This window comes from Pongo abelii, chromosome 10 (assembly GCF_028885655.2).
Source record: "Pongo abelii isolate AG06213 chromosome 10, NHGRI_mPonAbe1-v2.0_pri, whole genome shotgun sequence".
Classification (NCBI taxonomy): domain Eukaryota; kingdom Metazoa; phylum Chordata; class Mammalia; order Primates; family Hominidae; genus Pongo; species Pongo abelii.
The window spans coordinates 102920517-103043233 of NC_071995.2; the positions used below are offsets into that span (position 1 = coordinate 102920517).

General features: G+C 42.9%; 2 protein-coding genes across 2 annotated transcripts; both read left to right on the plus strand.

Moving 5' to 3' along the window:
• The first annotated feature begins 4318 nt into the window (after nt 1-4318).
• Nucleotides 4319-65371, plus strand: TXNRD1 (thioredoxin reductase 1). The gene is given in 15 exon segments (NM_001133661.1): nt 4319-4685; nt 6337-6446; nt 27466-27588; nt 29446-29518; nt 31963-32082; nt 35139-35281; nt 35696-35811; nt 37330-37555; nt 40547-40639; nt 41554-41630; nt 42752-42908; nt 46774-46881; nt 49463-49558; nt 54369-54503; nt 63444-65371. Coding segments are annotated over 13 exon segments (1500 nt in total). The 5' UTR covers nt 4319-4685; nt 6337-6446; nt 27466-27501; the 3' UTR covers nt 63513-65371.
• On the plus strand, nt 13516-21323 carry EID3 (EP300 interacting inhibitor of differentiation 3). The gene has a single exon (XM_002823674.6). The coding sequence runs from the start codon at nt 20053-20055 to the stop codon at nt 21052-21054; it is 1002 nt and encodes a 333-aa protein (XP_002823720.1). The 5' UTR covers nt 13516-20052; the 3' UTR covers nt 21055-21323.
• Nucleotides 65372-122717: the final 57346 nt, after the last annotated feature.

Sequence of the window (122717 nt, forward strand, 5' to 3'; positions counted from 1 at the left end):
GCTCAAGTGATCCTCCCACCTCAGCTTTCCAAGTAGCTAGGACTACAGGCAGGTATCACCACACCTGGCTGAGTTTTATATTTTTTTTGTAGAGACAAGGTCTTGCTGTGCTGTACACGCTAGTCTTGAACTGCTGGCCTGAAGCAATCCTCCTGCCTCAGCCTCCCAACATGCTGGGATTACAGGTGTAAGTTACTGCACCAGCTCGGGAGACTTTTTTAAAATGGTAAAACAACATTGCATATGTATGATGATGTAAATGATCAGATAGAGAACAAGCAATTGATGATGCCAGAGAGGGAGGCTAATTTCAAGAGTGATGTTCATTAATATTAAGAAGGAAATAAAAGATGAGAATCCATACACAAGTGAAGTCGGCCTTCACTATTCTCCACATAACTGAGCAATTCTTTGAATGTACAACAATCATTTCTCTTCTCTTCACACTGTCTTTTTTGTTTTTGTTTTTGTTTTTTTGAGACAGAGTCTTGCTCTTGTTGTCCAGGCTGGAGTGCAATGGCACGATCTCGGCTCACCGCAACTTCCGTCTCCCGGGTTCAAGTGATTCTCCTGCTTCAACCTCCTGAGTAGCTGAGATTACAGGTGCCCACCACCATGCCCAGCTAATTTTTGTATTTTTAATAGAGATGAGGTTTCACCATGTTGGCCAGGCTGGCCTCACACTCCTGACCTCGTGATCCACCTGCCTCGGCCTCCCAAGGTGTTGGGATTACAGCCGTGAGCCACTGCACCCGGCCTCACACTCTGGCTTCTTAACACATTTAAAATGAAATCCAGGCTGGGTGCAGTGGCTCACGCCTGTAATCCCAGCACTTTGGGAGCTGAGGCAGGTGGATCACCTGTGGTCGGGAGTTCGAGACCAGCCTGACCAACATGGAGAAACCCCGTCTATACTAAAAATACAAAATTAGCCGGGCGTGGTAGCACATGCCTATAATCCCATCTACTCAGGAGGCTAAGACAGGAGAATCACTTGAACCTGGGAGGCGGAGGCTGCGGTGAGCCGAGATAGTGCCATTTCACTCCAGCCAGGGCAACAAGAACAAAACTCTCTCTCTCAAAATAAATAAATAAATAAATAAATAAATAAAAATAAAATGAAATCCAAAATCCTGACTATGGCCTGATGATGGGTCTGACCTCTGGCTACTCCTGACTTCACTACCTACCACTTTTTTTCTCATCAGGCAATAATAAGAGTGAAGGCAGAGAATATGGCAGCTTGCTGGTTAAGGGAGTTCTGTCTGATTGATGCTATTTTCTTAAAGTAGAAAGTAGGTTATGAGCTAATGCAAGGTGTAGGGGCATTAGAAGTTTGAGGAAAGAGGGATACGTGTGAAACAGTCATTTTGGATCCTGAGAAAACAAATATTCCAGGGATGCAAAAGATTGCTGGGCAACATTGAGGATACATTTGAAGTTTGTGGTCTTAACTTTAAAGTGAAATCACTTTTAATTTCTGTGTTTCCTTCAGCAATGTTTCCTGCTTTAAGTGGAGTACAGAATATGTGGACAGCTAGGTTCAGCAAGGGTGGGCCTTGCCATGTCAACGCGACTGAGAAGCTTGGACTTCATATTGAGGGCCCTAGAGAGCTACTGAAGGTTTGAGTAAAGAAGATTTGGGTGTTAGAAAGATTATTCTAGCTCAGTATGGTGTGTGTGTGTGTATGAGAGAAAGGCTTATTATAGGTAGAACAGTAGTTTAATACAATAGGAGCCTTTATCAAACACCTGCATAAATTTCTTATAGCTTAGATGACAGTTCAGGAACATAGAGAGGTCTATTTCCAGCATTTTCTGAATACCTACTATATACCAGATTCTGTAAAGACAAAATAAACAAGGGTTTGCCTATCCAAAGCTCTTGTAAAAGATTTGTAATTATTATTAAGTATTTGGGGGACAAAGAAGAGGGAAGGAGCAGTTAACACTGGGTGGAAATCCGGGAAGACTCCCAGAGGAGGTGACATTTCAGATGAGCTTTGAAGGACTAGGCCCTTAGGGAGGGAAGATAATTCTCAAAAGGAAGAATGAGCCCAGTCAAGAGATTCGAAATGTATGATTAAAACATTTTATGTTTATGATTTCCTACGGCCAGGCACGGTGGCTCACACCTGTAATCCCAGCACTTTGGAAGGCTGAAGCAGACGGATCCCTTGAGGCCAGGAGTTTGACCCACCCTGGCCAACGTGTTGAAACCCCATTTCTACTAAAAATACAAAAAATTAGCCAGGTGTGGTGGTGCATGCCTGTAGTCCCAGCTGCTTGGGAGGCTGAGGCATGAGAATCACTGGAAGCAGGGAGGTGGAGATTGCAGTGAGCTGAGATGCGCCACTGCACTCCAGCCAGAGCAACAGAGCAAGAGACTGTCAAACAAACAAATACATAAATAAATAAATGAATTGCTGCATGATGAGAAATGGTGGAAGAAGATGAGGTTCTTCTTCCGTTAACCAGCAACTAAATAGAACTAAGGAGTTTTTCCTCTAGAATTCACGACAAGGGAAAGGCATCTGGGCCCTTAACAGCAGCAAGAAGGATTTGAAAGAAAAGATGGTTTTAAAATGTTGATTTTAACTTAAAGAAAAATAACTACATGGTGCTACTCTGGGCATCTTTGCTATAATTTGCTCACTTAGGAACAATGTGAAGTTAAAATGCCTTATCTAGCCTGTTTTGGAATGCCATTAGGAAATATTAACTATAATCACTCTGAGCTGTCTGTACAAGATGCTTTTAATGGCAAGGCTCTTCAAATCAATCCTTATTACTTGCTTTTAGTACATTATTTCAAGTTAAATGATCCTTCTGTGTCCTAAGTCATGCTTTTGAAATAAGGTGTATTTTCGATATATTTCTAAGAATGAGGAGTTTATGACCCTGGTTCATGGGTCATTGGGTAGACTAAAAGAGATAAAGGCATATAAAATGATTAATACAGAACTTGGCTTGGGAGCCAGGAGTAGATGTTTTGTGTTCTCCCTTAGACCCAGTCTTTTCATGTTTTTCCTTTTTTCCTCCTTAAATCACATTGTTTCCTCAACACCCATGTACTAGATCCATTCTCTGTTCTAGGGACTCCAGAATCAGGTGAAACACTCATGTCAATAATCAAACACTCATGTCAATAATCACCTTACAGGGGAAGTGTCAAGTTAGTGTGTGTAGTGTGTGTGTGTGTGCGCCCATTTAGAGGGTGAAGAAGCTAAATCAAGCCTCTGAGTTTCACCTTGGAAGGGTCTGGCAGGACCTGGCAGTGGTTGCCTGTTTGTTTAGAGGGAGTGTGGCTTCTGCTAGCCGTTAGGAGCCCGCAATGCTCTCACCTGAGAGTGCTTCAATCTGGCATTATCCAAAGAAGTGGGAAAGACCCTCCCTTCCTTCCTTCCTTCCTTCCTTCCTTCCTTCCTTCTCCTTCCTTCCTTCCTTCCTTCCTTCCTTCCTTCCTTCCTTCCTTCCTTCCTTCCTCCCTCCCTCCCTCCCTCCCTCCTTCCTTCCTTCCTTCCTTCCTTCCTTCCTTCCTTCCTTCCGTATTTATTCAGCAAATATTCATAGCCTGCTAGTGCGCAGTGCTTAATAAGAACATGAGTAAGAGCAGGGAAGCATGAGAGAGCATGGCTCACCTTAGTAGCTGCAGGTGGCCGGGTGCGGCTGGAGTTAAAAGCCACTCTGAGTTTTTCTTAAAACAAATAATAAAAACCAAACTCAGAGTCTGATAAGGAAGAGGTGCTCGCAGGGGAAGTTAGGTGTGTTCCTAAGAATCTGTCATTTCTTTTCAGGATTAGTCAGGATGAACTAGACATTTCTTTTCAAAAGCCTAATAACTTCCTTTAGGGAATTGCCAAACTGACTAATCCATGACCTTAGGGCAGTGGGTCCCAATCTTTGCTGCCAACTCGAATCACCTTTGGAGTTTTTTTTTTTTTTAAACGCAGAGGCCCAGGTCACACTCCACACCAATGACATCAGAATGTTTAGGGGTGGGAGCCAGGCACCAGGATTCTAAAGACCCTCACGTGATGATAACAGCTAGCAAAGTTCTGTAGCTACTGCCTTAGGGCATAGTCTAATTTCTTCAGTAAAAACGCACTTATTCCAAATTTGGTTCCAGAATTGCCTTAAATTGTTTTTGCTCTGTTCTTAGCTGGGGGGCGGCTATGAGCAGGCAGAGGATGTGGTGTCACCCAATTAGGAGCTCTCAGCTTGCTAAGCCAATTAGCATACGTTGCCAGGGCTGCACGAGGAGTGGATTTCTGCTTTGTCATTCTGACTCTGGCAGTCAGCCCGCCGGCTCGGCGCAGGGCGTGGCTTCTCGTAGCCATTAGGAAACAGCAACCCTTTCACCTCAGTTTTCTTCAGTCCGGCATTTGCAGCAGAGCGAAAGGTGGTCGAGTCCTGAAGGAGGGCCTGATGTCTTCATCATTCTCAAATTCTTGTAAGCTCTGCGTCGGGTGAAACCAGACAAAGCCGCGAGCCCAGGGATGGGAGCACGCGGGGGACGGCCTGCCGGCGGGGACGACAGCTTTGCGCCTGGGTGCAGCAGCGTGCGTCTCGGGGAAGGGAAGATATTTTAAGGCGTGTCTGAGCAGACGGGGAGGCTTTTCCAAACCCAGGCAGCTTCGTGGCGTGTGCGGTTTCGACCCGGTCACACAAAGCGTCAGCATGTGGTAGGTGAGACCGGCGCTTGTAGGCTGGCTGTTTCCTTCCTCTTGGTCTTTGTAGAGACAGTTTGCAGAACAGCGGAGAAAATGGGTATTGTATCGTTTTTTACAGAGTCCGAGTCTTGAAATGTAGATGACAGTGTGTTGAGTGGACTGACAGGTCCTTGAGAGCATTAAGAAAGTATAACTATGTAAGAATGGTTCTCTAGGAATTTTCACACATTTAATCCTCAGAAATCCTGAGACGTTGGCAAAACACATGGGGTCTCCATGTTTTTACAAGTGGGGAAAGCAAGGCTCAGAAAGATAAGTGGCGTGCCCAGCTGGACACAGACTACTAAATGGGGCGGCGACGACGACCCCAGGGCTTCCTCACTCTCTCAGGCAGTACAGGATATTGATTAAACGCGTCGACCACATTGCCTAGGTTTGAATCCTGCCGCTGCTGTTGAGTAGCTCCTTGAGCTTGGACAAGTTTCTTAGCTTTTCTGTACCTGTTTCCCTGTCTGTAAGTTGGGCCTGGTAATACCTACTTGTAGAGTGGTTGTGAAGTTGAAATGTAAATATATGTGAAGCAGTATAGACATGTTAGCTGCTATTATTACCATTAAGCAGCTATACTTTGTTTTTTCTTTTTTTTTTTTGAGATGGAGTCTCATTCTGTCGCCCAGGCTGGAGTGCAGTGGCATGATCTTGGCTCACTGCAACCTTCGCCCCCCGGGTTCAAGCGATTCTCCTGCCTCAGCCTCCCGAGTAGCTGGGATTACAGGCACCTGTCACCGCGCCCGGCTAATTTTTGTATTTTTAGTAGAGACAGGGTTTCACCATCTTGGCCAGGCTGGTCTTGAACTGCTGACCTCATGATCCACCCGCCTCGGCCTCCCAAATAAGCAGCTATACTTTTGAATGTTGGTGTGATTTATGCCTCATGAATAGGCCTCCTGTCAGTGTAACTGGAATCTCTATGTTCCACTGAGATCACCCCTTTGTGAAATTTTACCATTAGTGCCTAGTTTCATCTGTAGCGTTTGTATTGCTTCAGGATTCTTTTTTTTTTTTTTTTTTTTTTTTGAGTTGGAGTCTTGCTCTGTCGCCCAGGATGGAGTGCAGTGGCGCAATCTCGGCTCACTGCAAGGATTCTTTTTAAGAATGCACCAGGTAGGCAGAGTGTTCTTAATTTTGCTCCACGGTTTCAAATGTCAAGGAAACGTTGGAAGTTGGATTTTGGCATTAACTATAGATGCAGAGTTCAAAGCAAGATCAAATTGGGAGGTGTTTTGTGAAAGTTGAGATAAACGTGTATTAAGCTTCTTTTTTGAAGCTTTTCTGAATTCGGGGATTTACCGGGAAAGTAGGACGTTTAATTTTAGCGGAGCAGTGCAACGATTTAACCCTGACTAGAACTCTAACGTTTACAGCTAGGCTTGAGGCCATGTTTTCAGCCAGTGTGCGGATTTGCCAGGGTCAGACTCCAAGCTTGATTGTGAGTTCTAGCCTTTGTCAGAAATGCAGCAAGTCATGCTAACTTGCAAGGGAGTCAACCAAGGGCACGCGGTGCCTGCGGGGCCGGGACGGAAGCCCCGCCCCCGGCGCAGTTCCCGCCTAGTAGCGGGGGAGAAGCACCTTACAAGCTCCGCTCTGCTTTTGTGCCACACAGAGGACGGTCGGGCCCTGGAAGGAACGCTCTCGGAACTGGCCGCGGAAACCGATCTGCCCGTTGTGTTTGTGAAACAGAGAAAGATAGGCGGCCATGGTCCAACCTTGAAGGTAGGAGAGAGTAACGTATCTTTTTAAACGGGGCATGAGCTCGTTGAGCTCAGCGTGGTCACAGCCTGCCTTTTAAAGCCAGCGTGGATGTGACCCTCCAAACGGGACGCAGCGCTGGGAAATGACGAAAAAACCCTCGTGGGCTAGCACATGTGTTAATCGAAGTTGATCAGACGTTGGACAGATTTCACATCCTGGGAAACTTGAAATTTCTAACGCTTTTCATCTTTTAAAATAGCTTTTTAAAAATGTCCTTTTTCTCCTATTTCCCCTTCCTCTTTCCCTCCCAGTTGTAAATAAAATTTTTTAGCAGCAATGTAATCTGCTAAATGTTAGTTGTTTAGGGAAGTCCTGAGAAAAGGGGATCAGGAAATGCTTATCTTTGTCATCAAGGTGGCCCTATAATCTTCCCCTTAATTCTCTCAGGGGTAGGGGACCCGGAAACCCCAGGGTCTGGAGGAGAGCAACCAGGAAGCTCTTGGGGTGACTTCGTTTTCCTTCAGGTGTGTCTTTTTAGCCCAGAGTTAATAGTTGGGTGAAGGGAAAGGAAGAAGTCTTCCCTTTGGCTGGTAGCAAACACAGTAGAAATCCTTCCTTAGACCTATGAAGGCCTGTAGAAATCTTTCCTTAGACCTATGCTACTGAGGAGTTATAGCCACTGAGGGATATATATCCTACAGTGTTAGAAAAATGCTTGGAGGCTGGGTGTATGTTTTATTTATTTATTTTTTTTTTAAAAAAAGAGTCTTGCTCTGTCACCCAGGCTGGAGTGCAGTGGTGTGATCTTGTATCACTGCAACCTTCACCTCCTGGGTTCAAGCAGTTCTCCTGCCTCAGCCTCCCGAGTAGCTGAGATTACAGGTGCCCGCCACTACGCCCAGCTAATTTGTGTTTTTAGTAGAGATGGGGTTTCACCATGTTGGCCAGGCTGGTCTCAAACTCCTGACCTCAGATGATCCACGGCTGGGTGCATGTTTAAGGGAACAGGACACCTGGGTGATGTTCTATCTCACCTGTGGTAGATTACCAGGTTAGAAAACCTCCCGTAGTCCCATCACCACAATCCATGTGATTTTTGTCCTTATCCATTTATATCTCTGTAATTTTTAAGAAATGAAAACATTGCCTTCTTAGAAGTAAACCTGAGGCCTGCGTTAAATGTAAAAATATATTTAGATGTGTTGCAGCCTTAGGAAAAATACTAATAATTTGAATTTTTTATTACCTTCTAAAAGTATTTTATTTATTTTTGACAAATGATTATAGGGAATGGATCTAGACTTCAAACAGCAAATTAATGGAAAATTAATGGAAATACAGAGGCTTTTAGCTTTAGTTAAAATATATTGTGTTACTCAGACCTTTAGTTTGCAGGTGAAAAGAGACAACGGTCTTATTATATCAATATTCCTTCCTGGCCGGGCGCGGTGGCTCGCACTTGTAATCCCAGCACCTTGGGAGGCCGAGGCAGGTGGATTGCTTTGAGCTCAGGAGTTCCAGACCAGCCTGGGCAACATGGTGAAACCCCGTCTCTACTAGAAATACAAAAATTAGCCAGGGCTTGGTGGCGCATGCCTGTGGTCCCAGCTACTCTGGGACTGAGGCTGAGGCTGGAGAATTGCTTGAACCTGGAGGTGGAGGTTGCAATGAGCTGAGATTGTGCCACTGCACCCTGGCCTAGGTGACAGTGAGACCCTGTCTCAAAAAAAAAAAAAAAATATATATATATATGTATGTATATTTCTTCTTGTCTGATTATTCTGTTATTTTCACCTGTGCCATAAGTTTACATTTACAAAGTTATATAGTAATTTGATCTTTATGTAATCCTACTGATACTCCTGGTTTTAATGGCAATGGGAGTAAAAAGAGTCACTCTTTTTATAAGCTTTGGAACTCAATTGATTTGGTCTGATGTTCTGATGTTTTTTCTTTTTTTTTAATTGAAAACTTTTTTTTCTTTAGAGATGGAGGTCTCATTATGTTGTCCAGGCTGGTCTTGAACTCCTGGGCTCAAGCGATCATCTGACCTCGGCCTCCTAAAGTGCTGGGACTGCAGGTCACGACATTTAGTGAGGTATAGTGCCATGAATGAAAAGCATACCACCAAGAACACTTAAAAGAAATCATTTAGCATATTTCTTAAGTAAACTTATTCTACTTTGTGTCTTTTTTTTTTTTTTTTTTGAGACAAAGTCTCGCTGTGTTGCTCAGGCTGGAGTTCAGTGGTGCGATCTCAGTTCACTGCAACCTCTGCCCCTCGGGTTCAAGTGATTCTCCTGCCTTAGCCTCCCGAATAGCTGGGATTACAGGCGCCTGCCACCGTGCCTAGCTAATTTTTGTATTTTTAGTAGAGACAAGGTTTCACCATGTTGGCCAGGCTGGTCTTGAACTTTTGATGCCGTGATCCATCCACCTTGGCTTTCCAAAGTGCTGGGATTACGGGCGTGAGCCACTGGGCCCAGCCCTATTTTTGTTTTTTAATGAGTGCTAAAAAATGAAGAGAAACAGCAAGGTAAGGACTATTGGTTTGAAAGATCTGTGAACTTTTCAGCCAATTATTGCCCACATTTGGGGCTAAATGGTAGGTTTTGAAACCCTTAAGGGAGCTTTGGGTTTCAGTGGAGAAAGGCATTTATTTAGTGGAGAATTGAGTGCTTAAAGTCCTAAAGTCCACACCTTTAAAAAGGTTAAGATTTCATACTTTAATTGCAACATAAATAATGGAGGGAGCTCTTCAAAATGTCCACTTTTCCTTTCTCCTTTTAATATTGTTTCTTCCTCATCCCCTTTTCCTTGAATAAACAACAACAGCAAAACCTACCCTGCTTTCACAGTGAGTGTACTATAGAAGACAAGGGAGAAGGAATCCTGCTGGAAGAAGTTGGTGAGCCTAGGTGACTCCCTTGATAAAGGATGAAAGCTTTCCAGATGAGTGTTCCAAAAAAGTGTAGTCTCCAGACCACCTGCTCAGAATCCCCTGGAGTACTCGTTAAGCATGCATGCCCAGGCTTTACCCGAGTTCTTTTGAAGTAGACTAGGGAAAGAGCTAGGAATCTACCCCCACTTTTTTTTTTTTTTTGAGATGGAGTTTTGCTCTTGTTGCCTGGGCTGGAGTGCAGTGGCATGATCTCAGCTCACTGCAACCTCCACCTCCTGGGTTCAAGTGGTTCTCCTGCCTCAGCCTCTCAAGTAGCTGGGATTACAGGCATGCGCCACCATACTTGGTTAATTTTGTATTTTTTTAGTAGAGATGGGGTTTTGCCATGTTGGTCGGGCTGGTCTCGAACTCCTGACCACAGGTGACCCACCCACCTCGGCTTCCCAAAGTGCTGGGATTACAGTGTGAGCCACCACGCCCGGCCTGCCTTTTTGTTTTTGTTTTGTTTGAAATAAGCTCCCTCCAGTAATTTTTAGGATAAATATCAAGTTTGAGATGCTTTAATATTATTGTACATAGGGTAGTTTGATCAAGATCATTTGATGAGATAATTAGAATTGTGGAAAACAAAGGACTAGTCTTTAATACCCAAAACATATTTGTTAGAAAACAGCAAATAGGAACCCCATGGGGGAGTAACACTTTTTATTGAACACTTTAACAATGAATAGAAAAATAGGGAACCAAGCTGTTTGTGGCCAGGGCTTTTGTATGTCCATGTATAAAGTTGGAACTAGGGAGCTCCAAGATGGTTAAGAACTATGAATAGAGTTCCTACTGCTCAAAGACATGGCTTTCATAAACATCTTGGTTTTTAAAGCAAAGTTCCAGTATTCTTATAGGGAACCTGTTTTGTATGTAAATCAGCATCTCCCTCAGAATTCCAGGGTTTTGAAATCACTTGTAGAAGGGCCTATTGGTGGTACTGAGAGGAGAAGCAGAGTGAGTGAAAAAGTATTTACTGGAATAATACCAAGTGTCAGACATAGAGTGTCAGACATAGTTAAGACTTTAGTAGTTTGAGGTAATCCTGGGAGATAAGACTAAAACTGGCAACTCCGGGCTTAAATAATTTCTTCAGGGCAATATTAGGAGAGATGACAGGCACAAAGCAATGCGGGATTAATATCCAGGTGAATTTTGCAGACAGTTGCGGTGGCCCCATGTTCCAGTCTTCGGGGGTAGATGCTGAGACAAAGGCAGGTCTCCTTTCATGTTTTGAGACAAGGTCTGGCTCTATTGTCCAGTGCAGTGGCTCGATATTGGCTCATTGCAACCTCCGCCTCCTGGGCTTAACCCATCCTCCCACCTCAGCCTCCCGAATAGCTGGGACTACAGGCACACACCTCACCCAGCTTATTTTTGTATTTTTTGTATATTGGGGGTTTCACCATATTGTCCAGGCTGGTCTCAAAACCCGTGAACTTAAGCCATCTGCCTACCTCGGCCTCCCAAAGCACTGAGATTACAGGTGTGAGCCACTGCACCCAGCCAGGTCTCCTTTCAAGTCTAACTTCCAAAGTTACCAGAAACCAGAATCTTAACTGAATAGACATCAGGACATGAGTGGTAATTGAATAACTCTCCAACCATCCTCTTTCTTAACTATTCTTAACTGCAGAGGCTACCAGAACTTGACAGAAAACACAATTTATTTTGTTTCTTTCCTCTGAAATAATCCCTTCTTTTTGGAGGCATTAATAATGTATCTGCTTTTGGCTTGATTAAAGTTGAGGCCTGAGGAGGACTGGAGGATTGCTTTGAAGATGAGGGAAGTGACAGAATCTCTGGCGTACATTAAAAGGAAGTAAGGGGTGAGGACTACCAAGATTTAGAAGAGTCTTAGACTGTTAGAACTGCAAATAAATGTAGAAATTTACTGGTTGTAGAGTCATGTTGAGCTCCTCCTACTTCTACCAGGTGTAAACACAAATCTCTTTTTTTGCTGTGTATCTGTTCTTTAACAGTAGCACCAAAATTCTGGTGGTATAGGCTTCAGATTTCCTGTCACTTCTCCTGTTTACTCACCAGCGCCTGACTATTCTAGGCATCACCTTCTTGCCCCTGTTTACTTTTGCCTGGACCATTTCATCAGTCTTTAACTGGCCTCCCACTTCTGATCTCCCTCCTCTTCCAGTTCCTATTGCCAGTCATCTTCCTGATTGCTACTCGCTGGCCACAGATCTGCATCCAGAATGAAGTGGGAGCTCCTTAGCTTGGTATTCAATGCCCTCCAGGGTCTAGCCCCAACCTGCTTTTCTGGTTATCTCCTGCTCTGCTCCCTCACTTACTGGAGGCTCCCAGGAATATCATTGCAGCTAAAATATTTCTCCCTACAGTTTTCCTCCTCGCTTCTATTCTTTATTTCAACACCTGTCTTCTCTTCCTACCCCAATCCACTTTTCCAACTGCCTACCTGTTCAGAATACAAGGCCAAAGTTTTCCATTCCTTTCCTCCTCTGTTCCCACGACAATCCCATAAATCTTTATTTTTGGAAAAGGAGGAATCCTGCCAATGATAATTTTTTGGCTTACATATCGAGGTCAGAGAGCTAGTCTTATTATTTATGCCTGTGGTCCCAGGCATATGTTAGAGCCCAGCAGATACCTAAGCAAATATGCCTGTTAATGATTATAACATTTATTTGTTGAATACCTATTATGTGCTAGACTCTAAATGTTGTTAATACTTAGTGATTAAATCCCCACAGCAGTCCTGTGAAGGAGGTGGTATTATCCAGGTTTACAGAAAAGAAAATAAAAGCCTTGAGAATTTAAGGAGCATGCCCAGATTACAAGCTAGTTAAGTGGCAGAGTCAGGACTGGAACCCAGGCCTGCTTGCCTGCAAAGCTCACTCTTGTGTACTCATACTTCTGGCACTTGGCCTTATGTTATTGCTATTGAGATACATGCTTGTGTCTTTGATGAGATGCTGTGGTGTGCTCATGATTCGAGGTCAGGCCCATGCAAATCTTGGTATTCCTAGCATAGTGCTGGCATATGGTAGGTGTTCATTCATTACATGCTTGCTGAATGGAACTTCATTCTTCTGTGCCTACTTGTACTTTTCTTTAAGAGAACAATGAGGCTGGGCTTCTTAAAAAAAAAAAAGAGAACAATGATACATTTTAATATCTTCCATACACTGAAAAAAATTTCTTTAGAGGCAAGGTCTCGCTCTCACCCAGGCTGGAGTGCAGTGGCACTATCATGGCTCGCTGCAGCCTCAACCCCCCTGGGCTCAAGCAATCCTCTTGCCTCAGCCGCCTGAGTATCTGGGAATACAGGTATGTACCACCACACCTGGCCAATTTTTAAATTTTTTGTAAGATAAGGTCTTTACAAAAGGATTTTTGTTGGCTTAGGCTTATTTTTTAATACCTAGTATGCATTCAGTAAATATGTATTGAGTGAATAGATGGTGGTAGGGCCAGAAGAGACTCACTTAAAGGATTTAGTTCTAAGGTATCTGGTTTTATTGAAGATGGGCTATCAGGAACCAAGCTCTAGGTTGTTCAGAAGAGATTCTAGGCAACATACTGGAAAGCAGTTCAGAATTAAAAGCTGTATGACAGCAACATTGTCTGCCTTCAGCATTCTATGCAGGTGTGTCCAGGTCAGTTGGGAACAAAGTCACTTCACATCTATTTAGCTAGTATTTATTGAACGCCTCTGTTGACATCGGGCTAGGCGCTATCTTTGTAATCTCTAATGCAAGTCTGTAGAGCAATGTACTTATTTAAAAATTCATTTGTCAGGCTGGGTGTGGTGGCTCATGCCTGTAATCCCAGCACTTTGAGAGGCCGAAGCGGGTAGATCACTTGAGGTCAGGAGTTCGAGACCAACCTGGCCAACATGGTGAAACCCCTTCTCTACTAAAAATACAAAAAATTAGCCGGGTGTGGTGGCCGGCGCCTGTAATCCCAGCTACTCAGGAGGCTGAGGCAGGAGAATCACTTGAACCTGGGAGGTGGAGGTTGCGGTGAGCGGAGATCTGCCATTGCACTCCAGCCTGGGCAACAAGAGTGAAACTCCATCTCAAAAAAAAAAAAAAAAAAAAAAAGTAATATACAAACACTTGTTGACAAATTTATATTTATTTATTTATTTATTTATTTTTTGAAATGGAGTCTCGCTCTGTCGCCCAGGCTAGAGTGCACTGTGCGATCTCAGTTCACTGCAACCTCTACCTCCTGGGTTCAAGCGATTCTCCTGCCTCAGTCTCCCGAGTAGCTGGGATTGCAGGCATGCGCCACCACGTCTGGCTAATTTTGTATTTTTAGTAGAGACAGGGTTTCTCTATGTTGGTCAGGCTGGTCTCCAACTCCCGACCTCAGGTGATCCGCTTGCCTCAGCCTCCAAAAGTGCTGAGATTACAGGTGTAAGCTACCACGCCCGGACTGATTTTGTTTTTAATGATGACAACCACTCTATATGGCAGAGTGACACATCTGATAGACTTATGTTACAATTGCTGAAGAAAGTAAGTGGAAACTAATAATGCAGATATTTTTCATTTGATCCCTGAGTGCAGTTCCTAGAATGCTGCATCCTTTAGTAGCCACATACCCAGTCCTTCTTACCCTCCCTGTCTATCAAAATAACACTCCTAGTCATTGCTGTCTTTTGAGGTGTTGTGGAGGCTCTTGTAACCTGAAAGGTTGTTCTTTTCATCTCACGCCCTTGTTTATATTCTTGAGGCTTGGCAAGTCAGCCAGCACTGGGTTTTTAAAGTGTCATTAAGTATATGATTTGACCACAGAGCAAGGGTGGAGATTTTATCTACTCCAAAGTATTTCAAATGAGTGAGTCCAGGTTACTTAGTGAGACTCCTTTACTTCTCCAATAATAATGCCATCTTATTTGAATAAAGCAGTTATTCAAAGCCTCTTTTGGATACTAGACTTAAGAATCTGCTGAAATCTAAGGAGCTATTCCTGAGAAAAATGCAAATAAATAATCTTGCATATAAACTCAGACTATTTGTGGATCTGCTTCAGAATATCTGGTACAGAGGATTACCCTTCAAAGTGTTACTGTACACACTTTGAAAAGTTGAAGGCTTCGTAGGTTTTTAAAATTTTGTTATATGGCAAATTTCTTTTCACTGGTATTTGTTATAGTGGAATATATTCCTGTGTTCCTCCTTACTGATTTAACCTTTAAAAATATTTTTCTGGGGCCGGGCGCAGTGGCTCACGCCTGTAATCCCAGCACTTTGGGAGGCTGAGGCAGGTGGATCACGAGATCAGGAGTTTGAGACTAGCCTGGCCAACATGGAGAAACGCCATCTCTATTAAAAATACAAAACTTAGCCAGGCGTGGTGGCTCGCGCCTGTAATCCCAGCTACTCGGGAGGCAGAGGCAGGAGAATCACTTGAACCTGGGAGGCGGAGGTTGTGGTGAGCCGAGATCACACCATTGTACTCTAGCTTGGGCGACAGAGCGAGACTCTATCTAAAATAAAAATAAAAAAAATTAAATTTTTTTCTGTTCCTAAAGCAACATTCAGAAGTGAAACTACTGGTTTGTATATAGTTTTTTTTTTTACATTTGCTATCTTTGGGATTGTTTGATTTATTAAGTACCTACTCAGTAGTTGGAAACACTGTCAGATATATTACATAATTTTCATTCGCTATAGTAATTATATGGTATAAATACAGTTGTCCCTTGGTATCTTCAGGGGATTGGTTCCAGGACCCTTGTGTATACCCAAATTCATACATACTCAAGTCCCAAAGTCCACCCTGTGGAACCAGCATATATGGAAAGTCAGCTCTCCGTATTCACCGGATGTGAAACTTCACATCTCACAAATGCAGTATTTATTTCTTTATTTCTCACAAGCTTTTTTCTCTTTAAGGAGCAGGCAGACCTGTATTTTTTATCGCTTTTGGTATAAGTGGATCTGTGCAGTTCAAAGCTGTTTCCTTCAAGGGTCAACTGTAGTAGTATTCCTGTCATATAAATAAAGACACTGGAGGCTGAGAGGTTAAGCAAGCTGGCTAAGATAATACTAATAGGTAATAGGTCAAGATTGGAACCCAGATCGTCCCCTCCCACAGTCTGTGGTCTTTTCAGAAACTAATTTTCATTAAAAAAAAAAAAATACAGATATCTGTCTTATCATAGCAAAGTTCACCTTTAATAATAAAAAACAAAACACAAAATATATACACACAAACATAACTTTAAAGAAAATTAAGATGAAAGAAACTGCCAGGCACAGTGGCTCACGCATGTAATCCCAGCATTTTGGGAGGCTGAGGCGGGCGGATCACGAGGTCAGGAGTTCGAGACCAGCCTGGTCAACATGCTGAAACCCCGTCTCTAGTAAAAATACAAAAATTAGCCAGGCGTGGTGACTCGCGCCTGTAATCCCAGCTACTCGGGAGGCTGAGGCAGGAGAATCATTTGAGTCCGGGAGGTGTAGGTTGCAGTGAGCTGAGATCGTGCCATTGCACTCCAGCTTGGGCGACAAGAGCAAGACTACGTCTCAAAAAAAAAAAAAAAAAAGTTAAGATGAAAGAGAAACTATACCTAATGTCTTGCTAATTCTGGCAAATCAAACTAGGACTTTTACCACATTTCTTCACAACTCAATATTAAACAGATGCCATGGTGGTATGAAGGGAGAAAAGCTGCTATGAAAGAAGGAACAGAAAAGTTTAGGGAGGTAGCTGTTAGGGTAAGTGTATATGTTAGAGTGTGGGACTCAAACCTGACTGATTCCTGGCTTTGGCTCCAAAAAGTATCTTAAAAATCCATTTGTTATAGATAAGTCTTAACAGCAAAACTTCACTGGAGAAAAATAGTGGACTCATGTGACTTCTTCCTTTATTTGGTTACAGGGAGACATGTGACCTTTGTCATCCACCCTATCACATTTGTGTTGAGCAGTATGGGTTGTGGGAAAGAGCTCAAGGATGCTTGGAATTAACCTAAACTAGAAAAGGAACTGAAAATATAGGAGAAAAGGCTGAAGAAAAGAGGAAAGGAAATAGAGGACTGTATTGAACCCTGGGTAGCAACTCTTGAGCGAAGAAAGAGGAAAAAGGGGGAAGAGGGGAGCTAAATTATCTCTGAGGCAACTCAGTCTCATGGTTGCCTGAACTAGTCTATACTGTGGGAATAAGGTAGACTCCACTGGTTTCTTTGAAGTACCAGTGCACTTCTTGCTTTCTATTCCTAGTCACAGACAAATTTATCAGTAGTGCAGTTTCTTCTTTTTAAGCTTCATTTAAGTAATTATTAGTAGCACTTGGACCTTAGGTTAGGAAATCACTGTTTAATGACTTAAAGATTAACTGGCATGGAAATCTCATTCTTTATATGACTGGGGAAAATTATTGAACTTGAGATTGTTTTACTTTGTAGCAATGTCTAAAGGCAGATTTTGTTTTTTTGTTTGTTTGCTTTTGAGGTGGGGTTTCGCTCTTGTTGCCCAGGCTGGAGTGCAATGGTGCAATCTTGGCTCACCCGCAACCTCTGCCTCCCAGGTTGAAGTAGCAGGGATTACAGGCATGCGCCACCACGCCCAGCTAATTTTCTATTTTTAGTAGAGACGTGGTTTCTCCATATTGATCAGGCTGGTCTCAAACTCCTGACCTCAGGTGATCCACCCACCTCGGCCTCCCAAAGTGCTGGGATTACAGGTGTCAGCCACCGCACCCGGCCTAAAGGCAGATTTTTAAAGGTGGAACATAATGCAAGTCTGCCGTTCTTAGGATGATCTAAGTTACATGTTAATAAAGTTCTTGGAGATCTAGCATAGAATGCATTCAGCACTGTAAATCACAACTTAATAATGCTTGCCTTGATATGCTCTGTTGCTCTGAGCAAGTTGTGTGGGCTGTTATCGCCTGAGAAATCCCTGTAAATGGTTTTAGTAATACTTTATAAGCAGGTTGGGAGAATATAGTTTTCTAAGGCATTGTGAAATTCTTAGATGAAAGGGTCTTTATGTAGCAAATTGGTGTCAGCCTATTTTCCTTCCTCTGAGCCAGAAGAAGATAGGCACCATAGGATGGGAAGGGTTGGCTTATCTGTTAGAATTCTTTTGTAAGTAGCTTTTGTTGAATTTTTTTTTTTTTTTTGAGACGGAGTCTCGCTCTGTCACCCAGGCTGGAGTGCAGTGGCGCGATCTCAGCTCACTACAAGCTCCGTCTCCCGGGTTCAGGCCATTCTCCTGCCTCAGCCTCCAGAGTAGCTGGGACTACAGGCGCCTGCAACCACAACCGGCTAATTTTTTGTATTTTCAGTAGAGACGGGGTTTCACCGTGTTAGCCAGGACGGTCTCGATCTCCTGACCTCGTGATCCGCCCACCTCGGCCTCCCAAAGTGCTGGGATTACAGGCGTGAGCCACCGTGCCTGGCTGCTTTTGTTGAATTTAAAGTGGATGTGAGAAGCTCCTAAGAATATCGTTCACTGTAAAAGCAGACTTTTTTGGATTTGGGTCTTGGAATTCTTAACTGTATTTTCACCTAAGATTTAAAACAAGTTTAAATACTAGTTTGTAATTGGCCAGACTTGGGAAAGATATGATCCTTTAAATGATCCTGGGTCTCAACTTACCTTTCTTTCATTTTTCTTTTATTTCAGAAGAGGGATAAGAACTTTTTCTGAAGAGCAGTCAACTTTTCCTTTCAGTGTATAGGATTACTTCCACAAATCTGTGAACTTAATCTTTGCTGCCAAATAACTTACAGTAGATGCTGGGATAGTTTTAAATCTATTTTAATTTATACATTCAGTACATAAGTGCATCCATGTAAAAACAGCTATGTTTGGAAGATCTAAAACCCAGCTTTTGTTTTTGAGAAGCCAACAATCTAATAGGGTAGGATCATATATATGTACAACTAACCGTAATGCATGGTGTTTTGAAAGATGCATGTATCTCCCTGAATTACCCCTAGTTAATAAAATAATTGGGAGCAAATGGTAATATAAGGATTTTGGAGTAACTTACTACTACTAGATTTTGCTGTTTATACATTTACAAAAAACTTTCTGCTAATGCTAAAGAAATACGAACAAGTCTATATGCATAAAGGAAGGTAGGGCTAATTTACTTCCTGGTGCTATGAAACTGGCAACTGGACAGGTGCAATTGTGGGTGTCTTTTTTTTTTTTTTTTAAGATGTACCTGTTGCAGCTTTGAAAGGCTGTTGATGCTCATGGGTTGTTTGTGTGCATGTTCTCTTTAAAAACCAGACGTATTCATTCCTCTTTTTTTTTTTTTTTGAGACGGAGTCTCGCTCTGTAGCCCAGGCTGAAGTGCAGTGGCGCGATCTCGGCTTACTGCAAGCTCCGCCTCCCGGGTTTACGCCATTCTCCTGTCTCAGCCTCCCGAGTAGCTGGGATTACAGGCGCCCGCCACCGCGCCCGACTAATTTTTTGTATTTTTAGTAGAGACAGGGTTTCACCGGGTTAGCCAGGATGGTCTCGATCTCCTGACCGCCCGTCTCGGCCTCCCAAAGTGCTGGGATTGCAGGCGTGAGCCACCGCCATTCCCATTGTTATTATACTTTGCTATTTGCTGCCGGTGAGACAGATAAGGAGTCACGTCTTTAACTGTACTTGAGTTTCCAGTGACCCCATTAAATCCAATGGGTAAATTTTCCCACGCAGATTACTCACCCAATTTACAGATTAAGCTTTCATATCCTTAGATTGTATCTGAAATCTTCATAGCTTTGCCCACCTTTTAGGGTTCAGAGTTACTACCCATTCAGTGTCGGTGGCCTTTAGCTGTTGGCAAGCTTCCAAGTAAATAGCTCTTTTGCAAAGATCTCTACCCTTTCTATTCTTCCACTCCTGGGTAGTGGAGAACCAAAGTTCACCTGATTAATGCGCGTGCCCAGCACCCAGTTTCCTGCAGGGGTTAGCACGGATATTGGAGGCTCCCCCGACCCCACAGATACTCGGGATGGGGTATTGGAGGGGGCTTGGTTTTTAAGAGGACATGTGAAAGTAATTAACCCGATTTACATTTGTATAACGAGTCCAAACATCACCTTGCAAAAGAACTGAGAGTTCAGCCTGCTTAATGGAGTTTCTGCTTTTCACGGTCCTTGGTCTTACCGACGGTTTACAGTCCAGCCAGATTTAGTTCACAAAAAAAAAAAACCAGGTCGACCTCACTGCAGTATATGATGGCAGCGAGCGTTTTAAAGCGCAGGACCTTTAGTCTCCTCAATAGTTTTGTCTAAAGTTGTCCAAAAGTGTTTTTTTTAAAGTGAGGTGATCCAGTCGGTAAACGCTTTGAAAAAGAATAGCTGTCCCCTGAGCGGGCATTAGTAGCGTGTGAGGTCAGGGCCCATTATTGCGCGTGTTCGGAGCGCCGCGCTGGTCTATGAGCGAGCGCCTCGGGTTGGGGCTGGGCCGGGCCGGGCCGGGGCGGGGCTGTCTTCCAGCGGAGCGTGGTGGGGGCGGGTCGCGCCGGGCCGGGCCGCTAGTGCGCATGGGCGGGCGTCCTCAGCTCTAACAGCCTCCAGTTTCCACAAGCTGAGAGGGCCGTTACCTCAGAGATACCCGTGGCTGGCATGTCGGTTGAAAAAGCTCCCGGAAGGGAGACAAAGAGAAAGGAGAGGAGCAGCTCGTGATCGTCCTCGGTAGTGAGTACGCGGCGAAGTAGGCAGCGGCGGAGGGAGCGCCGATGAAGATGGATGTGACAGTGAAGGCCGCGGGCTGCTCCGACGACCTCAGCTCTGGGGAGGCCGACATAGACCGAAAGCTCCTGGAGCTCACCGCTGACGAGGAGAAGTGCCGCAGCATCCGCAGGCAGTACCGACAGCTCATGTACTGCGTGCGGCAGAACCGGGAGGACATCGTGAGCTCGGAGAACAACTCCTTAACCGAGGCTCTGGAGGAAGCCAACGTCCTGTTTGATGGCGTGAGCCGAACCAGAGAAGCAGCCCTCGACGCCCAGTTTCTTGTTATGGCTTCTGATTTGGGTAAAGAAAAGGCAAAGCAGTTAAACTCAGATATGAACTTCTTCAATCAGTTAGCATTTTGTGACTTTCTGTTTCTGTTCGTGGGTCTGAATTGGATGGAAGGCGATCCTGACAAGTTAAGTGATGGTGATGATAGCATAGCTCTTCCCTTCTGGAAGGCAATAGAAAAGGAAGCAACATCCTGGATGGTAAAAGCTGAGACATTCCATTTTTTTTTTGGTTCATTCAAGCTAGAACCTTCTGCACCAAAGCCCCGACTTGAACACCAGAAAAAAGTTCGCAAGATGGAAGAAAATGGGAACATGCCCACAAAGTTGCGGAAGCTGGACCTGAGTAGTTATCCAGAAGCGACAGAAAAAAACATAGAAAGGATTTTGGGATTGTTGCAAACGTACTTTCGAAAGTATCCTGATACTCCTGTGTCCTATTTTGAGTTTGTGATTGATCCAAACTCTTTTTCTCGTACTGTGGAGAATATATTTTATGTTTCTTTTATTGTAAGAGATGGTTTTGCAAGAATAAGGCTTGATGAAGACAGGCTGCCAATATTAGAGCCGATGAATGTTAACCAAATGGGTGAGGGAAATGATTCCAGTTGCCATGGCAGGAAACAGGGAGTTATATCTTTGACTTTACAGGAGTGGAAAAACATTGTGGCAGCTTTTGAAATTTCTGAGGCTATGATTACATACTCCTCATACTAAAGATTTCTTAGTATAGGATCCTTTTTGTGTTTTTTTTCTAAAGTTATCTCAGCTGGAGAGTAAAATGTAAACTGAAGCACATATTCTATCTCTTGTAAAGTGAAAAAGTATTTTCAAGAACATCAGACATTGTTTTACTGTGCAGCATATTTTTCTTAGTAATTTGTAAGGTCATGATCTTCTGTTATTAAATTCACTGGCATATTTATGAGAGCGTTTTATTGAATGCCCTTTAAGACTATTAATAAAAACAAGTTTTGGATACCAAATTAAGGGATATTTGATAATTTGCAAAACATAATAATTTACGAAAATCAGTGATGATGCTCTGTGATGCGTTGCGTTTTCTGTCATAGGGAACCAAGAGAATCCCAGAAAGGGTTCCTAACCAGGTTGGGGAAAGAGTGGGTAAAAAACAAAAGTTAAAAAAAAAAAAAAAAAAAAACCTGTCTGTAAGGCAGTGAATATGCAACATTAAGACTAAAAAAGTCATTGCAAAGAAGACTTAGGATTTATGAGTGAGTATCCATATTCTAAACAATTTCTGTTATTGGACGCAGCAAAAGTAGTGTCTTTGCTGTAGTAGTTGAGGTATCAGCTAAGGGCTGAAAGGTGAGTAGAAACACGAAGAAGGAAAAGGCATTCTAGGCAAGAGAATAGCAAGGTCAAATGCATGGAATTGTTAGAAGTTAGGCACGAGAGGACCATTAGATTTATGGAAAAACTATTATATTTGATAAGCTGGGCAACAATTGAATAACTTCATCTATTGGTATCCTCAGAAGATGTTTTTGTCAAACTATTACACGTTGAACACAAAATCTTGCTATCCAGTTGTAGTTTTTATCTACTGAATTTCTCTGGCCGCTAGTGTCGCTTTGTGGTCTTTGCTAGTACATAGAATGTCCTTCAGAATCTACGCTTTTTCATCGTGTAACAACTTTGAATATTTGTCCCACTTTAATTTTGCATTTCTATCTTTTTTTTTTTTTTTTCCTCGAGACAGAGTATCACTCTTGTTGCCCAGGCTGGGGTGCAGTGGTGCAATCTCGGCCCACTGCAACCTCTGCCTCCGGGGTTCAGGCGATTCTTGTGCCTCAGCCTCCCAAGTAGCCGGGATTACAAGTGCGTGCCATCACACCCAGCAAATACTTGTATTTTTAGTAGGAACAGAGTTTCGCCGTGGTAGCCAGGCTGGTCTTGGTCTCGAACACCTGGCCTCAAGTGATCCACCCGCCTCAGCCTCCCAAAGTGCTGGGATTACAAGTGTGAGCCAAATTTTGCATTTCTTAATAGGGCTTTAAATGCGAGGAAACTGACCCTGCTCAAACTAAAACATGTTAGTTTATCTGGATGTTCTTCACTTAGTGTAAAGCCAAAAAAGCTTTTTTCTTTCCGTTGCTTGCAGTTGTTTTAAGAATATAAATTACAACCTTATTTGGAGATTATTGCCAAAAGTTTGGGTCATTAAGAAAACAACTTGAGAAGGTGCAGTAAGCCTGCCCATAAGCTTTCTTCCCCTTGATCCCTATAGGAGCTTAATTTTTGGTAGTCGTGGAATTTTGCCATTAAACAATACTTTGGCAAATGTTTAGTTATCTGTTATGCATAGCAGTGGCAAACTTTCCTAGTAAGTCTAGTGGTACAGGAAAGGGAAATCCAAAGACTGAACAAATGACACCAAGACTGAGAGGAAGGATTTTTCATGTATGGGGATGAGGTTCTTCACTAATAATATAGTAGAGGTTTTAGCAAAAATAGAACTTTCTCATGAAACTTGGCAAATTATTTTCTAAATTAGTTACTCCTTTCACATATGAAAGAGCGCTGACCCTTTCTAGTGTCTAGTATCCTTTGATTTATAGTAGCAGTCATGGAAGCACCATTTGATCTCACTCGTCCTCATTTCCAGCATGTCTCTACCAACCAATTTCCTTGGGTTTTGCAGAGATCTGCTGTTGGAAGAAAAAGTACTCTTAATGACAGCAGAAAGATCCCACCCCAGTACTTTACTGACAATCAGTTGCTCTGTTGAATGTCTCATGTCTTTACTAGGAGTATTTGACAGTGATGATTTAAAAGCATTAATAGAGAATCTGGAGGCTTAGGAGAGGTAATTTTTTTGGTCTTCTCTAAAGTTAATAGCTGTTAAAATATAAAGTTGACCACTTCTGTTTCTATTTTTACTAGTTGGCATGACACCAACCAGTAAAATGATAAGGCATGATGGATTGCCTCATCATTTTTGAAATTTTGAAATTAAAGTGACTGCTTACCTTGAAGAAAAAAGGAGATTAAAAATTTATAGAGGTTAAGAATCAAACTGCAAATCTGCTCGTTTCTTGCTAATATGTTTGTATACTGAATAGAAATAATATAACATCATGCTAGTCTGTCTATATACTGCATCAAGATTTGTTAGGAAGAGGGCATTTCAAAATACTGGAGATTGACCCAGGGAAGCTCAGCAGAGGACAGTGGTGTAAAATACATTCCAGCACTTCTTGACTTAGTTCCAGGCAATTTCCCTTCTTCAGGAGGTGGAGAAATTAATAACTTAAAGGGATTAATTCCTACCAGCCACTATGCTAACATGCATTATCTTACTTAAACTCAGCCATTTGATGAGGTCAGGAACCTGTTAGCTTCGTTAAGGATTAGGTGATTGGTCCAAGTCACCTGGCCTTGTGAGTGGTAGAGCAAGTATTTTAACGCAGGTTATTTCTGCACCAGAGCCATCTATAATGGTAGGGGAAAGAAAAGTACAAATCTGGCAAAGGATAGAAACTGTTTGGGGGAAAAGTCAGGATTGCTTATTCCGATTTTAAAAGACTGCCACAGTTGAATTGCTTTCTGTTTTGTGCCCTTTTTGGGGGAGCGTGGAGCAGTGTTTTACTAGGAGTGGGGCTGGGGAAAGGGATTACTATGACAGGCAAGTGGAAGAAAAGGACGACTGTCCAATGTGTAAGCCTTGCCAACAAGTGACAATTGCCTGCAGGTCATCTCATATTCTATAGCAGTGGTTCTCAAAGTGTATGAGGCCCTTTTGGCATACTTTAAGGTCAGAATTATTTTCATAATACTAAGATGCTGTTTGCCCTTTTCTTTTCTTTTTTTTTTTTTTTTTTGAGATGGAATCTCACTCTGTTGCCCAGGCTGGAGTGCAGTGGCGTGATCTTGGCTCACTGTGAGCCCCACCTCCCGGGTTCACGCCATTCTCCTGCCTCAGCCTCTCGAGTAGCTGGGACTACAGGCGCCCGCCACCACGCCCGGCTAATTTTTTATATTTATAGTAGAGATGGGGTTTCACCGTGTTAGCCAGGATGGTCTTGATCTCCTGACCTCATGATCCGCCCGCCTTGGCCTCCCAAAGTGCTGGGATTACAGGCGTGAGCCACCGCGCCTGGCTGCCCTTTTCACTCTAATTCTCTTGCATGTAAACTGTGAAATTTTCCAGAGGTTATATGACAGGTGGTGTGGCAACAGATTGAATGGAGAAACAGATATGAGCTGTCTTTTGTTGTCAGACATTAAAGAGAATTGCAAAGATACAAAACAGTGCCATTCTTCTAATTAAAAAATTTTTTTAAATAAAAATACTCATGTTAACATTTAATAAATATATTACTCTTAAATTTGTTAATGAATATTTTAAGTTTCTTCTTAGCTTTAATTTCTAATATAGTAAATAGATAAAACCCACATTAACAAGCTCTTTGGAGTCTCAATTTTAAAGCTCTGTTTAAGATTGTAAAGGAGTCCTGAGATGAAAAAGTTTGAGAACCTCTGCAGCAGCCACCACAGTCAGCAGACATAATTTCTAGCAATTGTAATTGGAGGAGGATGGGGGCATTTTTCTCCTTTCCTTATCCCATCTCTGTGCTACATTCTACTGTTTGAGGGAGCTGTTTTCTACCGTCTATCTTATTTATATTTCAGGTGAAGTACCGCTTACATGGAATTGAATGATAGCACTTTCAATTTTAAGTTTGGTTAAAATTTAAAAACATAATGTTTCTTTCTTTTTTTTTTTTTTTTTGAGACGGAGTCTCGCTCTGTCGCCCAGGCTGGAGTGCAGTGGCATGATCTTGGGTCACTGCAATCTCTGCCTCCTGGGTTCAAGCAGTTCTCCTGCCTCAGCCTCCCAAATAGCTGGGACTACAGGTGCACGCCTCCACGCCCGGCTAATTTTTTTTGTATTTTAGTAGAGACGGGGTTTCACCGTGTTGTCCAGGCTGGTCGTGAACTCCTGAGCTCAGGCAGCCCGCCCACTTCGGCCTCCCAAAGTGCTGGTATTACAGGCATGAGCCACCGCACTCAGCCTCATAATGTTTCATTCTAAGGTCAACTGAATGCTTCAGTTGCCTGTGTCTTACCAATTGGTAAATTTTACCTACAGTGCTTAAAAATGGTGAGGTTCATTCAGAGCTTTTTTGGTAAAATCTGTGTGCTGGTTGATACAATTTGACTTTAAGCTTGAACCAGGAGAAGCCAGGTTAGATACAGAATTTCAGTAAGGAACAGATTGTAAATATTGGTGGAGGGAGTATGTGGCTTTTCAGCATGAGGATACATTTTCTGGTATTTGTTTTAGTAGGTTGGAGGAGGGGGATTCCCAGAACCATGGTTTTCATTTAGACAGCCAGTTATTGTGTTCTGTCACCATGTTTGCTAATTTCATGCAGATAAAATGAGGTTGAGATTAAAAATGATTGTATGTTATTTTTCCAGCAGAACATCTAACTGGATTTATTAGTTAACTCTTAAACCAGTAAGTCATGCTCTTTGAGACTGAGTAGGGAGTCACACTAGTTACTTGAAGCTTAATTGATCCTTTGATCGAGTGGCTATTATTACCAAATTGTTTTTCCCCCACAGTGCTTTGTATTGAAGGAGGAACCTTGGCCATAATGCCAGTCGATGACTACTGGCTGTGTTTACCAGCCTCTCATGCTAGACGTTTTGTGCAGACTGTCAGGGTGGTGCAGTCTTGCCCCCACTGTTGCTGGTTTCCAGGTGTTCTCCCTTCAGTCCCTGAGCCACTATGTATGCCTGCCATGCTGCCAACAGGTAGCCACAGTGCTGTACTTCCTCCTTCACATTGCTCCACCGCACCCCCTTCCACATCCCAAGAACCTTGTTCTTCCGCTGACCCCAAGCTCTGCCTTTCACCCCCTACATCTGATGGTAGGCAAGAGAGAAATGTGCAGTTTGGGCTGGTAAGTTTGGGGGCTTTTTTTGTTATTAAAGTTAAGACTTTTTGTTTGTTTTTTCAAATGAGATGGAGTCTCACTCTATGAGACTCCCAGGCTGGAGTGCAGTGGCACAATCTTGGCTCACTGCAACGTCTGCCTCCCGGGTTCAAGTGCTTCTCCTGCCCCAGCCTCCAGAGTAGCTGAGATTACAGGCATCCGCTACTACACCTGGCTAATTTTTGTATTTTTAGTAGAGACAGGGTTTCACCCCGTTGGCCAGGCTGATCTCAAACTCCTGACTTCAAGTGATCCTCCCGCCTCGGCCTCCCAAAGTGCTGGGATTACAGGTGTGAGCCACTGCGCCTGGCCTACTTGATTTTTTGAAAACATTTTATTGTGCTTGTTAACAACTTTCTCAGTCATTATCTCTTGTTAACATAGATTTTTATTTTAGTAAGCGGTAACATTAAATATATCACCAAAATATTGTATTAAACAAATATGAAATATAATTAATGTGTATCAGAATTATATTAGTGGAATGAAATGATTTTTTAAAAATTAAGAGTCTAACACCTAAGTTATAAAAGTCTGTTACTTGCTAAGTATATGGAAACTAAATATTAAATTTGGGAGACTTCATGCATATGCACATTAAAGGAATGAGCTTTGCAGAGTTGTGCCTATTTAAAATATCCTACAAAAGCAGCAACTTTCACGTTTAACTTTTCATGCGGGTCAGTATCAATTGACAGTTTTGTTCTGAATTTTTAGATGTTATGCCCCAGCCAAACAGTATAGAAATGTCTTAAATAAATATTTGGCTGGTCTTTTAAAATTGTTATATTGAGATTAAGCTATGCCCATATTTACCAAGCCCCTATCTTTAAAACCTAATTTAAAAATTCTAGAAAAAAAGGCTAATGATTAAACCTGATTTAGACCTAAGTTGGTTTACTTATGTAGAGGTACTATACAAACACTTCAAAGTAGTTAGCAGTGACAGTCTTTGGGGTTAATAAACTAAGATAAAGCAATCAGTTCACAACTTTAAGGAAGGTTGAATATTTCCGTCGGTATGCTGTAATTAAATCAAACAACATCTTCACTTTGAAAATTCCTTTTGTTTTTCTTTAAGAAAAGATTTTCTTACAAAGCATTTTGGACATTTCTTATTTTAAGTTAAATTATTTTCTCTTCTGTTATTTTTCTTTAGGCTTATCAGGAGGGCAGACTTCAAAAGCTACTAAAAATGAACGGCCCTGAAGATCTTCCCGAGTCCTATGACTATGACCTTATCATCATTGGAGGTGGCTCAGGAGGCCTGGCAGCTGCTAAGGCAAGGCTCCTTGTGTTGTGTGTTGTCTGGGTGGTGGTTAGAATATTAACATCCCTGACAGGGTTCTCTCTGCTCTCTGTGGAATTTATTTGATCCACTCCTATGACATTTTGCACATTAACTTGGGCAGGACATGGGCATCGTAAGGGACCACTTTATAAATCACTTTTCCAGATTAAAATATACATTCCTTATGTAAAAGTATAGGGCCCAGTATTTTGGAACATGTTTCCGTTCACTTTAATTGATTTTTCAGAGATAATAAGGGTGTTGTGCCTGGTGTGGTGGCTCACGCCTGTAATCCCAGCACTTTGGGAGTCCGAGGCAGGTGGATCACCTGAGGTCAGGGGTTCAAGACCAGCCTGGCCAATGTGGTGAAACCCCATCTCTACTAAAAATACAAAAATTCGCCGGGTGTGGTGGTGGGCACCTGTAATCCCAGTTACTTGGGAGGCTGAGGCAGGAGAATGGCTTGAACCTTGGAGGCCAAGTTTGCAGTGAGCTGAGATGGCGCCATTGCACTCCAGCCTGGGCAACAGGAGCAAAACTCTGTCTTAAAAAAAAAAAATATATATATATATACACACACATATAAATATATACGTATATATATTTTTATATATAGATACGTATGTATTTATATATATACACATATATGGGTGTTGTGTGGAAATGGTCTGAAATTAAGCAAATATATTTCTTAGTTAATATTTCTTAGTTAATATGTGTCTTTTTCACTTGAATGATTTCCCTGTTCATAACCCCTTCTCTCCAATATAAAAAAAGATGGGGAGCAGTTGGGTTTCCTAAACCCATTTATTAAAAATGATTTGCTTTTTGTGTATGTGAGGTTATCTAATAACCACTAACTCTGTGGTCTGAGGGTGATTGGGAAGAGGATGTATAAATAAAGGAAGTTAGGAGTGAGGCTCCTGGTTCTGAATCAAGATAAATTTCCCATGTGAGGACCCCTTGGGCCTGTCATCCTTACCCAACAGGTTCCTTTAAAAGATGAAGTGGTTATACTTCCCTAAGGTGTAGCTTGTGCTGAATCAGTAATAGGTAGAAGCTGCCCAAATACTGCAGACCAGTATGTAGCATGAAGCAATGCTTTGTTGAAAGTAATTGAGGAATAATACCTGATGTATTTTACCCCAGTGATGGTGTGTTTCAAAGACGTATAGACTCAGTCCTTTCAAATAACCTTTGGAGGTCTAGTTGCCAATACACAAAGCTTATTCTCTGAGAACAATAAAAGATATTCTGCAAAACAAAGTTCTAACTCTTGTTTCCCTCCTCAAAATATATTTGGAAACATCATAGATATTGTCAACTTTTTCATGAGCGCCTCATGTGAAAATTTTAGGAAATCTTGTAATACAGAAGAAAAACTTCTTCAGTATTCTGCCTTAGAAACCAAATTAGATTAAAATTATTTTTTAAATATCACCTTATAGGATACAGGTTGCATTAAGGGCTGTAGACTATCAGTAAACCTGCTTTTTCAGCTACTTGGCAACTTGCTTAGAAATGGCCACTTTCTTTTTTCACGTTATTACTTAATCTGTTATTGTTTGAGTGGAATTATGTGAGAGAAGTCTAAGGTTTCCAGCTGATTCTAACAATTTTACTACTCTGTTCTGCATAATTTTAAAATCTACTCTCACAACTATCTGAATATCTGTTAATTTTTATCCTGGAGTTGAACTAATGATCATGGTGTATGAAGTACCCAGGTATTAATTACTCATTATGCTTTAAGCTCTACAGCTTAAAAAAAATCATGGATTTTTAACAGCCCATTTCCAATCTGTCACGTTAACCTTTCCAACTCACTTTAATAATTTTATTTTCCAGGAGGCAGCCCAATATGGCAAGAAGGTGATGGTCCTGGACTTTGTCACTCCCACCCCTCTTGGAACTAGATGGGGTAAGCTTTTAAAATACTCTAGAAGTGATGTTGCCGAAGTAGTTTTCCCCTGGCAATAATCTAACTGGTTCCTAAAGCCTAATTTAAAAAATCAAAAACTAAGTTAAAGAAAAACCAGCCCCAAAACATATATATCTTTTATTTGAGCAAAGTTAAAATGGATCAGGTTAAATGCTAAAAATTTAGGTTCTTTGGCACAGAGTCAAGAAGTAAAAACTTTGTCTACAAGCTATGATTTAAAGGTAAATATTTGAGTAATCTAGCATATATAGGGGCTTAATAACTGAAAAGTTAAAGTTTTCATATGTGGATTTGTTTTAAATCTACCTCCTACATTCAACAAGAGTTGGAATCAGATACCTTACTGTATAGCCCTTGCTGCTTCTGAGTCTTGATGAATTATATATTCATAAGATTTACTGAACATTTATTATGAACCAAGGCAGTGACGATATAGCAGTGAACTTGGCATATTCAAAGTTCATGCCCTTGTGGAGCTTATATTCTAAGTGAGGAGACAAAAGATACCTAAGAACTTTAGGAGTTGTGGTAAGTAGTACTGAAAAAATTCTATAGTGGCATAGAGAGGAAGTGGATAAAGGAGAGTTTAACTTTGAGAAGATTATCAAGGAAGACATCTGAAGAGGTGACATTTAGAAGAGGCCAAAGAATGAGAATGAGCAGCTGTCAAAAGGTGAGGCAGAACCTTCCAGGCAGCTTCTCTTCCTTCGAGGATAGCACATACAAAGGCCTTGAGGTAGGTAAGAGTCCTTCATGGTTGTGGCATGGATAATGGGAGCTGAAGGTGGTAGTTGAGATGAGACCAGACACGAGGGCAGGTGTCACTATTGAGGGCTTTGTAGGCCAAGATGAGGAATTTGGACTAATCAAAGCATATAAATTGGACTAATCAGAGCATATAAATGAGTCTTCGAAGACTCTAAGGCAGGGGAGCCGTGTGATAATATAAATTTTTTTAAAGATTACTTGGCTGCTTGCATTAGAAGGAACCAAGAAGCAGGAAGTCCAGATAAGGCGATGTCACAATTTCTGATTCATCCATTCAGCAGATATTTAATGTGTCAATCTGTGTCAGACACTGCTCTTGGTGCTAGGTATATCCCTTCTGACCTGTGGAGCATACACTCCAGAGTGACAACTGGTAGCATTCTACTCAGAGGACTTACTTTGAGCTGTGAAGTCTGTTGCCATCTTTCACTCTTACTCATGTCATTTTGGTCACCTGTCTGTGTTTTGTCCTAATGGAAACAAGCTGTCACCATATTCTTTAAGCTTAGGGATACTAAACCTATCTTTAGGGAGCAAGGGAAGTCATGCATCTTTTAAAAAACCAAGTGAATGCTGTAGGCCACCTCCTTAAAAAAATGCACATATACATCAAAAGTTTTTTCTTTTTTTTTTTTTTTTTTGAGATGGAGTCTCGCTCTGTCGTCCAGGCTGGAGTGCAGTGGCGCTATCTCGGCTCACTGCAACCTCCACCTCCTGGGTACAAGCAGTTCTCCTGGCTCAGCCTCCTGAGTAGCTGGGATTACAGACACGTACAACCACACCCAGCTAATTTTTTGTACTTTTAGTAGAGACAAGGTTTCATCATGTTGGCCAGGCTGGTCTCGAACTCCTGACCTCAAATGATCCACCCACCTCGGCCCCCCAAAGTGCTGGGATTACAGGCGTGAGCCACCACGCCCAGCCAATATACACCAAATTTTATATACAGTTTAAGACCCACTGCACTCTAATCATCCTCAGCATAGCAATCCCTTTATCAGTTACCTCTGCATAGATTCAATGACAAGTGCAGATGCTGCTTGAATTACAATGGGGGACTACATCCTGATAAAATCCTTTGTAAGTTGAAAACGAGTCGAAAATGCATTTATTACACCTAACCTCCCGAACATCATAGCTTAGCCTAGTCTACCTTAAACATGCTCCGAACACTTCCATTAACCTACAGTTGGGCAAAATCATCTAAAGCAAAGCCTATTTTATAATAAAGTGTTGAATATCTCATATAATTTATTGAATACTGAACTGAAAGTGAAACACAGTATAGGTGTATAGGTATCAACATAAAGAGAAAAATCATAAGTCGGGTCATCTGTATAGGGTTGTGTACATAGTAAAATTTCAGTTTCTGGCATCTTTCTCAGCAGTCAATTAATTTTGTATCTTTGAAGTATACGGAAATTTTGGAAATCTGCCCCTCTTTTTGTTTTGTTTTAGGATGATGTTACCATGTTTGGTATGTAAGGGTCTCTGAACTTATGAATATTGTAAGATTTAGGAATAAACTTTATTATTGGCCACATTAAGCAAATATAATACAATATTTCTTAGAGTTGTAATAATTGTTGACTTTGTTCTTTGAATGGTTGTAAGGCTTGGAAAGCAGGTTATAAACTGATTTCTTAATGTTGTAGGTCTCGGAGGAACATGTGTGAATGTGGGTTGCATACCTAAAAAACTGATGCATCAAGCAGCTTTGTTAGGACAAGCCCTACAAGACTCTCGAAACTATGGATGGAAAGTCGAGGAGACAGGTATGAGAGGGAAAAGCTACTCTTCTGTTTGTGCCTTTAGGGGTTTGAGCTGCAATCTTTAATGCATCGTCCATTTTCATGAAGATAGCAAATAGCCTAGTTGTTTTTATTGTTTACATTTTTGATGGATATAATCACTGGAGTTATCCTTTGTCAAGTATTTACATAGTTGTTATGGTAACAACAGATACTGCATTTGGACTATGGTATTTCTGTAATATAAAATTAGAGTTCTTTTGAATATATTGTCATGTAGTATTTGTGAGAAATCATACAATGTTTATAATTTGTAAGGAAGTACTAATTGCATTTGCTTTCTTTTGAAGCTGTTGCATTTTTCTCCCTCCAAAGAAGTCTGTTTCATGAGCCGATATTTGTGGGGGGTAGAGTACCCTAGAAACCCTAGACGAGTTTAAGAGATTGGAATTGTTAATTTAATTTACTTTTATTTATTTATTTATTTATTTGACATGGAGTCTTGCTCTGTCGCCCAGGCTGGAGTGCAGTGGCACGATCTCGGCTCACTGCAAGCTCCGCCTCCCAGGTTCATGCCATTCTTCTGCCTCAGCCTCCTGAGTAGCTGGGATTACAGGCGCCTGCCACCACACCCGGCTAATTTTTTGTATTTTTAGTAGAGACGGGGTTTTACCATGTTAGCCAGGATGGGCTCGATCTCCTGACCTCATGATCCACCCGCCTCAGCCTCCCAAAGTGCTGGGATTACAGGCATGAGCCACTGCACCTGGCAGAATTGTTAATTTTAGAAAGTAGATTGCATTATCTAGTAGAAGAATAAAGTGAGATCTGGCATAGCTTCCTGGCTAATTTATGACATATGTCACTCTGTTGTGAAGAGTGAAACTCCAACCCCTATCTGATTTGAGGTTTGAGACGTATGCATTATGGAGCATTTGAGGGAAAATATTCCGGCCAGTAGCCAGGATAAACATTCTGTGGCTTTTTTGGGGTTTTATTTGTTAATTAAATGAAAAGATATGGCATAAATATATACTTGGAAAAATTTTGCTCTCACTCAAACTAGTTATGCTTCTTTTGTTGATGCTTTTACTTCCTACTTAAAATAATAGTACCTTTTCCAAGTCTGGAATCTTAGAAAATCACTAACTTTTATAATGTTAGTAATTTTCACTAACATTATCACTTAGTGATATCACTAAGTTTTATAATGTTGGGATCACATCATTTGCTCAGACCCTTAAGAGAGAGAGGGATATAAGAAGATATTTTGTAAAACATTGATAATGACTGCAGCTTAGATGATTAGCACATGTGGGTGAGTTATATACTATTCTATTCCATTCCTAGTAGAGAAACAGCAAGTCCTGAGCCTTTTGTAGTGGTGGTAGACAGAGGCCAGGCAGGCAGGTTAGTCCAAGCTTCCTGCAGCCTTTCCCACCCCTAAGCTACCTGGTCCTCTAGAACCATAACCACAGTGGCATCTGCAGTTACTTTTTTTTTTTTTTTTTTTTTCAGTTGAACCAATTTCTTAAGGTTTGCTCTAATTCTAACATATTATGATCATATGAATTCAATATCCATGATCTATCTGTTCTCTTGGAGGCTATAAATCAATTTTTTGTGCTGTCATTCCCACTTCCAGAGGCTGGCCAGTAAGTGTTATAAGCCTATTTTCAACACTTACTGTATAGCCAGCCAGGATCATGCCTGTAATCCCAACAGTTTAGGAGGCCAAGGGGAAAGGATCAGTTTGAGACCAGAAGTTCGAGACTACCTTGGACAACAAAGCAAGACCCTGTCTCTACAAAAAATAATTAGTCGGGCATGGAAGCCCTCTCCTATAGTCCCAGCTTCTCAGGAGGCTTGAAGCAGGGGGATAATTTGAGCCCAGGAGTTCAAGGCTGCAGTGAGCTATGATTGAGTGTACCACTGCACTCCAGCCTGGGCAGCAGAGTGAGACCCTGTCTCTAAAGAAGAGGTTATTGAGGCTGGATGCAATGACTCATGCCTGTAATCCCAGCACTCTGGGAGGCTGAAGTGGGCAGAGCACTTGAGGTCAGGAGTTTGAGACCAGCCTGGCCAACATGGCAAAACTGCGTCTCTACTAAAAATATAAAAAATTAGCTGGGCATGATGGCCCACACTTGTAGTCCCAGCTACTCGGGAGGCCAAGGCACGAGAATAGCTTGAACCCCAGGTCGGGGGGTGCGGAGGTTGTAGTGAGCCCAGACTGAGCCACTGCATTCCAGTCTGGGCAACAGGGCAAGACTCTGTCTGGAAAAAAAAAAAAAAAAAAAGAGAGATTATTGAATACCAAAGGTTGATTTTTATCCTTTGAAATTTAATACTACTTTGACTTAAAGGATTAATTTAATTATGACAGAATCAAAAAGAATGAAAAAGTTTTCTCTTTGATAAGATATGGGAGTTTGGAGGGAAATGTGATAGACTCTTAAAATTCTGTCTAAATGAACAGTCAGTGAATTTTTTCCGTAAAAGGCCAGACGGTAAATATTTTAGGATTCTTGGGGCATAGGGTCTCTAGTAGCTACTTAACTCTGCTCATGTAGTGTGAAAGTAGCACTAGAAAATATTGAAATAAATAAGCATGGCTGTATTTTAATAAAGCTTTATTTACAAAAAGGTGATGGGCTGGATTGGCCCATGGTGCAGTTTGCCAGCCCCTGGCATAAACAGTGTTACTAGTGTAGTAACTCTATACTTGGCTACATCAGAATCTCTTGGATTTTCTTACAAACAGAGAATCCTAAGCCTTACTATATCCCAGAAATCAGTAAAATTCAAGTTCGTTTCTAGATAAAGAAGGAAAAAGTTTGTGTATTGTATTTTAGTTTAAAATTGTCAGGAGATCTGTCTTATATTATTTAATTGTATTAGTCTTATAAGAGAATATTTGAAGATGAAAAAGTGGCATATGTGCTCAAAATGGAGGATTTGCCCTTTCAGATTGCCTTTTAGAGCTCTGCTCCCTCTATGTCACTTGAATGGTTATCGAGAAATGATCTTTGCCAGGAGTTGAAAAGCCAAACAAGATTTTGTCTTATTTTCTTATACAGTTAAGCATGACTGGGACAGAATGATAGAAGCTGTACAGAATCACATTGGCTCTTTGAATTGGGGCTACCGAGTAGCTCTGCGGGAGAAAAAAGTTGTCTATGAGAATGCTTACGGGCAATTTATTGGTCCTCACAGGATTAAGGTAATTGTGTGACATCTTGACGAGCTTTTTTTTTTCTTTTTTCTCTTTTTTTAAAGCTTTGGTTAGAAAATGTTAAAGTATTATAATAAAAGTAATAGCCACTGTGATCCAGACTATCCAGTTTGGTGATTTTGCTATCATATCATCCTATGGGGCCTTGTGTGGAGGTATGGTAAAATGTAAGCATACTGGACCAGACCACCTGGATTTGAGGCTTGGCTCCGGCACTTACTAGCATTGTGACTTTGAGCAAGTCTGTTAACTACTGAGTCTTGATTTATCCTTTTTACTATATTATTGTCCTCATTATGAGGATGAAATGAGACAATGTAGTGAATGGCCTTTGTTAACTATGAAGTTTACAATTCTGAGGAATGATTACTTAATAAGGTTTTCATATTGGTTCCTTTGTAGGCAACAAATAATAAAGGCAAAGAAAAAATTTATTCAGCAGAGAGGTTTCTCATTGCCACTGGTGAAAGACCACGTTACTTGGGCATCCCTGGTGACAAAGAATACTGCATCAGCAGGTAAAGAAAAAAAGCAGGGTGGAAAAGAAAAACCCATTGTGGATATTGCTTTCGTATTTTTCTTCAAACCCACTGCATCAATTTCTTGGGCTTCAGACAGATTTCTTTGCCACATTGTGCCCTCTCTGGGGGCAGGGGTTTGGCAGAAAGAGAAAAAGTAAAAGTGATTTTAAAGGAGAACATTTTTAAATATTGAAAACTTCAAACATTGGTCATCTTGCTACACAGAGTTAGTATCACTAACATACTAGTATAGATTTATATTTGTATTTGAAATTTATTTATGCATGTATGAGTATGAAAGTATATAATAAAACCAAATGACCAAATGAATATTCACATTTTGTAAAATAGGTATGATACATATATACATTTAGATTTTGTAAAATGAGGATCATGTATTACCCTTTAACATTTCCAGAGTGGCTGCTAAAAGAATTAGAGGCTGTCAGGCCATTTAGATTTATCAGAATCTAGACCCTACTCAATGCTCTTTGAATGGTTGCAGTGTCAGTGTAGAAGGACTTCCTGAAACAAGTCAAGCAAAGAGATGTTTTGCTGTGTGGTTTATTTTTGCCCGTCAAATGGTAACACTGCTGACATTGTTCAGGAGCTTTCAGTTATGAAGTCATTAAGACAGAGTGTTGGTAAATGTGTCTTCTTGGATGCTTTTTGCTCGGGAGTTTCAGATTGTGTTATAAATTACTCTTCTCCTTCAGGCTCTTTTTGGTATATGCTTTTATCCTTTCTCACATGGTGGAAGAGGGAGAGGCAGGTCTCTGGGGCCTTTTTTATGAGGACATTAGCCCCATTCATGAGTGCTCTGCCCTCATGGCCTAATCACCCTCCAAAAGCCCCACCCCTAATATCATTGCCTTGGGGTTTAGGATGTGAATGTGTGCATTTTGGGGATACATAAACATTCAGACAATAGCAGGCTCCCTTCCGATATTTTTTAAAAACTCATTCTCCAACATGCTTTTATGATCTCTGTGTCCCTAGCTCGACTAGAAGACTTTTGTCAGGTTCTACTCCTTATAGTTGGCTTTTATATTATAAGATATCGAAAGTTTTTTTTTTTCCTGCATCCTTGTCCACATTCTTGATAATAATAGGTATTTCAGCTGAGGACAAGCAACACAGGTTTTTCCACCTCAGAGAGAGCTGAGTGGTGGCATGAGGATGGAGGTTAGGGTTTGCAAATCTATAATTTGTTCCAAACAGTTCAAAATCATTTAGTGTGAAGATGAATTGGACTAACTGACTAATATCAGAAGTTACACAGTTTGCTGTGTTTAGCTATGGGTAGCTTGAGCTACTCCCAAAGCAACTGAGTGGCAAGAAAGGGTATCTAAGAATTATAAAAACTTCTCATGTATTATGTGTGTAGCTAGTAGAATGTTTGTCATCTTGAAAGTATGTTCTTGTCAAAGTAAAAATGTGTACTTGGATTTAGTAATTATTCATATAGGAACTTTTTTTTTCTTCTTTCTTCCTTTTTTTTTTTTTTTTTCCCAGTGATGATCTTTTCTCCTTGCCTTATTGCCCGGGTAAGACCCTGATTGTTGGAGCATCCTATGTCGCTTTGGAGTGTGCTGGATTTCTTGCCGGTATTGGTTTAGACGTCACTGTTATGGTTAGGTCCATTCTTCTTAGAGGATTTGACCAGGACATGGCCAACAAAATCGGTGAACACATGGAAGAACATGGCATCAAGTTTATAAGACAGTTTGTACCAATTAAAGTAAGTGGGTTTGCCTGTAGGTTTGTTGATTCTACATTCACGGTAAAAGGCAAAAAGAGAGTTGAGTTGGTGGTAGAAGCATCCTTTCAGCATTATAAACCATCAGGAATGCTGATTCCCCTACTGTTGTATACTGGTATATAAACTTGTACCTCCCTACCATCTAAACACCTATATAGCTTTGTTCTTATTTATAGATTAATAATCTCTTCCTTTGTCAACTTTCTCAATTTTGGTTTTCTTCTGTTCTCTCCTGTTTAACGCTTTCCTTTATGCATTCCTTTGTCATCTTTGGTCTGTTAATACTTTGTTTCTTCATATGTACCAGAGATTTAAATAAGAGTTCAACACTAGGCCCCACCTGCACTCCCTGGCTCCCCACAGGACATTTCCCCCTTGGTATATGATAACATAAACACTACATAAACACTACATACTTCTGGCATCCCTGAAAGTGATTATCTCATTTATTTATGTGTGCTAACCTTTTTCGCTCTTTTAATCTTTTGAAAAGAGCTAATACTATGCCAAGTCACACCTGGGATTTGTTACCATTATCACAAATGTTTTGATACCTAACAGTGACAATATTGAACACTTAGTGTGTGTCTCAGACTAATAGATAATTTTCTCTAGTGCAGGGAAAATGGTGGGACTATTTTGTTAAAGTTAAGGAATTATAGTTGTCTTTTTTTTTTTTTTTCCCATCTCTCAGTGGGTTGACTTGAGTTGTGTATGTGACTATGGATCTCCTAATGCTGATAGATAAGAATATGAACTTTGGGATCAGAACGACCTGAATTCAAATAATATTCTGCCAGTTTCTTGCTCTATGACTTTGGAAGAGTTCCTCTCTGAACCTGTTTCTTCTGAAAAATGAGGTTGAAAATAGCATCTAACAATTCTTGTGAGGATTGCGTTAGCCAACACTTATAAAGTAATTAGAAAAGTACCTGGTAGAGAGTAAGTCTGAAGTGAATCTATCTCATAATATTGTTATGAAGATTAAGGCACAAATTTCCTGGAAGCTGTCAGTGCTTGATTACTGTAGCTGTTTTTTATTTTTTATTATTTTTATTTTTATTTATTTATTTTTTTTGAGACGGAGTTTTGCTCTGTCACCCAGGCTGGAGTGCAGTAGCCCAGTCTCGGCTGACTGCAACCTCGTTCTCCCAAGTTCAAGCGATTCTGGTGCCTCAGCCTCCTGAGTAACTGGGGCCACAGGTGCGTGCCACCACACCCGGCTAATTTTTATATTTTTAGTAGAGAGGGCTTTCACCATGTTGGCCAGGCTGGTCTTGAACTCCTGTCCTCAAGTGGTCCTCCCAGTGCAGCGTCCCAAAGTGCTGAGATTACAGGCTTGAGCCACCGCACCTGGCCTGTAGCTGTTTTTTAGAGTAGAGGTATATATGCTATATTTGCATTAGAGCTATGATTCGTAAACGACAGCTGTATGTATATGCTGTACTGATAGAAAGTAACATCTTCCTATATACATTTTTTTTAAGATTTGGAGAGTTGTGGACCCTTTTGAAAACCTGGTGGACTATTCCTAGTAAAATAGGGTTACCAGAGTTTCTGATTCCCACAGCTGGGTATTAAACTCTTGCTGTATTATAAAGTGACCGAATGGAAGGAAACTTCTGTGGAGAGTGGGGAGAGGGTACATTTTGGACAGAGAATGTAGTATGTGTACAAAGGCTCTGTGGGGAGAAATATTGTTCTAGATACCAAAAAGGCCTGATTGAAGTACAAAAGTGAATAAGGGTGGAGGTGGGATGAGGCCCTTATCATTTCCAAACAAATCTTAAGCAATGGACCAATTAAGCTCTTTTCCAAGGATTAGAACATTTTGATTAAAATTAAACAAGAAAGACTTTTCTAGTATGTTCAGAGAGGCTTATTTAACTAAATAAGAAGGAAAGGGAATTCAGGAAGGAAATTTTTATTATTTATTGATGTCAAATAAAATAACCCTGGATAGTTTTCCAGGTGGGTTTCTTTTTTTTTTTTTTTTTTTTTTTGAGATGGAGTCTTGCTCTGTCACCTAGGCTAGAGTGCAGGGGCATGATCTCGGCTCACTGCAAGCTCCACCTCTCGGGTTCACGCCATTCTTCTGCCTCAGCCTCCCGAGTAGCTGGGACTACAGGCGCCCGCCACCATGCCCAGCTAATTTTTGTATTTTTAGTAGAGACGGGGTTTCACTATGTTGGTCAGGCTGGTCTCGATCTCCTGACCTCGTGATCCTCCCGCCTCGGCCTCCCAAAGTGCTGGGATTACAGGTGTGAGCCACCGCGCCTGACCCCAGGTGGGTTTCTAAGTCATTATACCTAGTCTGTAGGTTGTTGTTGACATCTATTTGTAGTGGGTCGGTATATTTATTCTCCTCTGCCATCACTCAAGTATCAGGGCTTGCTCATTTCTTTCTGCATCCTTAACAACTGAAAACACCCCCTGGTTCTGATAAACACCCACATCTCCTTGCGCACTCCAATTTTTAAGACTTTCTAACTGTTACCCATATCACTATGGACCTGCTCTAATTTAATCTATCCTTTGTTGTCAGTGAAAGCTGAGCATCTGTAGTCAAAAGAGAATCTCTGAATTTGGGCAACAGTTGCCCTCCATAGGATTAATGATTCTAGGTGAATCACAAGATAGAAACCTGGGAAAAGCAGTAAGTCATTGGTTTGATTTTAGGGATGGTGGGGTGCTTTCTGTAGCTTGCTTTTTTCCCCCATTTTTCTCTGAATTTTATTGTTCGAGAACTCTTTCAAAGAAAGCCCCTCTAGCAGACAACAATGAGCAGCGAAAAAGAAGGAGATAATCATTTATCATCCTAATAATGTTAAGTGAGGGAGATGGGACATAAAAGACCTTTCAAGCACCATTTTATATTTTAACTTTGGGTTAACCAGATGGAAAGGGAAGGTAGAGAATCCAACTTGATAAATGTCTTTATTTCACAGTAAAACTTTATCACTCTTACAGGTTGAACAAATTGAAGCGGGGACACCAGGCCGACTCAGAGTAGTAGCTCAGTCCACCAATAGTGAGGAAATCATTGAAGGAGAATATAATACGGTAAGGAATGGGCCCAGGTTAATACTTTATCAGAAAGCAAATAACATGCTTATTGGGTATCTTACAGGAACTTAAAATAGCTCTTAGCGATTTCCAAATGTACTGGTTCTATGCCCATTCTTAGACATGTCAATAACTTATGATATTAAAATTTGTTTTGGTGGCCAGGTGCGTTAGCTCACTCCTGTAATCCCAGCACTTTGGGAGGCCAAGGCGGGCAGATCACGAGGTCAAGAGATCGGGACCATCCTGGCCAACGTGGTGAAACCCCGACTCTACTAAAAATACAAAAATTAGCCGGGCGTGGTGGCGTGCACCTGTAGTCCCAGCTATTTGGGAGGTTGAGGCAGGAGACTGGCTTGAACCCAGGAGGCGTAGGTTGCAATGAGCAAAGATTGTGCCACTGCACTCCAGCCTGGGTGACAGAGCGAGACTTCATCTAAAAAAAAAAAAAAAAAAAAATTGTTTTGGTAAAGGGATGGCTTCAGATTTTTTCCACTGTAACTTAAAGTATTATTAGTCAAATGGCTATACAAAGGCAACAGAATTTTTAAATGAGCCAGAATTTCTGTCCTGTATTCTTTCCTTTCATCTCCCCAGGCAACCACTTAAAAAATAATTTAGTTATAGACTATGATGTCATTGTCTTTAAACTTGGATAGGTTTATTAAGACATTATGAATTCTCTTTTTCCTAATAAGAAGTGGAAAATAATTTCTACTATATCATACATGTTCAAAGGATTTTTTTCTGAAGATTTTAATTAAACTCTTGCCTTACTTTCTTACTGAAATATTTATTTCCAAGTTTGAAAAATGAAATTAGATTAGCTTAATAAGCAGAGAAAAATATGATTAGGTAATAAATGCAAAGCCTTTTTGTTTTTAGTCACTAATATATTAATAATTTTCCAGGTGTTGCTGGCAATAGGAAGAGATGCTTGCACAAGAAAAATTGGCTTAGAAACCGTAGGGGTGAAGATAAATGAAAAGTAAGAAAAAAATCTTTATTATGTCATATTTGTGGGTTTTTTTTTTGTTTTGTTTTGTTTTTTGAGATGGAGTTTCTCTCTTGTCTCCCAGGCTGGAGTACAATGGCACGATCTCGGCTCACTGCAACCTCCGTCCCCTGGGATCAAGCCGTTCTCCTGCCTCAGCCTCCCATGTGGCTGGGATTACAGGCATGCACCACCACACCCGGCTACTTTTTGTAGTTTTAGTAGAGATGGGGTTTCGCCATGTTGGTCAGGCTGGTGTCGAACTCCTGACCTCAGGTGATCCACCTGCCTTGGCCTCCCAAAGTGCTGGGATTACACGTGTGAGCCACTGTGCCTGGCCCATTATGTCATATTTAATACTATTTCAGTTATTTACAGCATTGGTCAATTATAGAATTTTAGTTTTTTGTTGGTATGTTTGTTTTTTTGAGACAGAGTCTCGCTCTGTCACCCAGGCTGGAGTGCAGTAGTGCAATCTCATGTCACTGCCATCTCTGCTTCCTGGGTTCAAGCACTGCCACCTCTGCTTCCTGGGTTCAAGCGATTCTTGTGCCTCAGCCTCCCTGGTAGCTGGATTACAGGCGCCTGCCATCACACCTATAATCATGCTGGCCAGGCTGGTCTCCATTTTTTGGCCTCTAGTGATCTACCCACATCAGCCTCCCAAAGTGTTGGGATTACAGGTGTTGGTCACTGTGCTTGGCCGAATTTTAAATTTTTTAAACCTAATTTTTACCACAGTTGAGCTCTTCAACTATGAAGAAATGAAACTTTTCTTCCAGTGCCATTCACATTAGCGTTTCCTGTTTGTTTTCTTTTATCCATTTTGAGGGGAGTTATAAGTTAGAATCCTCACTCTTAACCACTGTGTTGGAGTTCTTCCATTCTAAGATTTCTTAGAGTTTTCTTATTTCTTTGATTTTCAGAACAGTGGCCAGAATTGTCATGATAAGTTTTTTTTGTTCCTTTGAGCTGTTTTGTTTTATTTTTAATACATTAGAACATTGCCCTCAGCTAGAGTCACAATTTTGGGCTTCCCTGGAAAAACGGAAGATTTTGTTCTCCTTAATTAATAATGGTAATTAATGATGATTTTTAACTGAATAAAATTGCAGGACTGGAAAAATACCTGTCACAGATGAAGAACAGACCAATGTGCCTTACATCTATGCCATTGGCGATATATTGGAGGATAAGGTGGAGCTCACCCCAGTTGCAATCCAGGCAGGAAGATTGCTGGCTCAGAGGCTCTATGCAGGTTCCACTGTCAAGGTGAGTGTTGTGCTTGTTGCTCATTAGATACTGTTGTCAGTAATACTGCCAGTTCCTTATTTAGGGGGCAGTTGGGAAGTTTTGCAGATCTTGAATAATTTAGTTATTTTGGATGGCATCCTAGATGTCCTTTATTAGTTGTATTCCAGACAAGATATTATTAAGGCTGCTGTACATTGTGACTTTATTATGAAGATTGACACTCCGCCAGGCACAGTGGCTCATGCCTGTAATCCCAACACTTTGGGAGGCCGAGGCAGGCAGATCACCAGGTCAGGAGTTCAAGACCAGCCTGGCCAACATGGTGAAACCCCATCTCTACTAAAAATACAAAAATTAGCTGGGCATGGTGGCGCATGCCTGTAATCCCAGCTACTCAGGAGGCTGAGGCAGGAGAATTGCTTGAATGGGGAGCCGGGAGACAGAGGTTGCAGTGAGCCAAGATCGTGCCACTCTACTCCTGCATGGCTACAGAGCGAGACTCCATCTAAAAAAAAATTAAAAAAAAAAAAAAAAAAAAGAAAATTAACATCTTGGATTCACACTATGAATAAAAAGAGCTTGATTAATCAGGTTTCAGCACTATTGTTGAATAGTGTACTTTATATCCATATACTCTAAACAGTTGTATTTTATGTCAATTTCGTCATTACCAATATAAATAAAATGTTCTAAGTCTTTTTATGGCACTTACCTAGGCTATAAAAGGACTTGAGGATTTAGGTAATGGTGTCAGTGTACAAAGTAGCTTAAACCACTATTCAGGCCTTATTACCCAGTCCTTAGAAAATATCTGTCTTAGAGGCCGGGTGCGGTGGCTCATGCCTGTAATCCCAGCACTTTGGGAGGCTGATGCGGGCGGATCACGAGGTCAGGAGATCGAGACTATTCTGGCTAACATGGTGAAACCCTTTGTCTACTAAAAATACAAAAAATTAGCCGGGCGTGGTGGTGGCAGGCGCCTGTAGTCCCAGCTACTCTGGAGGCTGAGGCAGGAGAATGGCCTGAACCCAGGAGGCGGAGCTTGCAGTGAGCCGAGATCGCGCCACTGCACTCCAGCCTGGGCGACAGAGTGAGACTCTGTCTCCAAAAAAAAAAGAAAAAAGAAAATATCTGTTTTAGAATGTTGAATATGTTAAATGTTATATTGAATTTTAAAGTGATTTTTTAAAAGTCAGTAGAGGATGTTAAAACTCTTCAGTATGTTTCATGGGACTAGATGGCCAGAAAAGAATAAAGACAGCTGTTTTTTAAAAAGGATTCCAGAAACATTAGTTGTAAAGAATTTTGGCATTACCCATTTTCCTTACATTGGTTTCAGTTGGTTACAGTAATGGGAATCTCAAAGAGTGATGCTAGCAAAATTTGTGACCTGGGGTTATTTGGGATGTAGCATAATAAAATCTCATATTTTGAATTAATGGATTGAGGGTTAAAAAAGATTTTGAATGCCAGATTGACTGATTATTGAGGGAATAATAATAATGAGGAATAGCAGTTGGTTCGTATTACTATTTAGAATAAATTTAACAAGACTACCTCTTTGAATTACATCTTGTATGCATTGTTGCAGTTGTTGAGTATCTGGTACCTCAATATAGCTTGAGATTGGATGCACTTAATTTATTCTTAAATTCATATCTCAGTGGTTTCCTTAAAAAAAAAAAGGCTAAAACATTGAATGGAGTTGTACTTTAAAGTAAGGTACGGCTGGGCACAGTGGCTCACACCTGTAACCCACCACATTGGGAGGCTGAGGCAGGAGGATCACTTGCCCAGGAATTCGAAACCAGCCTGGGCAACATGGCGAAACCCTATCTCTACAAAATATACAAAAAATGAGATGGGTGAGGTGGTGCATGCCTCTAGTCCCAGCTACACAGAGAGCTGAGGTGGAAGAATCACCCAAACTTGGGAGGTGAAGGCTGCAGTGAGCTGTGATCACACACTGCAGTCCAGCCTGGGCATCAGAGTAAGACCCTGTCTCCAAAAAAAAAAAAAATTCATGGATCTTTTTGTTTCCTTTGGACATACTCTTCTCTGTCTCAGCTGTAATCTAGGAAGACCTCTACAGACCTCAAGAACTCTCTTTATGCATGCAATTCCATCCTTTTTGGTTTTCTGCCTTGCAACTTGAAACCACCTTGGCTTCCAGGAAAGACCCTGGGCTCTGTTTGAGCTCTCCTTCTCTGCACTGAGGCTTAGAAACTGTCTCTGAGCAGTAAGCTGGAGCAGTCACAGGACTCATCTCATTTGTTTCCCTTCCTGCAGGGATCACAGGCTTGCACTGCCTCTTGGTTGATGTCTTAAAAAGTGTTGCTTCATCCTTGTCTGGTTTTCTAGTTTTTTAAAGCAGGAGGGTAAATGTGGTCCCTGATACACCACTGTGGTATAAGTGGTTGTCTGCCTTTACTTTTAAATTAGAATTCCAAGGGTCTATGTATTTTTTTTTTTAAGAGAAAATGGATTATATTTATCGTTTCTAGAGGGGAGCATATTTTAAAGATTTTATCTCCCTGTTTTAGAGAGTGAGAATTGTACTTCTCTTATTTTAAATGCAGAATGTTACTTTGGATCACCTCTGTGTATAAGTATAACTGCTAGGCTTTTACCAGATGGCATTATAAACCCTTGGCATTTACATAATATATTTCTTCACAATTCACAGCAGCATATTAAAAGTTCTGAGAAATCTGATAGAGGAACTCATTTATTTGCTTAATCCAGTTCTTTACAAGTTCATTTGACTATGGAATCCCCTTGTCATCTATACCTGTTAACATCATACAGTATGCTTTGAAAAATAGTCCTAAGAGTTAACCTTTTCTCCCCCATGGTCTTCTTTACCATTTTAATGGCTGCATAGTGCAGTTTTACATTAAGGGTGTGAACTATAGGACCACTTCCTAATTGGGATTTTTTTTTTACTTTTTTTTTGAGATGACTCACTCTTGTCCCCCAGGCTGGAGTGCAATGGCGTGATCTTGGCTCACTGCAACCTCTGCCTCCCGGGTTCAAGTGATTCTCCTGCCTCAGCCTCCCGAGTAGCTGGGATTACAGGCGCCTGCCACCACGCCCAGCTAATTTTTGTATTTTTTAGTAGAGATGGGGTTTCACCATGTTAGCCAGGCTGGTCTCGAACTCCTGAACTCAGGTGATCCACTAGCCTCAGCCTCCCAAAGTGCTCGGATTACAGGTGTGAGCCACTGCGCCCGGCCCTAATTGGGATTTTTAAGCTATTCCAACATTGCCACTATTGAGTACTACAGCAATGTTCAGTTAATACATGTAGCCTTTTCTGTATATCAAACTATTACTATGTTAGTATTGTATATTATAGTAAAATATAGTAATATATCATATTATATATCTATATGTTAAATTATAATATCTATAATCTTATTATAGATTTCTAAAGGTGGGATTATTGGGCCAAAAGGAATGTTTTATGGCTGTTAATATGTATTACCTAATTGATGTTTTAAAGAAATATTTTAATTTTTTATCACTGATAATATAAGACTATCAGATTTGGGTACACCAGTATTATTTTTGGCTGCTTTATTAAGGGGAAAAAAGTGTCATTGTTGATAACATCAGTTGGTTGATGGATGGAGAAGCTGCATGAATCTTTTTCTCATAGTCTTACCAGACTTCACACTTCTATGTACTAAACTTTTCAAATAAGTTAATGGTTCTCAATGTAGTAGATTAATTAATGAATATCTCGGATTGAGACTTCACATACTTTGGTAGAAATTTATTACTCTTATTTCCTTTGTCAATTTTGACTTTTTTGAATACCTTTGTTTTTTTAAGTTATAACTTTGCCTGTTATAACTCCTTTACCTCCATTTTTAAACAGTGTGATTATGAAAATGTTCCAACCACTGTATTTACTCCTTTGGAATATGGTGCTTGTGGCCTTTCTGAGGAGAAAGCTGTGGAGAAGTTTGGGGAAGAAAATATTGAAGTAAGTTCTTTTCCTCTTTTCTCCTATGTTATATCACTACTTTTTTTTCTTCGGAATTTAAAATATATAGAAGACTTAAAAAATAGTACAAAGAATTTTCATATACCCATTATCCAGATTTATATATTACTAACATTGTGCCAATTTATTTTATACACTTTTAGTAGTCTCTCATTCTCTGTGTGTGTGTGTGTGTTTCTGTGAATCATTTGAGAGTAAGTTGAATTCTCCTTTGCCCCTAAATACTTTATTGTGTATTTCTATGAATGAGGGCATTTTCTTATATAACCGTAGTGTAGTTACCACTTTCAGGAAATTTAGTATTGGTGTAATATTTTTATCTGATTTAATTTTCATTTTCTAATTCTGTCAGTTGACCCAATCATATTTCCTTTTACTTTTTAAAATCACATTTATTGATTTCTCTTGATTAATTATAGGCAAATGAAAAGAAAAAATAAAAATTAACATTTTCACTGCTCCTACCATTAGTACTACTTGTTTCTAGCATTGGTCTCTAATTTGTACTAACGTTTCTGTTCACATTTTATCATGGAGTCAGGGAAAATGCACATGAAATACACTATTTCTGTATATACAAATAATGCCACCCAAAAGGACTGCTGTTTTAAATCATTTTAGGGAAAATTTCCAATAAAACCTTTTGAAAGACCAAATTTGTGAACAAGTCAATTTTTTTAAATAAAAAGCCTATTTTAAATCTCTTAATAATCTTTTTCTTTATTACATGCACTGGTAGTAGCATGTAATATGTTGGTCTATTAGTAGCACATTATTAACCTTTTTTTCTGATTATAAGAATAGTATATCTGGCTGGGCACGGTGGCTCATGCCTGTAATCCCAGCACTTTGGGAGGCGGATCACCTGAGGCCAGGAGTTCGAGACCAGCCTGACCACCGTGGAGAAACCCCATCTCTACTAAAAATACAAAATTAGCCAGGAGTGGTGGTGCATGCCTGTAATCCCAGCTACTTGGGAAGCTGAGGCAGGAGAATCGCTTGAACCCGGGAGGCGGAGGTGGAGGTTGCAGTGAGCCAAGATTGCACCATTGCGCTCCAGCCTGGGCAACAAGAGCGAAACTCCGTCTCAAAAAAAAAAAAAAAAAGAATAGTATATCTTTATTATACGAAGTTTCAAAATTAGGAAAATATCAAAAAGGAAATCTTAATTCATGAAGAGATAACTGCTGTTAATATTTTTGTGTATTTCCTTCCAGTTTATTTTTCTCTAAATATTTTGATGCGTTTTTATATTTTATGTATGTATATATGTGTATGTGATTTTGTGTGAGTATGTCTTAATTTTTTTCAAAGTTTGATGAAGTTACTCACAGTTTTAGGTCCAAGCTTAATATTATTGTTATGTCATGAACATTTCCTGTCTTTAATTCTCTAAAATCTCCATTTAAAAAAAATGTGTAATTCTTCTTTTAAGGGGTGCTATACTATAATTTGTTAAGCCATTCTTTGATTAGGTTGTTTACAGTTTTTCATTATTATAAATGGAATCACAAACATCTTCATAATTCATTGTTTCTCAGTTTATTTTTTGAAGATAGATTTCCTGTGTGAGTGTGTATATACATGACATACATATATATAATTAAAATTTGAAATTTTTAATATATATTTCATATTTCTTGATAGACAATATTTAAGTTTTTAAAAATTTGCTTTTTTATTATAGAAGTATAATGTGTTTGAGTTGAAGAAACTTTGAAAAATGTAAGGGAAAGGGGAAACAATTACTTGTGGAGTTAGAGCTGTAACAGCAATTGTTAGCAATTTGGGGTGATTCCTTTAATTTTTTTCCTATATAATTGTGATACTATGATACTGTACATTAAATTTGGTAACCCATGTTTATTTTTAAAATTATATTATTTATCACAACATGGAAGAACACTTCTTATGTCTTCATAATCAGTTTGCTCGTAAAAGGTAGCAAATCATGTTTTGAACTGAGGCTAGCAGCTGGAGGAGAAAAAAAATCCATTTAGTCAACCAGGAATTACATTAGTAAGGATGCTGTCGTTCCACCCTCCCTTCCTCCTTTCTTCATTCCTTCCCTGTCTCCTTCCTTCATTGCTTTTAGTGAATAATGCCAAAGGAGGAAATGTCTTTTGGAAGCATTTAGCAAGAGAACTAGATAATTACCTTAATTGATCCTGGCACCTTATTTGTTTCTTGCCCAAGTTGTCATTCACAGTGGATAACAAGATAGTATTGAGGTTTGTGTATGTGTGTGTTTTCAATGTATGACAGCAGGTAATTAAATGGCTTATTTCTCTCATTCCCTTGCTCTTTTTTGTTATTAGTTAGGGTGTACTATTTTGAGGTAGAGATATACATAATTAAGGGATGAGCTTATAGCAAAAGTGCCTGACAGCAAGGAGTTTAAAGTCATTTACCTTTTGACCAGATTCCTATTTATTCCATGAATTTTATTATTTAATGAAAGTCTACTTATTAAAGAGTCTCCACCGTCTTTCACCATATATGTTTGACAGACTTATTGTTTAAAATAATGGGCCTAAATTTTGCTTTTGTATCTTCTTAGGTTTACCATAGTTACTTTTGGCCATTGGAATGGACGATTCCATCAAGAGATAACAACAAATGTTACGCAAAAATAATCTGTAATACTAAAGACAATGTAAGTGCAATTCTCAATCCTTTCCAGTAATTTTATTTAGTTGTGTTTTTTTTTTTTTTTTTAAGATAGAGTCTTGCTCTGTTGCCCAGGCTGGAGTGCAGTGGCGCTATCTCTGCTCACTGCAACCTCCGCCTCCCGGGTTCAAGTGATTCTCCTGCTTCAGCCTCCCAACTAACTGGTATTACAGACTCGCACCACCACACTGGCTAATTTTTGTAGATGGGGTTTCACCATGTTGGTCAGGCTGGTCTTGAACACCTGACCTTATAATCCGCCTGTCTCAGCCTCCCAAGGTGCTGGAACGTACAGGCGTGAGCCACCGTACCCGGCTTTAGTTTTTAATGTATAGCTTAGTTTGTCGCATGGTGCAGATGGCATTCCTTCAGTATTTTGCCTGCCAGTTGTCTCAGCTAATAGATATCAGCAGCTGGCAAGGACCTTGGCTGCACTGCCTGCTGCCCCCTCATCTTCACTGGCACAGGGCCCTACACTTAGTCAACAGGCAGCCAAAACTTACTGAGTGAAGGAACCAAAGGCACAACTTGAGAACTGTCTGTGTTTGTGTTTATAGAAGAGGAACAATAAAGTCATCGACTATCTAAATATAATGAATAACAAAAAAGAACAGGAGCAATGCACGTTTGATCCTCAGCAGCTGGCACTACTAAGAAAGAGCTCTTAATTGAGTTCTAAGATTTCATTGCCTGATGCTACATGTAATGCTAGTCTGGTGTTATTACATGTAAATCTAATGTATTTTAAGTGCTTTTTAGTAGTCCTCCCACAGATATACTTTGTTCATACCATAAACCCCCAATTGTCCAGGTGAATATGTGTAAGAGTACAATATGTAATATATTACAGTACTTTTTTTTTTTTTTTGAGACGGAGTCTTACTCAGTTGCCCAGGCTGGAGTGCAGTGGCGTGATCTCGGCTCACTGCAACCTTCGCCTCCCAGGTTCAAGCGATTCTCCTGCCTCAGCCTCCCAAGTAGCTGGGATTACAGGCACCCACCACCATGCCCAGCTATTCTGTATTTTTAGTAGAGACGAGGTTTCACCATGTTGGCCAGGCTGGTCTCGAACTCCTGACCTCAGGTGATCCGTCTGCTTTGGTCTCCCAAAGTGCTGGGATTACAGGTGTGAGCCACCGCGCCCGGCCTATTACAGTACTTTTTTAGCAGAAACCTGTGAAAGCCTGTGAGCAAACTCTATACCTCACAGGGTTTTTTTCCATATGTATGAAATGAGGGATTGGATAATTCATATTTTTTAAAGACTGTGGGACACAGGTATATTCATATACACACACTCTCTTTAGTATTGACTCTTAAGAAAACTGATCTTTTTAACTTAGCTGACACTTTTTAAAGAAACGACCTCAGTAAAATATAAATGATGTTAAAGAATCTGTATGTTAAAAGCCTAGTAAACTCTGATAATGTTTTAATCTTGAAATTTGAATATAATTAAGCCATGTATCCTATTTGGAAACTACTGCTTTAGGCAGTAGGACAGTTACAGGTTGGTTTTTTGGTAAAATCAAGGGTTTTAGAAAACATTTTCCTGAATCCTCTGCAAAAAAGATTCAAGTGAATATACTAGGATAACCCATAATGAGCTACACAGCTAACATAAATAACAATTGTATATATAGTTTTCTTTTTCTTTTTAGGCAAATTTTCTCAAAAGTTTATTTATATGAGTATACATTAGATATCACTTTTACTGCAGACAAAAGGAGAAAATGTCAGCCATTCTCACTGGCAGTATATTAACTGCCCCTGTCTCACTGAGAGAGACTTCAGTTGCTCATAGCAGTCAGTGAAACCTTGAAGGTTTCCTTCCTACCAAGCAAATCCATTTTAACCATATGTATTTTGCTCTTTTTTCAATGTTACATTTGTTCAAATGGCATTGCTAGAATAATATGGAAAATAATTTTCCTACCAATAAACCTGTCAGTAGTTGAGGTCATAAGTAGGGTGACGGTGTTTTTGGTGATTTTCATAGATAAAGATAGTAATAGAGAAGATGAATATTTGTTACTGCTCTTTTGTCATGAGCAATCTGAGGTAAAAGCTTGTAGAACTTCACTATCCCTGGGGCGTGCTTTATTCATTTTGAGTCAGTCACTTGACTTCAGTGTCTAAATGTCCTTGATTCTAAATTGTACTTACAATGTTTATTATCTGCTGGCTTTTGTTCTCTGCTATGTTATTTTTTTTTACATAAAATATTTATAATAAAGATGAAGAAGGTACTCACCATCCAAAGTCAAGGAATGTTAACATTTTTGCTGTATTTGTTTCACGGCTTTTTTCTTATAAGAGATAAACCATCATATATGCAGTGTATAACAGCTTATATTTATTGAGCACTTACTGTGTACCAGGCACTATAGAGCTCTACAGGTATTAACTTATTTAATCCTTACACAGCACTGTGAGGTATATGTGCTATTGTTTCCCCCTTGTTATAGATGAGGAAACTGAAGCACATGGAAGTTAAGTAATTGTACTCAAATCATTTACCTAGGTAAGGGCAGATCTGTACATTTATTCTCACACAATGTAGATACCATGCTATTAACTATTATCTTATGCCTATGCAGTCTTCCATCTTCCTTCACTTCAAAAGGTAAAACTTTGAAGTCGAAGGGTCTCATGCTTACGTTATGTTTGCCACCTATTTATGAATGCATAAACATTATACAGTGTTCGTGGTTTAATTGCGGGTGGCATCCTCATTGTGTAGAGCTCTGCAACTTTTTAATAATCTCATTATTTTTTGAGACCCTTTCCACATTATTACATGGAAATCTATTTTAAGTGCTTTTTAGTAGTTCCTCCTATGGATACACTTTATTCATACCATAAACCCGGAATCGTCAGGGCGAATATGAGTAAGAGTACAATATGCAATATATTACAGTCCTTTGTCAACAGAACAACCTCCTGATTGTTTCCAGGGAGTGATGGAACCTTAGACAAGCTCTGCACCCCACAGCCTGAGCTGCCTCATCTGTTATGACGAAGATTGCACTAGATAAGTCTAGTCAGAGTCTGCGCTGAAAATCTATCAGCTCAGCAGTAGAGTGCATCAGATTTCTCTGCTTTTGGCAGAGGTAGCCAGAGTTTGAGATTTCAAATTTATCCAAAATAATTTCTACACAGGTATTTTAGAGTGCCAGACATTTTTCTTTTGCTTTCAAAAATGTTTTCAGACTTTGCCGGGCACAGTGGGTCACGCCTGTAATCCCAGCACTTTGGGAGGCCGAGGTGGGTGAACTGCTTAAGCTCACAAGTTCGGGACCAGCCTAGGCAACATGGCGAAACCCCATATCTATTAAAAACAAAACAAAACAAAAATGTTTTCAGACTTTAATGGTCTTGCACTATTTATCCTCAAAACCTTATTTAAAATTACTTTTAAAATTTTATTTTTATTTTATTTTTTAGAGACAGGGTCTGACTTTGTCACCCAGGATAGAGTGCAGTGGTGTGATCATAGCTCACTGCAGCCTCGACCTGCTGGGCTCAAGCATTCTTCCCACTTTAGCCTCCCAAGTAGCTGGGACTACAGACATGAGCCACCGTGCCCACCTAATTTTTTTTTTTTTTTTTTTTTTTTTTTTCTGTAGAGACAGAATCTCCCTATGTTGCCAGGCTGGTCTTGAATGCCTGGCCTCAGGTGATTCTCCTGCCTCAGCCTCCCAAAGTGCTGGGATTACAGGCTTGAGCTATGATGCCCAGTCAAAATGACTTTTTAATTTGAATGACTACTCTTAAGGGTCCCAGCTATTACAGATAGTCTCTGTGGAGCTGAGACAATCAAATACAGGACGTGAGGACACCCTACCCTTTGATAATATTTTCCAGAACATTTTGGTGATTAAAGACTTGTAGGCATCTTTTTGTATTTTTTCTCTTAAAATGAGTAAACACTTGTAGCTGTCCCTTGTCTCTTTGTTCCTGTTTGAAGTGAACATCATACTCTATGTTTTGGTTCATGTTGGGGAGTCTTTAGCCTAAATAGCTGTTAGCAGCAGTCATTAAAGTCTCTGGCCATTTTTCCAGGTGCGGTGGCTCACACCTATAATCCCAGCACTTTGGGAGGCCGAGGTGCGTGGATTACCTGAGATCAGGCATTCGAGACCAGCCTGGCCAACATGGCGAAACCCCGTCTCTACTAAAAATACAAAAAAATTAGCCGGGCGTGGTAGTGCCTGCCTGTAGTCCCAGCTACTCGGGAGGCTGAGGCAAGAGAATCGCTTGAATCCAGGAGGCGGAGGTTGCAGTGAGTGGAGATCGCGCCATGGCACTCCAGCCTGGGCAACAAGAGCAATACTCCATCTCAAAAAAAAAAAAAAAAAAAGTCTCTGGTCATTTTCTTTTTTTGAGACGGAGTCTCGCTCTGTCGTCCAGGCTGGAGTGCAGTGGCATGATCTCGGCTCACTGCAAGCTCCGTCTCCTGGGTTCATGCCATTCTCCTGCCTCAGCCTCTCAAGTAGCTGGGACTACAGGCACCCGCCACCACGCCCAGCTAATTTTTTGTATTTTTAGTAGAGACAGGGTTTCACCGTGTTAGCCAGGATGGTCTCGATCTCCTGACCTCGTGATCCACCTGCCTCGGCCTCCCAAAGTGCTGGGATTACAGGCATGAGCCACTGCACCCGGCCAGTCTCTGGTTGGTCATTTTTGAGTTGGGTTTTTAAGAAACAGACTGGAGAAATGCTCTAAGCTGTGTAGGAAGAGAAGGGGAGAAAAATAAGCTTAATTGCATTATTGTATTTTTTTTTTTACCTTAGGAACGTGTTGTGGGCTTTCACGTACTGGGTCCAAATGCTGGAGAAGTTACACAAGGCTTTGCAGCTGCACTCAAATGTGGACTGACCAAAAAGCAGCTGGACAGCACAATTGGAATCCACCCTGTCTGTGCAGAGGTGCGTCATCTACACTTCTACAGTTTAAAATGTTTAAAATGTGCCACATAGAAGCACACCACCCAGCTTATACATGGCAGATCTAGGACCCTGAGTTTGATAATGATTCCTCAAAAGAGGGCCTTGTCTCTAAAAATTAGTTTTCGTCTTTCAATATTGATTGCTCATGGTATGAACTGGAGGCTTCCGTCATGTCGTTAAGTGGTAAAAATTATGAGAGTGATTTATAGAGCTATGCCTTAAATATTTTATTTATCATATCTTCTAAATTATTTTAATGGCAATCAGTTAATAATGGAAGAGCTTCAATCTTAGTTATTCCACAGCTATCTTGAGGCTAATTGATACTGTCTGCCTCTTCAGCTTATGGTATCAGTGAATGAGATTTGAAAATGATGCTTTCAAAAGATCAAATGACAGTAGAACTAGAAATTGACCAATCTAGGCCTCTGGGTGTCAGTGTTTCTTCACTACCAGTGATCATCCAAGAGTTAAATATTGTAATACTTAACTGCATAGGAATGGTAAGCCAAAAATGTGTTTATATTGGAGAACTTGGGAAGGTGCGGGAGGAGGCACGTCATACTATACCAGCTTATATATGGAGCTGAAAATTGCAGTGATTATCTGTTGTAGCCAGTGGCTTCCAAGGTGTACATTGCACTTGCAAACACGCACACACACACACACACATATACACATTCTTGCCAGATTTCATCCAGCAGCTCCGTGACTGGTTGTTCTGTCTGTTCATGGTTGCCTTTGTACAACTGAACTCATTGCTGAGTATGTAGAATGTCAGCCTTAAGACCTGGAAAAACATTTTAGCTTTCTTTTGCTTTGTCTTCTCTGTGATCGAGAATCCTCCTCTATTAATAGGCACCTGGCTGGGATATATGCCTAAAATATTAACATGTTGAGAGATTAGGGCATCATATATTTCTTTCATTTATAGAAAGCTGCTGTTTTTGTGACAGAGATAGAATTAAGCTTCAAAAAAATATAAAAACTGAAGTCTTGATTAATGCCTTTAATGTGCGATAGATCTTTTATTCATTGTAATGACTAAAACTGCCTGTGTTGGGAAGGAGCCAATTAACTTTGCTTTCTTGAGTACATTAGTTTCCCAGGGCTACTGTAACAAAGTACCACAAACTGGGTGGCTTAAAAACAGCAGACATTTTTCTGTCTCTCAGTTCCGGAGGCAAAAAGTCCAAACTCAAGATGTCAGCAGGGCCAAGCTCCCTCCAAAGGCACTAGGGAAGAATCCTCCCTTGCCTCTTCTTCTGTCTTCTGGTAGCAATGGCAATCCTTCGCGTTCCTTGGCTTGCAGATGTATCACTTTAATCTCTGCCCCCCTCTTCACATGGCCTCATCCCTTGAGTGTCTGTGTCCAAATTTCCCTCCTCTTTCTTATGAAGAAACTCCAGTCATTGGATTAGGGCCCACTCTAATCCAACATGATCTCATTTTCACTTGATTACATCTGCAAAGACCCTATTTCCAAATTCACAAATACTGGGGGTTAGGACTTGATCATGCCATTTAGGGTTATGGGGACACAATTCAACCCACAATAGTGAGTATATTTAAAAATGTAGATGCCATTTCAAGATACTCACAAGCTTCAATAACCATTTTTGATAGGGACGAAGGAAAAGACGATTTTATTGTCTTTTGTATATGAGTGTCTAATTTTTTGCCTGAATTCAGCTCTCAGTGGGCTTGTTGAAAGAAAGACTGCTGTGTGCTGGCTTCTGACCCCCTCAGGAGGCTATTGTGCTGTGATCCAGCAGCAGCGTACACGGCAGCATCTGGCAGGGTGACTGCCAGCTGAGCAGAAGGATGCAGTGAGGACGCAGGACGTCTCCTGAAGCCCATGGCTGTGGGGAGGTCAGCCAAAGGCCTGTTCTCCTTGGTATGCCTGGCACATTTGAGGCTGTGCATCTCCATCTGTTGGTCCTCTTCTGATGTTGAAGCTCAGAGGCTGAATGTTTGGTGCTTTGATGGGACTCTGATATTTTGTTTTCTCCAAGCTGTTGGCTGATTAAGAAGATAAAAAAATTGGGTGAAATCGCACTCTGTGAACACACTTGTCAAGCTGTATGCACAGTGCCGTGCTGGACACTGGGGACATAGCAGGGATTTGAGATAAGCTTAGGAGGAGAGGAGGCAGCTAGGTGATGTGCCAGTTAACAATTCTGCCTGACAGGTCCTAGGATCAGGGTAGATATAAAGTGCTGGAGGCACTGGGGTGCCACCTTTGTGGTCTTTGCCTCAGGGATTCTTGTGATCTCTGAGGGCTCATTCCCGTAAGACTGCCTCCACTGCAGAGGCCAGTGTCAAGCCCAGGCCTCCTGTACTTCTGACCTACCAGCTATAAAGTCAAGGGGTTCCCATGATAAATTGCTAGCATGGCTCACAGAACTCAGGAATAAACTTTACTTATATTTACTTGTTTATTATAAAGGTTGCAACTCAGGAACAGCCAAATGGAAGAGATACACAGGGCAAGGTGGTTGTGGGGAGGCGGAGGACAACAGAGCTTTCATGTCCTCTCTAGATGTGGCATCTTCCCAGCACCTTGATATTCACCAACCTGGAAGTTCTCCAAACCCCTCATTTAGGGGTGTTAATAGAGGTCCCATTATGTAGGCATGATTGATTAATCATTGACCATTGGTAATTACCCAATCTCCTGCTCCCTCCCCAGATGTAGGGGACCAGAACTGGGACTAAAAATTCTACCTCTGATGACATGGTTGGTTCCTCTGGCAACCAGCCGCCATCTTGAAGCTATCTAGGGCCCCACCAAGAGTCACATCATTAGCATAAGCTCAGGTGTGGTTGAAAGGGGCTCATTATGAATAGCAAAAGATGCTCATCTCACTAGTGTCACTCGGGAAATTCTAAGGGTTTTAGAAGCTCCCTTGCCAGGAACCAGGGACAGGATGGAAGACCAAATACATATTTCTTACCATTTCACAGTATCGTAGGATGTTGGGGCAGGATGATTCTGGAGGGAGTTCTTACCTAAGACTAGAACAGTGTGTGGGTGTTAGCTAGTGAGAGAACACTATACAAAAGGCCTGGGTGGGAAAGAGGATGGCTCATTCAAGGAACTGAAGAAGACCCTCAATATTGGCATAGCTTAAAGAGCTTAAAGAGTTAAAAAATATATATATTTTTTATTTTTTTATATATATATATGCTGGAGAAACAGGTGGGTAAGTGATGGTCTTGTAAACTAAGGAAGGGTATTTTGATCACCTTTGGGGCATTGTGATTCAGCCAAAAGGTCTAAAGCAGGGAGTAAATATGATCAGGTACGTTGTTCAGAAACATTCCTCCAGCTGCACCGTGGAAGCTGGACGGAGCGAGCAAGTGAAGTGGCAGATCCAGTTATGTGGCTGGTGAGGTGGATGAGAGGAGACGATAGTGGCCGGAGGTGTGGCAGTGGAAATGGAGTGACACGGTTGTATTTGAGGGCAGAGTTGATAGTACTTGCCAACTGGCTGGGAATGGGAAGAGGGAGAGCTGAAGACCACTCAGGTTTGTGTCCTGCAGCAGGAAGTAATAGCAAGAGCAGACTCGAGGCGACAGCGATGACGAAACCACTGATGTATATGAGGGCCTGCTGTGTGCTGGGTACTGTGTCCCTGCCTGCTGACTAACTTAGTCTTTGTGAGCACCCCATGCGGTGGATGGGGTAGTATATCTATTTGACAGACGAGGAAACCAAGGACGAAGAGGTTGAGTAACTTGCCCATGGTTACCCAGCCTGGTCATGGCCGAGCTGGGATTCAAACCCAGGCAGTCCAGACCCCAAAGCACCACATTGTGCAGCTGATACTTCATCTCCACAGACTGTCCTACCATATTTGGCATAGAATTTAAAAATGGAAATGATTCTTGGTGGCAGCACGAATGTAGTGGAGACACACAGACCTGGGTTGTAATCTCACTCAGCGAATTCCTCTCAGTGAGACCTGGCCATACCACCCAGGTTTTCAGAAGCTTAGTTTCCACATTAAATAAAGTAAGAGGCCAGGCATAGTGGCTCACTCCTATAATCCCAGCACTCTGGGAGCCTGAGGCGAGTGGATCACTTGAAGCCCGGAGTTTGAGACCAGCCTGGCCACATAGCAAAACCCTATCTCTACCAAAAATAACAAAAATTAACTGTGCATGGTGGCATATGCCTGTAATCCCAGCTACGTTGGAGACCGAGGGACAAGAATCACTTGAACCCCAGAGGCAGAGGTTGTACTGAGCCAAGATCACGCCACTGCACTCCATCCAGCCTGGGCGACAGCGAGACTCTGTCTCAAAAAAAAATAAAACAAAATGGCCTAGCTCAGTGGCTCACGCCTGTAATCCCAGCACTTTAGGAGGCCAAGGTGGGCAGATCATCTGAGGTTAGGAGTTCAAGACCAGCCTGGCCAACATGGCAAAACCTTGTCTCTACTAAAAATACGAAAATGGCCTGGTGTGGTGGTGCGTACCTGTAGTCCCAGCTACTCGGGAGGCTGAGGCATGAGAATTGCTTGAATCTGGGAGGTGGAGGTTTCAGTGAGCCGAGATCACAACACTGCACTCCAGCCTGGAGCGAGACTGTATCTCAAAGAAAAAAAAAAAGTAAAATAAAACAAGAGAATATCTAACTGTAGGGTTGATTAAAATGCAGTCTGTAAAGTGTATAGAAGAGTTCCTGGCATTTAATAGATGCCGAATAGCTGCACCTGTTAGCTGTTTTTTCCCCAGGATATTATAGATGTGGCTGTGGCTTGGGAGGGGAGACGGTGTGGCTGGACTGAAAGGTCATCATGCCAGTATTTTTAATGGGGGTTGGAGAGAGATACATGTTGTGAAAAAGCTCCAGTGATTTTTTTTTTTTTTTTTTTTAAACCCTGGTTGTGAACTATGTGCGTTGATACTGGATTTTGAAAAACCAAAGGCTTTAAACTCCTAGTTATGGACATTTTAAAAAATTATTTTTAATTGACACAATAATTGTACATATTTATGGGGTGCATAGTGATGTTTTGAAACATAGAGTTTATAGTGATCAGATTAGGGTAATTAGCCTATCAATCATCTCAAACATTGACCATTTCTTTGTGTTGAGAACATTCCATATCCTTCTAGCTATTTGAAAGTATGCATTATTGTTTAACTGTAGTTATCCTAAGGTGCTATAGAACATACTCCTCCTATCTAGCTGTAATTTTATATCCTTTAACAAATCTCTCCCTGTCTCCTTCTCCCAACCCTTACCAGCCTCTAGTAATCTCTGTTCTACTTCTTACTTCTGTGAGTAAGCTAGCACAGCCACTGTGGACAAGAGTATGGAGGTTCCTCAAAAATCTACAAATAGAGCTACCATATGATCCAGCAATCCCACTACTTACTGGGCATTTATCCCAAGGAAGTCTTTTTGTTTGTTTGTTTGTTTAAGCTTCTTGATCTAGGAAGAGTGAAACTTGGTATTAGGGGTTCATAGGGGGAACTCTTTTCTCTGGCAAATGCTGGGTTCTGACTTGGATAGTATTTGGATTTGCTACTGGACCCACTGTTTTTATCGTCCAGACAGATCCTGTGGGGAATGCAGTTCAAATGTGGTCCACAGAATGTTTATTAGTCCATAATGAAAGGAGGATAGAAACGAAGAAGAAAGTTTAGAAATTTTAACAATAATTTGACAGTGACTGATCTAGTAATAAACAGTGGTGTTCTAATTTTACATGCCTTTTAAAATTTCGTTTCCCCAGTACATTGTCAGTGAATTTCACAAGTGTTAGTCCAGTGGATGAATTAGAAATAATAATAATTTTTAAACCAGTCCTGAGTACTACTTTAAACTGAGTGCTCAAAAATAGCCGCAGCTCCAGAGCCAGCTGTGGTAGGCTGGCACAATGACTCACTTTGGTAAAAATCCTGGGCAATTGAGAGCGGTCTTTGACTCTGAGGAGTAATTACTTACAAAGGTTGACAAATTCCTTAGCAAAGTAATTTCCAAAGGGAATTACTAGAATTCTGGAATTGCTTTAAGAGGAGAGGCTACACTTGTTTTGACTGACATCCTGTGTGAGAGGGATTCTCAGCGCCTGGGGCATTAGCAATGCATTTTCCTTATTCAGTGTGAGATGGGGTTGGTGGTCATTTATTCTGAACACCTGAGCCGCAGTCATTGCGTAGGAAATGGATTACACATAATTATGAGTAGTAATTTCAACTAATCAAGTTCACTTGTAGAGGAGAAAAACAATAGTTCAAGAGGAAAGCATTTGAAAGTACTTCTTTGTAATGTCTTAAAATGAATTTTAGTGCCAAATATTAAAAGTTTTTGTGTTTTTTGTTTGTTTTTAATTTAATAGTCAGTATAATCCCACTCTAAAGTGAGGGAGCCTTCTGTGACTGGAAGTGGTGGGGACAGATAAGAGTATGTGAGGTGGAAAGCCTCCAGCAGCTCCTGACCCTTGTACGAGTCCTGTGTGTTGGGATGGAAGGGCATGGAGGCTGCCCCTTCTGCTCATTTTTTAAAAATACATGTTTTTATAAAAATTCTAAAACAGTTGTGTACGAATGAAATCTGTCAAAATTGACCCAAGCAGTTTTTTTCATTTATTTGAGATAGGGTTGCTGTCACCCAGGCTGGAGTGCAGTGGTGTGATCTCAGTTCACTGCAGCCTTGACCTTTCAAGCTCAAGCGATGTTCCTGCCTCGGTCTCCTGAGTAGCTGGGACTACAGGCACATGCCACTGTTCCCAGCTAATATATATATATTTGAGACAGGGTCGCATTATGTTGCCCAGGCTAGTCTCAAACTCCTGGGCTCAAGCAATCCTCCCGCCTTGGCCTCCCAAAGTGCTGGGATTGCAGGCGTGAGCCACGATGCCTGGCCAGTTGTTTATTTAGACTGATCAACGATGGCAGTTTGGCTTCCGCCATCTTTTTAACATAAGAACAACATCAATATGAGAAAAAACAGATAAGAGCTCATTTTGGTGGATTTAGTTTTGTATCCAAATCTCCTACAAGTTCTATTTCTAAATCAGTTTCTGAGAAATAGAACCCAGGCTTGCAAATTGATAAGCCTGGAATTTGTTTAAATGTATTCTTTGGCTCTTTATTTTTTTCCTCATTATAAAAATGGAAAAGAAAGCATGTTTGAATTGCCCTTAATACCCCTTTCTAACACAGCTATTTTTATTATCATGTATTGTTTCCCCGTCCTCATCTGTACTCATACATTTTTTTAAACAAAGGAATTTTATTGCCTTTCCAAAAAAGTTGTACTAGTTTACAGTGTCACCAGCATTGCATATAAGAGTGCTAATTAAAATGTTGCAAAATTCAGTGTCAATGTTTTTTCTATAATGAGTATAAAAAGGATAACTATTGGCCGGGCACAGTGGCTCATGCCTGTAATGTCAGCACTTTGGGAGGCCGAGGCAGGTGGGTCACCTGAGGTCAGGAGTTTGAGACCAGCCTGGTCAACGTGGTGAAACCCTGTCTCAACTAAAAATCCAAAAATTATCCGGGCATGGTGGCAGGTGCCTGTAATCCCAGCTACTTGGGAGGCTGAGGCAGGAGAATCGCTTGAATCTAGGAGGCAGAGGTTGCCGTGAGCCAAGGTTGTGCCACTGCACTCCAGCCTGGGTGACAGAGTGAGACTGTCTCAAAAATAAAAATAAAAATAACAGTTTCAAAGATTTTAGCATATCTTTGCTAACAATGATGAGCCTCTTTCTTCTTAAAATGATTTTTTTTTTTTTTGGATATGAATTATCCATATTTTCTAATGCATTTGTATTTTAAAACTTTTTAAGATACTGGCCATTAGTATTTGGTCTGGATTTTTTTGAGAAGTAAAGGCTTTGTCACCCTCTGAGGCTAAAACAGACTAAAGACTTTTCTCAGTATTGTTCCCCCCTTACACAAAACTGTCTTCCCCCTTATTCACAAGTATTTTTGTTTTTATGTACAGGCAATCTTGAGCAGTAACAAGTAAAGATTGTCCAAAACTGTCAAGTTCACAACCATCAAATGTTTGCAAGGATATGAAACAAGGAGAACTTGTTAGTCACTGCAAATGAGAGTATAGATTGGTTCAGGTACCTTGAAAATCTAGTCAAGCCAAAGTTTCACCTGCCCTCTGACTCAGCAGTTGTACTTCAGCTCTGTGTGCAAGGAGATGTGCTGGAATGTCACAGCATCGTATTGCAAAGAGCATATTGGCAACAGCTTGGATGGCCAGCAGAAGGAGCCCAAATGTGTGATTCATATTCACTAGTTGAATAATTGAATACTACAATATACACTATATATACTAGACTGTATGTGTTGTTCTATACTATAGTGATTGACTCGAACTCCATTCAGTGAAAAAAATGGAAGAATTAGCTATTTGTATCCATATGGGATACAAAAAAGCAGGGTAACAAAAGAATCTACATCATCTTGCCATTTGCAGGTAAAGCTTCTTAAAAAAACACAAGAGAAATACAGGAAGAAATGCCTAGGAATGATAAGACCAACTCGGTGGAGGGAAAGGAGGAAAAGGCCAACGGGGTGGCACACACGGAGCTAACTGGGCACTTTATACCCTTCTTTATATCCAAAATATTTTATGGTGAATTTCTTTTAGAGGGTTGACAAGCAACTGTGGGTACCTGATCTGTTTTAATCATCCTCGTGCTAACAAAATTCTTCAGTAGATATAACCTAAATTTTTTTTCTCTTTCACCTTGGTTTTAAAATGTCTTCCCCCTTTTATTCTCTGGAGAAATAGAAGATATCCTTGATCGTACTACTCCTCTGTTTTATTCATTTTGGTAGTCGCCTAAGATGGTTTTAATGCGTATGGCATTATCTGAACTGTTCCCTGTTACCTCATTTGCTCAGGCATCTGAAGATGTGCTTTCTCTTCCCCTGCAGGTATTCACAACATTGTCTGTGACCAAGCGCTCTGGGGCAAGCATCCTCCAGGCTGGCTGCTGAGGTTAAGCCCCAGTGTGGATGCTTTTGCCAAGACTCCAAACCACTGACTCGTTTCCGTGCCCAAATCCAAGGCGAAGTTTTCTAGAGGATTCTTGGGCTCTTGGCACCTGCGTGTCCTGTGCCTACCACCGCCCAAGGCCCCCTTGGATCTCTTGAATAGGAGTTGGTGAATAGAAGGCAGGCAGCATCACACTGGGGTCACTGACAGACTTGAAGCTGACATTTGGCAGGGCATCGAAGGGATGCGTCCATGAAGTCACCAGTCTCAAGCCCATGTGGTAGGCGGTGATGGAACAACTGTCAAATGAGTTTTAGCATGACCTTTCCTTGTGGATTTTCTTATTCTTGTTGTCAAGTTTTCTAATGTTGAATTTTTTTCTTTTTTCTCCATGGTGTTAATGATATTAGAGATGAAAAACATTAGCAGTTGATTTTTGTCCAAAAGCAAGTCATGGCTAGAGTATCCATAGAAGGTGTCTTGTTGCATGGAAGGGATAGTTTGGCTCCCTTGGAGGCTAAGTAGGCTTGTCCCAGGAAAGAGAACTGTCCTGCAGCTGAAATGGACTGTTCTTTACTGACCTGCTCAGCAGTTTCTTCTCTCATATATTCCCAAAACAAGTACATCTGTGATCAACTCTAGCCAAATTTGCCCCTGTGTGCTACATCACGGATGATTATTATTTTAAGGTCTGTTTAGGAAGGGAAATGGCTACTTGGCCAGCCATTGCCTGGCATTTGGTAGTATAGTATGATTCTCACCATTATTTGTCATGGAGGCAGACATACACCAGAAATGGGGGAGAAACAGTACATGTCTTTCTGTCTTTAGTTTATTGTGTGCTGGTCTAAGCAAGCTGAGATCATTTGCAATGGAAAACACATAACTTGTTTAAAAGTTTTTCTGGTAGCTTTAGCTTTATGCTAAAAAAATATAATGGCATTGGGTATCTATTCCTTTCTAAGACTACATTAGTAGGAAAATAAGTCTTTTCATGCTTATGATTTAGCTGTTTTGTGGTAATTGCTTTTTAAAGGAAGTTATTAATATCATAAGTTATTATTGCTATTTTGAACACAGGTGGATGTGAAGGATTTTCATTTAAAAACCAAGTGGTTTTGACTTTTTCTGTTGAATGAACAACTGTGCCTTGTGGAATTTTTGCAGAAGTGTTTATGCTTTGTTAGCATTTCAACTTGCATTATTATAGAGGTATTAATGCCTCAGTTATGTGTTTGTCAATGTACTGGCTGAGGATTCTATCTCAGCTGTCTTTTCTAACTGTGTAAGTTGAGTTTCGAACACATGCTTGTGGACATCAGGCCTCCTGCCAGCAGTTCTTGAAGCTTCTTTTTCATTCCTGCTACTCTACCTGTATTTCTCAGTTACAGCACTGAGTAGTCAAAGTACATTTCTGGGCCACCTCAGGGAACCCATGCATCTGCCCGGCATTTAGGCAGCAGAGCCCCTGACCGTCCCCCACAGGGCTCTGCCTCACGTCCTCATCTCATCTGGCTGTGTAAAGAAATGGGAAAAGGGAAAAGGAGAGGGCAATTGAGGCAGTTGACCATATTCAGTTTTATTTATTTATTTTTAATTTGTTTTTTTCTCCAAGTCCACCAGTCTCTGAAATTAGAACAGTAGGCAGTATGAGATAATCAGGCCTAATCATGTTGTGATTCTCTTTTCTTAGTGGAGTGGAATGTTCTATCCCCACAAGAAGGATTATATCTTATAGACTTGTCTTGTTCAGATTCTGTATTTACCCATTTTATTGAAACATATACTAAGTTCCATGTATTTTTGTTACAAATCTTCTGAAAAAAACAAAACAATGTGAAACATTAAAATTAAAAGGCATTAATAATATCCACATGTGTGCCTTCTTACTGAATGATGGTCTTGGGAGTCTTTGCAAGAGTATTGAGTAGATCTCTGATATTGTGTTGAAAAGCTAGCTGCTGAGTAGGCTCCAGTGATGCTGTGCTGATTTAAGTATAGAAAGACTGATTAGTTCATTGCCATTTCCCATCTTCTGGCAGTATCAGGCACATAGATGGTCAATAAATGTTTCCAGAAATGTTGATTACCATGTTCAGATTATGCATTCACATGCACTTAATCTTCTTAGGTATCACTTTTTAAGCAGAAACTCCTCTTTTATGTAATCTTTACCAAAAACCTTCCCAGTTTGTACTTCTTTCTGTGGTAAGTAGTTGCAGGGTGCTAATAATAACAGCTAAATGAGTGTTTACTGCAACACGTGCAGGCGCTGTGCTTGACACACCCTGGCTGATGTAATCCTTACAACAATCCTATTAGAGAAGGTGCTTTTGTACCCATTTATAGATGGAGAAACAGGCTCAGAAGTGTGAGTCACTTTCTTAGGATTACACGGCCAGTTAATGCATCACGTTTTTGAGGCCAGAGTTGGGTCTGTGACCTCAAAGGCGCAACCTCTTAGTTACCTCGCAGTGCAGCCTCCCGTTCATCTCTGACAAATGGAAGCTTTTAGGTCTGCTGCGTCAGTTCCTGGGACTTCACATTTTCACATGCGGTCAAGCAATGCTGTCTGTGCTTAATAAATACCTTGTCTTGAGATGTTCTAACACTTTCCTAACCAGACTTTCCACTGCCAGTTTACTCGCCACTAGAGCCAGGCTCTTATTGCCTGAACTTCCCTGTCTCAAGCCTTTGAGGTTTTCGCAAGGCCTGTAACTAGACCCACAGTCCCCTGCCAGACCCTGGACCTGTTATCTGCAGCTCTAGCCTGCGCTTTCCCTTGCCTGTTCTGGCTACACCTGCTCTATGTCCCCATATAACTACTAGCCTCCCTCAAAGGTCACCTGCTCTGTGTAACTTCCAGCTGGTTCTCTACCTGTACTCCCAGGGTACTCTGTATTGTCTCTAGAGCTCTTTGAATTACTCTGCATGGAGTGTAGTGTGTGTATCTGTCACCACAACTAGATAATGAGGGTTCTTTACCTCTGTGTGCCCCACAGCTTCTAGCACAAGGTCTGGCACTACAGAAGCACTTAGAACATTGGCGTAATTGGATTGACAGGTAGAGCCATAACTATCAGAGATGGCCATGTAGGAAGCCTTTTAATTTCTTCCTGTTATGTCAGGAACCATTGATTTAAATGTTAATGAAAGTAGAAAAGGCCTAAACAGAAAAAACGTCAGCTTCACTAGTGAGGGGAAATGCAAATTAAACTGCAGTGAAATGCAAATCAAGCTGAAGTGAGATACCATTTTATACCCACTGTGAGTGGCTAATTTTTTTTTTCTTTGAGACAGGGTCTTGTTCTGTCTCCTAGGCTGTAGTACAGTGGTGCGAACACAGCTCGCTGCAGCCTCTGACCTCCTGGGCTCAAGCCATCCTCCTACCTCAGCCTCCCAAGTAGCTGGGACTACAGGCATGCACCACCATGCCTGGCTAATTTTTTAAGTTTTTGTGGAGATGGGGTTTTTTGCTCTATTGCCCAGGCTGGTCTTGAACTCCTGGGCTCAAGTGATCACCCTGCCTTGGCTTCCCAAAGTGCTAAGATTACAGGCATGAGCCACTGTCCCCAGCCTGGATGGTTAATTTTATGTGTCAACTTGACTGGGCTAAGGGATGCCCAGAGAGCTGGTAAAATATTCCTGGATGTGTCTGTGAGGGTGTTTCTGGAAGAGATTAACATTGATTCGAATCAGGAGACAGTAAAGAGGGTCACCCTCACCAATGTGGGTAGGCATTGTCTAATCCTTGAGGCCCAAATCAAACAAAAGGCAGAAAGGTGAATTTACTCTTTGCCCGTGAGCTTGGAGATCCATCTTCTCCTGCCCTCAGACCTTGCTGCTCTGGTTCTTGGGACTTTAGACTCAGATTAGGACTTGCACCCTTGGTTCCCTGGTCTCAGGCCTTCAGGTTTGGACTGAAACTCCATGACTCACTCTCCTGGGCCTCCAGCCTGCAGATGGGACTGTGGGACTTTTCAGGCTCCATAATCACATGAGCCAATCCCTCCTAAAAATCTCTTTCCATATTTTATGTACACACATATGTATAAAATCCATTGTTGCTGTGGAGAGCCCTGATGCACCCATTGTATGGCAGATTTTAAGAGTGCCAGTATCCAGTGTTTGCAAAGATGTGGAGCAACTGGAATGCTTATTATTATTGCTGGTGGAGATGTAAATTATTCAATCACTTTGGAAAACAGTGAAGATCAGCATATCAAACATTTCGAAAATGATTTGAAATTTTTTTACATGTTTTAACAAAACCAGTTTATTTTGTAGTTTTAACCAAAAAAAAGGTGCCCTTTTTGTCACTGGATTCACTTAGCATTCATAATTTTTTTTCATACAATGAATTTAAATTGCTAAAAGATCATGGACTGGCTTTCTGGTTGGATTTCAGGTAAGATGTGTTTAAGGCCAGAGCTCTTCCCCAATATTTGTTTTTTTCCCACTATTTGATTTTTAAAATGTACACATAGATGCTACATTTATAGCTGCTGGCTTAAAATTCTGTCATGTCTAGCCTTTTAGTGTGGTAAATCATGTTTTACTTCTACCTAAACATTGATAATTTGGAGTATCTGTTACTAGTAATAGTAATTCTATAATTGTATAATTGAGTTTTGTACTTAACACATAGATAATTTCTCATCTATCATTTGTCCCCAGTGCAGTTTCATTTTCCAGATACCTTGATGCAAAATTGAGTTTTTCATCATTTAGGTGCAAGCAAAAACCCCCCAAACCAAAAAATGGTACTGACTGTTACCCAGTAGAATTCAACGCATGGATAGCTCATGACCCAGCTGTTACACGCTTAGGTGTATACCCAGCACAAATGCACTGTCTACGTACCTAAAGACGTGTACAGGAGTGTTCATAACACTGTTATTAATTGCAAAACAAAATAAATCCCAAAAAACGTGGAAGCAGCCCAAATATCCATCACCATGAGAATGGGCAAATGAGTTGTGGTGTGTCCATGTAACAGAAGACTAACAGCAGAATATATGTAACAAAATAGATCTAAGAAACAGTATTGAGTGAAAAAGTCAAAGGAGTATGTGCAATATGATTTCATTATGTGCATAGACAGGCAAAGCTAAGAAATACAGTGTTTAGAGAGAAAATTGTAAAACCCTAAGGGAAAGCAAGAGAATTCAAAATGATGATTATAAAATAGAAGCTAGTAGTTACCAATGAAGGGGTAGAACAGTGGATGGTGTATTAGTCTGTTTTCACGCTGCCGATAAAGACATACCCAAGACTGCGTAATTTATAAAGAAAAAAGGTTTAATGGACTCACAGTTCCACGTGGCTGGGGAGGCCTCACAATCATGGCAGAAGGCAAAAGTCATGTCTTACATGGCTGCAGATAAGGCAGAATGAGAACCAAGTGAAGGGGGTCTACCCTTATAAAACCATCAGGCCACTTATTCACTGCCACGAGAACGGTATGAGGGAAGCTGCCCATGATTCAATTATCTCCCGCCAGATCCCTCCCGCAACACGTGGGAATCAGGGGAGCTACAATTAAGATGAGATTTGGGTGGGGACACAGCCAAACAATAGAAGATGGGATTAGGAAGGGGCAACCATGACTGAAAGGTCACTCTGGACTTGTGCATTTGTTTATCAGTGTTATCTATCTATATATTTTTTATTTGGTTCTACCTTAAACTATTAAGGGATAATATCTATATTTTTAATAAACTTTTAAAAACAAGCAGCTTAGAAGAGGTGGGGGTGGAGGGTGCAGCTTGGAGTATTGGCAGAACACTAGGTAATAGGAATATGTCCATCACGTTTTCACATACAGAAATAGACCAGACTAGAAAGAAAGATGCTACAGCAGAAGGCCCTTCCTGCCCATCACCTACCATGGTTCCAACATCAGTCTGAAGTCGAGGAATGGGTTAAACATGCACTAAATTTTGGGGTAATTTCTGACACAGCAATAGATAATTAATATGTGGGAGTTGGAGTGGGAGGTTACAGAACAAGTAGGCCAGGCCTTATACCCCCTTTATATCACAGCACTCAACTTTTAACATTTTACAAGATTTTATTTAGGAAAAGAAAAGGGATGCATTAAGTTGTTAAACGTGAGGTTCCATAGCAAGGAAGCAAGGTTTCCCTGCAGTACCTTTCCTGCTAATGCACTTCACTGATGCGTTGACACATTGCCTTCTGGGCACTTTTTTGTGCCACAAGATCTCACAAGGAGCTGAGCAGAGCAGACTAGGATGCTTCTGCGTCCCTTGGCCATCAAAGTGAGCGTGGTCTTACCAGTGAACGTCCTTTAGTACAGTTGTTCATCTATCCAGCACTATTTCATAGTATTTGAGATTGGAAAGGGAGGTCAGCTCCTCCAAGTCTGTTTGCAGATGCAGAAACTGAGGGCTAAATAGGCAAAGCTACCAAGTCAACATCAAGGTCAAGGTTAAACAGCCAAACACAGAAGCCAGTTTTAACTTCCAGTTATCTATTTTTCCACACCACCATCCTGCCCATCATCATCTTTGTAGATTCTCCTACATTCTTAAACACACCCAGCCATGTAAGCACACTTTTGATTGCAGTGAAGTTGAAGAGTGTGAAGAAAGCATACATTGCTTATTTAAAAAGCCGACAGGTCCTTGGCCCTGCAGTCCACACATGGTAGGTATGCAGGAAACACATCCTACTGACCTCAAGTGATGCATCAGAAGTCCTTGCCATTGACTTCCTTTTGTGTATGATGGTGATACCCTCTTGTATGTTGGGAAAATGAGGTAGAACCTGCCTAATAATTGCAAAAGCAAACAGTCTGGGTGAGTGTTTGCTAAGTCAGTAGAGTCAAGGAAGAAAATTATGGACTATCCTTTATGTCCAGAGCACAGTGGACACAAAATAAAGAAACACAACTCTAGGGTGAGTGTGGTCAGGTAAGGTGGGTGAGTGTAAAAAAATTGTTATTCCTTCATTTCTTCAACAAATACTATGCACCAGGCACCTTTCTAGGCAGTAGAGCTGAGCAGTGAACAAACATCAGACATCCTCATCCTGAAAGGCTTATGTTATAGTTGGAGGTAAACAGGCAAAACTAACACAAATAAGTAAACTATATAGAAGTTAGTGCCATGGAGAAAAATCTAAGCAGAGGTGGGGTTAGGGCTGTGGGGCATAGGCAGTGGAATTTTAATTAAGGTGGTCAGGGAAGACCTCAGTGAGAAGGTGACATTTGGCTGAAGACTCAAGGGAAGTGAGGGAGAAAGCCAAGCAGATATCTGGGGAAAAGCGCATTCCAGGCACAGAGGTCAGCAAGTGCAAAGGCCCTGAGGCAGCACATGTCTGGGAGGTTGGAGGAATGTCCAGTACGGTGGAGTTGAGTGGGGAAAGGAGTCAAGGTTGGAGACAGAACAGGGAGAGAGGGGCAGGTGGTGTAGGATCTTTTTGCACTGGCACCATTGGGAGCCATTGGAGGGCTCTGAGCAGAGGAGGGGTGTGCTTCTAACTCACAGGTTCTCAGGAGCACTCGGGCTGGGCTGAGGGCAGCCTGGGGTTGAGGAAAGGGTGGAAGGTAGGAGCCCAGCAGGGAGGCCGCTGTAGTAATCTAAGGGAGAGAAGATGATGCCCAAGCCATGGTGGTAGCAGTGGATGGACATTCTGACCTAATTTGAGAGTAGAATTTATTGTTAAATTGGATGTGGGGTGGGGGAGAGAGGAGTCAGGGATGACTCCAGAGTTTTGGACTTGAAGAATTGGAAGGACTGAGGATGGAAGTGCCGTTTCACTGAGGTGGGAAAGCTATAGGAAGATGGGTGGGAATTATCAGATGCTTGGGTTTTGGGTGCTGAGTTTGAGATGCTTATGAGACGTCTGAGTAGAGATGGTGAGTGGGCAGTTGGACATGAGACCAGAGTTCCAGAATGAAGTCCAGGATACAGTTAAACAAACGTCACAGCATCAGCCTAGAAGGGTGTTTAAGGTCTCAAGAATGATGAAGTACCACAGGGCATGAATGCTTATAGAAAAGAGATAAGCTCTGCTGGGAACCTGCAGCTATAGGAGGGGCCCACACTGGAACAGAGCTGCCTGGGGATCCTGGGGACCCTGTCCATGATGAGGGATGGCGAGGTTTAGATCTAGAAACACAGGGGCGAGGAAAGGACACTCCAGGCAGACCCCTGGCAAGTGAAAGCATGGATGTAGTCCAGGTTCGGGGCTTGGAGGAGCATGGAGACAGAAAGAGAAGCGCCCAAGTGCAGGCCAACGCGGGGCACCGTTCTGGGGCAGTGGGGAGCAGAAAAGTCACACGGGGACAGGGCTGGGACGAGGTTGAGGCTTCTGGCCGCAAAATCCAAGGAGACACACGCTCTCCCAGAGCAAGATCGGTCCTTTAACAGCGCTGAGAGTTCAGTTTCCCATTCCCTCACCCTAAGCCTGGCCCTGCAGAACTAACAAACAGCTGGGCTCTGGGCAGATTAAATTCCCAACTCACTCCAGACCCAAGCCACACAGGTTTGAATCCCAGCAGCGTAGTTTTTGCCAAGTTATCTGTGCTTAACCTCACTTGGCCTCAGTTTCCTCTTCTGTAAAATAGGAGCAGTAATTGTACGCTTCAGGCCAACAGATAAGCCACTTTTTAGGCTTCTGTTGTTGAACTGCCTGTCCTGAGCTTGGGGGCGGGGAGACCAAAGCCTTGTGTGGAGGCTGCCGTCTTCCCACCTCCTCTTGCCCCACTGGACTCTTCTTTGGAGGACTAGACTTTCCCTTGCTTTCCCATCAACCCAGCTCTCAGAACAGCTCCAAGTACACTGTCGGTACTTTCTACACCGTTGGAAGGAAAGAACACTGTGAAGTCCCACAGGTTTCATTCTCTTTGGTCTCGTCTTTTCCATGGCAACCACCTTTTTAAAGGCTTCCTTTGTCTTTTGCTCTGATTTGCAATTGCCTACTAAATTGTCTCTTTAACCTTCCTTTCCACTCTCCATTCTGACCAAATCGGGTAATAATAATAGTCACATTTTTCTCATATGCTTACTTCCTGCATGGTAGGGTTGTGTTGTAAGTGCTATGCACACAGCAACATTTAATCCTCATGGCCACTACTCATCCTCAATTGGAAGTCCTGGCCAGGCACTCAGTGGGGTCCACCAATAAGAAGACAGGAAAGTGGGTCTGGGGCTCAGGAGGGAGGAGAGGTAGAGGGCTCTGAGTCAATATCCACACACAAAAAAGAATGACAACCACAAGATCTGTTAGTGTTGCTAAGGCAGAGAAGGCGAGGCTTGTTTCATCCTCGCTAAGTGCCATAAGCAAAAGGCCCAGTGTTTACAAAAGCCTTTGAAACCATTTTGAAAAAGCTCAGAATATGAAGGAAAATAACTCAACAGAAGAAAATTACAATAGACAAATCTTTAAATGCCTACATACTTGCCTTATGCCAATCAAATGCAATTAGATCTGATTCCTGTATGTCTGTAAATGAAGTATATTGAAAGTGGGAAAGTGATGCATTTCATTATGTATGGAATGATGTGAGCGCTGGAAGTACAAGTGCGTAGAGGAATAAAGGCTTTAAAATGGCCCAGAGAAGAAATGAAAAGAGAAGAGGCGTTACTGAGGAGAGCTGCAGGCAGAGAAAGAACTACATCCAAAACGCCTTCCACGCAGTGGCTCCACTAATCTTGTAAGAACTTTAGAACTAGTGTTACACTCACTTTTCTTTTTTCTTTCTTTCTTTCTTTCTTTCTTTTTTTTTTTGAGATGGAGTTTCACTCTTGTTGCCCAGGCTGGAGAGCAATGGCATGATCTCGGCTCACTGCAACCTCCGCCTCCCGAGTTCAAGCAATTCTCCTGCCTCAGCCTCCCAAGTAGCTGGGATCACAGATGTGTGCCACCATGCCCGGCTAATTCTGTATTTTTAGTAGAGACAGGGTTTCACCATGTTGGTCAGGCTGGTCTTGAACTCCTGACCTCAAGTGATCCATCCGCCTCGGCCTCCCAAAGTGCTGGGATTATAGGCGTGAGCCACTGTGCCCAGCCCTACACCCACTTTTTAGATGAAAAAAGGGAGGTTCAGAGTCAGTCACTTGCCCAGGCTCACACTATGTGGCTTCTGTGGCATGGGTGACTCCAAAGCAAAAGAGAAGGTGTGCCTCCTAGTGTCCATCCCTGTGAACGGCAGGCTGCCACTTTGGTGTTCAGTTTTACTAGAACACACTTTGTTTATGGGCTTGAATGTATAAGGCCACATAGCTAAAAAATTTTATAGGGCTTGCAAATCAAGGGGGATGGGCAAACAGTTTAGCAGATAATTCTGGGAAAACTTGTTTGCTATATGTTTAGCTATAAAACTGAATCCTTACCTAACACTGGATGACAAAGATAGACTTGAAACATATTGAAGACCTAAATGTATATGGTACAGCCATAAAATTTATATGGTACATATAGGAAAATACCTCTGTGACCTAGAGGTGGGTGAGGGTTTCTTAAACTATGGTCTTAAGCACAAACCAAAAGGCAAAGCATTGATGTGCCAGTTGCCCCAGAAGTTCTGATTCATGAAGACTATCATGGAAAAAGTTAATAGAGAGATGACTATGTGGGAGGGGACAGTTCAGTGTCTAAAACTGATAAGGAATTTAGACCCAGGTGACTTCAAGGAACTCTGGCGAATCAACAAGAAGACAGGAACCACAAAAGAAAATGGGCAAAGGACATTGAACTGCTTATTCACCAAAGATAAAACCTGAAAGTCTACCAGGATAGGAGAGGTGTACAAACTCATGAGTCATTAAGAAAGGCAAATTAAAATAATGAGAGATTGCTTTACAGCCATCAGATTTGCACACATCAGAAAGCTGGTTAATGCCAAATGATGAGCTAGGCGAGGGGACCGTCAGGCCCTGCTGGTTGGAGAAAAGACTGTTTGCTGCTCAGTGTTTAGACCTCAAGCACTGTGTAGCCCAGGAACCAGCAATACGCCTCCTGGCTCTCAACCCCAGAGAAATTCTGTGTATCCACGAGGTAACGTGCACGAAGACACCCGTTATGGCACCGTGTGCAGTGTGGGGAAATTGAACTCCATCCTGATGACCCTCACTGGGGAATAGATGAGTAGGCTGCGGCAGATGCAAGATGATGGAGCAGTACTTGGCGAGTACTCATGACATGGGTAGAGGCGAGTGGAAAGAAAAAGAGACCAAGCCCCCTATAACTGCTTCTGTGTACTAAAAATGCATGCCCATGAAACCATGGTACATGTTTTACAAGCAGAATAGTACACATGCACCACATCAGAGGGGCTGTCTATGGAGAGGGAAATAGGAAGTGAATGGAAATAAAGGGGTGTTGAAGAGAAAGAGCACTGACCCAGGCAGGCTTTCCTACAGGCAGTGGTTACAAGCCCAGCCCCTGCAGCAGGGTAACTTAGCCCCCAGTACCTCTGTTTTCTTACCGTAAAATAGAGATAATAATTGTGCTCACCTCCCAGAGTTGCTGTGAGGATCAAGTTAACACACACATGAAGTGCTTAGAATAGTGTGGCTGGCACAAAGGGGGTGCTAGGTGTATAAGGGTGTTCACAGTGTTATTTATATTAGTGAAAAATGAAAAATAATTGAAATATCCAACTATGGGAGACAGTTTATCCAAATGATTGGAAAGATCTAATTGTTCTTCTGTCCTTCTCCCCTTTGTCTTTTTGGTAGTAGAACCTCGCCCCGCACCCCCAACCTCTACACATACGTAGATTTTAGCAATGTGCTTGGGCACCTAGCTATGTACTGAATTTCCCAGCCTCCATGATACTAAGTTGCTCTGTGGCTAAGCTCTGGGATAGAATGGATGTGAAAGTGTTATGTTCTGTGTAAGAAAAACACTTGCTCTCCACTTTCTCTTTCCCCTGCATCTGTGAATGACCTGACACCCACTCTGGAGGGCTGGAGGCCAGCCATGAGCAAGCAGATGAGTCAAGAAGCAAGCAGATGCTGAGCAACAAGTTGGAAGGAACCAGGGCCCTGATGACCCACACCCTGTAGCATCCCCCACCCCCACCTCCATCTGCTGGGTGGGAAAGAACAAACGTCTTACGTAGACTACTCTTTGAAGACACTGAATTTTGGGTCTCTGACATAGCTGCTTAGTCTGTGCTCCCAACTAATATAGCCATTTAAATCTTGTTTTTCAGAAACTAGTTAACGATATGAGAAAAAAGCTTATAGTGTATACCTCAGTGGAAAAAAATTGGTATATAAAAACTAGATTTTTTTAGGGCAGTGAAACTATTCTGTGTGATACTCCAGTGGGGGATCCATGTCGTTACACATTTGCGTGAACCCATAGAACGTGCAGCACCAGGAGTGGCCCCTAATGTAAACTCTGGACTTTGGGTGATAATGATGTATCAGTGCAGGTTTGTCAATTGTAACAAATAGACCACTTTGATGGGTGAAGTTGATAGTTGGGGAGGCTGTGCATGTATGTGGGCAGGGAGTATGTAGAAATCTCCGTACCTTGTGCTCAATATTGCTGTGGACTTAAAACTTCTCTAAAAAATAAAGTCTATTTAAAAAACTACATAGGTGTCTACCAAAGGTATAAGACTCACATTTTTCTGTGGTGTGGCCTCAGCCTTCTCAAGGCTTGCTGAGAAGCAAGGCACACATTTATTTGAAGGTAGTGCCTGGAACTTGGAGCTTTTATCTCCCAGTGAACATCTCTCTGCCAGATGCTCGGGTAGGTTTCCCCAAAGTTCAGCTGGGTAGGAGAGTCACATGATCCTTCCAACCAATGAATGAGGAGGAATCCAGTGGCTTTAGGAAAATCAAACCTGTTATTATGTAAGTGACTATCAGTGGTATATACAGTGACTATTTATGGCAGTTGCATGCATTTCTGAGCATGTTTTTGTTTTGCCCTTTTGAAATTAATCTCAGAATTGTTCTGTGCCATGGTAAAGATGTCTCATCATTTTGGAATTCAACACAGCTCCTAAAGCTGTTGATAAGAATTGTACGTGCTTCTGAGTTATGTGGGCTGATTTTGACAGTCTGCATATGAGGTAGGAGGTGGGACTCTATTCTAGAGGCAGGGCTCAAACTCTGGACCAGATTGGAGACTGGCTGAAACAGGGGAGGGGCAAAAGCACCTCTCCATATGACACACCCACCAGTGCCATGCCAGTTTACCATTGCCATGGCAACACCTGGAAGTTACCATTCCTTTTCTAGAAATTTCTGAATAACCTGCCTCTTAATTTGCATGTAATAAAAAGTGGGTATAAATATGACTGCAGAACGACCTCTGAGCTGCTACTCTGAGCACACTGCCTGTGAGGTAGCCTGCTCTGTAGGAGCAGACATGGAGCTGTAACACTGCTGCCTCAATAAAGCTGTTTTCTTCTACCACTGGCTTGCTCTTGAATTCTTTCCTGAGTGAAGCCAAGAACCTTCCTGGGCTAAGCCCCAATTTCAGGGCTTGCCTGTCCTGCCTCACGCACTCTCCTGAAATCTGAATTTAGTTATGGAGAGTGATATGTGACTCTCTGTAAACTTTGTTCATTAGATTCATGAGGTGTTGTATCTGAGAACAAGATCATTAATTGTATTTATAATGAAATTCATTCACGCGTAAGTATTCATGTTTTATGCATAACTATTAAATGCTGCTGCTGGAGAGATCAGTGCTGTGCTGAGACAGGGAGTTTTGAGTCACTGCTTTGTTTCTGCAGCTTCTCCTCTCCTTTACTGAGGTTCACACCCTGGGCTCACAGGCACACACGTATGTGTGTTGTACACACCTGCACCCACGCCCCCCATGCAGCATGGGGAGGGATGGCATCCAGGTGATACGTTCTTTCTGGATGCAAATACACATCAGGTATGATCTGACCTGAACCGCCATTCCCTTGGATGTAGCAATAGAGACAGAGAGGCCCCAAACGCTTCTGATATTCTGGCCAAGTCCCATCTACAGATGCCTTTAATGGCTGGGAGCCTTTTTGGTCAGGGTCTGTGCCCCCAACTGGGTCTTTCTGTCCTTCCTAGGTGAAGAAGGGAACTTGTCAGGGGCTGCTCTTAAGCAGGGGGCCTGGATCTAAACGGAAGACCTTCCAGCCTCCCCCACTGCGGAGAGCAGATCTGGGAGCAGATCCCCGTGGGCTTCGCAGCTCTCGGTCTGTGTCATCGCGTGCCTCGGTCGTACATTTTGTCATCACTGTATTTACTAACACTGCACATCAAAGCGATTCCTACTCCTTTTAAATGAAAACACATTTATTTTAAAAGACACCCGTAGATTGAAACCATAAATGGAAACCAGTCTCATTTGCCAGAGACTAATTTTTAAAATAAATGCAAAAACACATATTTCTGTAGCTTGCATTTGCGTAAGGTATTTCTGGAAGGACATATAAGACGTGCATAGTGATTACCTGTAAGGAGAAGAACCCATGGCTAGGGGCAGGGGTGGGGCCCTCTTTTAAGGAACATTCCTGTGTATTTCCATTTATACTTTTTTTGGCTTTTGGAATTCAATAAAAACAAAGAATTTGGGGAAGAAAAGATGTGAAAACAAAACATTGACATTAGATTCTGGCCAGACGCTGTTGCCAGCTGAAGTTGCTAAACCTGAGGCTTCTCTCTGCTGCGGAGCATTCGCCAGCAGAGGGAGATGGTAAAGGGGCTTTCGCATCCAGTTGAGGTAACAGAAAAGCTGACAGCTCGTGAGGGACTCTTTCCCACCCTGCGATGGTGCTATTCATGCCGTCTCAGTTTCCATCTTCAGTCGCCCTCTCTCCCAGGTCTTCGACTCAGGGTTTCCCCCACCAGGCCACCATTGCTCCAGGAACAGAAGTTGGAATTGAAAGCAGTCTTAGAGGCCTCCAGCCAAATATTCCTCACCTGGTTCACTCACTCCCAAAGGGGAGTGAAGTGAAGCCTCTGAAACCTTATGCAAAATCCTGTGCTCATGTATATTTTCCAGGGAGATGGTGGCTGGTCTCTATCAGAGCTCCAAAGAGGGCCATGATTCCTAAAAGTCCCTATGGGATTCAGAAAGGAGTGACATCTCCAAGGATGCCTGGCTCGTGGTATCTCTCAGCATATTGTTTCTAGATGCACTTGTGCATTCATGATGAGAAGGATGGATCTTTGAGCTGGAGGAAAGATGCCACAAGGACCCATTCTGTCCAGCACAAAAGGAGAAGACTTCCCAGCCTTAATGTCCAAAGGGAGGCATAGAGGCTCAGGGATGCTAAGTGACTTCAAGGATGCTAAGGCTCCAGTATTTGTACAGTGATCAAATGTCACACTTGTACAAAGCAATCTCAGGTGGAAAGACCCACTCCTGACCATGGGGATGTGGGACTTTCTGGCATTGCTAACTGCTCGGGGACAGCCAAGATGGCAATAGTGGCTCATGTTCCAGGGCCCCTGTTCCATTGAGGGTGTTTGGATTGTGCTCTTGCCCAAGTGTTCAGATGACTTAAAGATTAGAATGTGCAGCCAGGAGCAGTGGCTCACGCCTGTAATTTCAGCACTTTGGGAGGCTGAGGTGGGCGGATCACAAGGTCAGAAGTTCGAGACCAGCCTGGCCAACATGGTGAAACCCCATCTCTACTAAAAAAATACAAAAATTAGCCAGGCATGGTGATGTGCGCCTGCAATCCCAACTACTTGGGAGGCTGAGATGGGATAATTGCTTGAAACTAGGAGGCGGAGGTTGCAGTGAGCCAAGATCGCACCACTGCACTCTAGCCTGGGTGACAGAGCAAGACTCCATCTTAAAAAAAAAAAAAAAAAGATTAGAATATGCACCAGACCTAATTTCTCCATCATTTTTAAGGTTGTTTCTCCACTAGAAAGTGGAAACCTGGGACTGTGTTTTGGCTAACATGTTTGTTCACAGCCTCAGTTCAAGTGGGAGGTTGAAGGATCCCTTCTTTGATTAATTGACATATTAACTGTATTAGAATTTCTCACCTTACTGTACCAGAGCAGTGATCCTCAACCAGGGCAATTTTGCCTGGCAGGGGACATTTAGCAATGTCTGGAGGCATGTTTGGTTGTCACAAGTGGGCACAGGAATTGCATGGGTGTTTCTCCCAGCATCTAGTGCATGGAGGCCAGGATGCTGCTAAACATCCTGCAGTGCACAGGACAGCTCCTGCAACAAAGACTTTTCCAGTCCAGGCCCGGCATGGTGGCTCATGCCTGTGATCCCACCACTTTGGGCGGCCAAGGCAGGAGGATTGCTTGAGCCCAAGGGTTTGCAATGAGCCTAGGCAACATACTGAGACCCCGTCTCTACAAAAAAATTAAAAATTAACTGGGCATGGTAGTGTACACCAATAGTCCCAGCTGCTTGGGAGGGTGAGATGAGAGGATTGCATGAGCCCAGGAGGTTGAGGCTGCAGTGAGCCATAATCATGCCACTGCACTCCAGCCTGGGTGACAGAGTGAGACCTTGTCTAAAAAACAAAAACAAACACAAAAAAAGACTTGTCCAGTCCAAATGAGAAGCAGTGCTGAGGCTTAGAAACGCTGCTGTCAAGTTTTGTTTGTTTTTTTTTTTTTTTGAGACGGAGTCTCACCCTGTCACCCAGGCTGGAGTGTAGTGGCGTGATCTCGGCTCACTGCAACCTCCACCTCCCGGGTTCAAGCAGTTCCTTGCCTCAGCCTCCCAAGTAGCTGAGATTACAGGCATCCCCACCACGCCCGGCGTATTTTTGAATTTTACTAGAGACGGGGTTTCTCCATGTTGGTCAGGCTGGTCTCGAACTCCTGACCTCGTGATCCACCCACCTTGGCCTCCCAAAGTGCTGGGATTACAGGCATGAGCCACCGCGCCCAGCCTCTGTCAAGTATTAAGAACTTAGACTGTCAAAGCTGTTTCTAAAGCTATACAAAAAAAACCCCACGGAATTCTAAAAGGACCCATACCTATGGTATTGGGTTGAGTGTACAATAATTAGGTGATTTTTGGTAGGTAGCAGAGGCTACTAGCTGTTAGAGGTAGTGAGGGTAAGTTACTCCCCCACCTTGCTACTTGGTTAAAAAGTCACTACTCGATTGACACATACCAGCAAGAAGGCCCAAAGCAGTCATTCAACCTGTTTGATAAACCCAGAGGAGGCCCAATTCTTTGCCCTATTAGGTGCTCCACCTGGACCTTGGATAAAGGGCTCACCGAGGCAAATGTCCCCACATCTTCTGAACCGGCAGCTGGACTCAGGCCCTTTTATGAACCGGATATGTGGCACAAGCCTTAACACCGGATCTATACCCTGTTCTCACAGGGATGGGGACTGGCTCTAGAATATTTTAGCTTATCCGCATACCTGAAAATCACAAATTTTACTAAAGAGAGCCCATTTTTAGATTCCATTCTAGTAATTAAAAAGGCACTAGTTTATCAACAAAACCCACTTCTGACATTTATTCTTGCAAAACAGCAAAATCTCCAGTATAGATCAGAGAGGAAGACAGCTGTAGCACGTAGCCACCCCTCTAGGGTGTGGACCTTGATGAAATATATGCTCCTGATTAGGACAGCTGACCACCCTGAGGGTAGCTTAGATCTAAGTCACCTTTACATCTCGCTATGTGGGAAGATTCTTCTTTTTTTCTTTTTTTTTTTTTTTGTTGAGACAGAGTTTTGCTGCTGTTGCCCAGGCTGGAGTGCAATGGCGTGATCTCGGCTCACTACAACCTCCGCCTCCCAGGTTCAAGCGATTCTCCTGCCTCAGCCTCCAGAGTAGCTGGGATTACAGGCATGTGTCACCATGCCTGGCTAATTTTGTATTTTTAGTAGAGATGGGGTCTCTCCATGTTGGTCAGGCTAGTCTTGAACTCCTGACCTCAGGTGATCTGCCCGCCTTGGCCTCCCAAAGTGCTGGGATTACAGGCGTGAGCCACCGCGCCTGGCTTTTTTTTTTTTGAGATGGAGTCTTGCTCAGTTGACCTGGCTGGAATGCAGTGGCACAATCTCAGCTCAATGCAACGTCCACCTCCCGGTTCAAGTGATTCTTATGCCTCAGCCTCCCAAGTAGCTGGGATTACAGGCGCCCACCATCACGCCTGGCTAATTTTTGTATTTTTTTTTTTTTTTTTGAGACAGGGTCTCGCCTTTCGCCCAGGCTGGAGTGCAGTGGCACAATCTCGGCTCACTGCAACCTCCGCCTCCCAGGTTCAAGCTATTCTCCTGCCTCAGCCTCCCAAGTAGCTGAGATTACAGGCACCCACCACCATGCCCAGCTAATTTTTTGTATTTTTAGTAGAGACAGGGTTTCACTATGTTGGTCAGGCTGGTCTCAAACTCCTGACCTTGTGATCCACCCGCCTCAGCCTCCCAAAGTGCTGGGATTACAGGCGTAAGCCACCGCGCCTGGCCTAATTTTTGTATTTTTAGTAGAGACGGAGTTTCACCATATTGGCCAGGCTGGTCCCAAACTCCTGACCTCGGGTGATCTGCCTGCCTCGGCCTCCCAAAGTGCAGGGATTACAGGCGTGAGCCACTGTGCCCGGCACTATGTGGGAAGATTCTAAAGTGCATTCCAGAGGACAGGGCTCCTGGCTGGTCTATGTCTTGTCTAGAGGCAGCCTGGGAATCCGGATGAAGACGAGTGGGCGGGGTCTGCAGAGAATCCAAGTGCATGAGGGCTTGGGCGAAAGCAGCGTCCGGGAAGGGAGGCCAGGCGGAGCATTGCAGCTTCTTCCAGCCCTACAGGCATGCGTTCCAGGGATTGTGAACCTAAGCCAGGGACCTAGTCATGAAGAGCTGTTCCCTGCGTCCACTGTGGCTTCACCCCAGGAGGGCACCGAAGGAGCAACCCTGGTGCTCAGCAGGCTCTCCCCATGTCACAGAGGATTTGCTGATCAAAGCCTGTGTCCCTCAGAATTTTTCTTCACAGTGCTGATCATGGCGGGTGTGATGGTTAATTTTAGGTGTCAGCCTGACTGGGCTCAGGGATGCCAAGGTAGCTGATAAAACATGATGCCTGGGTGTGTCTGTGAGGGTGTTTCTGGAAGAGATTAGCATTTTTTCTTTTTTCATCTCTTAAATTCCTTTACCAAGACATTAGCATTTGAATCAGTCTGGGTGAAGAAGATCTACCCTCACCACCCTGCACCACTGCAGGAGGCACCATCCCATCTGTTGAGGGCCTGAATAGAACAAAAAGGTGGAAGAAGGGTGAATTTGCTCTCTCTTTGGGGCCTGGGATATCCATCATCTTGTCCTACCTTGGACATTGGAGCTCCTGATTCTTAGACCTTCAGGCTCTGGATTTACACCAGTGGCCTCCCCTGCCCACTTGCCATGGGCTTCCCTGGTTCTGAAGCTCTCAGACTTGGCCTGAATTACACCACCAGCTTTCCTGGCTCTCCAGCTGGCAGGTGGAAGATGGTGGGACATCTCAGCTTCCATAACCATCTGAGCCAATTCCCATAGTAAATCTCCTATCTGTCTATCTATCTATCTATCATCTATCTATCTACCTGCCACCTATCTATCATCTATCTCCTGTTTCTCTGGGGAACCCTGCCTAATACAGTGGGATTATTTGAGTAACAACTTTCTCCTCAGCCTGGCTGGACGATCCAAAATGATCAGGGCCACGTCTGTTAGACAGTGAGAGCATTTAGGGGAGCATGTAGCCAGAGTCCAGGTTGAATCCTGGATCTGCCACTTACTAGCTGTGTGACCTTGAAACAAATGACTGAGCTTCACTGTGCCCCGAATCCTCCATAAAATGAAAATAATAGTAGCATCTGCTTTAGAGAGTGGGTATGTAGATTAGATGAGATCATACTTACAAAGCACTTAGCACAGTGCTTGGCCATACTAAGTACTTGAAAATGCTAATTGTTATTATTATTATTTACCTCTATACATATCTCAAGGCCTAAAACAAAAGCTAAGTCAGAAAAGGAGGAAAAAATGGCAGATGCCAAGAGAACCTGCCAGCTTCTGGAGTGAGATGCAGAGATTGGGGGGATTAGCAGGAAGAAGAAAGAGCCACTGAAACCACCCAGTTATGCCTGCATTTATTTATCCAAAGACCATCACTGAAGGTCTTCTACGTCCAGGCCCCACCTGGGCTTCCAGCCTAATAGGAGAAACAAACCTTAAACAAACAATGGTGCATAAATCATGATTTCATTACAATTGTGATGAGTGAGGCAACATACGATACAGAGGACTTAAGAATGTTTTAACAGGAAAATCACCATAGCCCAGGGCTGGAGGTTGGGAACTGGGGAACTGGGTATAAGAATCCAGGAAACCACCCTGCCCAGCATGCAGAAGGGAGTTAATGGAGAAGTCTTGCTGGGTCGGCCTCTAAGGGATGGGACCACACAAGCATTTACACAGGCAGAAGGAGGGCAAGGTCATTACATCTCTTTTGGACACAGTAAATGTCCAGTTGTCCTTTTGCCTGCCATTGTATAGTAAGATGGTGGTCAGGACCTGGGGGTGCCAATGACTGATCTCAACCATACCTCTAAGCTGAGAGGGAAAGGTCACTGAGTATTACTTAAGCCAGACTTAAAGAACAGTCCCAAAGCTTCTGACAGCTAAGACAATGTCCTCTTCGCTTTCAATGACAAAGGCCCAACTGAGTAACATCTGAACATTGAGGGAGCCTTATGACTGCACACAGACACTTGGACCACTGACCCAGGGAAACTCCTTAACTGCTTGAATGAAGTACCAGTCATGCATGGTCAATAGATTCTTCTGCTGCATGGAATTTCTGCTGGGCTGGTGGAGGCAGCTGAGAAATAATGGGGAGAGGCCAGGACAAGGCATGGAAAAACTTCAGTTACGTTTTGTTGGTTAACAATGGGACCTTCAACAAGACACTCACTGGCTTGGGCCTCACTTTCTTCATCTGAATAATGGAGATAGTAACACCTAAGTAGGCGTGTTCCTGGCTTTAAGTAACAAACACCCACTAACAGGGGCTTAAACAAATATATGTTCATTTTTCTGACATAAGGAGTCGCAGCCATTTGGATGTGGACACTGGAGAAGCAACTCAGTAATGTCAGAGGTTTTGGATCTGCTTCTTTGCAATTTTCTCATTCTTTCCCTCATGGTGACAAAATGGCTGCTGTAGTTCCAGCCATTGAGTCTGTATTTAGTAAGGCAGTAAGAAGAGGGGGTGAAAGATAGGACTGCCTCTCTACCCTTTACACAGCCATCCCAGTGTTGCCTGACACACTTCTGCTTTTAACTCATTGGCCAGATCTCTGTCCTGGGCCATCCCTAGCTGCAAGGGAAGCTGAGAAAGTGAGTTTTAGCTTTTCTAATCTATAGAGCACATGAAGAGTGTCTATCTCAGCATATAAAGCAGAGACTCCACTAGGCAGTGAAGGGAGGCAGGCGAAATGGATGTGTGTTTCATGTCTGCCCCCGACACCCCGTCCGGGCTCCGTCTCTCCCCAGCAGTTGTCATAAGGGCTCATTATCATTTAGCCATCATGCAGAATATCAGAGCTGCCAAAAGGGAAAAACAAAGTGAATCGTCCTAAAGCAGCCTGCTTTTTCTTTTTTCTTTTTCTTTTTTTTTTTTTTCCTATTTGGAAGGTTTGGATTTGAAGTAAATCGTCATTAAGCAGTCTAAGCATTTGCTTTATTTATTTGTTTGTTTGTTTATTTATCGTGTTAGGATCTCACTCTGCCACCCAGTCTCAAATGCAGTGGTGCAACCTAGGCTCACTGCAGACTCAACCTCCTCAGCTCCAGTGATCCTCCCACCTCAGTCTCCTAAGTAGCTGGGGCTGCAGGCGCACACCACCACACCTGGCTAATTTTTGTATTTTTTTGTAGAGAGAGGGTTTCACCACATTGCCCAGGCTGGTCTCAAACTCCTGGTCTCAGGTGATCCTCCTGCCTCAGCCTCCCAAAGTGCTGGGATTACAGGCATAAGCCACCACACATTTTGCTTTTTAAAGCATTTACTTTAAAAATCTCACCTCTTTCAATCCTCGTTCTGTTCACTGTTTGCTCCAAGTCCGAGGGACCTGTCAGTTCTTCCTGCAAATAAAATCAGTGAACAACCCTGTAGGTACACTTCAAGGTATACAGGGGAGCAGAGAATGCCGCCTGGGTAGGGGCGAGTGTTACTTCGGCGGCAGGGAAAGGCTCTGTCAATATTTGCAAGGAAGAGACGTCTCCACAAGTAAGAAAGGCCACATTATGGAAATGGCATGTTTTATGCAGGGAGACACTTGAGAATCAGGGAGAGTCAATAAAGGGACTAAGAAGGGTTAAGAACTTGGGTTTGAGAATAAGGCGAGTCTACTGGTTAAGAAGGAGAATAAGGCTTTGGTAAGCCAGCCCCACCTGCCGCCTTGCCGCCCCTTTTTAGGAAATAAGGGATGCTTCCCAGGGGCTGTTTTGTGAAATAATCTAGAGGTGTTTATGCCAAAAGTACTGACGGAAATACCACCACTGCCAACCACCACAGCATCCTGGTTCCCTAAACGGATGGGCTTCTTTGTTTTCCTTTGTCACAAGGAATTAGAGGAATGTGGCTACACCCGCAGCTTCTAACGCCAGCTAGCCTGGGTTCACATCCTGGATGAATCACTTACTGTGTAACCTCAGGCATATTGTTTAACCTCTCTGTGCCTCAGCATCCTCAGCTGGAAAATGGGGGTGGCAATAGCAGCACCTCCCTTGTGTGGTTGTCAGAAGGACAAAATAAGTTAACTTAGGGAAGTAAGGAAAGTTAATTAGTAAATAAGTTAACTCTGGGTGAGTAAGATATCGAGGACAGGGGCTGGCCTCTAGAACGTGCTGTGTTAGTGTTGGTGATTCTTATGTGTGAACCAGCAGCAGATGGAAGGTCTGGCCGTTGAGGGATGCTACTTTCTTCCTGACGATGACTATGAACGTCTTGTGTGGTCTAAGCAGTCCCCAACATTTTTGGCATCAGGGACCGGTTTCATGGAGGACGATTTTTCCCACGGTCGGGGGGTGAGGGGGGTCAGGATGGTTTTGGGATTAAATTGTTCCACCTCAGATCATCAGACATTAGTTGGATTCTCATAAGCAGTACACAACTTAGATCCCTCGCGTGCCCAGTTCACAATAAGGTTCATGGTCCCATGAGAATCTAATGCCACCACTGATCTGACAGGAGGCGGGGCTCAGACGATGAGGCCAGGGATAGGGTGCGGCTGTAAATACAGATGAAGCTTCGCTCACTTGCCCGCAGTGACTCGCCCCACTTCCTGCCGTGGGGCCCAGTTCCTAACAGGCCACAGACCGGATGGCTACCAGTCCACAGCCTGGAGGTTGGGGACCCCTTGTCTCAGAGACATCTGGAGAACCTCTTTCTTTCCTCTTTGTTAATGCAAGAAATGGTTTTGAAAGCAATTCATGCATTTTCAGGAAAGAAGGCAAAAGAGACTGGGGAAGGGGGTGGGGAAAGCTTACCAGGTGCTGTATACACAAGAAAGCAGAAAGGCTGGGAACTACAACTCTGAGTCAGACATGTTTTGGGTTGAACTCAGTCGCTGCCCATTAGTAGAGTGATCCTGGAGAAGTCATCTACCCTCATGTGTGAAGGAGAAACAACGAGTGCTCCTGGACCCTAGAGCTGCTCAGGGGATCCAATAGAACAAAGGTGTCAAAAGGCCAGCGCCATGCCTGGCACAAAGGAAGGATTCAATCAGTTAATTCAGCCATGCTGAAGCCACGATGATGCAATAGAAAATCAGCTTGCAGCTGAGGGAGGGGGATTTGCCTCCTGATCATCTGCCCCAGAATCCACCACCTTCCTGAATGGCAGTCCCAGGAGTGCCAGGGTGGAAGCAGATGCTGGCTGAAGAAGGAATCCTGACCTTCCCCCATCCAGCCACTTCCAGCCGTCTCCCAGCCCCTGCGTGCTGCACGGGCAGTACCAAGACTTCCCTGGCCCGGAAGGACCTCTGACAAGGCCCTGGAAGCCCAGCAGGGCCGGGCTGGGCTTTGAGAGGAGGTGAGTGTTAGGAGTGCGTGTCAGGTGGGGGAAGGGAGCTGTAAGCAGCAGAGACTGGCCAACCTTGCCCATGAGCTTTAGGTCTCCATCTATGTGTCCACGCAGAAGGGCTCCCAGAGGAGAGCAGCATCCCGGCCTCTGTCAGGAGAGGAGAGAGTTACCGGATTTAGGGAGCTCAGGAGAAAGAGTAAGCGTGCTCAGCTCATCCCTCCCCTGTGGGAGCCAGCCCCCACCAAGGGTGAAGAGGGCCAGGCCCTGGGGTTGGGGGTGGATGGAGGTCTGCAGAGGCCCCCCAGCAGCCCCTGTGATGGGTGGGCAAGTTCATTTGTGCACTGCAGTCTTGGCAGCCTTGCACATTGTCCCCAGCTTCCTGTTCCCCAGCCTACCTCTTTTTTTTTTGAGACAGGGTCTCACTCTGTCGCCTAGGCTGGAGTGCAGTGGCACTGTCTTGGCTCACTGCAAGCTCCACCTCCCGGGTTCACGCCATTCTCCTGCCTCAGCCTCCTGAGTAGCCGGGACTACAGGCACCCACCACCACGCCCGGCTAATTTTTTTGTATTTTTAGTAGAAATGAGGTTTCACCATGTTAGCCAGGATGGTCTCTATCTCCTGACCTCATGATCCGCCCACCTCGGCCTCCCAAAGTGCTGGGATTACAGGCATGAGCCACCACGCCCGGCCTCATCCCCAGCCTACCTCTTGTAAAAATGAGCTGCCACTTTGCTGTCCATCCCTGGGACCCTGGCGGGCTCCATGAGTAGGCAAGAGAGGGGTGTGGTTCGCTAGCCCCACCTCCAACAGTGTCGGGAAACTGTGTTCCATCTACTCCTGAAGCTGGCAGGCCTCAGTGTACACTTTCTCAGCTGCAAATGCTACCATTTTAAACTCAGAGGATTTTAAAAAATATATTTGAGCCCCACACAGGGAGATCCAAAAATTATTAAAATATAGAACGTTTAGATTGTGGGGCAGAGACTGCATCTGTTCTGTTCACTTACCCCTAGGCCCTAACATACATAGTAGGTACCCAATAAACATATGCTTAGCAAATGACTGAAAATTAATTTAAGCAGCTCATATGTGAAAAGAGCATATACACAAAGATGTTCATTGCAGCATTGTTTATAATGGTAGGAAATTATTTTGTACAATCTGGTTAAGAAATCTGTGGTATATGAATGCGATGAAATGGCATGCTATTATTAGAATTAACAAGAGGACTATCAAACCAGGAGAACAGGTTTACGGGATGTTCGTAAATGAAATTTAATAATACTGTGATTTAAAGAATGTAAACATGTATATCTACATAGATGAAGATTGAAAGGCCCATTTAGAGATAAAGTCATTGCTGTGTAAAATTAGCAGCAATTAAGAAACACCTTTGGTAATGTTTTACAGTGGATTCTAGAATATGTTTTAAACTCTTTTAAAAAAACCCCTGCAGTATTTTCTAGACAGATGAGCTGGTGGTTTGCTATTTTCCAGAGTCTATTGAGTGAGCTGTGAAAGGCCCCATTGGATAGGGGGCTTCTGGAAATTTCCATCTCCCCACCTCCTGGTGGATAGCAACTCAGACCTGGCAAAATTATTCTTGGCAAAGGCAAGCTCATCTCAGAAAGAGTTCTCAGTGCAAAGAGCCTTTAGCAACAGAGGTGCTAGAATCTGTGTCGGTGAAGCTTTGTAAACAGCAGGGATTCCACAGAGGCCTTTTCAGGCCTTTATTTCCCACTCTGTTCCTTCTCCCCCTTCTTTTTTTTTTTTTTCCAAGTTTTGTAAACATCCCAGGGATGATTTTTGTACTCCCCCAGGTCTGTGGGGGTCGGATGAGATGGAAGGAGGCCTCGCATTGTCCCTGCAGACCTGTATCCCTTCCGGCCACCCCTGCTGCCCTCACACTTCTCTCCCACCCCAGCACCCACCTGCGGTCTGACAGAGGACACCACACCTTTGCCCATTCTCACACCCCCTCCCGCTGGACAGCCCCTGTCCTTAATGAGGCAGCTTGATGTTTTGTGGGACCTGCTGGTGTCCTGCCCAGGGACGGGTGTGAGGGGTGGTGGGCTGGCCTGCTCCTGGAACTGTAGCATCAAACTGTTCAGCCTTTCATTTGCAACAGCCACACACTGGGACACCAAAACAGGTCCCGGTGGAGGTCTGGGTGGGGCTGGCCTGGGCTTGGCCCCACCCAAGTAGGGCGCTAGGGAGACAGAGTGCCCCAGCACCAGCAAGGTGGGCAGAAGCCATGTGGGGCCACTGAGAGAAATTCCACCGTGGCTCCTGTTGGGCCTTCCTTCCACCCAAAGTTTTGGACCTTCTGCTTGGGTGAGTTATAGTGGGAATGCTGGGCTTTGGCTTTGGGGGCTGCCAGATGAGAAGGGTCTTAGTGTTCAACTGGTCCCACCTGGCATTGCAGGAAAAGCAGAAGCTGTCACCTCCCAGCTCTGCCACTTACTAGCACAAGTTGTTGAGGGCCATCGATTCAACGCCATTTAGGTGTGTGCTAAGCATTACATACACCTTATCCTTTGTCATCTCCACAGCTCTGGCATGGGTGTACTCTTCAGAAATGACAAAACTGAGGCCCAGAAAGGGTGAGTCACTGGCCCGGGGTCACCCAGCTTATTGTAGGTGAAGCTAGGATTTAAACCCAGATCTAATTTTCCTCCCAAGCAGATGACTTAATCTTTCTCCTGAGCTACCTTCTTGTGTCTTCCCGAAGCCAATTTCTCTTGCAAAGCAGCAGAGCAACTTGACATTGGTGCACATGTTCCCCTCCAGAAATCCCGCCTGCAAAAACTCTGAAAATGGAAAGTTTTTTGTGGGAAAACTTGCCCTGAGCTGCCACAAGGCTCATTGTGGTCTTGATTTATCTCACTTATTGTGGACGTTCACATGATTTCCTGAAGAAATATGAATGAGTTAGATTGTGGGTCTGTTAGACCTTGCTGGGAATCTGACAGGGTATACAGAAATCACATTGTGTTTCTCTAGGAAATCCTGAATTCTCAAACGCATCTGGTCCTAAGGGATTCAGACAAGGGCTGTGTATCTGTATAAAATTGTCCACTATCGCTCACGGTAGGTCGGGGTTGCTCATACGTTCCTCATAGAAAATCTTTCTGTAAGGCAATAACTATCAGCAGTGGTTAGCATGCACCTGCTCTTTGACTCAGCAATCTCTCTTCTAGGAATTTTTCCTAAGGATTTGAGGATAAGAATATTCATTATAGGAGAAATCTGGTACCACCCTAAAATCTCAAAGCAGGGAAATAGTTAAGTAAAGGGTAATATACATTCCTTAGATGGAACATTATGTAACCATTAAAAAGGGTGCTTAAGGCTGACATGGTGGCTCATGCCTATAATCCTAGTGCTTTGGGAGGCCAAGGTGGGAAGATTGCTTGAGCCTAGGAGTGCAAGGATTCAGTGAGCTGTGAGTGCACCACTGCGCTCCTGCCTGGATGGGAGAACAAGACCCTGTCTCAGAAAAAATAAAAATAAAAAAGGTGCTTAATGTGTAAGTTTAGTAATCTGGAAAAAATATTCATTATAGCTAGTAAGTGCTGGGGGGCGGGGGAAGACACAAAGTTACCAAATAGCATGTACTATGTGACCCAATTTTTGTTAAAAGGGAAAAAAATAAAATGACAACAAAGAACACCGTGACACTGTGAATCCGCTTCCACTCCTGAAAAACAGGTCTTGGTTTTGCAGGTCTCTCTTCCACAAAAGGTAGGACTGGGCTGAGAACAGTAGCTCGCTGTGCTGCTATTGATCTGCCCTATAAAGGGTGCCTTCAGTCCTTATGTGACTCAGAGCCGTCCTGTCCCCACTGTCCCCATCGCTGCCCCTCCTCGAGGGCAGGGGCGGGGAGGAGACCTAGATTGCCACAGCAGTGCTACAATGGATTTTAGTTACAGCACCTTCCATAGCCTGATTTGGGGTCATTTAGGGATTTTCATCCACTTATTTAACAAACATGTGTCTTATTTACCAGGCACTGTGTTAAATGCCAAGGATGCATAGATGAGTAAGACAGGAGGTGGCTAGTTATAAATTCCTCGGCTGTGTCTTATTCATCTCTGCTTGCCTTATTTAGGGTAGTACCAGGCACCTCCTAGGTAGGGGTTCCCTAAACAAATGATGAATGAACAGGGTCCCTGTCCTTCAAAAACTCACGGGCTAGGAAAGGGAAACTGATGAGCAAGTTTGTTAAAGCGTTGGTAGTGGCATGTCCCGGAGGGACACACAGGAAGGATAATCCATTCCAGAGGGCAGGGTGAGGGGAAGAGTGGAGTGAATTCAGCCTTCATTGCTTTCACAAGCACTCTCTTCTGGACGGATGCTCCCATTAAGCCTAACAACCAGGCTATTTAGCGCCTCAGAGCCGAGAGAATATGTGCAATGCCATTGAGGAGCCAGGACACAGGGCTCTTGTGTTAGGTTCCTAATGATGGTGATAAAGAAGATGATTTAGGCATCTGACTATTGCATCCAGTATGTTCTCTTTCCGTTTGCTATCTCTCAAGTCGAGGTGGGGAATGGGGAGAGGAGGACCCCTGGGGGATTCCCAGGTGCGGTCATTTTGCGTATGGCCATTCTGCTTCCTGATTCATGACCCAACAGGAAGGACACAGCTGGGAGGGTCTTGATCAAGGGCAGGACCAGAGATGAGGCAGATCTGGGCACTGATAGATGACGATAATTAAAAAGTATGTAGGTCAGGCACAGTGGTTCACGCCTGTCATTCCAGCACTGTGGGAGGCTGAGGAGGGAGGATTGCTTGAGTCAAGGAGTTCAAGACCAGCATGGGCAACATAGCGAGACCCCATCTCTAAAAAGAAAAAAATACAATAATTAGCTGGGCATGGTAGTACACACCTGTAGTCCTGGCTACTTGGGAAGCTGAGGTGTGAGGATTGCTTGATACCAGGAGGTTGAGGTTGCAGTGAGTGGAGATTGTGCCACTGCACTCCAGCCTTAGTGACAGAGAGAGACCCTATGAAAAAAAAAAAATAAATAAATAAAAACAAAGAAAACGAAGATTGACCCATTAAAATTAATCATTTAACAAATAGTTACAAAGTACCTACCCTGTGCTAGAAGCTCAGTCCTGGTTCCTCAACAATGAACAGAAGCACCCACCCTCCTGTGGTGGCCTCTCCAGTGAGAGCCCCCGGCCTCTTCAAGTGAGAATGCAATGGAAAGTGTAGTTTTAGGCCAGGAGCCCTGAGGACCCCAGGCACTGGGGAGTCTGTCTAAGGGAAAATGAGTAGGGGACCCAGAAAGGGGGAGGCCAGGGACAGCCTGCAGCCCCCTGTGTCATCTTCCTCACCCTGAAAAGTTCCCTCCTGACCCTTTGGAGGTAGCCAGAGACTGCTGTCTATCCACCATCCAGAAAATCCAGCCACCTACAGCTTCTGTAACCACCATGCGATTACTTCCAATCTCTCAAATGGGGTTTCTGGGCTCCCCTCCTTTCGCAATTGCAGCTAACATCATCGAGCACTTTCTATAGGCCCAGCACTATTCTAAGTGGGTCACATGCAGTAACTCATGTTCAATTCTCACAACATCCCCATGAGGTTAGTCCTATGTCATTCTTATCATACCCATTTTTCGGATGAGAACACTGAGGTACAGAAAGTAGAAATAGCTTGTTCAAGGTCTTACAGCTGATAATCTGTGGAGTTAGGACTTGAAGCCAGACAGACTGAACTCAGCACTCTCTCCTCCCCTCTAGACTCTCATGCCTTTGACAAGGCTATAATACTAGACACACAGGGTCCTGTCCCTATGGACCCCAAAGGGTCCAGTCCAATGGGGACAACAGAGAGTAAACCATAGTGATACCAATCTGATGAGTCTTGTATGGAAGGACCAACTGGTCCCGGCTTGCAGAGACTTTCTGGCTTTAGCACAGAAAGCCTCAAATTCTGGGAACCTCAGTCCTTGGCAAACTAGATGGTCGTATTAACCTAGTTGTGTGGAAAGGGAATCATAAAGTACTAGTATTTCTTTGCCTTATTTTGAAATTTACTAATTTGACAGGTGTCACATGGGATTTCACTGCTGTTTTTACATTGCCTTTCTTTTGATCACCATGGAGGCTGAACAATGTTCTCGATGCTTTTTAACTAGGTTTAGTTTCTAGTTTGTGAATCAGCTTCTCCTAGAATTCGTCTGCTGAGGCAGAGGTTCTCAGCCTTGAGTGGGCATCAGAATCAGAGGAGGGCTTCTTAAAAAGCAGATCTCTGGGTTGTATCCTCAGAGTTTCTGATTCAGTAGGTCTGGTGGGGTCTGGCGTTGGGCATTTCTTTCTTTTTTTTTTTTTTTTTGATCCATAGTCTCACTCTGTTACCCAGGCTGGAGTGCAGTGGTGTGATCTCGGCTCACTGCAGTTTCCACCTCCTGGGTTCAAGTGATTCTCTCACCTCAGCCTCCCAAGCAGCTGGGATTACAGGCACATGCCGTCATGCCCAACTAATTTTTGTATTTTTAGTAAAGACAGGGCTTCACCATGTTGACCAGGCTGGTCTTGAACTCCTGAAATCAGGTGATCCTCCCACCTCGGCTTCCCAAAGTGCTGGGGTTACAGGCGTGAGCCAACGTGCCCAGCCTGGGGCTGGGCATTTCTAACAAGCTCCCAGGTGACACTGAGGCTGCCAACTGGTCAGGAACCAAACCTGGAGAGGCGCTGTATTTGGGTGTTTTTTGGAAGCTCTTCCTTTAGTAAAGTGGTTCTCACATTTGCTAAATGTGCACCTTAGAATCACCTGGGGAGTGTTACAAAATTCAGATGCTCAGGCCCTACCCTGGACCAGATGAAGCCAGTCATGGGGAGTGGAACTTGGGCTTTGCTAGTTCATTACAAAATTTCCCAAGTGATTTCCTCATCTCTGTAGTGTTAAAATGAATTAAAATGAAGACCAGTGTGAAGAATCCCTGAGCAGACAAAGCCCGTTATGCTTCATAAGTGACCTTAATCTTCTTGATTTGCAAACATAAGCAAAACTGTATGCCTTTTTCTTTTTTCTAGCCTGACTTCACTAGCTATAACTTCTAGCACTATGCTGAATAAGGGTGGACCTCCTGGCCGGGCGCGGTGGCTCACGCCTGTAATCCCAGCACTTTGGGAGGCAGAGGCGGGTGGATCACAAGGTCAGGAAATCGAGACCATCCTGGCTAACACAGTGAAATCCCATCTCTACTAAAAATACAAAAAAAAAATTAGCTGGGCGTGGTGGCGGGCGCCTGTAGTCCCAGCTACTCGGGAGGCTGAGGCAGGAGAACGGTGTGAACCCGGGAGGTGGAGCTTGCAGTGAGCCGAGATCATGCCACTGCGCTTCAGCCTGGGTGACAGAGTGAGACTCTGTCTCAAAAAAAAAAAAAAGAGTGGACCTCTTGGCCTTGTCACTAATTTTGTGGGGGAAAGCATTTAGTCTTTCAAGCATTAAGTGTGTTAGCTATAGTTTTGTTGGTAGATGCTCTTTATTAAGTTAAGCAATGCCTCTATTCCCATTTTTCTGAAAGTTTTTTTTTTTTTTAACATGAATGGGTGCTGAATTTTGTCAAATGCTTTTTCTGCATTAATTTATATGATCATATGATTTCTCTTCTTTCACCTGTTAATATGGTGGATTGCATTGATTGATTTTCAAATATTCAACTACTCTTTCATCTGTGGAATAAACTCCAGTTGGTCATCATGTACAATCCTTGAGATATATTGCTGAATTCTATTTGCTAATATTTTGTTAAAGATTTTCATGTATATATTCATGAGGGATATTGATCTGTAGGTTTTTTTTACTACCTTAGTTTTATTTGTTTGTTTGTTTTTGAGACAGAGTCTCTCTCTGTTGTTCAGGCTGGAGTTCAGTGGCGCGATCTTGGCTCAGTGTAACCTCTGCCTCCCAGGTTCAAGTGATGCTTCTGCCTCAGCCTCCTGAGTAACTGGGATTACAGGCATGTGCCGCCATGCCTGGCTAATTTTTGTATTTTTAGTAGAGACGGGATTTTGGCATCTTGGCCAGGCTGGTCTCAAACTGCTGACCTCAAGTGATCCGTCCACCTCGGCCTCCCAAAGTGCTGGAATTACAGGCGTGAGCCACCGTGCCCAGCCAGCAGCCTCAGCCTCTTAAGCTCAAGCAATCCTCTGGCCTCAGTTTCCTGAGTAGCTGAGACTGCAGGCACATGCTACCATGCCTGGTTAATTTTTGTAATTTATAGAGACAGGGTCTCACTTTGTTGCCCAGGCTGGTCTTGAACCCCTGGGCTCAAGTCATCCTCCCACTTTGACCTCCCAAAATGCTAGGATTACAGGTGTGAGCCACCGTACTCAGTCCTATCTCTGGTTTTAATATCAAGGAAATACTATCTTCATAAAATGAATTGGAAAGTGTTCCCTCCTCTTCTATTTTCTGAAAGAGAATGTAGAGAGATGGTGTGAATTCCTCTTTAAACATTTGGTAGAATTCTTCAGTGAAACCATCTGGATCTGGAGACTTCTTTTTTGGGAGTTTTAAAATTGCAAATTCAATTTCCTTAACAGTTGTAGGCATATTCAAATTATCTAGTTCACATTGGGTGAGTTGTAGTCATTTGTATTTTTCAAGGAATCGGTCCTTTTTAACTAAGTTGTCAAATGAATGTGTGTTCTCAGTAGCTTTAAAAAATTCTCTTCCCTCCATTAGTTTCTCTCACATTGAAATGAGATGCTGATTCCCCCACATGCCTTGCCTCCCTCCAGATCAATGACAAAACGCATTATCCTGTGCCCTAATCCAGGACAGCATTCTTGACAGGCAGAGTCCAGGATGGGGCAGTCCCAGTGTAAACCCACAGTTTCGAGGAACCAGCTGGCCTTCGACCTCTCTGAAGAGCTCTGGAACCAGAAGGGGCTGGCGGTCCTCTAAGTCACCTAAGCCTCCCTGGAGAGACCTCCGAGGTGGGAGGTAGGAGCTCCGTCCTTAAGGGCAGGTTTGAGAAGTCAAAAACGCTGGGGGGCCTGGGTACCACTAGGTGGCGCTCAGAACATACAGTTGCTCTTGGAGGCCAACAGTAGACCCAAGAACCTCTGTTTAGCTAGATTTGGTCTGTGGGGCATTTGTTCTTTAAGTGAGATGCACTTTAGAGTCTAGAAGCTGCAAAGACCCCATGAGCTCTGGGTTGGTGGACTTGGTAATACTTTCTCTGACTTCCCTACTGACAAAGGAGGGAAGGCTTGAGAGGTGGTGCTGGCTGGAGGCTCCTGTGAGATGTCAGAGGCACCTACCAGCAGCTTCTGAGACAAGCATGCCCACACGGAGCCTCTGTGTGGTTATGAAGTGTCAACACCCTGGCCAGGCCTGGAAAGAATCCTAAAGAATCTACCCTGGGCTCCACGTCCCTTCCAGGCTGGCTCAATGCCCACACCCCTTCCAGATCCTGCCCCCTGCAAGATACCTTGATCCACCCCACCACATTAAGTATACTTTAGGGAAAGAGTCCTCTGGAGTCAGTTGGGAGGCTCAAGGTTTTGTCCTGCCTCTGCCGCTAGCAGTGTGCCTTGGACAAGACTTGTACACGTCTTTGCTAGATTCTGGACTGAGTCCAAATCCTGACTTGACCACCCACAGCTGTGGTGCCCTCTTAGGAATGTTACTTAACCTTCGTGAGCCTCAGGTTCACGTCTGTCATCTGGAGATAATAAAGACACTCATAGTGTAGTGAGGTTTTATTTTTTATTTTTTTAGAGACAGGATCTTGCTCTGTTGCCCGGGCTGGAGTGCGGTGGTATGATCATAGCTCACTGTAACCTTCAACTTTTGGGCTCAGGTGATCCTCCCACTTTGGCCTCCCAAAGCACTGAGATTACGGGCAGGGAACCACAATGCCAGCCCCAGCATCGAGTAAGCTCTTGATGGACATTGGCAGTTATTATTTTATCACATTTATTTATTTATTTATTTTGAGACAGAGTCTCATTCTGTCACCCAGACTGGAGTGCAGTGGCACGATCTTGGCTCACTGCAACCTCCACCTCCCGGGTTCAAGTGATTCTTCTGCCTCAGCCTCCTGAGTAGCTGGGACTATAGGTGCACGCCGCCATGTCTGGCTAATTTTATACTTTTAGTAGAGACGTGGTTTCACCATATTGGCCAGGCTGGTCTCAAACTGCTGACCTTGTGATCCACCCGCCTCGGCCTCCCAAAGTGCTGAGATTACAGGCGTGAGCCACCACACCCGGCCATTATTATTATTATTATTATTATTGTTTTTGAGACATAGTCTCACTCTGTTACCCAGGCTGGAGTGCAGTGGCATGATCACAGCGTACTGCAACATCTGCCTCTGGGGCTCAAGTGATCCTCTTACCTCAACTTCCTAAGTAGCTGGGATTATAGGAGTGCACCGCCACACCTGGCTAATTTTTTTTTGGGGGGGGGGATATTTTTAGTAGAGATAGGGTTTCGCCATGTTGCCCAGGCTGGGTCTTAAACTCCTAAGCTGAAGTGATCCTGCCACCTCAGCCTCCCAAAGTGCTGGGATTACAGACGTGAGCCACTGTGCCCTGCCATTCCTATTGTCACTAATTTTTGTACCTCTCCCATCCCAGCCCTAGCATAAGTGTACTTGTTTTCAATTGCTGCTCTAAGACATTACTACTAATAGAATGGCTAAAAACAGCACAAATTTATTCTCTTACAGTTCTAGAGGTCAGAAGTCTATAATCAAGATGTTGGCAGAGCTGTGTTGTCTCCGGAGACCTCAGGGGAAAATCCATTCCCTTGCCAGCTTCCAGCTGGCCATCCACGTTGCTGGCCTTGTGACCCCTTCTTACATCTCTCCAACCTCTTGCTTCCATCGCCCCATCTTCTGCTACTAATTTAGATCCTCTTGCGTCCTTTTAAGGATTTGTACCTTGGACCCATACAGATAATCCAGGATTGTTTTCTCATCTCAAGATCCTTAATAACCTGTCTGCAAATTTTCTTTTACCATGTGCAGTAACATATTCGCAGGTTTCAAAGATTAGGATATGGATGTCTTTGGGGGCCATTATTCAGTGTAGCACTCTGGGAAAACAGATCCAGTTCAAAATAAATAAGGATTGGGAAAGGGCTTCGTGTGGTTTTATCTTTATATCTCCAGTGTTTGAATGTTTGTGTCTCCTCAAAATTCATATGCTGAAAACTTAACCCCCAAGGTGATGGTATGAGGAGGTGGGGCCTTTGGGAGGTGATTAGGTTTAGATGAGGTCATGAGGATGGGGCTGTTATGATGGGATTGGTGCCCTTATAAAAACAGCCACAGAGAGACCTTTGCCTCTTCCACCACGTGAGGACACAGTGAGAAGGTGCCGTCTAGGAGCCAGGAAGTAAGCTCTCACCAGACACTGAATCTGTTGGCATCTTGATCTCGGACATCCAGCTTCCAGAACTGGGAGAAGTAAATTTCTGTTGTGTATAAGCCGCCTTGTCTTTGGTATTTTGTTATAGCAGCCTGAATGGATTAAAACACCCAGAGTCTAGCACATTGCCTGTTTGGCCTGGAAGGTACTTACTTACTGCATGAGTGAGTATGGTAAACATTACAGGTGCTCACCAATACCCAGCTCTCCTCTCCTTCTTTGGGTGGGGGCACATGACTAATGACTAGCTTTGGCCAATGAAAGTGAGCACAAGTGAAGTGCGTTACTTCCAGGCTGAGTCAGTGGAAGCCTCCATGTGACACTTCAGCCTCTGTCCTTCCCTGCCATGATAAATATGGAGGCCTTCTCTTGAGATGGACTGAAGCAGCCTGGATTGCATGTCACTACATGGAGAACAGGCACCCTGGATTGTTACCTGCACCTACCTGCTTATATAATGAAGAAACAAACTTAGGAAATTTGGGGAATGCTTGTCACTGTAGCATAGCCTATCCGAGTCTATCCAATGCAATGAGTTAATGGAACTACCCAATCTTTAAGGTCCAAATCAAAACTATGTTATAGGTAGAAGAATCAGCCATACAACATACCTAACTAGTGGTCTTTGGCTGCCCAGGTGGGTGGGCAGTTCCCTCTGCTTCCATGTTTTGCCCAGTATCTAATACTGTATAGCCTCTCTGCTTTGGTCTCCTCATTTGTAAAATCAGGAGAATAATAGTACCTACTTGAGACAATTGTTGAGAGATTATATGATTTAATGCACATAAAGCATTTTAGACAGTGCCTGGCATGTGGTTTTGTTGTCATTGTTGTTTGTTTGTTTGTTTGAGATTGAGTTTTTGCCCTTGTTGCCCAGACTGAAGTGCAATGGCTCACTGCAACCTCTGCCTCCCAGGTTCAAGTGATTCTCCTGCCTCAGCGTCCCGAGTAGCTGGGATTACAGGTGCCTGCCACCAAGCCCGGCTAATTTTGTATTTTTAGTAGAGACAGGGTTTCACCATGTTAGCCAGTCTGGTCTCGAACTCCTGACCTCAGGTGATCTGCCTGCCTCAGCCTCCTGAAGTGCTGGGATTACAGGCATGAGCCACCATGCCTGGCCACGGTAAGTCTTAATATATGTTAGTTATCGTCACCATCACCATCATAACCACCATCATCACCACCCCCATCACCACTCCCATCACCACTCCCATCACCACCACCATCATCAACATCACCATCACCATCCCCATCCCCATCCCCATCCCCATCACCACCACCATCATCACCACCCCCCATCACTACCACCATCATCACCACCACCATTACCACCACCATCATCAACATCACCATCACCACCACCGTCATCACCACTCCCATCACGACCACCATCAACATCACCATCACCATCCCCATCACCACCACCATCATTACCACCCCCATCACCACCACCATTATCACCATCACCAACACCACACCCATCACCATCAGCATCACCACACCCATCACCATCAGCATCACCACACCCATCACCACCACCATCACCACCACCATCATCACCACCAACATCACCACCATCACCACCATCATCATCATCACCACCATCATCATCACCATCATCATCACCATTGTTATCAGCAGGAGGAGCAGGAAAAGAAAGAAATGTTACTCGCACTTCCAGTGTGCAAAGGAGAGAATAAATGTGATCAAATTCAGTAAAGATAAATGCTAGTAATAGCAATCTCACCTTGTCAACTTTAACAAATGGAGCCAATAGCAATTAATTTTAAGGCTAGGCTTGGGGGTTCACGCCCATAATCCCAGCACTTTGGGAGGCCAAGGTGGAAGGATTGCTTCATCCCAGAAGTTTGAGGCCAACCTGGGCAACATAACAAGACCCTGTCTCTACAAAAAAAAAAAAAGTCAGGTATGGTGGCCTGTGCTTGTAGTCTCAGCTACTTGGGAGGCTGAGGTGGGAGGATAACTTCCCAGGAGGTCAAGGCTGCAGTGAGCTGTTATCATGCCACTGCACTCCAAAGCAAGATCTTGTCTCAAAAAGAGAAAGAAAGAAAGAAAAGAAAAGAAAAGAAAAGAAATTAATTTAAAAAGTCTTACACATTGTCATGTTTATTTCTTCCTCTGAGACCATCAAAGTTTCTCCTCCTCCTCCTCCTCCTCCTCCAACTCCTTAATAGACTTATGACTAATTATAAATCTTTCTTGGAAAAGTAAGAGACGCTGGGAAGTGAGGAGGATAGCCTATAATTAGACTTTAGAAATACATTTCTACATAATCAATATAGTTCAGTGATTTCCCGGAGAGACTGGCTTCTCTGCCATGCTATCAGTCATAGTTTCAGCCAGTGAAAGCAAGGAGTGTGTTAGAAGCCCAGGTGGCAACTTTAGGACTCTCAGCTGCTTTGATGTAGTTGCTCACTGAAGCTGGACTGTCCATTTAAGAAATCATTCATTCATTTGCCGCATATTTGTTGAGCGCTGCTGAGGGCCAGGCACTGTTCTGGGCAGCTCTGGGGTGGGACTGGCGGGTGTTACGACACTCCCCACCCCATTCTGGTGATTGATTCAGGAATAGACATGTGACCCATGCAGCTGAGGAACTGTTTGCTGGAGGTCCTGAGAAAGTTCCTCTCTTTTCCGCAGGGCAAGAAAGAAAACGAAAATTATTTAAGCAGTAGGTACATAAAAATGCCATATGCAAAAAATTTTCGTCACAGCATGGCCTGCAACAGTGAATCACTGGAAGAAATCATAGAGTTTCATTAAGCAAGCTGTGGTATCTCAATAAAAAGCAATGGCATGCTGTTATTTAAAATAACACAATGACTATAAAACATGAAGAAATGTTTACATAAAGATACTAAGAGAAAAAATTATTCACAAAACTATATAGATATACTCTGAGGAATTAAAATGAGAAGGTCATAATTAACAAATGGAAGTAATGTCTTTGTAAGACTGCTGGGGTTATGAGTATTTAAAAACGTCCTTTGAATTATTTTACAGTAGTCTCTATATTTTATTTCTTCTAAAGAACCCTCACAGTAATTTCTAAACAGGTGAATCAGTTGGTTGCCATTTCCTAGGGCCTCCTCAGTGAGCACATTACTCCGATTTTCCTGGAAATCACTCTATAGTTGTGAGGGTTCCAGCCTTCTGATGAAGCCAACGCTGAGTGTGGCAGAGAGGAGGGACGGAAAGGAACAAGCTCCCTCAGGATCTCAGCGAGCTGCTTGACCATGCTGCTGGACTCTTCCTGGGTAGCTGGCAAACTGCCAAATTATTTCATCTGGCTGGGGTAGGACTTGTGATTGAGGCAGACAGCATCGTAACCTAAACCCTCCCCATAGCTGCCTTCACTTCTTTCATCACATGTTAACACCCCTACAAAATCAATGTATTACCTTGCAAAAGTTGTTGAAAAAGAGCCACTTTTGGAGAAGGTGTTCTGTGGAAGCAACCATTCCTTATGCTCTTGTCACTAAGCTCTCCAGGGCACTGTACTGCTGCCAGATTTGAGAACCACTGCCCAGATGCAACTCTATTTCAGAGTGTGCCCAGGAATCACAGGCAAGGCAGCCCAGCGCAGATAAAGAGAAGAAGTTGATTGAAGGGAATCAACATCATGCGTGTTTCTTATTCCTACAGATGCATAATCAAATATGTAAGTAAAAATTGACATTTCCTTTGGGAACTGCTTGGACAGTGACCTGAACATCTCAAGAAAAACCTTGGTGGACTTGCATGAACCTGATTTGGGTCAAAATTAAGCACCACGCTGAAAATCATGCCCTTGTGAAATGACAAATTGAATGTGTTCAGAAATTGCATTTGAACTAGTTGAGATCCTGATACAGGTTAGTGGTTCTTTACCTTACCATTTGATGAAGGGGTGACATTGATGATTCAACCATTTTAGCAAACTTTATTTGTTCTATTTGTAATGAAAATGTAGTAATAGTAACATTTCATTGGTTCTAAGCTGCAATTCTACGGCCCCCCACCCCCCAACCCACATACATTTTTAGCAGCTGTGTAATTAGGATGGGTCTTAAGATCAGTGTCTTACAGTCATTGACACAAGGTCATAACATGGTTGTCATTGCCGACACCTTCTGGTGAGATCCAGAAAGACCCGGGAACAAAGTTTGCAGAATGAGTGAGTGTCAGCAGCCTGGGAGAAACCTCTGAGACCTCACCGTAGCATCTTTGTAAGAATTGCTTCCTCATCAACGCTCTTGATGGCAAACGTTGAAAGATACACACAATGACAAGATTGAGCTGAAAATCACAAACAAGATTTAGACTCTCTGAAAAAGTTTGTGAATAACTTAACCAACCTTTTTCACTTGTTTTCCTATTTTGAGTGCCCAAGGGTGACACATGAGATGTCTAAATAAGTCTAAAAAATTACTTTCAGTAAGTCTTCTTTTTAAATTATTATACTTTAAGTTTTAGGGTACATGTGTACAATGTGCAGGTTTGTTACATATGTATACATATGCCATGTTGGTGTGCTGCACCCATTAACTCGTCATTTACATTAGGTATATCTCCTAATGCTATCCCTCCCCCCTCCCCCCACCCCACAACAGGCCCCGGTGTGTGATGTTCCCCTTCCCATGTCCATGTGTTCTCATTGTTCAATTTCTGCCTATGAATGAGAACATGTGGTGTTTGGTTTTTTGTCCTTGCAGTAGTTTGCTGAGAATGATGGTTTCCAGCTTCATCCATGTCCCTACAAAGGACATGAACTCATCATTTTTTATGACTGCATAGTATTCCATGGTGTATATGTGCCACATTTTCTTAATCCACTCTATCATTGTTGGAAATTTGGGTTGGTTCCAAGTCTTTGCTATTGTGAATAGTGCCACAATAAACATACGTGTGCATGTGTCTTTATAGCAGCATGTTTTATAATCCTTTGGGTGTATACCCAGTAATGGGATGGCTGAGTCAAATGGTATTTCTAGTCCTAGATCCCTGAGGAATCGCCACACTGACTTCCACAATGGTTGAACTAGTTTACAGTCCCACCAACAGTGTAAAAATGTTCCTATTTCTCCACATCCTCTCCAGCACCTGTTGTTTCCTGACTTTTTAATGATTGCCATTCTAACTGGTGTGAGATGGTATCTCACTGTGGTTCTGATTTGCATTTCTCTGATGGCCAGTGATGATGAGCATTTTTTCATGTGTCTTTTGGCTGCATAAATGTCTTCGTTTGAGAAGTGTCTGTTCACATCCTTCCCCCACTTTTTGATGGGGTTGTTTTTTTCTTGTAAATTTGTTGGAGTTCATTGTAGACTCTGGATATTAGCCCTTTGTCAGATGAGTAGGTTGCAAAAATTTTCTCCCATTCTGTAGGTTGCGTGTTCACTCTGATGGTAGTTTCTTTTGCTGTGCAGAAGCTCTTTAGTTTAATTAGATTCCATTTGTCAATTTTGGCTTTTGTTGCCATTGCTTTTGGTGTTTTAGACATGAAGTCCTTGCCCAAGCCTATGTCCTGAATGGTATTGCCTAGGTTTTCTTCTAGAGTTTTTATGGTTTTAGGTCTAACATTTAAGTCTTCAATCCATCTTGAATTAATTTTTGTATAAGGTGTAAGGAAGGGGTCCAGTTTCAGCTTTCTACATATGGCTAGCCAGTTTTCCCAGCACCGTTTATTAAATAGGGAATCCTTTCCCCATTGCTTGTTTTTCTCAGGTTTGTCAAAGATCAGATAGTTGTAGATATGTGGCATTATTTCTGAGGGCTCTGTTCTGTTCCATTGGTCTATATCTCTGTTTTGGTACCAGCACCATGCTGTTTTGGTTACTGTAGACTTGCAGTATAGTTTGAAGTCAGGTAGCGTGATGCCTCCAGCTTTGTTCTTTTGGCTTAGGATTGACTTGGCAATGCAGGCTCTTTTTTGTTTCCATATGAACTTTAAAGTAGTTTTTTCCAATTCTGTGAGGAAAGTCATTGGTAGCTTGATGGGGATGGCATTGAATCTATAAATTACCTTGGGCAGTATGGCCATTTTCACGATATTGATTCTTCCTATCCATGAGCATGGAATGTTCTTCCATTTGTTTGTATCCTCTTTTATTTCATTGAGCAGTGGTTTGTAGTTCTCCTTGAAGAGGGCCTTCACGTCCCTTGTAAGTTGGATTCCTAGGTATTTTATTCTCTTTGAAGCAATTGTGAATGGGAGTTCACTCATGATTTGGCTCTCTGTTTGTCTGTTATTGGTGTATAAGAACGCCTGTGATTTTTGTACATTGATTTTGTATCCTGAGACTTTGCTGAAGTTGCTTATCAGCTTAAGGAGATTTTGGGCTGAGACAATGGGGTTTTCTAGATATACAATCATGTCATCTGCAAACAGGGACAATTTGACTTCCTCTTTTCCTAATTGAATACCCTTTATTTCCTTCTCCTGCCTGATTGCCCTGGCCAGAACTTCCAACACTATGTTGAATAGGAGTGGTGAGAGACGGCATCCATGTCTTATGCTGGTTTTCAAAGGGAATGCTTCCAGTTTTTGCCCATTCGGTATGATATTGGCTGTGGGTTTGTCATAGATAGCTCCTATTATTTTGAGATACATCCCATCAATACCCAATTTATTGAGAGTTTTTAGCATGAAGCGTTGTTGAATTTTGCCAAAGGCCTTTTCTGCATCTATTGAGATAATCATGTGGTTTTTGTCATTGGTTCTGTTTATATGCTGGATTACATTTATTGATTTGTGTATGCTGAACCAGCCTTGCATCCCAGGGATGAAGCTCACTTGATCATGGTGGATAAGATTTTTGATGTGCTGCTGGATTCGATTTGCCAGTATTTTATTGAGGATTTTTGCATCAATGTTCATCAGAGATATTGGTCTAAAATTCTCTTTTTTTTGTTGTGTCTCTGCCAGGCTTTGGTATCAGGATGATGCTGGCCTCATAAAATGAGTTAGGGAGGATTCCCTCTTTTTCTATTGATTGGAATAGTTTCAGAAGGAATGGTACCAGCTCCTCCTTGTACCTCTGGTAGAATTCGGCTGTGATTCCATCTGGTCCTGGACACTTTTTGGTTGGTAAGCTATTGATTATTGCCACAATTTCAGAGCCTGTTATTGGTCTATTCAGAAATTCAACTTCTTCCTGGTTTAGTCTTGGGAGAGTGTCTGTGTCGAGGAATTTATCCATTTCTTCTAGATTTTCCAGTTTATTTGCGTAGAGGTGTTTATAGTATTCTCTGATGGTAGTTTGTATTTCTGTGGGATCGGTGGTGATATCCCCTTTATCATCTTTTATTGCGTCTATTTGATTCTTCTCTCTTTTCTTCTTTATTAGTCTTGCTAGCGGTCTATCAATTTTGTTGATCCTTTCAAAAAAACAGCTCCTGGATCCATTGATTTTTTAAAGGGTTTTTTGTGTCTCTATTTCCTTCAGTTCTGCTCTGATCTTAGTTATTTCTTGCCTTCTGCTAGCTTTTGAATGTGTTTGCTCTTGCTTCTCTAGTTCTTTTAATTGTGATGTTAGGGTGTCAATTTTGGATCTTTCCTGCTTTCTCTTGTGGGCATTTAGTGCTATAAATTTCCCTCTACACACTGCTTTGAATGTGTCCCAGAGATTCTGGTATGTGTGTCTTTGTTCTCATTGGTTTCAAAGAACATCTTTATTTCTGCCTTCATTTCGTTATTTACCCAGTAGTCATTCAGGAGCAGATTGTTCAGTTTCCATGTAGTTGAGCGGTTTTGAGTGAGTTTCTTAATCCTGTGTTCTAGTTTGATTGCACTGTGGTCTGAGAGACGGTTTGTTTTAATTTCTGTTCTTTTACATTTGCTGAGGAGAGCTTTACTTCCAACTATGTGGTCAATTTTGGAATAGGTGTGGTGTGCTGCTGAAAGGAATGTATATTCTGTTGATTTGGGGTGGAGAGTTCTGTAGATGTCTATTAGGTCCGCTTGGTGCAGAGTTGAGTTCAATTCCTGGGTATCCTTGTTAACTTTCTGTCTCGTTGATCTGTCTAATGTTGACAGCGGGGTGTTAAAGTCTCCCATTATTATTGTGTGGGGGTCTAAGACTCTTTGTAGGTCTCTAGGGACTTGCTTTATGAATCTCAGTGCTCCTCCCAGATTCATAAAGCAAGTCCTGAGGGACCTACAAAGAGATTTAGACTCCCACACAATAATAATGGGAGACTTTAACACCCCACTGTCAACATTAGACAGATCAACGAGACAGAAAGTTACCAAGGATACCCAGGAGCTGAGAGATTTTGTCACCACCAGGTCTGCCCTGAAAGAGCTCCTGAAGGAAGCACTAAACATGGAAAGGAACAACTGGTACTACCCACTGCAAAAACATGCCAACTAACGAGAAAAATAACCAGCTAACATCATAATGACAGGATCAAATTCACACATAACAATATTAACCTTAAATGTAAATGGGCTAAATGCTCCATTTAAAAGACACAGACTGGATGTATAACCCAGTTATACATTGGATAAAGAGTCAACATCACACTCTGGGGACTGTTGTGGGGTAGGGGGAGTGGGAAGGGAGAGCATTAGGAGATATACCTAATGCTAAATGACGAGTTAATGGGTGCAGCACACCAGCATGGCACTTCTCTGCATTGGTTATTCTAGTTAGCCATTTGTCTAATTTTTTTTCAAGGTTTTTAACTTCCTTGCCATGGGTTTGAACTTCCTCCTTTAGCTTGGAGTAGTTTGATCATCTGAATCCTTCTCTCAACTCGTCAAAGTCATTCTCCGTCCAGCTTTGTTCTGTTGCTGGTTAGGAGCTGTGTTCCTTTGGAGGACGAGAGGCGCTCTGCTTTTTAGAGTTTCCAGTTTTTCTGCTCTGTTTTTTCCCCATCTTTGTGGTTTTATCTACCTTTGGTCTTTGATGATGGTGACATACAGATGGGGTTTTGGTGTGGATGTCCTTTCTGTTTGTTAGTTTTCCTTCTAACAGTCAGGACCCTCAGCTGCAGGTCTGTTGGAGTTTGCTGGAGGTCCACTCCAGACCTTGTTTGCCTGGGTATCAGCAGCGGAGGCTGCAGAACAGCGGATATTGGTGAACAGCAAATGTTGCTGCCTGATCGTTCCTCTGGAAGTTTTGTCTCAGAGGAGTACCCAGCAGTGTGAGGTGTCAGTCTGCCCCTACTGGGGGGTGCCTCCCAGTTAGGCTACTCGGGGGTCAGGGACCCACTTGAGGAGGCAGTCTGTGTGTTCTCAGATCTCCAGCTGTGTGCTGGGAGAACCACTACTGCCTTCCAAGCTGTCAGACAGGGACATTTAAGTCTGCAGAGGCTTCTGCTGCCTTTTGTTTGGCTATGCCCTGCCCCCAGAGGTGGAGTCTACAGAGGCAGGCAGGCCTCCTTGAGCTGCGGTGGGCTCCACCCAGTTCGAGCTTCCCAGCCGCTTTGTTTACCTACTCAAGCCTCGGCAATAGCAGGTGCCCCTGCCCCAGCCTCGCTGCTGCCTTGCAGTTTGATCTCAGACTGCTGTGCTAGCAGGGAGCAAGGCTCCATGGGCGTAGGACCCTCCGAGCCAGGCGCGGTATATAATCTCCTGGTGTGCCATTTGCTAAGACCATTGGAAAAGCGCAGTATTAGGGTGGGAGTGACCCGATTTTCCAGCTGCTGTCTGTCACCCCTTTCTTTGACTAGGAAAGGGAATTCCCTGACTCCTTGCACTTCCCGGGTGAGGGGATGCCTCGCCCTGCTTTGGCTCATGCTGGGTGCACTGCACCCACTGTCCTGCACCCACTTTCCAACACTCCCCAGTGAGATGAACCCAGTACCTCAGTTGGAAATGCAGAAATCAGCTGTCTTCTGTGTCGCTCATGCTGGGAGCTGTAGACTGGGGCTGTTCCTATTCGGCCATCTTGGCTCCACCCCCTCAATAAGTCTTAGAAATTTAAAGAGATCTAAGAAAGTACTATGTCATAATTTAATTAGTAGCATCTTCTGTTTGCTTCCTCAGTGATATATAAAATAATGGTGCATGTTATAATTAACAACATATTACATACAATGAAATACAGTAACAGTTCACACATATAGAACTTCTGATCTGCCATGGGTCAGTGCTCCATTCATGTTAACTCATTCAAGAGCCATTTTATAGATAAGGAAACTGAGGTACTTAGAAGATACAGCCACACAGCCAGAGATTGGTAGAGCTAGATGGGATTCCAACCCAGGCAGTCAGCTCCAGGGTCTGTATGATAGCATCTCACCAAGAGAGGTGCTACTTTGCAATGTGTCAGATAATAACTGGTGAATTGTTGACCAGATTTGTATTTTAACAAGCATAGCACTGATTAAGAAAAAAAAAAAAGTGCAAATATGTTGTGAAAACGAGGCCAATTGTGTGATTGGTAAAATAGCAGAAGAAACTTGCATCAACGCTATTTATCACCCAGAACATTCCAGAAGGTGCTGCTTCATTTACGTAAGGCCTCTCACACCAGAGTGTTTCTTATTGTGTTCAATGGAGTGTTGAAAAGAGTAGAAACAAAAGTAGTTTGGGTACTCATCTTTTCTCATAACTTATATTGAAATGGGGAGTGACTTTGATGACTTCTACACAGACATTTGCAGCCTTTGTCAAGGGAAGAAGCAATCTCAGTTGTCGAGGACTGAATTCAGGCCTGAGTTATTATTGTTTGCCAAGTTTTAAGTAGACATTAGGACAAAGGGTAAACCTGTGAATTTAGTGTTTGACCTAATAGGAAAGCCTAGCTCTCAATACTGTATTTAGCAGATTTTTTAAAAAGGCTGAATTAGTGCAAATTTTTTTATTTTATTGCTTTTATTGTATTTTACAAAATTGATAGGATGACAGTGAAATTTGAGATATCAGTGGCTATAATTGATTATGGAGACTGAGTCTTTGGAGGCTTAATTCATTTTCAGGTGACAAAAGTTACAGCCTTGGTGATAAAATAGAACACAAAAAAAATCAGTCATCTTTGTTCATGGAAATAACTTTCATCTTAGTTCATGGAAATATCTTTTGAAAACTGTTTTCTAAGGAAGGGAAGAGAGAGAGACAGAAAAAAAGAGAGAAAGAGCAACTGGGATCAGAGACTGCTAAATTCCACCATCTGATACCAGCTTCTTGCTGTCTAAGAGGATGTTTATGGAATTAATATGGTTTGGCTGTGTCTCCACCCAAATCAATCTTATCTTGAATTGTAGCTCCCATAATCTCTATATGTTGTGGGAGGGACCCAGTGAGAGGTAATTGAATCATGGCGGCGGGTCTTTCCCATGCTAGTCTCGTGATAGTGAATACGTATCACGTGATCTGATGATTTTATAAAGGGGAGTTCCCCTGCACACTCTCTCGCCTGCCACCATATAAAACGTGCCTTTACTCCTCCTCCACCTTACACCATGATTGTGAGGCCTCCCTAGGAATGTGGAACTGTGAGTCCATTAAACCTCTTTTTCTTTATAAATAAGCCAGTCTTGGATATGTCTTTATTAGCAGTGTGAGAATGGACCAATACAGAATGTCCATGGATAGGAGCCTCAAAGAGGTGCATGGTACTTCCTCCCTGACAGCATTTTCTCCCCTGAGACTTCCTTGCTGTCTGCCATCTGCCTTCTGCACCCAAATGTTTATGAGGGTCTGAATTTTCCAGCTATCGTGAAAAGAAATTGCCCTGAATCTGCTTGCAGTATGCACTCACTTCAATTCAGTACAGATTTTCCAGAATTTCTTGGTACTTTAGCATTGCATTCATTGACTGAAAAAAAAGGTAGAATTTTTTGAAAAAATGTGTAAGTAATTTAAAGCATTATTGTTGCATTAAATTCAATGCAGCTACATTACTGGGGAATATATGAAATCTAGGTGAATCTTAAAGTGAAAACTAAGATGAGCAGATACATTTCTAGCTTCCTGGTCAGCTTCAGTCTAGACCTCCAAGCCCCCAGATTCAGTGATCATTTTTGCTGCCCCAAACGATACTGGTGTGGAAAAGTTTGAGGCACTCTATGTTACAAAGAGTCCCTTGAGCCTCTTGGCCATTGGTCATTAAGCAGAAAAATACACCCGGTTCCTTCTGTCCTTGGCTGCCTCCCATTGCTGTTTGCCCATGACCGTGGTCTGCCCATTGGCAGGCAGGGTCTTTTGGAGTTGAGGGCTTCCTTGGCAGAGTGTCCCTTGTAGTTTTAGACCAGGAGGTCCATGGAGTGTGGTTTTCAAGGCTAAGTCAGAGACCACCCCAGAATTTTGAGGCTGAAATGAAGCCTGTTCCTTTGGCCAATCTCACGTGGTTTTGGTATAGGAGGGGTTAGGAATGGGTAGTAGGTGGCTAGAGCTGTGATGGTCTCCGTTTAGGAGCCTAGTGAAACCAACAGAGTCTATACTTATGTGTGTATAGATGATGGAATCTTTGACATTCTTTGAATAAGGTGTTCCCTTAGGTTTTTTAAAAAAGAGAACATGTTTCCATGTATTTTAACATTTATTCATTCCACAATATTTGTTTTGTGTGTGCTGCACTAGGCCTGGGGAATACAGCAGCAAACAAAACAGATAAAAACCACTGCCCTCACAGAGCTTACATGCTAAGGTGGAGAGAGAGCAAATTTAAAAGACGATTAAATATCTGGAATGTCTGATGGTGATTGGTGCTATAAAGAAAAATGAGGGAAAAGGAGTGGGAATATGTGTGTCCATGGGTGAGTTGCAATTTTAAGTAAGATGGTTAAATGCCACTGAACAGGTGACATTTGAGCAAACCATCAGCAAATGATACTGACTCAGTTGCTTTGAAGGTGCAGCCTGCTGGGCTGCCTGAAGGATTGGATAAAGGATATGAGAGAAGGTGAGAAATTGAGGATGACTCCAATGCGTGGTAGGCAGTTTATGACACAGCTCACAGTGATCCCCACCTCCTGGTATTCATGCTCTTGTATAACTTATTTCTTCTTGAGTCTGTAATGGACCTAGTGACTTTTTTTTTTTTTTTTGAGATGGAGTCTCACTCTGTTGCCCAGGCTGGAGTGCAGTGGTATAATCTTGGCTCACTGCAATCTCCACCCTCCGAGTTCAAGCAATTCTTCTGCTTCAGCCTCCCAAGTAGCTGGGATTACAGGCATGCGCCACCATGCCTGGCTAATTTTTTGTATTTTTAGTAGAGACAGGGTTTCACCATCTTGGCCAGGCTGGTCTTGAACTCCTGACCTCATGATCCACCCACCTCAGCCTCCCAAAGTGCTGGGATTACAGGCATGAGCCACTGCACCCTGCCTGCCTTTTTTTTTTTTTTTTCCTATCATGAATAGATTACGGCAAAGTTGATGGGATCTAATTTCTGTGGATATATCATGAAGATTGTGACTTCTGTCTTGCTGGCAGATTCTCTCCATTGCTTTCTTGGCTTTTACACTTCAGTGAAGCAATCTGCCTTGTTGAGAGGCCCACATGGCAAGGAACTGAGGGCAGCCCCTGACCAACAGCCAGCCAGGAACTGAAGATGTCTGTCCACCTACCCCTGATGAACTGAATCTTGAACCACGTGAGCTTGGAGTGCATCCTTCCCAGTTGTGCCATGAGATGAGAGCACGGCACCAGTCAACAGTGTGACTGTTCTTTGAGAAAGACACCAAAGCAGAGGGGACAGCTAAGCCATCTCCAGATTTTTCACCCACAAAACTGAGATAATACATGTGTGCTTTTTAAACTGTTAAATTTTGGGACAATTTGTTATGCCACAATATATAATTAATACACAAGGTTTTTGGCAACTGGAAGAATAAAATTAGTATTTATGATATCACAAGATGAGTGTAGGTAGAGCGTTTCTTTACAGGGAGATTTCAGGTTTCTTTTTTTTTTGATGATGGAGTCTCGCCCTGTTGCCTAGGCTGGAGTGAATTGGCGCAATCTTGGCTCACTGCAACCTCCACTTCCTGGGTTCAGGTGATTCTCCCACCTTAGCCTCCTGAGTAGCTGAGATTACAGGCACCTGCCATCATGCCTGGCTAATTTTTATAGAGACTGGGTTTCACCATGTTGGCCAGGCTGGTCTCGAACTCCTGACCTCAGATGATCCACCTGCCTCAGCCTCCCAAAGTGTTGGGATTACAGGTGTGAGCCACTGTGCCCAGCTGATGGCAAGTTTTGGATATGTACAATGCACATAAGTATCTATTTTTGTGATAATACTTCTCGCTAATTTTTCAAATGGTAATTAGCTACCAATATATAGAATCTAAATACTCTCCATGAGCCACCTTAAAACAAAGTTATTTAAGGCATCTTCAAAAATCAGATTCTAGGCCGGGTATGATGGCTCACACCTGTAATCCCAGCACTTTGAGAGGCCGAGGCAGGTGGATGGCTTGAGCCCAGGAGTTCAAGACCAGCCTGGGCAACATAGAGAAACCCCATCTCTATTAAAAATGCAAAAATTAGCTGTGTGTGGTGGTGTGTGCCTGTAGTCCTAGCTACTTGGGAGGCTAAGGTGGGAGGATCACTTGAGCCCAGGAAGTTGAGGCTGCAGCGAGCCGTGATCACGCCACTGCACTCCAGTGTGGGTGATGGGAGTGAGATCCTATCTAAAAAAAAAAAAAAAATCAGATGTTATAATAATTTTAGTCATAATTATTTCTGGAAATGGAAAACATCAAATACAGTACCAACCCATGAATTCTGCTGTCTCACTTTTAGAATTTCTTTATTCTTTTCTTTCAATTTGCACAAAAACCAGAATAAAATTTATCTTTGTATATCTGTGAGGAAAAGATGATTTGCTGGAGCAACTGGACAGGACAAACCATTTAAGAGAATGTGCTTTTTAGCATTTAAGGACTTATATGTTAATGAAGTAATTCACTGTTAAAAGTTTGCCCAACTTCCTGAGGTTTTGAATGATGATAGCTTAAATGGAGATCAAAAGTAAGATATGGAACCAAGAGAAATGAAGGAGGTGAAATCAGCAGGCTGTGGTGATTGGCTAGAAGTTGGACTAAGGAAGAGGGTAGTGTACAGATATCGTATGGTGCTCATCCTTTCTTGGCAGGAAAGGTGCTCATCCTTTATAAAACCAAAGGATTGTTGTGGAGAACAGCTGCTAGGTCTCCACACAAAATCCAACCGTTATTAATCTCAGCCATTCTGATCATTCCATGGGAAGCCCCTGCCCACGACTTGTTTAGGAATGGGCATGTGACACAATCCTGGCAAAAGACTATTACGTAGAAACTTTCCTTTCTGTGTGTGTTGCCCAGAACCAGGCAGCCATCTTGGGACTACAGTGGAGTTCCATGAAGGGATCATGAAGAGATCAAGCCAAGGGCTGAGGGCGGTCAAGTGGGAAGACAGGGGGACTTGGGTCCTTAGACTGTGTGGTTGAACCACCACATTTGCCAATCCTGAAACCCCCACATGTAGGGACTTGTTTTTATAGGAGGTGGGACATTTTCTAGTGGTTTAAGTCATTTTGAGTTGGGTTTTCTGTTACTTGCAGCTAAACGCACTCTGAGACAGGGACATTCTAGAAGAAGCTCCAGTTTTCTGGCTTTATCAGTGGATCCATTTTCTATAACAGGACATTCAGAAGGAGAAGGCAACGGGCCTTGGGAAGTGGGGAGAAAGGATGACCTTGGTTCAGGACGTGCTTAGCAGTGCTGGAGGGACACCAGGTGAGGACATCTGCTGAAGGTTTGAGGTGCAGATCTGGAGGTCAGGAGTGAGTTCACAGGAGATAGCACTATGGCAATCCTTGAGCTGCACAGAGAGAGGGAGATTGAAACATAGGCTTTGGCTTTGGCTTGGATCCAGCCTTACTTCTTAATACCTGTGTCACCTGGAGAAAGGCACTTCTTTTTTGTTTTGTTTTGTTTTTGTTTTTGAGATGGAGTTTTGCTCTTGTTGCCTCTAGGCTGGAGTGCAATGGTGCGATCTCAGCTCACCACAACCTCCACCTCCTGGGTTCAAGTGATTCTCTTGCCTCAGCCTCCCGAGTAGCTGGGATTACAGGAATGTGCCACCACACCCGGCTAATTTTGTATTTTTAGTCGAGACAGGGTTTCTCCATGTTAGTCAGGCTTGTCTCAAACTCCCAATCTCAGGTGATCTGCCCACCTCAGCCTCCCAAAGTACTGGGATTACATGCGTGAGCCACTGTGCCCAGCCTTTTTTAATTTTTTTTTTTTTAATTTTTGTTGTTGTTGTTTTTGATGCTGTTGAGACAGAGTCTCACTGTCACCCTGGCTGGAGTGCAGTGGCATGATCTTGGCTCACTGCAACCTCTGCCTGCTGGGCTCAAGTGATTCTCATGCTTCAGCCTCCTGAGTAGCTGGGATTACAGGCGCCCGCCACCATGCCAGGCTAATTTTTGTATTTTCAGTAGAGACGGGGTTTCACCATGTTGGCCAGGCTGTTCTCAAACTCCTGACCTCAGGTGATCCTCTCGCCTCGGCCTCCCAAAATGCTGGGATTACAGACGTGAGTTACCACACTCAGCAGCACTTCGGTTTTTAAAGCCTCTATTTCCTCCCTTGTAAAATGGAAATTCTTGCCTTAGTGTTTCCAAAGTAGAAATTCTTATCTGTGTGTGGCAGAGACCATGCTAGATCTTCACCAAAACTTGTTTTCTTTCCTCCAGGGCCCATGGACAAACCACACATGCCAGTGTCCCCACTGTTAGGGAGGGGTCATGTTGATGGACTCTGACCAATAGCGTGTGATGACTTCTCTTCCTACACCTGTCAGCTGGGAGCTGAGAATCCAAGGGGAAGCTTCTAAGGCTCCAGGAGGATGAGCTTTTAGATGGGAGGAGCCTGAGTCCCTGAGTGACTTGGTGGAGAACGTCCACCCCCTAATCAGCTACACTGGATGTGACACGAGTGAAAAATAAACATTGGGCATGTTGCTTTTATAGCAGCTAGCATTCCTTACCCAGGCCCATCTACCCAGCATTTCCCAGTGTCTGATACACAAGATGATTTAAGTATACCCAAACAGTTTAAAATGTTCACTTCTTACACATTTGTTTTATAGGTATGCTTTGTTGATGTATTACATATTTGTTTTATAGGTATTTCTTTATTAACAAAGAACCATAGACTGGATGGCTTAAGCAACATTTATTTCTCACAGTCCTGGAGGCTGGAAGTCCAAGATCAGGGTGCCAGCAGGGTTGGGTTCTGGTGACGGCCCTCTCCCAGGTTGTAGACTGTCAACTTCCTGTTGCATCCTCACATGATGGAAAGATGGCTAGAGAGCTCTCTAGGGTCTCTTTTTTGAAAAAATTTTGTTTATTTATTTATTTATTTATTTTTATTTTACTTTAAGTTCTGGGATACATGTGCAGAACGTGCAGGTTTTTTGCATAGGAATACATGTGCCATGGTGGCTTGCTGGATCTATCAACCCATCATCTAGGTTTTAAGCCCTACATGCGTTAGGTATTTGTCCTAATGCTCTCCCTTCCCTTGCCCCCCTCCCCCCAACAGGCCCTGGTGTGTGATGTTCCCCTCCCTGTGTCCACGTGTTCTCATTGTTCAACTCCCACTTATAAGTGAGAACATGTGGTATTTGGTTTTCTGTTGCTGTGTTAGTTTGCTGAGAAGGATGGCTTCCAGCTTCATCCATGTCCCTGCAAAGGACATGAACTCATTCTTCTTTATGGTATGGTATAGTATTGGTACAGTATGGTATGGTATAGTATTCCATCATGTATGTGTGTCTGGGGTTCGTTTTATAAGGACACCAATTCTATTCATGAGGGCTCCACCCTCCTGACCTAATCAACTCCTAAAGGCCCTACCTCCTAATACCATCCCATTGAGGGTTAGGGTTTTAACATATGAATTTGAGAGGTCACACACATTCAGACCACAACAAAGTATTAAATACACACACACAAAAACCTCATCAGGCTTATGATTTCAGAGATATTATCACTTAGGACAAGGATTGGTTTAATTATGCGAGTTGGTTAAAGAAAAATGTCAAGTAAATAACAAAAGGTGGCAGGTGGAAATGGCAAAAATTGTGACAGTGACACACAGGCTGGCTTATTCCATGTGGTTATTGTGAGGCTCAAATGACATCGTGTATGTGAAGTCCCTCTCGTGGGCTGGCCCAAGGGGCCGAGGCAGGTGGATCGACTGAGCCCAGGAGTTTGAGACAAGCTTTGGCAACGTGGCAACACCCCATCTCTACAAAAAGTACAAAAAATTAGCCAGGCATGGTGATGTGCATCTGTGGTCCCAGCTACCCAAGAGGCTGAGGTGGGAGGACTGCACTGCTTGAGCCCGGAAGGTGGAGGCTGCAGTGATCTGTGATTGTGCCACTGCACACCAGCCTGGATGATAGAGTAAGACCCTGTCTCTACAACAACAAAAAAAGTCCCTCTCCTGGTCCGGTGTATAGTAAGTATGTGACAAATAGTAGCTCTCATCTTGTAATATGCAACCTGCATTACAGGACGGATTCCACCACCACTGGTTTGCTGTTTACTTGCCTACTGCCCTTCATCTCTGAATCTGTAGTAGTAGCTGCATGCCCAGCACCTAATGGGGCCACATAAATGGAGACTGAGTGTTAATTATTAAAGGGGCATAATATCCTTTCCAGAATCACAGGTTTGAGTACACTGGGCTATGAGCCCTGTGCAGACAAGAACTACATGTGTCTGACTGAGTGCTGTATCCCCAGCATCCAGCCCAGAACCCAGTGCTTGGTTGGTGCTCAAGAAATATTTGTTATGAATGAACATACTTATCTGAATTCCTCTCATAGACTCCTACACTGCCCAACCTGGCCTGAGCCTTGAGAACAATACTTCTTAGCTAAAGAAGAGGAAAGTAGGCTAGGCGCAGTGGCTCACGCCTGTAATCCCAGCACTTTGGGAGGCCAAGGCAGGCAGATCACCTGAGGTCGGGAGTTCGAGACCAGCCTGACCAACATGGAGAAACCCCATCTCTACTAAAATTACAAAATTAGCCGGGCGTGGTGGTGCATGCCTGTAATCCCAGCTACTTGGGAGGCTGAGGCAGGAAAATTGCTTGAACTCAGGAGGCGGAGGTTGCAGTGAGCCGAGTTCATGCCATTGCACTCCAGCCTGGGCAACAAGAGCGAAACTCTATCTCAAAAAAAAAAAAAAAAAGAGGAAAGTAAAAGTATGAAGAAGCAAAGTGACTTCACAAGGTCACACAGGTATGGGAATGTGCAGTGGGGTTTTTGAAAGTCACATGGGACGTGAAGCAGTTCTTTGCTGTGCAAGACTGTCCCAGGCATTGCCTGCCAATGCCCATGAAAGCCAATGGTGTCTCTAATCATTGTGATAATCAGAGATGTTCTGGAAGTTCTCCAAAACACCTCATAGGGACGGCACACCCCTGGGAACTGCAGATCCAGCCTGTCCTTCCAAATGGATGAAGAAACTAAGACCCATGGAGGAAGACAGACCTCCTCAAATGATGGAGCCAGCATTTGGAACAAATTCCTGACTCTGGATTAAGAATCTTTCTGTAGGGCCAGGCAGGTGGCTCATACCTATAATCCCAGCGTCTTGGGAGGCTGAGTTGGGAGGATTGCTTGAGCCTAGGAGTTCAAGACCAGCCTGGGCAATAGAGCAAGACCCTGTCTCTACAAAAAATTAAAAAATTGGCCACACATGGTGGCATATGCCTGTAGTCCCAGTCACTTGGGAGGCTGAGGTGGGAGGATCACTTGAGCCAGGGAGGTCACGATCAGGCCACTGGACTCCAGCCTAGGCAACAGAGTGAGACCTTGTCTCAAATTAAAAAAAAAAAAAAAGACTTTTTCTCCAATCACTGAGAGTTGGACTTGTTCAGATCATGAAGGAAGCTCCCGGAGGGACAGGGGCTTGGGGCTCATCAGGACTCAGCACCCCAGGGTGGTACTAAGGCAACTCCCACGAGCTGATGAGGAGGGAAGCCCCTGGGATGCTCTGCCCTCTGCCCCTGTCCCTTCTCCCCTGCAGCTCAGCCCTGCCTGGGGAGGAGAGCAGCAATGGGAGTGGGAGGGTGTGGGCAGAGATAAATCTGCTCTCAGGCAAAAGCTGGCTCTGACTCCTAATAGAACTGAGATGAGTGCGTGTATTTTAAAGCAAATAAATGTTTCAAGACCTGAGAAGGGAGACGTTAATGGCTCCATTCAAATTCAGCAGAATTTATTTTCCATTAGGGTTGGGCTTTCTGAGAAGCTTGGTTCAATCAAGGTTAGACATGAAAACAGCACTGTAGCTGAGTGGACACCAAGTTCCCCTCCACCCACTGCACATTGCTTAATTAGAGCTCCTTACCTGCAGCTGCCATTGGCTGGCCCACAGACAGATGTGCTAGTCTTTTTTGCTCTTTTTGTTTTTTTCTGTTGGATAAGATTATCTTTTCGAACTTATTTTCACAATCAGCACTGAGATGACCAACTAGCCAAGCTGCCCTGTGTGCCTGCCACCTCTCCATCCACGGATGCCTGCCAGCCGGTAATGAGAAGTTTGCCTTGCCCTTTAGAACAATTATTTTAAACAATGAATGGTGTTTGCAGAAGTGAGATTGCGAATAGAGATTCATAATGAATAGCTCCAGCAATAATTACTTATTTTCTATATTTATCGAAAATGACTACATACAGTATTGCTGTTTTCTCTGAAAAGAAAAATGCAGTAATTATCATCGCTATTTATCTACTTTCCTATTTTAATAACTAGCAATTGCCATTTTTTAATTACTAGGGCAAAAAAAATTGTTGCCTCTTAGCTGAGATGGCTCTAGTGTCACGAAGAATGCACTTGCACACTAATATCAGTAACGTTGTGTGCAGAGAATAAATATAAGGTGTTTGGGTTTCTTGCCATTCAACCAGTTTGTTAGGCCTATGACAGAAGCAGCAACTTGGGGTTGAAATGGTTTGTCTTCAGAACTGTAGGGGAACCACGTCTCTTAACAAAGGTGATATAGTCCAGTAGCATGTGTTTATGTCCAATGATGTACTGATAAATGTATAACAACCAGCTTTCCAGTGGGGGAAGGAACTCTGACATGTATCATTGGCCAATTACTGTGGTGTAAATACTCCAGTCATGGCAGATTTTAAGATATCAACCCTACATCATGAAATACACATTTGGGACCAGAGGCATGCAATTGACTCTCAAGCTGGAGTCAGCCAGCTCTAGCACATCACTGGATATTAATTCTATGGTAGACTTATTTATTTATTTATTTGAGACAGGGTCTGGCTCTGTTGCCCAGGCTGAAGTGCAGTGGCATGATCTTGGTTCACTGTAACCTCCACTTCCTGGGCTCAAGTGATCCTCCCATCTCAGCCTCCTGAGTAGCTGAGATTATAAGTGCACACCACCACACCAGGCTAATGTTTACATTTTTGTGGAGATAGGGTTTCGCCATGTTGCCCAGGCTGGTTTTGAACTCCTGAGCTCAAGCAATCTGCCCACCTCAGCCTCCCAAAGTGTTGGGATTACAGATGTGAGCCACAGTACCCAGTCCATACACATATTTATTGAGGGCCTCCTGTGTGCCAGGCAGTGTTCCAATTGCTGATGTGACAGCAATGAATGAAACAGGTGGCCCCTGCTCTAATGAAATTTAGATTGAGTAGGAGAGACAAGACAACCACCAAAGGAACTGGTAAATACGTAACACAATGTTGAGGAGTGGTGAGTGACAATTGGAGTGGAGTAGGAGGGCAGGCTGGGATGGGGTGAGGGTGGGAGCTCTTTTGCATGTAGTGGACACGAATGTCCTCCCTAAAGGGTGTCATGAGCATAAATTTGAATGAAGTGAAGGAGAGAGTTTGTGAGGATTCCTGGGCAAAGAGCAGGGAGAAGGAAAAACCAACATCAATTCTATGAGGTGGGAGGCAGGAGGATGCCTGGGGGTTACTTTTAATCTCTGTTTCTGAAGGTCTCAAGATCTGGGAAGTCTGGGGTATCTTCTAAGATGACACAGATATATTTCTTTTCTTGCCCTGTTCCAGTGAAGCATTCTTGCTCTAAATTTCAGCAGGGCTTGAGACCTGGGGGTGACCCATGACTCTCCCTCCCTCCATTTCCTGCAGGATATGATATTCTCACATTTCTTCTCATGTCCTTGCATACCTGCAGCTCATTTGATTACCTTGTAGACACTGGCTCCTGATCTCCTCATTCCTCTTACATTGAAACTTATGCCCCCACCTGGAATGGCAACCCGGGGGGGAAAGGGTTTGTTCACTCCTGACTTTCCGTCCCCTAGAATAGTGCCTGCCCCACAGTCAACACTCGGTAAATATTCATTGAATTCATTAACACAGGAGATGCAAGCATCTAATTATTTCATTAGGACTTCCAGTAAGGTCTTGCCTGAGCTAGGAGCCCATGCCCTCAATGCTGTATACCCCTTCCTGACAGTTTTCTTTGCTGTTCTGCACTGACACCCGTGCCTGGAGGGAGACACTCATAAACACTGTGGAATGATTGACAGCATGGATATGTTTTATTCTACATTACGTCTGTTTTTATCCTAAATTACTTTTATTCCTTCTTCATAGTATAGATAGGACATTCTATTGATTTTTTTTAATTGTGTGTGCAGGAAGGTAAAATTATCTGTAAATTTCATTTCCACGTAGTGAAGGAAGCATGGAAATCTTTTGTTCTCTAAAAGGGCTGCCATATCTGAGAGGCATAAGAATGATAGTCTGGACAGAATGATTTTCATTAGTGGACTGTTTCAACAGGCCCTAGGCCCTTGAGCATTCCTGAAGCCACAAGAGAACTACTTGGGTAGTTGACCACCAAGGGAAGCGTTGGGGACATTGGGAAACTCAAGGAAGACTGCTGGTGATGTCAATGAGACACATCCCGGACAATAGCAGGGCTTCCTTTCTGGGCATGCCCAGTGCACACGGGCTGGAATCAGGAGAGGGGCCTTTCAGCTCCCGTGCTTTTAGAACCTGTTCAGCGATTCGGAGTGGGGGTTTGAAGTGAGTTTCTCACTTCATGCCACATTTGATCTTCAGTGCACAAAGAAAGTACAAAGCCAGAGAGGTGAGCCAAGAGGCAAAGGCCCTTTACTTTGGGAGCTAAGTCTTGTTGGGTTTAAGCTTGGATCAGTCTGCTCAGTGCTAATGATGAGATCAGGAAGTGTATTGATATTGCAGGTGTTTTAAGCATGAAGATGAAACAGACGTTTCTTTTTATCTATTCAACAGTGACTAGAAAAGTCTCTCGGCTCGGGAGATTTTATTGTTTTATTCTACTTTTTTTTCCCACACTGACTTCTCGTGTAAAGAAACTCATGGCAGTACCTAATCTTCAGAAATAAGTGACTGGCAGCTCAGTGTTGAGAAATTATACTAAGGATGGGCACTGTGGGAATATCATTGGCCCTGTCTGGGCCATTCGGCAGTCAGTCGAGGCTGGAATAGTGAGTCACCGTCGGGGTTAGAGATAAGGAAGTTAGGCTCAGGGAAGAATGGAGTTGCCTGGGACCAACCTTCTGGTAAGAGACAGCCCTGGGCTGGGACACAAGCTTCCTGACTGCTGTTATCTTCTTCGGGGAGTTGATTAGAAGGCAGGAGCTGGATTGTGTTAGTCAGTGTTCTCCAGAGAGACAGAACCAACAGGGTGTGTGTGTGTGTGTGTGTGTGTGTGTGTGTAGAGAGAGACTTTAAGAAATTGGCTTTCACAGTTGTGGAGGCTTGATAAGTCCAAAATCTAATGTGATAGGCCAGCAGGCTGGAGACTTCGTGAAAAGTTGCAGTTCAAGTCCAAGCTCAGCCGGCTGGAAGAATTCCTTCTTGCTCTGAAGGTTGGT

Excerpts from the sequence above, each read along its gene's own strand:
- EID3 (XM_002823674.6), top strand. The coding sequence starts at position 20,053 with ATGAAGATGGATGTGACAGTGAAGGCCGCGGGCTGCTCCGACGACCTC.